General features: G+C 33.8%; 2 protein-coding genes and 1 long non-coding RNA gene across 4 annotated transcripts; 2 read left to right on the top strand and 1 right to left on the bottom strand.

Moving 5' to 3' along the window:
* The first annotated feature begins 84,542 nt into the window (after positions 1-84,542).
* Positions 84,543-92,251, top strand: CRD1 (dicarboxylate diiron protein, putative (Crd1)). Its single transcript, XM_089803983.1, has 5 exons — positions 84,543-85,093; positions 90,580-90,644; positions 90,943-91,270; positions 91,395-91,493; positions 91,616-92,251. Exons 1-5 carry the CDS (start codon positions 84,578-84,580, stop codon positions 91,877-91,879), a joined length of 1,272 nt encoding a protein of 423 aa, XP_089660109.1. The 5' UTR covers positions 84,543-84,577; the 3' UTR covers positions 91,880-92,251.
* LOC149536227 (uncharacterized) lies at positions 85,100-86,270 on the top strand. Its single transcript, XR_016356856.1, has 2 exons — positions 85,100-85,771; positions 85,884-86,270. It is a non-coding gene; the product is annotated as an uncharacterized LOC149536227 (long non-coding RNA).
* A 9,283-nt stretch (positions 92,252-101,534) lies between the features above and the next one.
* LOC149536225 (cullin-3A-like) lies at positions 101,535-127,156 on the bottom strand. Of its 2 annotated transcripts, none has more exons than XM_089804121.1 (3): positions 126,889-127,156; positions 126,427-126,633; positions 101,535-103,779 (listed from the first exon to the last, which is right to left on the bottom strand). In XM_089804121.1, the coding sequence occupies exons 2-3, from the start codon at positions 126,585-126,587 to the stop codon at positions 101,733-101,735; spliced, it is 2,208 nt and encodes a 735-aa protein (XP_089660247.1). In that variant the 5' UTR covers positions 126,588-126,633; positions 126,889-127,156; the 3' UTR covers positions 101,535-101,732. The 2 variants fall into 2 exon arrangements, with proteins under 2 accessions (XP_089660247.1, XP_089660248.1); XM_089804122.1 differs by lacking the exon at positions 126,889-127,156 and adding an exon at positions 108,466-108,555 and having other exon boundaries at positions 126,427-126,562.
* Positions 127,157-144,179: the final 17,023 nt, after the last annotated feature.

Below are 144,179 nucleotides of genomic sequence, written 5' to 3'. Positions count from 1 at the left end.
CTCGGTTATTTATCATTTCCAGTCATCACGACTACATACAATCAATTGTTTGTCAATTAATTTGTCTCAATTGGGCTCCTCTTTGGTGCTCAACCACTAGGTCATGCTGGAAGGGAGTTCGAATATAGGTTTACTTGGCGAGTCTTCTATTAATTTCCCTAGGAGAGCGAGGACATTGATACAGTAATAACATTTATCTAGACCCTTGAGCTTTCCAATCTTCCCCCCTCTTCTTTGAATGTGATCCCCAGATAGGTAGACTTACCCAGTGTTGATAGCTAAGCCATTATAACTGATAAAATTGTTGAGAAAGAACAATTTCGAAAGTAGACATTAATATTGATGTTTACATAGAGTTCAAAAGTCTCAATATTATTGGTCCTCTCTCGCCACATATCGATGATCTTCCATACTTTAGAAAATATGTAAGGTTATTGTCATACACAATTTATTTAGGTATGAATATATTGTAATTTTAAGGTAAACCATTATGTTGATCAATGCAAATCAAATCTGATTATCCAATATAATCACATTACTAATATCAAATCTTCAGAGGTATTATTTTCAATAGATATGCTACTTAATACTAATATCAAATCTGCATTAAAGAATAGCATTGAACATGATTTTTTCGTCTCCCATAAAATGTTACTATGTGATTCTTTCGTAGATTTTTCTATTGACATTACCAATCAAATTAGGATTTTCAAGATCATACTTTCAATCAAACTGTATGATTTGATTTTTTATTAGTCCCTGTCTTTAAGACATGAGACTAAAGTTTTAGAGCATTAACTTTCATTTCTTGAAAATTGTGCATTCCCAATAATCCCATGTAAAACTAAAGTGTTGGAAGAATTGAAGAATTAGTCTTCTCTATTTTCATAGAAATATTATGAAATTTTTTACAACATTTCATATGACATTTTATGAAAAGGTAAGTGGCATATTTTTTCCTCCATTTGTAATTATTATGTTCCTGACAATTATATGGTTCCTAAAAATATTATATAATCTCTTTTGTGATTACTCCTAGCATTTATTATTTTACGCTTTTAATTATATTAGGTCTACATTAGTGTGGTGCTTTGCATGCAATAGGCAGGTCAATTAAGGAAAGATTATGTGGCATCATACATGGCTACTAGGAAAATTGTTACTCATATTTACAATTGATCTTCTTATTTTGTCTTTCAGTGGGAATAAAACAAAGCAATAAACAATAAAAGAACCTACAAAAGGAAAGAAAAATGTGATCTATTGAATTGGTTTTCAAGTAACTCACTCCTCAACATTTGTTTTTACAATCATGAGACTCAACAGATGACAAATCTTTTACATTTTATTCAATTCTGGTGCATATCATCTCGTGAGCTATTGAATTTTTTTAATAGAATTTACTCTTTGTGACTTTTACTGCATTTGTTTTATGATTTGAAAATGAAGTGGTGAAACATTGAGGAGATTTTATTTCATCTATGTGATATTAAATTCCAGTTTCAACAAAATAGGAGATTTCATTTCACATGTATTTCTTTATATTATACTTTTTTTAAAAATGTATTTTTTGAATGATATAGAATGACACTTAATTACCTTATTTTGATTCAATTACAATTCATTGATGCAATTAAATCTTTGAAAACCTTTGTATAATACCAACTTGTGCATAGGGGGTGCTTGGTTTTTTTGTTTTTTTTGGGATGTGTTCGATTTAACTTATTAAGATAATTCTTAGAAATAGTTTAATGGTTTTGTTTTGATAATTATTGTTTGGATAATGGTAATTGAGTTTAAATTAAGATAATTCTTAGAAATATTTTAATGGTTTTGTTTTGATAAAAGAAATTAGATGTAAATTAAGCTTTTGGTTTAATATTCTTTAATAAGGTGTGACTGATTAAGTGATATTGTTAAAATTTGTTTACTACAATAATAACTAAATTTTTTATTAAAATGAAATAAATCATAAAATATAAACAATAAAAATAAAATCAATCTAAAAGTAAAATCAAATTAAATTCTCTTAATCTATTTTTATATTGCTATCAAATTCAACTCAATCTATTTTTATATTGCTATCAAATTCAACTCTCTTATTTTACACTTAAATTCTTATTTTACACTTAAATTCATTGACCTACCTTTTATCTTTAGATGTTTACAGTAACTCCTTCTACATGATCTTTATAATAGAAGAAGGGAAAATGAAGAATCTTATTTTCATAATTTTGAAAGAAAATACATTTTTAAAAGATCATCAAGTCCAATATTACTTGTTCTTACTTTGATCTACTAATGAAACATAGTTTTTATTTTGTTTGAATAAATAGACCTTTTTAAAAGGTCACCAATCCTAATAATGCTTTGCACTCAAATGTAGTTAAAAGAAAATTAAGAAATATAAATGAAACATATTTTGTAGTCTAGCTCATGAATAAATTGCATGTGTTAAGCTTGTTTGATGGACCATATCTTAAAACTACTACAAGTAAAACTTAAATCCCACAAAATTTTGAAATTGATCATAATTTTCATGGACTTATACCCAGTTTAAAACTTTGTCTCATTTCATCGATGTACCAGTTTGGCTATAGATTTCTTGGATTTTATTGAATCTCATCTGTGATTGTTCCAACCCCTTACTATTTGGCTTCAGAAATTAAAAAACTATCTTGTATTGAATAATTATGATACATGAACTTTTACCAAAATCAGAGTTTCTCTTAAAACCAGGGCTCACAAACCATTTTGTTTATCTGACCTTTTATTGTAGGAAAATCATTTTTGACACAAGACTAACAGAATATGAAACATGGAATTTAAACATGGCGAGCCAATTACGAGTGAAAGCAGTAGTTTCTTTGTTTGTTACCACACTTCCACAATAATTGCCTTCTTTCCTTCATGCTTCATATGCTTTTTCTTTGTAATTCTTCACTTTTCCTATTTATTACTAGCTTCATTGTTTGGTGCTCTTTTCTTTCTCTGTTTCTTAATTTTTCATATTTTGGATGGGTAGTGAAGATTCATATATAAATGTTTGTTAATGTTGAGTTTACTATAGAGTTTTGTAATGTGAAAATTAGGGTTATAAGTTTTAAACGGTACAGAAAGTTAATAAAAATAAATGTGTATATAAGGTTTGAACAAGAGAGATTTCTTATTGCACATTAGATGATGTTATGCACAGTTACAGACCTTTGCAATTGTATTCTGTGTGAGAGAAAAATACAGTTTAGTTGGGAGTATTTACTGTTGGGCATGTTTTCACAAAAAAATTATCATATTTAAATGGACGAAATCAATCAAATCAAGGTTAATTAACTAAACTTTGGATAACTTCTTATAACTAGACATTGATGGAGAAAACATGAAAAACTAAATATGTTATTATAGTTTGATCATCTCTTCTAGTTATATTGTATTATAGTTTGATCATCTCTTCTATTTATATTATATTCAGTGTGTAGGAAAAATTGAATGCTTTGTTATGGGGTTGTTTGGTTTGGCATAATATTTAGGTTAATCAAACACACTTCTGTATGTCTAATGGATAAATATTAAATATGAAATTTGAATGAGAATATATATATACAATGATGCAATGTCTGCTAAATGTTTGAGCTTAGCTACAACATTGAAATATGACAGTATGCATTTTCCATGAAATCTAAATTAATTAAATTAGGTATTTATAATATTCAAATTGTTACTGTTACCACTCCAATGACAAGATTTTCTTCGTTGTGTTCATTTTATTAGTTTACATTATTTACAGCTTCTAAATATATCAATAGATTCAATTTAAAGGTGTATAGATTTGAGATCTATCCCTTATTATCTTTCCATACGCTAATTTAACATGCCATGCTTTCTAGGGTCATTGAACAATTTCCACACACCAATTTAACATGCCATGTTTTCTAGGGTCATTGAACAATTTGAGTTGCATCTGGCTCCCTTAAATTAGTTCTCTACTACTCTACATTAAGTACAAATTTATCATCCTATAGGTATTGCTCTCTAGATATTTTCTCTTGAGTTCTTTTATGTAATATTGTTGACTTAGATCTATTAATACTATATAGAAAACTATTTTTATCAATTTTGTTCCTTTAAAAAAATATGTTTATAATTTTCTTTCTATGTTTGCACGAGACAAAGACTCAAGCTCAAGGAAGCCCTTGTTGTATTTGCTTGACTTAGTATCACTATGAATAGTATCGATATGATTGGTGAATTGCCTTTGTACTATATGGTTGATACATATAATAGTCACATATTACAATAATTATAATAATTATAATTGATTTTTGTTAATATAAGCATTCTCCTTGTTTAATGTATTCATGATTATTTGCTACAATATAGTTGGATGGATTTGATATTATGATCTTAGATGACCGCTAGTTCAAATTAATTCGTTCCATACTTTATTAGAGCTGATTATGCTCATTGTATTTGATTAATTGTCTCATAGAATGTGATATTCAATTGTTTTTAATCAGCATTATTATTGTTATTGCATAAGGGTTTTTGGCTTACTTATTATCATTGTTTGTATTACATATTTTGGCTTGCACTATGGTTTATTGTGATTTCTAACTATGTGGTAGTGAATCCCATACGTTAAAGTTGGTCGTACATATCATTGCTGCTCCATTAGTAGATGATTGATTCATGTCAAAATGTTATTTTCTTTGCCAAGGAATATTGATTCTATTTTTGACTTTTATATATCTTGTTTAGTGGTCCTTTGACTTGCTTTCCGTCATGAAGTCATATCCTATGAACTTCATTATTATTTCCAAAGATCGTGACAACAATAGTGATTCATTTGTTGGCCAAATAATGTGTTTTTAGTGGAATTTGCTTGTGTATTATAAGAAGTCTCTATTAAATTTGATGGTTAATTATTCTATTCATTTCATTAAATGATATTATTATTTATTATTTATCTATTTATTTTTCAATTCTACCCATATTATCAAAAATCATTTATGTTGCACGTTAAAAAGGAAGAGTTTCATATGTTTTGGAAAAATTATCAATACTTTAACTTTTTCTATGACATGTATCTCTATTGATGATGATTATTTATAATCATATATTTAACTTAGATCTTATATTATATTACAATATAATTATAATATTTATTTAATTATTATTGTTTTATTTTTTTAACTCCTTTTTATAAAAGGGATATTACAAAACCTCAATCTTTTAATTTTAAATCATTGTTAAATGTTATATTTTGTTTTTTAGAAATTTATAGTAAAATTTCAAAAAAGCTAGATTATGAAAACAAAACAATAAAACACAATTGTAAATGAAACTATGAAATTTCCATTGATATTTCTTAAAAATTACAATGTATAGCTAGATGTATGTACATGAATCGTCATTTGATATAGAAAAATAGAAACCACACAAAAATGTCAAAAGGGGTGATGAGTCGTGGGAAAACTCTAGTGATTTTTCCCTACAAGTGCATATGTGTAGAAATAATTAGACAGAGTTATGTTTGTGAATTCTTAAAGCTATTGATTGCCTTCCACTTCATCCATATAAAACCTATTTTCAAAGAAAATATTTTCCCATTTGTATTGATTTTCCATGGTGCTTCAACTGCCCAACATTAAGGCCAAGTAGAAATGGTTTCCATTATGGCCAGGTTGTAGAAGTTTTTGATGTTCACTTGCATAAGGGATCTCCACCCCTAATTGTGCATAAATAGAAAGCTCAACGTTGTTTCTCAAGTACTCTTCTTTAAAGGTCTTCCTCAACAACACTACAATGTTGATCCTTTTTTCTGAGGTCAAGGAGAGAGGTTAGAAAATGAGACATCATGTCCATGTTGACACAGTACATGTTAACATTTTCTAGAAACTTTGGGTCAAGCCCATTCTTACAATGTTAAAGATGAAAGGCCCAAACTCATTAGAAATTGAGTGGAGGTTTTCATCGGGGATGTCACTTAGAAAGGCCTTTTGCACCTCTTCCAATGTGCATGTGAGATGAATTCAACTTTCTATCTTGATTCCCAATTTTAAAAAATAGGAGAAATTAATTAACTACCAATAAATGAATGAAAATAGACAAATTCATTGTAAATTAAATTATCTACAGAGCAATGAGTACCAAACCAATTAACTAAACGAGACCATAATTTATTAACTGATACCACTAACAGTCTACCAGACTAGTGACTACCAAAGATAAGAAGAGAGATGAAAAATAAAGAATTTTGATTGCTTATAAATAATCTCAGGTTTGTAAAGATTTCTTAACCCTAGTCCCTAACCATCTGTCCCTCCAATTCAATATTTTAAATGACTAAATCTTTGCAAATCTTCCTCATAAACACAGGTTTATACCAAAAAAGATGTTTAATGCGTGTGAGGGAATGTCACTAAGAGTAATAAGACATTTATTTAATATCTTCTACAAGTGGTACAAGGTGGAAGGAGACATGTCACCATTCTAAAGACTTAAACAAGGTTGAGGTTTTGTTCAAGATGTTTGGCCCAAAATAAACCTCAAGCATTTTGATGAAGGGTTTATCTGATACCACTTGATGAAGGTATGCTCTGAAACCACTAATAAAGGACCACACCATGCTTACTAACTAACAACCAAAATACTTCACAACATGGAGACAAAGAGAAGCCAAAATGCTTTACAAATAATCCATGAATACTTGAAATTCATTACAAGTTCTCCAAATGAGAGAACTCCAAATTCTTACAATATAAGAGAGTTTCCACACTAAGAGAAGCTTCTTGCTAGCCTGCACACTAAGTGCTTCCACATAAGAAGAGCTTGCAACCAAAGAGATTATATTTGAAGAACTTCTACCACAAGAGCTTCCCAAATAAGATCTTTCACCTCCAAGTCTTTCTTACAAATGCTCTTACGCCTTTCTTACATAGGCACTTACCACCCTATATATTACAAACACAACCAATGTGGGATAAAAGGTAACTACAACTACCTTACAAAAAATTATTAAATACCCACTAAATGACAACCAAGCACCACCATGTGGTCAAATTAGAAAATTGCATTGCCTTTATGGATCACAACAAATTTTAAAAGCATGATTTAAGGAACTTTCCAAAAAATTCTAAAATGTCACCTACTCATCTTTTTAGCACCCATGTACCTTGTTAAACAAAGTACCTTTTTTTTCTCTTTTTCCCCTTTTTCATTTTTAAAATTATTTTTTTCTCCAATTTTCATCACTTTCCTCCACAATTTCTTAATTTTTTTAGTATGCCATGCCCCCTTTTATTTTTATTTTTGTGATACAAGAGGCTCCTACATCAGACACTTGTGGTAGGAAAAAATTTGTGAATATGGATTCACAAAAAAAGTAGCCACAGTTGACATTTTTTTTCTTCTCTTCCAACACCTAGCTGGAATAGTATTTGTTGCCAATATATTTCGTTCTTTCCTCTTTTCCAACATATAGTTGGAACAAGTATCTGTTGCTGACAATAATCCTCTACAATCAACTTTTCCCAAGTATAAATCTTACCCTCCTCTAATCTTGTAGGATATAATGTACTTATAAAAAACTTTTTAATACAAAACAAGTCTTCTTTTGCATACAATACATCACTAACAAGGTCCTCAATGAAACCATCATCGTCTTTCAAATCCATCTCAAATTCAACATCCCATGATGCGTAGAAATTTACCTTTTCCATATATTCATCTTTGTTTATTTCATCCATGTCATCAACAAGGCATGCAACCACTTCACTTCTTTGACCTCCAACCAAGAAATTCTACTCTTTCTCTACTATTAAAGTCTTTGCATCATCTTCATCTACTTCAAGTTCACAATTCTTGTCATCTTCATGCTCTTTCTTTTCTTTTGTACTGCATGCAACGTGATAATTCATTGTATCTTCTTTTTTATCGCATCCAAATGATTATCAACATCTCTCTTCTAATAAAGTGCACTTCTCTTTCACAATTATACTTCTAACTCATTCATCTTCTTTTGCAAATCCAAAAATATTTCTTCTTGGATTCTCTTTCTAAATTTATCAAGTCTAGGAATCCTCATAATCCATCCAATCAAAAAATTCATCTTCTTCTTTCTCTTCTCCATAATCATGTCTACATAAGAAAAACTTTGTGTAAAGTATGCACCTCATGTAAACTGCCTCATAGTCGAAGATCTGTCTATACATCAAGAACTCCTTAAAAAACTTCACCCAACTCAAGGTCCTAGTGAAAACTTCCTCACATTTGGTGACAATGATCTATCCACATGCTTAGGAACTCCCTCTTTGAGACCATTGATGAAGGGTTTCTCTTATACCACTTGATGAATTTATGCTCTGATACCACTAGCCAAGGACCACACCACCCTTACCAACTAACAACCAAAATACATAACAAAATAGAGACAAAGAGAAGCCAAAATGCTTTACAAAGAATCCATCAATACTTAAAATTCATTATAAGTTCTCCAAATGAGAGATCTCCAAATTATTACAATATAAGAAAGCTTCCACACTAACAGCTTCCTACTAGCTTGCACACAAAGAGATTCTATACAAGAAGAGCTTGCAACCAAAGAGCTTATACTTGAAGAACTTCTACCACAAGAGCTTCCCAAATAAGATCTATCACCTCCAAATCTTTCTTAAAAATTCTCGTATGCCTTTCTTATATAGTTAGTTACCACCCAAGATATTATGATGCAAAAGCATTCTAGGGAAGTCAAAAATCTTGTATGCAAGGGCTCTGTGCTCGAGTTTGTGGATTTATGATTCATGCGGTTGGGGATCTGTTCGAGGCATATTAGGGAACCTTTCCTTAAGTGTGTGTGATTTTTGGAGTCATCATCTTGGAGTTAGAGTCATTTTAGTGGTTGTTAGTAATGTGTTCCTATTTACTAGCAGATCTTTGGAGATTGTATTTGTGAGCTTCGATCCTAGGGACTTGGTGTGTACACTCTTAGATTTGGATAGTTGGTTGGCATGTGGACCTATGCCTAAGTGCACATATTCTTATGTGGTGTTATGAGTTAGTTATGCATTATAAACTTGGGGTCTCTCCTAAGTATTAAATTTATGTTATGTATTTAATGTTTGTAGCCAAGCCAAATTGTGGTTTGAGGGTGTATTTAATATGAGTGTTTATTTAATGTAAAGGTTGTTAGGTCAACTTGTGACTTGGTTTAGTATAAGTAGAGGGCTTGTGGAGTCTAGAGGGATTATCATCATCCAACATGGAGAAGAAGAGTAGTTGTGATAGTGAAGTTTGAACAAGCTAGAAGCTAGGTGTGGCTTTGGAAACAAGACAGTTTCTTGGTGGCTTATGAGCATGAGTTGAGATTATTCTTGGAGTTCTCTACCAAGTTTTGGATCTGGGTTAGATAGTGGTTTTGATCTTTCGAGATCTTACTATACTTTTATTGTAATTATTGATGTATTTTTCTGTAACCTAAAAGGCCTTACAGTCAGGCATGATGGATGAAAATCTTATTATGAGAATTGGCATTGTGTGGATATAAATCTCTATGTTATTATTTATATTCCATTGTGTGGTTATTTGTTGGGGGCTAGGACATCTCCTTTTGCGACTCTCTGACCTTGCACTGTGTTGGGTGGTATTAGAGAGAAGGTTGGATTTGGTTGATTTGTTGCAAAGGGTTTGCAAAGATCTCGAAAGATTTTGTTGGTACAGTTGGACCCTAGGGGCAATTGAAGATCTATTTGATGCTATCGAAGTAAGGATCTCAAAGAAGATTAAAGCATATTTCAAATATGAGATGCGGCTAATGAAAATTGATGTGATCATTTAGATCATAAGTATTATAGGTTGTGTACCTTGCAATATGGGTACCAAAGATGGTTATGAGGAAGTTGTTGAAGACTTTGAGGTTGTTGGATCGAGTGTTGAAGGTAGAACTCATCAATTTGAGAGACCTATGGGAAATAGGATTGGTCAGTTTGATAGATCTGGATCTTAGTTGAAACTGAAGCATAAGATGGAGGTTTCTAATTTTTTAGGTACTTTGAATGCTGAAGACCTGACTGATTGGATTGATGAATTGGAAGACTACTTTGAGTTAAAGGATATTGAAGATCCACTCAAAGTGAGGTTGGAACAAACTAAGTTGAAAGGACATGTTGCTTTATGGTAGAAGGAATTACAGGGAGATAGAGAAGAGGAAGGTGAAATTAAGATCACTAGATAGAGATTAATGGTGACTAAATTGAAGGCTAAGTTCATTCCAGCTAATTATGAGCTTGAGTTTTTTAAGAAGTTGCAGAATTTGAAGCAAAAAGATATGACTATGAAATAATACATAGAGGAGTTTTACAAGTTGACTATTCAGCCTGGATACAGAGAAATATCAAAAGAGAATGTGGCTAGATATATTAATGCTTTGAGATTCAATATTCAGGATGAGTTTGGTATGTTGAATATCACTTCCGTTGAGGATGCTTATCAATATGCTTTGAGAGAAGAATAGAAGTTGAAGAGGGGACATCAAGGTAATCCTTGAGGGAAGGTTCACAAATAAATTGTTGAAGATGAACCAAAACCTGTTGAAGAGAGGAAGAGGATGGACAAAGGTGAACTTAAGAGTACTTGCTATATATGTGGTGAATAAGGACATAGATATTTTGAATGTCCTGAGGTTGGTGATAGAAGAATTATTGTGGTACAAGAGGCTGAAGACTTAGAAAATGAACCTAAAATTAATGGAGATAGTTTGTTCATTCATACAGTATTGCTTGGTAAGATGGTGCTAGAATCATACCAAAAGAGAAAATTTTTCAAGACTCACTATAGATCTGGAAGTAAAATCTGTAATGTGATTGTGGATAGTGGTAGTACTAATAACCTAATTGTTGAGGAGATGGTTTAGAAACTTGGTTTGAAGAGGGTAAGACATCCTTGTCCTTATAGGATTGGCTAGTTACAAGATGAACATGCTTTGGAAATGAGGGAACAATGTCTTATTGATTTCCAGATTGGGTAGTATAAGGATCAAGTGTTGTATGATATTGTGGACATGAGTAGTTGTCACATATAACTTGGTAGACCTTGGCAATATGATTGTAGGATTGTGCATGATTGTTTCAAGAATGTGATTACTATTTAGAAAGGTGGAAGGAAGAATTCCCCAATTCCTTTGCAGAATGAAGAACTTGGTAGAAGGAACTTGAGTATTGGTAGCCAAGTTGAGTTGAAAGATTTTGAGAGGGTTAGAGATCAGCATCGAAAGAAAACCTATTGTACACTGAAGACATATGTGAAGATGGGACTTGCGAAAAAGAAGTTGCTTAAGAAGAACAAAGGTAAGAGTGTACAAGTTGATGTGGTAGAGGACATGTATGTGAAAAACCAATTCGAGGTTTATGTGTTGAATCCTAAAAGATGTTCATCCAACTATTAAGAACATCTTTTCTTCTTACTTGGGGTATCTGATGTAGGAGCATCCTAGGGAAGTCATCAATCCTTTATGTAGGGGCTTCGTGCTCGAGTTTGTGGAGTTATGATTCATGCAGTTGGGGATTTTTTGAGGCATTTCGGGGAACCTTTCCTTAAGTGTGCATGATGTTTGTAGTCATTGTCTTGGAATGAGATTCATTTTACTAGTTTGTTGTAATGTGTTCCTATTTACTAACAGAGCTTTAGATATTATATTTGTGAGCTTCGATCCCATGGAGTTGGTGTGTGCGCTCTTGGATTTGGATAGTTAGTTGGTACATGGACCTATAAGGAAACTTGCAATAAGGAATATAACCATTTCACATAACCCATAATAGATCTTAAATAAATACATAATTAAAATCCACATGCAAGAGAATAGAAAACATACCCACAAAAATGTAACACAAGATATACCCTAGGAAACCCTCATTGAGGGAAAAATCCAGCCTCCAAAAGTATCCATTACCATGTATTATTTAGCAAAAACACCATTGTAATACAACTCTGGAAGCTTTCAAAGCCATAGCCACCACCAAGAAATCCATGTGAACAAGCATGAATCCACACATCCCATGCCATGCTTCCAACCTTCACAAATGCTCCCTTGGCTAACCTATCAAGCCTTGTCTCGCTCGACTCTTGCCTTTCTCACATTCTACAACAACTACCATTGTGGCTGCTTATATAGTAGATAATCCCACAAAACCACCAAGTGGTATTACATTAACCATGTGCTAAAACCATGTGCCACCTAACCCACTAACCCCACATTCAGTATTGGGCATTTAATTCTTTTCCCCAATATTAAATAATTGTACATAAAATATTATCACAATGTTACAATATAACTCATCAAGAATATTCCATAGGAATCTTTACATGTTGTACGCCCATCTAGTTACAACATTACATAATAAAGTAAAATAATAAAATATAAAAATATTATGCAATGTGTGCAACACCCATTATCTCAACAATCTCTCACTTGTTGTATACATTGCATAGGGTCAATCTGTAGCCACATAAATGAACAAGGGAATAATCCCTCCCAACACATCCACCATCATGGATCAAAGTACACCATGTGCTCCATCCTGGTACCTGCAACAAAATCAAACTATCCAGCATCTCAAACATGAATGATCTCACCTCCTATTGTGTCGTGTTATAGAACATTCATAGAATTCATTCAAAGAGAAAGCTACCCAACCTGTCACATTAGAAGATCATAAAATCTTGTACCAATTGAAATTCCAAGCATAAAAACCTGATCCAAAGGTAATCACATGTATCTATAGTTATCAAAATATCCATAGCTGAAATAGCACCAACAGCAAGTGCCAAACCCATCCAACTATCCATATCTCCAAAGTTATACCAAGTGAATCTCACAATATTGACATATCTAATATATAACCTACAATCACAAGCCTCAAGAGTAATACTTGCCACATATATATACCAAGAAGCTCCCCTTGCAAAAGATAATGTCAAATCTATAACCAATCCACTCACAACATCTCAAAGAAATGAATCCATGTAGTATCAAGGACATCCACAATATGTAAACCAACAATCTGCAATAACAACTCTCATAACAAGTCTACAACACTCTCTCAAGCTCTCCACAACCAACAAAGGAAAGAGATAAAGGAATAACCATGTCATCTCTCTCATGACATACATGAGCACAAACCAATGATCACAATCTCTTACCAATCTCAAATCCACTGTAAGTGAAGCTGAACATCTAGGAAGATAACCAAGACTAGAGAGAAACCATGCAAATCATAACCTGTATCATGTCCTTCTACACACACCTCTAGATGTAAACTGTGCAAGTATGATATCCTCCATAAAACCCCAACAAGAAGCCTCAATAACACCTGAACCATACCATATAACTAATCATGGATGTAAGCCTCTCACAAAAAGATCAAACTCATAAATCATTCCTAATCCAAGGAATATGCCCAATATTAAACCATCTCCCAAACTCAATAAACATAAAAAAATATGCACATGGAGATAACCAATTCTAAACAATCTCTCAAATGAACCCTCAAGAACTAACTCATGTACCATAGCTCAAGATCCATATCCATGAAAGACAAGCATAAATATAGTGCAATTGAGAGAAACAATGGGCTATACCTCTCAAGTAGCAAACCGCCAAGTAGACTAAGAGTGGGGAATGAGAATGCTCATCAAGATACCCAAATCTCCAACCAAGACGCATCTAAGAACAATCTCCTCTCAATTCCATATCAGGTGAATGCCCCTCAGACTTCCTACTCAAACCAAACAATTGTCCCAACAAACAATTCTCTAATCCAAGAGAAATTAGCATCAACACTGTCTCTAAGTATCCATGAACACCTGTAACCAATAAATTCATGCCAACTCCAAATGCAACATAGAAATATCATGAAGTATACAGCTTATGATCAATGTACTCAATACAAAGAAACTAAACTAAGATCAATGTCAAAGTTCCAACCATGGCCTCAAGAACATAAACATGACAACATGATCTAAACCATCTCAGCCAAAGAGAGAACATGCTCTATATGGACACATTATAACATTTCAAAACTCTAAATGTGTATCAAGAGTATACCATGACATAAAAATGAAATCATCCTAACACTAAGGATAACATGCCAAATGAAAGCATAAACCACACCTTTACCAAGAACCCCATAAGTCCTCAAGATGCAACCATCTCCACACATCATGAAGAAAACCATCATGAAGAACCATCTTCACACACCATGAAGATAACCAACAACCTCATGAGTCCTCAAGATCTAACCATCTTCACATACCATGAAGATAACCAAGTGCACCATGCAAATGTTAAAGATGCTTCTATAGCAATAGGATCTAAGACAAATCTACAACATTTGCAAACATTCAATAAGTACATCAATGCCAACAACTCCCACTCAATCGTGGTACCAAGTTTCCCATGGCATCATAAAGTCCATCTCCTACATGAAGATCCAAACCAAACTAGGAACTAATCCTGCACTATCACCTCATCACTGTCACAAGCTCCCACTAAACCGTGTATCCAAGCTATCCATGATATCATGATGAAAAACTATCCTCTAACCATGAGAGTCAACCAAGGCATCAAACCATCAAAGAACTCAAAGTGCACATCATGAGCTCCTCAAAAGAAACCAAATAACAATGATCCTCAACCAAGAAGATATACGACCATAAAAAATCAAAAATCTAAACTAAAAAACATCAAAGATGTACCTGTATACCCAATCATGTCATGCCAAAAATCCATGGCACCATGATCACATCCATGAATCAAGCATCTGACTCTTAATGTGTCAAACCAATCAGCATAAAAAATTCAACCACAATCCTCCACCATGATTGTACCTAGTAACAACATCTCATCCCTTCTACATGAAGAAAAAATTAGAAAATCATGTGACTTAGGGCATAGACAACCAAAATTCAAGACACCAATCTGAATATGCATTAATAATGAAAGATTAATGGGCAAAGACAACCTATAACCAAGCCATAAATGCAACCTATAAGTATAGACCGCTTATAACACTGTACAACTTGTAGACTCAACAAGTCATCATACATATCCAAACCAAATATTGATAACCATATCATTATGAGACAAATTTGAAATATGAACTGAGTATACAATGACATCAAATCTCCAAACATACAATGTCATTAACTCACAATGCTACCATAGTCAATATATACCACAAATTGTTCAGATCAATATATTACCAAATAAATGATGCCAAACCTACACCAAATCTGAACCAATGTGTAGAGCTTTCCAAGAGCTTTTCAATATATTACCAAATAAATCATGCCAAACCTACACCAAATCTGAACCAATGTGTAGAGCTTTCCAAAAGCTTTCTAAGAGCTTTTTGTTGACTGCTTGAAGTCCAAAATTCAACTCTGTATGCCCAAGTTATGCCCTAATCTATGCTCAAAATAAACAACATCTGACTTTTAAACTCTTAAAACCTAACAAAACATCAAAACCATAATACCAAACCTATGCTAAATTGTATTGCTCTGAATTATCTTTCCAACGCCTACAAGAAATCTAAAATATAATATCCTAAGAGAAAGTTATGGTCATTTTACTAAGACAATCTTTTTACCAGTTTCACCATGATTTTATTTTTTTGTGACAAAAATTTTGACAGGAATAAATTTGACAGCCATCACAAGCTGAAACTAAAAAACTCTTTCATTTCCTCTACTCATGGCCAAACTAGGGCAAATTATATATCAAAATTTATGGAAACATTGACCCAAATCCAATGGTGAGGTCTATTTTTGCCCAAGAGATCATTTTTGCAAGCTCCCCCCTAAAACCCTCATTTAAATGAAACATTCAAAAAATCATTTTCTCCAAAAATTTCACATGCCCAAAATCTACCAACATCCCATCATAATAGCAAACCCAAAACCCTAAGATCTACAATAAACAATTCATATATCTTGCCCTTTATTTTATCCTCTCATGCATTCCCCTGGATTCAATCTAAGGTTAAAATAATAAAACCATAGCTCTGATACCACTTGTAAGGAAACTTGCAATAAAAAATATAATTGTTTCCACATAACCCATAATAGATATGAAATAAATACGAAATTAAAATCCCACATAAGAGAATGGACAACATACCCACAAAAATTGTAACACAAGATATACCCTGGGAAACCCTCATTGAGGGAAAAACCCAACTTCCAAAAGTATCCATCACCATGTATTATTTAGCAAAAACACCATTGCAATACAACCATGGAAGCCTTCAAAGCCATAGCCACCACTAAGCAATCCATGTGAACAAGCATGAATCCACACATCCCATGCCATGCTTCCAACATTCACAAATGCTCCCTTGGCTAACCTGTCAAGCTTTGTTCCGCTCGACTCTTGCCTTTCTCACACTCTACAACAACTACCCTTATGGTTGCTTATATAGTAGCAAATCCCACAAAACCACCAAGTGGTATTACATAAACCGTGTGCTAAAACCATGTGCCACCTAACCCACTGACCCCACATTTAATATTGGGAATTTAATTCTTTTCCCCAATATTAAATAATTGCATAAAATATTATCACAATGTTACAATACAACTCATCAAGAATATTTCGTGGGAATCTTTACATGTTGCACATCCATCTAGGTACAACATTACATAATAAAATAAAATAACACAATATAAAAATATTATGTAATGTGTGCAACACCCATTATCTCAACAGGACCTATTTCTAAGTGTATGTATTCTTATGTAGTCTTATGAGTTAGTTATGCATTCTAAACTTGGGGCCTATCTTAAGTATTTAATTTATGTTACATATTTAATATTTGTTTTCAAGTCGAATCGTGGCTTGAGGGTGTATTTGATATGAGTGTTTATTTAATGTAAGGGTTGATAGGCCAACTTGGGGCTTGGTTTAATATTATTGATATAAGATTGTGTTGAAGAGAAGAACCTATAATGGAACAATCATTATTTTTTCAATGATGTCAAACCTGCTACCAACTAGTAAGACAATTGTTTTTTTTTGGTTTGAAAGCTATCATTTAGTTGATTGATGAAGATGATTTGAAAAGAGAAGACAACAATAGCACTTAGAGAAAGGTTGAGTTATTTGGTATGTAAAAGAAGCACTAAGACCAAGCAAGACATTGATGCTATAGTGTATTGCTTATCTACTTAAAATATGAAATGAAAGATTACTCAAGTTAAGACTGGAAGATGATCAAGTAAGAAAAGTGTCTGCCAAGCCTTCTTGAGCAATCAGTATAAGCTAAGTAGAAATCATTGGAAGCTGAATGAAAAATAAGAGGTTGAGAAAAGATAGAAAATAGTGCAAGCTGAGTGATTGTTAATATATGTTGAGTAAAGTTTAGCTGATGTTGAGCATCAGTAAACTTTAGTGTTGGTTGAGTGACAAAACAATAAAGATGTTGAGTGACACCATATTGATGTCAAGTGCCAATAAATGTGTTAAATAGAAGATTTAATGAATTTGAGCTAACTATTTTGTTTTCTTGAATTGTGTGAAACATATTGAAGATAACTATGATGATTTATTGGCATAGAATTCAAGGTAGACCATTTTGAGGCCAATTCAAGGAAGATTGTAGAAGAAGTTTCTTGAGGAACCAAATTGAAAAGTGGGTAGATTTATTGTATCCTACATAATCCTGCCTAACCCAAAAATGGAAGATTGAGGTTAAGCATCAAAAGATCTTAATTCTCAATTTATAGAGATAGCTGGTGCCAAAATTAGGTTTTGTTGTCAAACTTGCCCAATGGTTGCATTTATTTGAATATTCAAATGGCCCAATGTCACAAAAAATACATTTTAGACCTTAGGTTATATTTTATTTCCTTAGTATCCAAGTGAGCATGTTATTAAAGTTCTAGTGGGCCCGCATCCTTTCATCCCTCAGATCTTCCAAGATCTATGGTGGTTGCTTTGTCATTGTCAGTAATTGTATGACCAAAAGTCTTAACGACAAAGTGACAGTGTGTCACATATCTAGGGTGGGTCTTTCTTTCTCTGTTGCTAGTGGAATTGTCAAATGGAATATAGCTAGCAAGGTTTTATTCACACCTCATGAAAATGAGCTAGTTTCTCAGTGTATTTTTGTCCATTGTCAGATCTAGGGTGATCAATAGTTGTTGCTATATCGCTATGGAAAAATGTACATTCATTTTTCTTAGTGAGATAACAATGATGCGATGCATGGACATGTGGGTCCTATTTCCTTTGTGGGCCATAGGCAAGGTGGATAATTTGTCAAATGAGTCGACATAGGGCAATGCTTTCATTGGACAAGGTACTGATAAGGGTTAATTCATCTTTGAGCCAATTGAATTGAATGTAGATCAAGCGTCGTCATTATGTTGTTAGCAAAAGATGCAAGTTCATTATCCATGGTGACATAACAGTGGGTGGACATGTGTCTCAATGGGCCCAGGTGGAGAGTAAGCAATAAATAGTCATGGTTAAGTTCATAGTTTTGCAGGACAAATAACAATAAAGTTTAAAAGGTGGCAAGGTCAAAAGGATAAGGTAGTCAAATTGTGAAGACTTTGCCAGTTGGCGAAAGGAAGTAATATTATTGGTCCGTGTGGCTCATTCTAGTTGCTTGACCTAGTTGACTATTGATTCTTGATGATTTGTCAAGCCAAGGATGGAATAAAGTAGTTTTTCCTACACAGTCTTTAATCTCCATGATCGATCTCAACCACTCTCAACTAAATGCCATGCTAGAAAGATGTAAAAGACATGTTTCTTGCTAACTAGTTGTCCATTTGAAGAGTTTTAGCATTAATGGCATCATTTCATGTTGCCTTTAGGCTCTCTTCTAGTCAAGGTTTGATGATTTTCATGCCTCTGAAGGTGTACCAAATTGAATCTATCATCTAGATTGCATCTAATCACCCTCTGATAGTCTTAAATGCATTGATGAAGTTGTGAAGCAATCTAAAGGTTATGCTTAAACTATAAAGGCACATTTCCAAACCCTTGTCAGGGTCAACTCTACTCTGTTTTCTTTTGCATTGCTTTGGCATGCACATTGTAAACTCCCTTTACCTTTAAACTTCATGGCATTCTGCCTTATCTCTTTCATCAATTGATGTACTGTGTGAGATTCATTTTCCCCTCATCAGTGTATTATGGTTTTCTATCATTTGCATGACTATATCTCTTTTTGGCCTATGAATGATATATAGTGAAACTCTTCTTCCTTGTGTCACTCATTTGGTTATCTAATCTACATGTGATTTTTTGATTAAACAAGTATGAATCTATATATTTTGATGTCATGATAGTCAAGTATGTATGGGCAGATATAGGGTTGGACACTCTATTTTGATGCATCACCCCCTTAATATAGATTAGGTAAGTGTTTCATGCATGATTTCTTCCGTTTTTCTCTCTAGGTGTAGTTTAGGTGCACCCTGATAAGAAAGGAAGTTAGCCTTCTCTGGAGACTCAACCTCATTGTTTAAGTCCCACAACTTGGAGGTTGTTTCCTCATTTCACAAGGTTTCCTTTAGGTAAAAACTTTAGGCAAGGGTGTAAACTTTTGTGACAATAGTTGTCATGTGCAAGAACCTAAGGAAGAAAATGAGTCTATGGTATTGCTTCATTTAATGGCTAAACAAAGGTGACTATAGTTAGCATATAAAGTACGAAGGCTTAAGAGTATGAATGCTTGAAGGGTGAACATGCTATCAAAGTTGAAGTGTGTGAATGCCAAACAAAATAGAGGACTGAAATAGAGATCTATAATCTGCAAGTGAGTTATAATTTGTTATTAGATCAAGCCTTATTATTACTCTCTAATAATTGTATCAGTCTAGGGTAAATCCTTGGATTAAAGTTGACCTAATAGTCATTTGTAAATCCTTTAACCAAGTGACATTCTAATGGATCGTCTAAAGTTCTCTAACAAGACTCACTCCCAACAAGGTGATTGAAATAATTTAACTAGGTCACATTTAATAGGGTTGGCCTTTCACAGGGCATAACTTCAAAAGAGTGAGAATTAGTAGCATGTTACTAGTGGTTTTTCCCAACTTGGGTTTCCACATAAAATCCTTGTGTCAAAATTGTGTGAATGTTCTTATGTTGCTTCATGTTTACATTTTTGCAAAGTTGTTTTGACTTAGGACAATAACCTACAAAATTTAAGTATTGTATTATCTAATGGATGCATGCATGATAAGGTTTTATGGATACAAGTCTACTAGGCATTAAAAAGTTTCATTTGTACATTTGGACCTTGGATAACTGATTCAACGCCCCCCCCCCCCCCTCATAGTTATTCTAAAAAATTCCAACAAGTATTAGTATATGGTCTTGTGGAGTCTAGAGGGATTATCATCATCCAACATGGAGAAGAAGAATAGTCAAGATAGAGAAGTTTGAGAAAAGTTAGAAGCTAAGTGTGGCTTGAGAAACAAGAAGGCTTCTTTGTGGCTTGCAAGTGCGAGATGAGATTCATCTTGGAGTTCTCTACCCGATTGTGGATCTAGGCTAGCTAGTCATTTGGATCTTTGAAGATCTCGTTGAACTTTTATTGTAATTGTTGATGTATTTGGCCGTAACCTAGAAGGCCTTATAGTTGTGCATGTTGGATGAAAATCTTGTTATGAGAATTAGCATTGTGTGGATCTAAATCTCTATGTTATTATTTATATTCTTTTGTGTGGTTGTTTGTTGAGTGCTAGAACATCTCCTTTGGGGACTCTCTTGCCTTGTGTTGTGTCATATTACAACCACAACCAATGTGCGATAAAAGGTAAATGCAACTACCTTAAAAAATATTATTAAATAGACACTCCATGACAACCAAGCACCACCATGTGGTCCAATTAGAAAACTACATTTCCTTTGTGGATCACAATGAATATTAAATGCATGATTTAAGGAACTTTCCACAAACTTCTAAAATGTCACCTACACACCTTGATAAATGAAATGACAACTTTTTTTCTTATTTTGCTTTTTATGCTACCCATGCACCTTGATAAACTAAATACCTTTTTTACCGTTTTTCTTTTTTTTTTTTTTTTCTTCCAATTTTTGTCACTTTCTCTCCCCTCCACATTTTTTTAAAAAACTAAATTTTATTTTATTTTTTATTTTTTCGTCATGCCCCCTTATATTTTTGTGATGCAAGATACTCCTGCATCACATTGATAAATAATCATGGAATGGTAGTTAGATGTTATGTGCATGTTAGAGATATGACACATAATACACATTAAAAAGTCTTAGACTTAATACTGATACCAATAAATTTGAAACATTTTTCGAAAAGTCATCACTTCAAACATGTAATTCAAGCTTGTGTGAGTACTATGTACCCTAACTTTTAATGATTATAAAATACTTACTAACTAGAAAACTCAATTAGGATTCACACAACTACAATTTTGAAAAGTAATAATCAAATACATCATTTGATAACTATAAAAGAACTAGAGCTGAAAGGAAAACACCATGCTACTGAAATATCAAAAAGGAGTTTTCTTTTCACTATATTCTCTATATCTACTTTGCATTTCATCTTCATATGTATATATATTATACCAAAAATGGTTGTGGTTTTCCTAAAAAGGGAAGCAAAAAACTTCAAACCAATAAATTTTATAAAATAAACCCTAAATTGACCATTCTTTGCATAATGCTTCTTTTATTCTTCAAAAAAATCCAAAAGTGTTCAAGTTCTCGATTTTTTATTCCACCATATTTTAAATTTTTTCTTCAAAATTAGCATGGTTTAAATCCATTTCAATGAACATTACTTGAAGGTCTTCCTTTCTGTTAAAATTTTAGTCAATTCAGATGCCTTTCTCCTTTGTATATGTAGGTTCATCATATATTATATGTAAAATTATTATTATTTGAGAATATATATATATGAATAAATTAATATTAAGTATTTGATTATCATGTCTTAAGCTCAATATAAATGTGAGAGGCAGTTGCATGAGAAAAACACATACCAAAATATAATGGTAGTATTAATACATTTGCATTAGATCCTTGAGAAATTCAAGATGGTATTAAAACAGATTTGAACCACTCAGAATAGCAGTTAAAATTTTCATGAATCTTATATCATACAAATTTTTATCATGGAAGGGTCTATTCATGTACGTCGTCGAAGCTTGAGGCCTATCAGATCATGGAAGGGTCCCTTCATTGGTGGTTTAATGGTCATAGTTGACACTGATTACAGTCAATTAAGTGCGGGTTGCATCTCCCCATGGAAACTTGCGTCACAGCTCATGATGAAGCTTTTGTGCACCCAGAGAGTTGGGCCTGATTTTGTTTAGTATAAGGAGGGATGACATTTAAGTGTAGACATGAATCGTGTAATTTGATTATGGTTCTTCTTATAGATATTTGCATTCTCGTTAAAAATAGAATATTGAAGTGTAGTGAATAACTGGTTTATATCATGGAATAGAAAATACACATATTAACATTTTAAAGATGTTGGGTGACTGGTTTATAATCATTATAGCTACTACTTTTGAAGAATCACAATGAGGAAAACCCTCCAGTCTAAAATATATAACTCACTCTAGAGTAAAAGATGATAATTACACAGTACTCGTGATTATCCATGCCAGTATGATCAGGGAAAGAGTATTCGTTGATGCTCAGCGAGTAGAAGTCAGCACGAGGAAGTTTACAAATTCAGTCAGAAGCGTTTGATTTCGTACAAAAAAATAACATTAGACATTCTATTATGTAGTTAGTGATTGGAAACAATGACTCAGCAAGGAATAGTCAAATCATCATAATAATGTATGACTCAGCAACATATATACAAATTGGTAGCATACTCACGACAAGGGAAGAAAGAGGACAGATATAGCAATGCCTTTAGCATCAAATGAAGAGCACAGGGAGTCAAGAGAAGTTTGAAGATTCTATGTGATAACGCTTTTAATTATACATATGACATATTCAAGGGGACAGGCTAATTTTCATTCAAAATGTACTGAAGACAAAACAAAGTCAAACTATTTTTTCTTAGATTCACGAGAACATAGTGATTTTTTTCCAAATTTTTTGTTGTTTTCGACTACAAACTATGTGAAGATCAAACACTAAAATTTTCAGAAAAATCTATGATGTTTTTTATTTTTTGAAAATTGGTCAACTATACAATTTGGATGGAGGATAGCCACATCCTATACAAAGATCATAGAATGAAGACAATTGATTTCACGTGACATTAAGAATGAATGTGAAGATCATGTTCCTTGTAAGAAATTGCATTCAAAGGAAAATAGCATAGATCTTTAAATATATAAATTGCCCATTGAGGAAAAGAATAGTCTATAGATTGATGATGGAAATCATCGCCATTATACATGATAATATCAATACGTGGTATTTGAACTCTTTCAAGGATGAAGTAATCATTATATTATTATTCCTAAGAGGAGGGATTACAATTTGAAGAGAGGTATTTAAATAAGATAATCATATAAGAAGGAAGGAGCTATAGGATATGATGAGGCTGAGTGACATATTCATGTTTATAATACCTTCAAATGAGTTCATAGCACAAGAGTAGCTCTACAAACCTGATATGGGAGCGAATAGAAAAAGTAGCGACATAGGATAGTCAAAGTCTAGTAGCGATGGGAAAGGTTAGGAGTAGACACTACAAAAGAAATTATGGAAAGATATTTAAATGAGGATGGTCATTTATTTGGTTGATCCAATTATAATAGAGAAGTTATTTATTGAGTTTGGGAAAGGATTTTTAGAAAAAATCTACTTTCCTTACTTTTAGTCATTCACTGATTCCACTGAACTTGGAGTAGAATATTAATCAAAGTGGCTTGCTTCAATTGGAGTATTGAGGCCTTAGAAGACCGATCCCCACAAATTAATTCAAGAACAAATTGAGGTACAAATGACTATCCACTATGAAGGAATATGTGAACATTTATTTCTGAAGAGCTTATAAGGTATGGAACATATGTTTTTAAATATGATTTTATATATTTACCAATGAATATAGATGTTTTAAATTGATAAATTATTATATATGAGAACTAATGTAGGTGTTCCTCATTGATAATTTAATGCTTAACTTGATAACTCTCATGTATAAATATATGAGATTTATAAAGAATAATAAATATTAGTGATTTATATTCTTTAGGAGAATATATCTTTAAATTAGATATTTATCTATTTTATATTGGATTGATAAAAAATTATTAGTCTTGAGTATTATAGTAGTTTCTCTTTTTTTTTTTTTACAATGAAAGCTATGTGCCTTGATCTTTTCCTCTGAGAATGTTATTATAGGAAGAGGGAGATTGAGATAAAGAGGGAGTCTACTATTTCAAGCAACCTTGAAAAGGAGGAAGCAAATAGAGGATATGATTCAACCTTCGATGATCCAAAGGGAAAAAATCATGTTGAGATGGATTCTCCAACGATCATACAGTTGTACCAATCAAGAGGACTGTGATTCTTGAATATACCTTGTGACTATGCGATTTTAATGGGCCTACCCCCTGTGTACATCATGAGGAGGTGATGACTTTGAAATGATGTCACTTGTATTTGCTGAAGTTATTGTAAGGTGACGATCTTACAGTAGCTTCTATCATGAGATTAAACAAAGTGAGTATATGGTGAATGTCGTGTATCTCTAAGGCCATTACTCAAAGAGTATTTGAAGAATATCATCGATATTCTAGGAGGCCAATACTCTTGATATCATATGTGATATCAAAACTTTTGAAGTAGTTGGTGGATATCAAATGCCAATATTTTGGGAGACCAAGACTTGCAATATCAAACCTTATTTTGCATTGAGGTGATATATTTCTTTTGTTTATCCTCCCTAGCTAAGAGGGAGTGTTGATGTGTGGCATCTTTAGTTGGATAAACTCCATGTTATACATTTTGAGTAAGTTTTGTACTAAAATCATGAGAATATGCATCTTGTGAGACTTACAACTGAGTGCTTAGATGTCATTAAATTGACTGTCTTTGAGTTGTTCAAGTATAGGTGCATATTGGATATGAGGTAAGTATGCATTTTGTGAGTCTAACAACTAAGAGCTTGGATATCATCATTTGGATTATCTTTGGGTTGTTTGTATAAATGCATACTAGGTATTTTTAATAACTAAGAGCTTAGATGTTACCTTATTGATCATCTTTGGGTTATTCAAAATATGGATCATCCTTTACCTTTGATTATCAAAATGTATTTATCCTTCTTGACTAAGAGGGAGTGTTAAAGTTTTAGTCAATTCAAATGTCTTTATCCTTTATATATATGTGTGTGTGTTCATCATATATTATATATAAATTATATGTGTAAGTTTATGTGTAAGTATATTATTGTTTATTATTATTGTAAGTTTATATATGTATGCATATATATATATATATATATATATATATATATATATATATATATATATATATATATATATATATATATATATATATATATATATATATATATATGCATACATATATAAATGAATAAATTAATATTAAGTAGTTGATCATCAAATAGACATGTACCTTGAAGGGACATGTCTATTCATGTCCAATGCTCAATATAATTGTGAGAGGAAGTTGCATGTGAAAAACGCATACCAAAATATAATGGCAGTGTTAACGCATTTGTAGCAGATTCTCAAAAAATTGAAAACTTGTACTCCTTTTCCAACTCTTTTATGGCATCCACGAGATTGGCAGAGAGAACCTATAAAGCTTCTATAAGCCCAGCAATAATATCACTTTGCTTCTTATCCTCATCTAGAGTCAAATCTGGGTTAACAATAGGGATTCATTCGACAATTCCTATACCATTGGTGGTCCCATTACTAGCAATCAATTACATTTATGATAATGGCAAGTAGGATGTATGCATTTTAAAGAATGTTTTTATGTCTAGTTTCCATTATGCCATAAATGCAATAGGACATTCCACATATGCATCATCCTTTTGGTACCTTACTTTCTGATCAATCAGTGATTTTATACTAATCACAATCTTTCAGTAGTCTCACAACCAATTTGATAACCATACAAATAATTTATAGTCATTAATTCATTTAGTAATCACATCATTTACAAATTAAATGACCTTATTTGTTGTCTCAAAGTGCACATTTGTGAACTCTTTATATTATTTTTTCATTACAAGGGAAAATTTGCCTAATACAATATGATTTTTTTCATTAAATAGAAAAAATCACATAATATAATATATATGTTTCCCATTAAACAAGAAAAATTGCCTCATACAATGTATATTTTTCTATTACAAGGGAGAAAATTTCCTCTAGGATTATATTTTTTCTCTATTAATAGGGATAAAATCATCTCAATTTTATGAAATTTTACTATTGTCAAAGAAAAATTAGCCCTAAGATTAAAAATTTCCCACCCTTGAAAAAAATTTGTTGGTAGAAATTTAAATGTTTTTTCCCAAAACTATTGTTGGATTCGCCATGAATTTATAAATTTTTAGGGAGGGGATTTGTTAAAGTCATCCCTATCTTATAGCTCTTTTCGATGTTCTAAAAATTTCATACGTGATCAAAAAATATTTACAAAGGATTGACTTGATAAAAAAGAGATAATTTTGCGTGAATATGTTGCTTAAAGGGCCTTCATTTGAAAGGATTAATTTAGTTGCATTCTCACTTAGTGTTTAAGTGAGAATATATCATTTTCATAAAAATAGGAAGTGATTCACCCAATATGATTACTTCCCATTTCTTCGTGTACATTTTTAGATAACCCATCTCTCCTTATAGACTTATAATTTTGCTAGCTAGATCATCTTTTCATAACTAATTATACTTTCTATAATTAACATTAAATATTTACATTTGACGGTTAGATATAATTTTCATAAAAAATAAAATTATTATTTTTCTTAATTTGAATTGTATATCTCTTTCAAATCTTAAATTTTAATTAGATTTATATCCCTTTAGTTTTATTGTGCATCAATATTATTAGCTTGAATACTACACATAATACTTTGGTTAGGAAAATTTATAGACTTATGAACTCCTTTGGTTTTGATCCTTCTGTTTTTCTAATAATCTTGATGAGACAAACATGCATACTTGTGACGTTAATTCAATTATACACTCTTTCTACTCTTCTCATGATGAAGATGAGGCCTTAAGAGATATTTAGAGTTTTTAATAATTTTATATATTACAAACATGTTACAATTATAATGGGAGTGACTTATGTCACATAATATTACATATAAATAGTGCTCTCTCTTTTTTGTCAAAAGAAATTTCCATGCTTGTTTTTACTACTTGAGTATAAGGAATATTACATTCCAATGGTGTCCTTTTTTGATGTGAGGGAAATTGCATGCATCTTTTTAACTAGATCTAGAGATTTTATCAAGGATTTGGAATGCTTCTATTATGTTCTTAAGAAATTATATACGAGAATGACTTAAAAAGAAGAGATAATATTATTATGTACTAGCAATTGTGCTCTTGTGGGTGTGTAATAAATAGTCAATGAGTTTTATATATTTAAGGGGATGACATGATAAAGGGAAACATAAATAAAGTTATTGGAGATGTGTAACTTGGGTGCCTTAGGAATTATAATGCAAGGGAATTGTGAGCATGTTAGAATGAACATGGCTTGGAAAGTGGGAAAAACATTTAGGGTTGTAACATTTTAGTGAATAACAATAGACATTGACAAGTGATCATTCAATCACACAATTTAGAAAATTATCAAGTAAACAATAGTTGCATGACCTACTATCATACAAAATTTATTGAACTTATAAGTGTGGTAATTGGCCGACATGTTGACATAAAGGGTAATGAGGACAAAGCAATGCATTGCATGAAAAACAGAAAAAAGTATACACTTCTAATTAAAGTGCTAGTTTGTAGAGAAATGCTTTTGTGGTTATTTTACAACTATTTATAGCCTCTTAATGAACTTGTCCAATATCAAGTGAAGTTTAGAAATGTGATGGGGTCTAGCTCTTTTGGATGCTTCTAAAAATTTCTTATGTAGACATCCAAATAGAAAATGAACTTTAGATTTTTTTTTAACTTCTACTTTTGGATGAATATTTTCATTAAAATGGTTATAAATTTGAAGTTGAAATAAATTAGACTTTTAAATTTATTTTTTTTAGTTTCTAAATATATTTTTGAATTTATTTTATTCAATTATTTTTTCTCCCATGAAAAAATTTGTATGTTGCTAAAACTCTAATTTTAAAGAGTGTCACTATTTGTAAAATGCATTATTTTTTTCTTTAAAATAGATATCAATGTTATTCTTTTGAATTTATATTTTAACATCCATATTTAGATCATGAAATTGGTTTCATGTCTTTATTCTTAGTATTTCATATTTAAATAACCTTAGAAGTTGACTTGACTTTAATTTAGAAATGCATTCTATTTTACATATATAACTTGTGTATTTATCTCATTTTAGAATTTCTTCTTTTGATAGAAAGTAGACTCCAATACATAGTTTTTGGTTAATTTTCAAAATTTATACTATCTTGTTTTCTATTTTTCCATGAATGTATAATCCAAAGGTTTATTTTGGGTAGTAAATCTACATGTGATTCATGCAAAAAAATCATAATGAACTTAAAATTTATCAAATCTATAATTATTAGAAATTGTATTTTGAGTATTTGTGTATTCAGATGGGATTGTTTTTGTTTTCCCATTTGAGCCCTCTAATTGAGTGCACCAGCCATGATTTCTTTAGAAATTTGTTGTCCTTGTTAAACTAGGCCTAATCAGGGGTTTCCACAGAAAGTAATTCTTTCTATCAAAATTGATTTGTATTGAAAGTATTCTGTACATTTTATGTGATAAAAAAAAGTTTTTTCAAGTGAAAGTACCTAAAAAGGGTACTCTAAATCAAAAGTGAATGACTCTCTATTGAAAGTCTACCTCTATTCCGATTATGTCCACTAGTTATGCTCCACCCATCATACTAACTTCCATTCAAAATCTCAATCCCACACATGTTACTATTCTTAGTCCTATTGTTTCCACTATTCCTTCAAGTCTCCTATGTGTTTCTTTACCTTTATCAATTCCCACTTACAATAGTATATTTTTTCCATATTCTACCATTTCTTGCATTTCTCATAATGCTCCAATCATTTCATACTTATATCCTACCACTCTTTTTAGTATGAGAAATGCAAGAATCTGCCACTTATATCCATATATTAATATAATAGATTAATATAATAGAGAAATGCATCTTACCTCAAATTGTCTTCCTAGTAATAAAAAAACACTACAATGACCTAATTCAAATATAACATTATTACTTGTGACATTTCTAGTCCTTCATCCTTTGATATTATACCTATTATTCTATAATATTAATATTTAATTTGTGTTTTGAAATTTTTAAATATATTAGTTATATTTATATATTAATTTCATATAGTAATTTATTTTAAAGTTTTTTAAATGTTAATTTTATATTTGCAAATTCAAATATTTTAAATTTTAACATTTCATATATTAATCTTAATCTGCCACATATTATGCGTGCTCTTGAAGTCATGTTTTAAAAACTATTTTGTTATTTCTGTTAGTGCAATCATTTCTCAATGAAAGTTAACTTTGATTCCAGTCTGAAAGATGGGAGGGGGGCTAAGGAAGTAGAACCTTCAAGCTACATGCATTGGAATTAGAATGCCCCTATTTTGAAGTTGCTTAAAAAAGGTAAGGTCACTAGTTATCTTGAGAAGCTACATGGTTTTAAGTCGTACATAATAGAGTAATTTTTAAAAAATTGGTCTATGGAGAAAGTGACAACGTATGGGATCTCTGTGTCAATTATGGAGGATTTTCTTGTTGAGATAACTCAGCTTCCCAACACGGGTATAAAATTCAAAAAGGAAACAAAAATCTCCAATGCAATACTAAAAAAACTTCCTAATGCCCCTGAGGAGGAGAAGAAATTGATGAAGTTTGGGGAGTTTTTGGATTTAGATCAAATATAGGAAATTTGGTAGGATGTCCTATCTTATGTTAGAAAGTATTTCATCCTAGATGGTCAGTCTAAAAGGGTTCACAATTACCATTTTTTTCCAGCCATTTTAGGTACGAAGATAGGATCTTGTTTCATTTTTATTTGAAATACTCATTGTTTCAAGGGCTTAGGGCTCATCGTAAAAAGGAGAGAAAACCCACCTTCCATGAGGTCTTATTTATTTGTATTGAAGAATTTGCAAGGATAAGGCCACATGAGTGTCTTTATCCTCGGCCAAGAAAAAAAATAAATTAATTAACGGTTCCTTGGACAAGGTTGATTTAAAGAAAGGGAAGTTGGGTCATGATGAGAATAAGACTATGGAGGCTTGGTGTGTGGAGAAGTAGGAGAGGAGGCAATGAATTGAGAGAGAAAGAGGAAGAAGGTTTATGTGACGAGAAAGAAAATGACTAAGAAGATGAATTCAAAAGATACTGAGGCTGAGAAGGAGGAAACAAAATAAATTGTATGTGATTGTAAAGATGAGGTTGAGACTGACAATGAAGGATGTAGCTCTAATAATAAAGGCTACTCTAGTAACCAGGGAAGACTTCAGTGAAAACTATGAGAAGGGGGAATGATTTGAAGAGGGTTTCTAAAAACAAGGGTAATGTCATTGAAACCCCAAAATTAGAGAAGAAGGTGGGGACTGAGGTTCAAGATTTTACTCCTCCAGAGACTTTAGAGACTCCTATGAAGGATAAATTTTCTAGACATGAGACTAGGGAGGAAAAAGAGCAACCTGAGGAAAGGAAGGATGGGTTGACACAAGCTCCAGATAGTCAATTGTGAAATCCTATGTAGAATGAGCTTACGAACTAGAATGTGGATGACCCAGGTGAGAAAAAAGTCATGAATGAGAAGATCCTACTAGAAGAAATGGTTGATGCTATACTTGAAGATTTTAATAGTGGTCAACATTTTCCTAAGGGTAAATTGGCTATTAGGGAACCTAGTGCAATGGACAGGGAGGACTATAGTGATAGCCTAGAATTCCTTCATAAGGATAAGTTGAAGGCTGACATCTACCTTGTGGTAAACACTTGAATATATAATGAGATAAAATCTTTGAAGAAGATGGTGGGGGATTTGCAAACTATCCTAGAAGCTAGAAAAAATAAAAGGATTGAGCTGGATTTGAAGGTTGGAATATCCCTGGTAAGTTGTTTGACTGTGAGGTTAAGATGTGCCAACTGGTCAAGGATAGTGGGAAACATATGGATATGGTCACTTCTAGATTATGTGTTGTTGCCACTAGCTTAGGAAGGAGAAGCAAAGAGGAGATAGTTTCCCATATGGATGCTTCACTGAGTGGGGGTCTGAGTGAGTGTACAAAGTTGAGTATGAAGAAGGCCACTGAAGTGGCTCCAGGTTTTACTACAAAATATTCAATTGGAGAAGTTGTTATTGGGAAGAATCTAGCTAGAGTTGTTGAGGAATTGGTTTAGTGGGTTACTTTATTTTTTTTCTTTTTTGGTTGGACTTCGAGGTTTGTGTTCCTAGTCTTTAGTTCTAGTTTTTGGTCCTAGGATTGTGTGCTATTAATTGGTTTCTTTTCCCTTTAGGGATTTTGATTTGTTTGTAATTGTATCTATTCTCAAGTTTCAAGTCCCTATAAAACCTAGTTGTTATGTTGGTACTATGAACACATGTTTTATGATTTCTTAATTTGTATGGGATTTTGAGTCCCCTCAAAACTTGTTTTTACTTTAATCCAAAAAAATATTTAGTATATTAAATTGTTGAAAAAATTGAAACATCTAAATCATGATTTATAACTTATTTTATAAACTATATAAATAATACAATGAAAATTAAGGGCAATTTGAATGGTTACTAATTGATTTCTATCTTGATAAGGAGTCTAAAGCTACATACTTAGTTTGCTATGAGAAAAGACCACTCATGGTAAATACAAAGTTTGTTACATATGGAGAAATAATAATTTGATTCTGTCAATGTTACAATACACAAATGTAATCTATTTCTAGACATTAGTTTTTTAGTATAAAAATCCACTTCAATAAAAAAACATAATTCATCCTCATTAGTGATGGAAAAAATTTATACCACATAGTACTACATATAAATGATGTTCTATTTTTTTCCTTAAAATAAATTGTCTTGCTTGTTTTTACCACTTAAGAAAAATGAATATTACATTTCAATGGTGCTTGTTTTCTATTTGAGAGAATTATCATTCATCTTTTTAATTAGATCAAGAGATTTGATCAACGGTTTGTGTCAAGATTTAAAGATATAGAAATAACTATTACATGCAAATATAACCAATATCATAAAAATAATAAAGCACATAGAAGAGAACACAAGACACAAAGATTTAATGTGGTTCACCCAATCCATGGGATACATCCACCATATAACGAGTCCAATATTATTATAATCCAATGATTACAATAAATAATCCCTTACAACTCAATACTACCACAAGAAGCTACTATCACATCACACACCATAAAATCCCTAACCCTAATCTATTTTATATAGTCTTTTTTCGACTCACAAAAATTAGGATTAGATAATTTTTACAAGTTAACCTAAAAAAATCCTTGACTATGCAACCAGAAAAGGTGTACAACACTTCCCTGATTAGTCATCACATATCAACAATCTTGCACTTCAAGATTGAATAGGCTCCACATTAAACCACCTCTCATTTGGAGACTAACCTTGTAGCAATATTGCTACCACATGAGTCTCCAATTGGTTCAAACCACCCTAGACTCATTTGTTTCTTTATTCTGCTTAGTCTAGAAGACCAACTAAAGCTGAACAGGAGTTCCAATTCTCCCTATTAGGATTAACAATGAATAGAAATAACAATTGCATGGAAATATAAATAATATTAGAAAATAATAAATCGCATAAAGGAGAACACAAGACACGAAGATTTAACATGGTTCACCCAATCCTTGGGTTACGTCCACCAAACAACGAGTCCACTATTATTATGTTCCAGTGATTACAACTTGATTACAATTTGTAATCCCTTACAGCTCAGTACAACCATAAGAAGCAATTTTGACATCACACCTTATGAAAAACCCTAACCCTAAGCCCATTTTATACAGGTATTTTTGTCACTTTAGAGTTAAAATTAGTTACAACATGTTGGCCCAAAATTGCCAATAAATAACCCCGCTAAGGAATAATGAAGTATGTACAATACTTTCTTGATCAGTCACCACAAACTAACAATCTCCCTCTTAGGGACTGATCAGGCTCCACTCTAGGCAACAATATCCCACTTGGAGACTAGGTCTATAGCAATATCATTACTCCATGAGGCTCCCACTAGAACATCAAACCACCCTAAACTGAGTTGTTTTATTAATTTATTTAGTCAAGAAGACCAACTGAAGCTAAAGAGGAGTTCAACTTCTCCCTTGTCGCTACCTTTGCAAACATATCTACTAGATTTTCATATATATCTATCTTGTCCAACTTTAACTATCCATCATCCAAAATAGACCTAATGAAATAGTACTTCAACTATATGTATTTTCTTTGAATGCAGTAGAATTCTTCATAACATGAATGACACTCTAACTATCTATAATAAAATAATTATCCCTTTAAGGGTTTCCCAATTCTTCTAGGAAGAACTAAATCCATATCATCTCCTTGGCTGCCCATGTAACAACAACATACCATGCCTTTGTAGTGGATAAAGCATTAGCCTTCTATAATTGAGAAACCTGACTCATTGTTGCCTCACTAATAGTAAATACATAACCTGTAGTACTCCACTCGGTATCAATATCCCCTCCAAATCTGAGTCAACATATTCTTGTAATTTAGTATTAGACTAGATTAACTTCTATCAAATATCTAAGAATCCATTTGACTACATTCCAATGCTCAATTCCTAGATGACTCATATACCTGCTAATGACTCCCAATGTATATGCAATATCTAGCCTTGTATATACCATAGCATACATCAACCTTCCTATAGCTAAAGCATAAGGTACCTTGGACATCTTATCATCCTCTTCTTGTGTCTTTGGACACATCTCCTTAGTCAACTTCAAATGACTAGGTAAAGGTGTGCTAACAACTTTAGCATTCTCCATAGAGAAATGTTACAACACCTTCTTAATATAATCAGCCTAAGATAATGTCAATTTCTTATTCTTCTTATCACTACAAATTTTCATAGCAAGGATTTTTTTTCTACCCCCAAATTCGTCATAGCAAATGAATCTACTAAATTTTATTTTAAACCCTTAATGTTATCCATGTTAGACCTAGCTATAAGCATGTCATCAACATATAAACATAAAATAATGTAGCTGTCATTATCCAACCTCTTAAAATAAACACAATGATTTAAATGACACCTACTATATCCATGCTCATGCATAAAACAGTCAAAATTCAGATACCATTGCCGAGGTGCTTGCTTCAAGCCATATAAACTTTTCTACAATCTGCACACTAAGTTCTCCTTACCTTTGACCTCAAATCCCTATGGTTGTGCCATCCATATATATATATATATATATCACCATCAAAAAAGGTTGTTTTGACATCTAGCAACCCAAATGCAAATCCTTAGTAGCCACAATACTTAAAATAGTGTGAATTGAAGTCATTTTTACTTGCCTGAGCCATCCTCTTCTTTCAACCTGTAAACCCATTTATTCTGTAAAGCCCTTTTATTACAGGTAACTTTCAAAAATCTCAAGTCTTGTTGTCATGTTCATGTGTTCAATCACTCTATTTTCATGTGGAGTCCTTGGAATAGTTTTTAATCTACAAATACCATCAGTGGATCAATAATCTTCAAATTCATGACTGTAATACTCACCACCATTATTAGATCTGAGACATTTTAGCTTTTTACAAGTCTCATTTTCAACCAAGCATTTTTATTTCTTAAAAGTTTGAAATACAACAGATTTCTATCTAAGTAAACCCATACTTTTCTAGTTACATCATCAATAAATGTAACATAATAATGAAAGCCACCAGCGGGAGGTACTTGAGCTAGTCCCCATACATCTATATGCGTAAGCTATAATTTCTCTCTCTTTTTTCCTTCACAAAACTCACTCTCTTTTATTTTCTATACACACAACTTTCACAAAAATCCATATTGACACATTTGAAAACTGGTAAAGCTTTCTTTGAATAAAGTAATTTTATAGCTTTCTCACTCATGTGCCCAAGTCTGTAGTGCCACAATGTTGTATCAGAATCTACAATAGTTATTTGTTCTTCTTGCTCAATTGCAACAATTGTCCCTGAACATTCATTTTTCTCTAAAATAATTAAAGTAGAAGGAATAGTATGTCTTGTACAAAGATATAAGATGTCTACTTTCAAAAACTTTTCTACTACAAGGGAACTTTTGAAATCTTTCAATTTTTATCATTAAAAGTAACTATGCAACCCTCATCACTGAGTTTCCCTACCAACATTAAATTCCTACTCACCTTTGGAACATGTCTTACCTAATGCAGTAGCCAATGATTCTCATTTTGCAACTTAATCTTAACTTTTCCCTTTCCAAAAATCTAATAGGATTCATTATCCACCAAATAACAAGCCCAAAATCCCCTTGGACATAATCAATAAAATAACCTTTATGGGGTGTAGCATGAAATGAAACCCCAAAATCTAAAACCCAAGAATCATCAACACTTTCTAATTTAAGAAGTAAGCATCCTCTTCGGATTTATTACTTAACACATTTGACTCCTTGTTCCCTTCTAGTTTATCTCCTTCATTGTTCTTTTGAGTCCATCAATCTTTCTTTTTATGCCCTAGTTTCCCACAATACCAGCAATCTCTTGGTCCTCTGGATCGAGACCTCTTCCTCTTTGACTTTCCTCTTAATTTCCCACAATTTCCAAAATTGTTTCCTCTCTCAGTCATTCTGCTTTTGCTTTCTCTGTTTAAAGCACTTCTTGATGTAGATCCACTTGAGCTTTTTCTACGAGTTTCTTCACTCAAAATAACATCAATCACATCATCATATTTTAGGGTATTGATCTAGAAATAGAATTACTCATAGTCATTACCAAGCCATTCCAACTTTCATGCAAAGAACACAAAATCAAGAAAGCCATAATTTCTTCATCAAAATTGACATGCACAGAAGATAACTAACTAGTAATAGTATTAAACATGTTTAAGTGATCTGCAACAAATCCACCTTATTTCATCTTCATACTAAATAAATGCTTCAAGAGAAATACCTTATTTGAAGTGGAGGGCTTTTCATACAATTTTGTTAGGGTTTCCATCATCACTTTTTTTGTCTTTTCTTTTGTAATGTTAAATGTCATCGATGGTGCTCGGCATAATCGAATGCTTCCAAGGGCCTTTCTATCTAAAATTTTCTAGTCCTCATTTTTCATAATTCTTTGTTTCTTGGCTTTTCCTTCCAATGGCTTCCACAAATCCTTATAATAAAGATGGTCTTCCATTTGCATTTTCCATAACTAAAAGTTCTGCCCATTAAACTTCTCAACCTTCAACTTACCCTCGTTTTTCATTGCTCTCACTCAACTATGAGACTCCCACTCAACCATGGGACTTTCATGTAGAGAATAGCCAACAAAAAAGAAAGACAACCTTGCTCTGATACCAGTTGTTAGGATTAACCACGAACAGAAAGAACAATTACTTGCAAATATAAACAATATCAAAAAATAATAAATCGCACAAAAGAGTACACAAAGAACCAAGATTTAACATGGTTCACCCAATCCTTGGGCTACATCCACCAAACAAATATTCCAAGATTATTAAAATATAAAGATTATTACAATCCAATGATTACAACCTGATTACAATTTGTAATCCCATACAGCTCGATACCATTGCAAGAAGCAATTTTTGCATCACACCCTATAAAAATACCTAACCCTAAGCCCTTTTTATATAAGTATTTTTTCCATTTTAGGGTTAAAATTAGTTACAACATGTTGGCCCAAAAATGTCAATAAAATATCCCAAAAAAATTATCGGAGACAGTCGCCCCCAAACCCCCTCTTGAGGCCCAACTTGGCCCCAAACCCTACCAATGAATTATGGAGTATGTATAGTACTTCCCTGATCAATCACCACAAACTAACACTCTCTTATCACTAATGTTGTAAGTATATATACTAGATTATAATATGAATGTATCTTGTCTAGCTTAAATTGTCCATCATCTAAAATAGATGAAATGAAATGTTACCAAAACCATATGTATTTTTTCTTTGAATGAAGAGAAAAAATATTGGTAATATGAATAACATTCTCACTATTTATAGACAAATAATTATCCCTCTATGGATGTCTCAATTCTTCCATGAAGAATTGAAGCAATATTATCTCTTTGGCTGCCTCTATAGATGCAACATGCTCTATCTCTATAGTGGATAAAGAATTCACCTTTTGTAACTAAGAAACCTAGCTCATTATTGTCCCACCAATAGTAAATACATAACCTATAGTGTTTCACCTAGTATCAAGATCCCCTACCAAATCTTATTCAGCATAGTCTTCTAAATAAGTAGTAGATCCCCCAAAATGTGAACACTTACTAGGTGTTCCTTTCAAATATTTGAGAATCTATTTAGCTACATTCTAGTTCTCAATGATAGGGAGACTCATATAACTCCTAATAAATTCCACTGCATGTGTAATATCTAGTCTATTTCATACTATAACATACATCAAACTTCATATAGTGAAAGCATAAGGTACCTTGGACATTGTGTCCTCCTCTTCTTGTGTCTTTGGAAACATATCCTTAGTCAATTTCAACTGACTAGGTAAAAATGTATTGACATCTTTGTCATTCTCGATAGAGAAATGTTGCAACACCTTATCATTATAATTAGCCTGAGATAGAGACAATTTCCTTTTTTATATCTCTACAAATTTTCATACCAAGGATTTGGTTTTCTTCCCCTCAATCCTTCATAGCAGATGGATGTGCTAATTGTTATTTCAATCTCTTAATGTGGTCCATGTTAGATCTTTCTACAAGCATATCGACAACATATATAATATAATGTAGTTGTCATCATCCAACCTTTTAAAATAAACACAATGGTTAAAATAAAACTATCAAATTTAAGATACCATTATTGAGGTGCTTGCTTCAATCCATATAGACTTTTCTCAATTTGTGCACTAAGTTCTCGTTACCTTTGACCTCAAATCCATATGGTTGTTAGATATATATGAATTTATTCATCTAAATTAAAATGAAGAAGAGTTTTTTTAACATTAAGCCATTATAAATGCAAATCTTTAATAGCCACAATACTCAAAATAGTACAAATAGAAGTCACTTCAACAAGTGGAGAAAATATCTGATCAAAATTAATTCCTTTTTTCTATGCAAATCCTTTTAAATATGGCCTAGCTTTAGATTTTTTCTTACCTCCATCCTCTTCTTTCAACCTATAAACCCATTTATTTTGTAAATTCCTTTTACCTACAGACAACTTACATAAATCCCAAGTCCAATTTTTCATCAAAGAGTCCATTTCATTTGTAATTGCATGCTCCCACTAAATCTTTGTATACACTTACAAAAGTTCATCATAAATTCAAGTTCACCAACATCTGTTAATAAAATAGAATACAAAGAAGGAGAAAATCTTTCTGGAGATCTACTTAGCCTTTTTTACCATCTAAGATTCACTATGGTTTGCAGTATATGTTTTTAATAGCATAAATGTTGAAGATATTCTAATGGGGGAGTATCCTAGCATAGTCAGAGGACTTCAAAGATTGTTGTAGTTGTTACATGTTGCATTCATGGTAATGTTTCTCATTGATGTCAACATAGTGTTAATACTATGAAGATTGGCAAAATAAAAGATAGAGACTACGTTAGCGCAAATAGAAGATCAAAGACATGTTCTACAAAGTTTCTCGATTCTATGGTTAAGTGTGCATGCATAAAGTCAAAGAGTGGTGACATTTATTTGAGATTTATAGATTATAGTTTACAAAAAAAGTTCCTAAGAAGTAGTTTTTTGGTAATTGGGTTATATCTCCTAACAAGGATAGAATCTAGTTGAGTATAGTTAGATAAAGATAGAAGACATCCTGATGATGATGATAATGAGTGCGCAAAGTTTGAGGTTATACGCATGAAGAGTTTTAAAGACTATGAGCTAAAAATGTTATGTATTAATAGAAAGATGTAATGTAATCTGTATTGTTTTATCCTAATGAGGTCTTATTGTAATTGTAGATTGGGAAAGCCTCAAGGTTGACTCAATAAATTATCTTGAGAAATTGGTATAAAGGAAAGTCATTTTCCTTGTGATTCATGATGAGATGAGATAAGGTGAAGTGAAGTGAATGTTGAATGTGAAGTATAATCTAAGTAAGAAATTTAAGGGATTATTGTGATGCAAGCTTTTGGATCTAGTATTGATTGACATCTAAGAAGTATTTGGTGTAGAAGAGGTATAGTAAGAGGACTGAGAAAGAGTATGAGTTGCTAAGATCAATTGTATTTGGTATTATTCTGCAAGGGATAATCCAAAGGCTAGTTGGACAATGAGTTTGGTGGTCTGACCCTAAAGCTATTTGGATAGTGGGTCATTATGCATTCTACAACTCTTGACAAGGTTGGCACAATTCCTAATAGGGTTGGAATCTCCTCACTGGAATTCAAAGTCTCCTAATAGGATTTGATATACATTGAATTTATTTCATTGGCTCCTATAAGATTACATTCTCTTTTAAGGAACCTATATATCACCAGGCTTTTCCCTCTAATGTATGGTTTTTGTAGTTAATATATCATGTGTTATTGTGTATAGTTATATTCTTATGGTTGTTGTTTATGTTGATCACATGTTTGAGAATTAATAAGGTTTTGAGAAAGAATAAATCACCTTCTTACCTATCCATGCTTCCTTTGGAACACCATAACCCAAAGGAGTAGAGGGACCTTTATTGATCAAATACACACTAATATTGACAACCTCTACCCATATGTTCAAGGGAAGTCCAACATGCAACATTGTTTTCCTTGCACACTCCATTGTTATCATGTTCATGCATTTAGGCATTCCATTTTCTTGTGGAGTGTTTAGATCAATTTTATGTATATGAATACCATTACTAGAACTATAAAATTAATATATTTTCTACAATACTCACCACCATTATCATATCTGAGACAATTTAGCTTTTTACCAGTCTCATTCTCCAAGCATTTAAATTTTTTAAGAAATTGAAATGCATCAGATTTATGTCTAAGAAAATAAACTCATACTTTTATACTTGCATCATCAACGAAATGAGATCCACCAAGGGAAGATACCTAATTTAGTCCCTATACATCTGTATGCACAAGCTCTAATTTTTCATTTTTATTGTCCTTCCCACTCTTCACAAAGCTCACTCACTTTTGTTTTCCATAAATACAACTTTCATAGAAATCCATATTGCCACATTTCAAACCTAGTAAAACTTTTGTTGAATAAAATAATTTTATACCTTTCTCACTCGTGTGCCCTAGTTATTTTTTCCATTGTGATATTTTAGAATCCACAAAAACTATTTTTTCTCCCTTCTAAACTGTAATTTTTTTCCTAATTATTCATTTTTCTCTAAAACTATTGAAGTAAAAGGAAGAATATGACATGTACAAAGATATAAGGGTCCTACTTTCACACCTTTTCTACTACTAAGGTGTTAGAATTCAATATTTATGACATTCCTTTGGGGAAGTATTCTAGCATTGCTAGAGCATTAGAAAAATTGACAACATGAATGTTTGTTGTATTTATGACTATGTTTGTCATTGATGTCAATATACTAAGAAGATTGGCAAAATAGTAGATAGAGAATGAGGTCATATGGATAGAGTATTGAAGATGAGGTCAAGCATAGTTAGAGACATATTCTACATTGTGCCTATTGTTGTAGTTAAGTGTGAGTACATAAAGTCATACATTGGTGAGAGTTATTTGTGATTTATAAAAGAAAGTTTGTAGATAGTGTTTCTAAGAAGCAGTTTCTTATAATTGTATTATATCTCCTAACAGAGATAGAATCTAGATAAGCGTGGTTAGACATAGACAATAGATAGTCTAATGACGATATTATAAAAATACAAAGTCTAAGGTCACATGTGTGAAAAGTTGCACAAATTGTGAGGTGATAGTGTATTGTAATTATGAAAAGATGTAATGTATTATCTTATCTTATTGACGTCCTATTATAATTGTAATTGGAAAAGCATCAAGGATGACTCAATGAATTATTTTGAGTATATGGTATAAAGGAAATTTATTTTCCTTGTAATGAAGTATGCATGGATAGAAGAAGATTGTATTAGATTTGTGAAGATTGGTAAATGTGAGTATGCAATCAAAGAGATCATTGTGATGCAAAGTTGGAGATCTAGTATTGAGATCTGAGAAGTTTTTTGGTGTGGTAGTGACACGGTAAGAAGATAGAGAAAGAATCTGAGCTGATGAGATTAGTTACATTTCTATTGTTCTGAAATGAATAATACAGAGGCCAGTTGCACAATGAATTCAATGATCTTTCCCTTGAAATTTTTTGGAAAATGGGTCCATCTTCCTTCTACAACTCTTAACAAGGTTGGAATCTCCTAATAGGGATTCAAAGTCTCCTAACAGAGATTAATATATATTAAATGTATTTTGTTGGATCCTAATAAACTCTATCCTCTTACAAGGAACTTATATATTAGTACATCATTTTGTGGGTACCATCCCCACTAGAGTTTATCCTTCAATCAAGGGTTTCCCTAGTTAAAGTATCTAGTGTTATTGTGTATGAGTATCTTCTTATGGATGCTATTAATATTCTTCACATGTTTAAGATTTAATAAGGTTGATAATAGTTGTATTGATCTAATAACTGAGCCCCCCCCCCTCTTAGTTATCTTGATGGACTTCACTTTCTAACAATTAGTATCAGAACATTAGGTCCTTGAAGGAAAAGTTGAACAACTTAAAGAGATCAATGATGAGTCATTTGAGAAATGAAAGTCGTAAGTTTGATGAAGTTAACTATGACACCTCGAAAGAGAAGATGAAGATATGCCTATTATGCCTAGGTCCAAGATATTGGCTAATTACAAAGAATGGGAAGACCATTATCGAAGAAAGAAAACTTGAAGAATATACATAAGCTAAAAGAGATTTGTTCATGTGTAACATGCTTGCCAGAGAAGCAATTTTGTTAGCTCTTCCTAAAAATGAGTATAAATAGTTAAAAACTTTGGTAACATCTCATGAAATTTGGAAAGCTTTGGAATCTACTTTTGAAGATTATAAGCCTACTAAGAGAATCATATTGCAAAATTGGGTATGTCTATCTCAAGTGGCTAAAATGATGGAAGATGAATCTGTAAGAAGTTATATTGGCAAAATATCAAAAATTATTATAGGAATCAAGTCTTATAATAGAACTAAAGATGAGGATGAAATCATATGGAAGATCTTGAAGGCTTTGACACCACCATTCAAGAAGACAACACAGATGATTGAGCAAGTGATACCTTGTACTGAGAAATTTTCTAGAGAGACTCTTCTTGGAAGATTGGAAGCAATAGAAGTAAGTTTGAAAGAGTCTAGAGATTTTCCTAGAGTGAATACCACCTTTAGTGCATTAAGTGTTTGCCCTTCCTTATCAAGAAGTGTAGGCACCACTAGAGATTATGCTAACATTAGTAGATCAAGATCTAAAGAAGATAGAAATATTGAAGAGGGGATTTCCTCGCTTGTGAAAAGAGAACTAGATGGTAAGAAAATATTTAAATGTTGGGCTTGTAATAAGTTTGGCCATTATGCTTCTAAATGCCCTATAATAGTAAAGAAGTAAAAAAATAATTTCAAGTCTAGAAGGCCTAGAGAATGTTTGTATGCAAAAAATGATGATGAATCTAAGGATAAGAGTGAGAGTGATGATGAATTAGGATTTATTGATATAAAAATAAGGAAATCTTGAAAAAGAAGTTAGAGAAAAGAAAGCCCTAGTGCCACAGGTTGAGAAGAAAGTTGGTCAAATCATAGATAGTTGTTCACATCATATGATTGGTGATATGAATAAATTTTTTGAGTTCAATAGTTGTGATGGACGAATTTTTAGAGTTGGTAACAATGCAACTTGTCACATTAAGGGGATAATATCTATTTTCCTTGATGCTAAAACTAATAGTGATGATGTTTACTCAGTTGATGGATTGAAACATAACCTTTTAAGTGTTGGACAGTTAGTTGATAAGGGATATTAGTTGTAGTTTATAGAGAAGACATGCATTATCAAGGATAAGAATAGTGAGATGATTGGTACTGGAATGATCTAGAGGTAATGTCTTTCAATTGAACCTTACAAAGATGACATGTTTGGTTTCTAAGGTTGACGATAAATGGTTGTGGCATAAAAGGTTTTGTCATATTAACTTTGATCATTTCTGAAAGAAAGTAGCCTACTTGTTGTGAGATATTTCTCTAAAATTGTAAAGCCTATGAGTATTGTTTGCAAGGATGTGTTATGGCTAAGAAGAAGAAAATTTCCTTCCCTAACAAGAATTTCACTACAAAAATGAGATTGGAGATCGTTCACACTGATTTAAGTGGTCCTACAAAGACAAGAGGATTCAATGGACAAAGGGAGCTTATGATTCTTGTTAATGACTTTGCTAGGATGATGTGACTATATTTTCTTAGAGAAAAATATGAAGCATTTGAAAAGTTTAAAGTATTCAATAATAGAGTTGAGAACAAGTCTAGATTGAAGATTAAATGTTTTTTTTATGATAGTGGTGGAGAATTTACTTCAAATGAGTTTAACACCTTTTGTGAAGTGAATGAGATTAAAAGATAACTGTCATCCCCTAAAACACCTAAGAAGAATGGTATGGCTGAGAGAAAAAATGGGTCTATAAGAAAATAAACAAGAGCTATGATGTTTGAGAATGATGTATTAAAGACATTTTGGAGAGAAGTAATTAATATAACAATTTATAATATGAATAGAGCACAAATCAAAAAATGTATGAACAAGACTCATTATGAATTATGGTTCGGACATGCACCATCAGTAAAGTATTTCTAAATTTTTGGAAGTAAATTGTTAATCTCATATTGGTTTTGACAAGTGAGTGTCTATACACTTAAGTCATTTACTGAGTTCATGTCAAACAAGTAACTTATGTCGAGCATAACATATAAATTAGAGCATGTTAAGTAAACAGTGAGTGCCAAGTAACTCATATTTCAAGTCACTCAAGTGTCAAGCAGACAGTATGTGTTGAGTGATACAAGAGTCGAGAAAGCAGTGCATGTCAAGTCATTCAGATGTCGAGTGACAGTATTGAATTCATAGTTAGTGTCAAGCACCAGCAACTTCAAATGGCCAGTAACATAGTTTTTGTCATAGTTATTTGTATTGGCACAAACTACTATGTAAACCATTTTTGGGCTGACTTAAGGATTGAATTACGATATTTTGTTGATAAGAAAAAATCTTAAGTGGGAATCCCTATGTATTACATGCATCCAATTAAGTAAAGGGAATGTTTAAGCAGCAATATGGATGAATCACAACCGTTGATTCATACCTAACCCTAAGTCACCTAGGTCTTCTTAAGGAGGACAAACCCTAAACTTTTATGAAGAGGGAATAAATGATCAAGGAGAGTTTTGCATGTGTAAAAAGGGCATTCATGGTGACCAAGGAATTATGATTTGAATTGCATTGCAGAATTAGTTAAAGGAGAATAAATGAATGAAATAGTGAACAATGGAGAGACATCTGATCAAGAAGGATCAAGTACATATCAATATAAAGGTGATCTAACATCAAGCAATAGATTGCTAATCATAAGATCATTGTTGAGACATTCTAACAAGTGAATCAATTAAATCTCTTAACAAAGTAGTCCTAATAAGTTGTATTGAAATCCTCTAACAAGGTGCTTACTTAATTGTGAGTTGAAGTCCTTTAACCATGCACACTTCTAACAGGGTGTTGAAATCCTTTAATAGGGTAAGACCTAACAATCTTTGTAAGCCTTTAACAAGGTAGATCATGTTTCATGATCAACCATTGTAACCTTCATTGGATACATTTTATTACTATAGTAGTGAAGATTTGTGGGTGTCATTTCCACCCTAGTTTTACCTTCTCATTGGAGGGTTTCTAGATAATCATATCTTGTGTCATATATGGGTGAACACTTACTTGTTTATATACTTTAGATGTATATTCTTTACATGGTATTTCAGTTTACTTATTGAATATGTGAGATGGATGTGTGGTGAATATTTTATGGGTTAAAGTTTAAAGCAATGATTCACCCCCTCCCCCAGAGTTTACCTTTCCTATTGTAATTCCAACATAAATGTTATATCAAGAGAGATGATGATATTTGTAAGTTTTATGAAAGAAGTAATGAATGGATATTGCTTGGTTATTCATTCAAAAGAAAATCTTATAGATATTTTAATCAGATGACTAAAACTATTGTTGAGAGCACAAATGTGAAAGTGGATGAGCAGTTTGGAATTCAACAAAGGATACTTGATTATAATTCTAATGAAGAAGATAATCCTAAGTCTAACCATGAGAATATTTATTTGTTCTATGAGACTAACAATGATTTTTAGAATGATATTCAAGTTGTGGAACAGAAAGAGGAACCAAGATCTAAACCTAGACCAAAAGTAAGAGTTGAGATAGTAACACCAACAACAAATAAGAATTTGACAAAGAATCACCCTACGAATCAAATTATTGGAAGAAAATACATATGAGTTATGAAAAAGAAATAGATTACATGAAGATTTATGTTTGATTTCTCAAGTTGAACCAAAAATTGCAAAAGGAGCATGTAGGGATGATCATTAGATTCAAGAAATGAAGGAAGAACTAGATCAGATTGTAAAGAATCACATGGTAATTGGTCCCTAGACCTAAGGATAATAATATGATAGGAACTAAGTGAGTTTTTAGAAATAAGATGAATGAACAAGGTGAGATTGTGATTCACAGCAAGAAGGTGTAGACTATGAAGAGACATTTGCACCTATTGTCAGAATTGAAGCGGTGAAAATGTTATTGGCTTATGCAATAAATAAGAAGTTTCAAGTGTATTAGATGGATGTGAAGTCAATGTTTCTAAATGGAACTCCAAAGATATCTCCTTTGATAAATCCACACACTACATTTTGAGGAACATTAGATATTTGTTCAATAACCTCTAGGTCAAGGCTAATGATGACCTTTCCATCTACATATTTGATTGTTTTGGTCTTTGGACTACAATTTTGTGCACATCCTAAGACGAATTCTAGTTCCAAGTAAGCCATAGGGAAAGTAGACACCAAATGAATATTACTCTTCTTGATGCATCTCATTTCATAACTTGAAGGAGCTTCGATCATTTGTATGAAATCAGCCATGTCAAGATGTTTGATCTCTATGTCAAAAACATTATCTAGAGGTGATGAAACCTAAGATGCAATCATATGAGCTAACTCTTTGTGATATTGATACTTCATCTTTATTTTGGATTTTGTGGATGAGGACATTACTTGTGCTAAAACATGAAAATTCCAAAATGTGAACACATCATTAGACAATACCGATTCCATAAAGACGTTGATTCTTGATTGGTAACAATGGATCTATGAAGGATAAAGTGTTCAGAGTATGGATTTAAAAGTTCTTATGCAATGGCTTTAAATGAAAATGGTAAGCATATGCAAAGGGCTGAAATGAGATTCAGAAAGATGGAATTGATGTGAGTAAAGGATTAGCCCTTATGTAAATACCTTGAGGAATGAAGGCTAGGCACATGAGAATTTCATCTTTTTAAATAGTGACCTTTAGTCAAAATCGGGTTCTCTAGATGTAATTACATGTAAAGTGATTTACATGTAGTCATTATTTTTATGCAAACGCGCAATTAGGTTCAAAGGATGGAAATGCATCTACATGAGAATGAAGAAGGAAATTGCATTTAAATGTGAATGAGGGATGAGATCACATGCAAACACATGTGGAGAATGAGATACAGTGTGCATGGAAAGGTGAAAAGTGGAATTAAGTGAAATGATCTTATATTCTTGGGAAAGAACTTGCAACTTCTTTGAAAACAAATCAGCAAGGAAACAACCAATAAACTAAACACAAAATGAAAGCATACCTTTGGTCTTTGACTTAAACATGACAAGAACAAAATTTCTCTCTTATGAAAATTCAAATTTAGAACATGGAGAAATTCTAAAAACTCAAAAATGGGAGTTCTCCTCTTATTTGAAGAAAATTTGCACTTTTCAAGACACATCTCGGGACTAATATACAAGGATGAATGGAAAGATGCAATAAAATAGAAATATAAATTTGAATTGACAAGAAAAATTGAAAATGTCTACTTACTTAGAGATCAAAGAGCCAAAAGTGGAAGATTAATAGATTTAAAGAATGAGTCTCCTCCAAATTCAAATCTTCAACCAACTATTTTGACTTCCTCTACACTTGTAAATAATAAAGATTAATGAGCAATCAATAAGGCATTTTTGGATATGGATGCCAAAAACGTGCTTCTTAATCATCAATATTCAAGATGCTTTTAACAAATACCATGCTCTTGGATTTTTTTGCAAAAAATGTGATCTCAATATGCAATAACATGAGTCAATTTTTCCATTAAAAGGCAAAAATATGTTAACCAACAGCAATGGCATGGATTTAAATGCCAAAATTGAGCAAAAATATGAGCATTTTTTAAAAAAATGTGGTCTCGAAACATTATGATAAGAAACATTTTTTGTATGAGATTCAACGTCTAGGGCATAAGAATGCACGAAGATGCAAAAATGACCTTGATCTCATAGATTTCTAGCCATATCATGGGTGGATCTATATTTTCTTAGCAAAAACGTGATCTTGGGATTCAAGACAGTGAAGATTTTTGTCCTCTTTACAAATCATGGTCTCTAGATGCATTAGCATGTATTTCAAAGGCAAATCACACTCTATAAGGAATATTGCATATTTTAAATGACATGAAACTTACTTACTTATGTAAATTGCACTCTTGGAGTGAATTTTCATGTTTTAAATTACATGCAACTTGGTTTTTTATGCAAAACACACTCTTGGAGTACATTTTCACATTTTAGAAAGACATGCATTTGATGTCTAGATGCAAATCATATTCTAGGGAGAGCATTACATGTTTTAAACTTGTCTAAACCAAGCATAGAGTGCAAAATCGCACTCTTGGAGGGTCATTGCACATTTAAAGAGTCCTTTACATGCAAGACACATTCTAGGAAACCCATTGCATATTTTAAAATACATGCATTTACATGTTTTAAATAATTCAAAATGCCTTTCTAATGCAAAAACGTGATCTCTAGTGGCATTTGCATGTAAACATATAAATAGGTTGAAAAATATGTATATGCACAACTTAAATGATTAATTAAGCACATGTCTAATTAATTTTTGAGGAAATGTCACTTAATTGAATCAAAAAATAATTTTTACACTATATGGATAAAAGCACAAACCTGTGTCACCCTGTTGTAAAGGAAAAGGCTAACAAAAGTATAATTGTTCACCTTCAATGTTATAAAACTAGTATTATTATTTAGAATTTGAACATGAAGTAAACTAATCAAATGTGTAGAAATTTATCAAGTTTAGGATTATAAATTTTAACAATTATTTGAAATAAGAATTGATATATTTTCATAATTTTTATAGATCACTTTCTAGTTGCTAAAAAATGCTAAAAATTAAAGGTCTAGTTCCCACCACAAAAATATATGAAAATAAGCTTATCTCCCTTTGATCCAAGACTATGTTATAGCTAACATATATATCTAGAACATTCAAAAGTAATAATTGGCTTTAGACCTATATTTTTTCTTTTATAATGATTCAAATTTCAACTCACCTAAACTTGATAGTTTTCATTTCCCAGCACAATTTTCAAAACTAATCTATTCTAACCAGAGTAAAAATTATACATTATAGAAGAGGACTCTCTCCTCTAGAATGTCATATAATTTTTAAATTTTATTGAAATGATTTTTTTACTTTCTCAAAAATGACATCTTTTCGAGTGTTAAAATATGTGCTTATAGAATTTTATAATTACAATATACTATATCTAATTAAAACAATATAAACTCTACATGAGGATATTCTTGACTTTGAGCTTTGTAAAATGGTGTTTATAAGTTATTAAACAAATATCATAAAAAATAGTAAGAGTTATTGAAATGTAAGTTTTTTGAAATAATTATATTTCTTTGGTAATTGTTTACAAACTAGTATAAAACATGCATTTAATGGGCATTACCAATTGGAAAAGTATGAGACCATATATAACTTAGCTAGAATGAATTTGTTTAGATCATATATTTGAATAAAATTGATTTTTAGATTGAAATAATTAAATTTTGTCGTTCTAATAAGTCAGCCTAAAAGGTGACACAAGTTTGTACTTTTACCCATATAGTTTATATAGTTTAATCAATAAAAAGATTCATTATATCAATTGTGGTCAATTGGTTGATCAATGTTGACCAATTAAATAATGAATCAACTCAAAGAAAAATAAAACTAAGTTGAAAAAGTTTTGTACTATTAACTATATTTTTTGGTGGCAAAATGTAGGACAACACTCTGTAGCTGCAAGTTGTTAACCAGCTCCTCACATGCAAAATTATTAGAACTTCCACTATCAATGATTACCTTGTAACATTTCCAAAAATCGCACACCTACTTTTGAAAAAAACTTATTTTCAAAATAGGTTCTTTATCAACTTATTTATTCCACAAGAGCCTTCTTAACATCAATTTCTCACCCTTTTTAGGTTCATTAGGTGTTTCAGCAACTTCTTATCAAGTCAAAGTGCTTCTGATATTACCTCCAATCTTATTTTTGGAGACATTCATAAGTTATATGTCCACCACATTTATAACAAGTACCCTTAAACCAATATCTTTCTTCTCTTTTTCCACCATTATTATTCCTAGAGTAACCAATATAGCTACCTTTAGTATAACTACCTCTTTTTCTAGCAGGTTCTTCCTTCCATTCTGACTTTCCTTCATCTTGCATTGTGTTGTTAGATCTACTACTTTCTCCATATAGAGGTTTTGCCTCAACTTCTTTGAAATATGTCACCTCTTCTTCTCTATATTTGGTCATATCTCTTTGCCAATATTTATTCTACCTTTAAAGCATAATGAAATGCTTCATCTACACTATCCATTTTAATATAGTTAATATCATCTTTAATTGATGTCCTTAAACCATTTAAGTATCTACCCACTTTCTCAACTTTGTCATCCATGTGTGCAAATTTGATATGCAACTTGTAGAATTCCTTAGTATATTCTTTCATACTCGTGTCTTTTTGCCTCAAATTTTGCATTTTCCTCAAAAAATTTACTTGGTAATCCACAAGGAGAAACTTCTTCTTCATTTTTCCAATCATCTTCACCCATGTCTTGATCTTTTCTTTTTCCCTCTTCTATCTCTTAGTTTGCAAATGATCCCACCAAAGTGAAGCACGACCTTTCAACTTTGTGAATTCTATCTTAACCTTCTTGTTATCAGAAGCACCTTCATACTCTAAATATTTATCCATCTCAGTAATCCAATCTAATACTGCATTAGTCTCAAGTCTTCCATCATAGCAAGAAGCTTCTACACCAGGTCTACCATTTTCCCTAGATAAAACTTTCAAAAGCATTTCCTCATCTTGTTTAACCTCATGTTCAAGATTAGGATTTGATGTTTCTTCTTCATCATCACTAACATCCTCAAGATGCACACCTCTTCTCTACATTGTTTTAACAACTTCAATTCTCACTACAATCTACCTCAAAATGTCCATAACAGCATTTTGTCATTTTCTCTGCCTCGTACCATTTTGACAATAGTTCCTTCAAGATTGTAACTTTTGCAAGTTATAGGTTAGATTTCAAACCTACCATCCTACAACCCATTCAACAAGGTTCTCCATAGTCCAAGCCACAAGAAATAACTATGCTATGATACCACCTAATTGCAAGGAGGAGATAAACAGGTAGAAATAAGGTGGAATCAACTCAACTTAAACCTACCAATATCCCCCTGCTCAAAGTTTCACACTGAAGCTTAGACATAAAAACAAATGAATAATAGAGAACACGTAGCCAGATGCAACATATTCATAGGTGTAATTATTTAACTTTGCATATATAATAGAAACATGCTCAGCTATGATGCCTCTAGGTTGTGACCTTAAACAAAATTAAGAATAATAATTCAAAGTCCAAGCTTGCATATTCTATATTCTATTCCTCTAAGAATGCCCCTTTCCTACTTCTAAAACTAGGCTTCTTATTTAGTTAGCTAAGCCACAAGTTGGCTAGTCAAGCATTTAATTACAATATAGGCCCAATCTAGGAAGAGTAAACCAAAATCCAAGTAAAGGACAACATTAAGTAACATGCACTTAAAGATAGGTTCATATGTGTGTTAGGATTTGGCCCTTGACTACACAAGTTTCCATGTAAGAATAGGAAACCATGCTAATCAAAACAACGTGCCTCGCTGGATAAAACAATAAAAAAATAGGGATCATAAATAACAACACAGAACTCGAAGAAGATGAAACATTAGAACTTGTGTGCTTAGGAAAAAGATCTAGAATAGGTCCTTGACATAATATCAACTTCACACAACAAGAAGCCAAAAGTAGCAATGGCTACTTTATGAACAACAGACTGGTATAGACCATAAGAAACATTTTTTTTTTAATGCAAGATTGCTCAAAGACCCAAGATGCTCCTAAATCACTTTATCTATGGCATTTGTATTGCTCATATGTTATTTTATGTAATTCTATGATAATACATATCTCCTTTGTCAACATTATCATGTTATTATATAAAATAATATATTACCATTTATCTCTACACAATTATATTATAATTTAATAATTGTTGATTGGTAATTTTATAAATTAGTTAATACTTATTGAAATATTTCAAAGGAGAAAGTAGGTAATGATATTAATTGCAGAAAATAAGATGCATTCATGACCTATATGACTTCTTCTCAAGAAGTTGAATTAGTTTACCGACAAGAGGAGAGAATATAGAAATGTTGGAATAGATTTAGGGGTTAGATTTGACATCTTAGATATTGGTAAGGAGCATTTATGATCATTTGGAGCACTTTTAAGAGTGATTTTGATGAGTTATAAGGTTGTTAATGACTTGGAGAGGCTCTCATGCATATGACTTTATTTTTAGAGAGTGTAGGGGCCTACTTTTGGGGGATATTTTTGTGCATTCGACCCCAGTTGGTTGAAGAAATGTATTTAGTGATTTTTTCACTCATTTTGTAAGGACTTTGTATTTTTGGCAAAGAAGATAGTGATTTTTGTTCAATCCTAGATCTTCATTGTTTTGAGTATTGTAGATCACTTGTTGCAGATGTAATTTTATATATTGGAAGCCATTTTTTTGCATTCTAGACCTTCTCATACATTGCAAGGATAGTTTATTTAGCACATGATTGATAGAAATTATTAGTGAAAGATTATATTTCCTTTCATTTTTGTCTCATAGAAGTACCTTATTTGCAGTCTTTCAATGTGTTGTTACAAGTTACAGATAGTGTCAGAAGAATTTATTTTAATTTGTTTTAGTGAAGAGTTGATTTCTTCCTCTCTCTTTTCATGAATTTTTTAGGCCTTTTTGTGAAATATATATGCATAGACTTGGAATTGTGGTTAGTGTCTTTTGTAAATGCATGTGAGTGACATCCAAGTAATTACTAATTTTTGCAATTTTAAGTTATGATTTATCGCCTCTTGTAGCAATAGGTTGTAGTTCAAATTTAATTCTTAACCTTTTTCTTCATAAAATTTTAGTTTTAGGTGATACTTAAGGAAGTTGGCCTTTTCTGAAGGTTCATTTCAGCTACATGTCACCCACAACCTTGAAATAATCTCATGTTTATCTAGATTATGTCTAGTTTTATGAAGATTGGCATAGGGTGCAAAATTTGAGAGATAAAAAGTACTTCTTTAATTCTTGGAGATGATGTCAAACTATCCAAACTAGGATAGGCTCCATAAGAATCCTCCCAAAAAAGTGTTGATTCTTTAGATCATATATCCTAGGTAAGTTTTTCTTTAATAATCTCCCTACATTATAGAGTAATTTTTTTGGCTCTAGATCCTCTTGGTGGATTACTACTTTTAAAGATGTTATTAGGACCATTACCTGAATATATTTATTCATAAGTATTTTAACCCATTTCTTGTTAGGTTCTCAATAGCTTTTTCCACACGAGTTTGGTCTCTAGAGCCAAAATTTGTCATTTTATGTTTTTAGTAACTATTCCTCCAACTATGGGAGGTCTTCATATCTTCTCCCATGTGGTTAGAGTCATCTTCTTGTTATTTAACAACCCTTGCCAAAAAATATCTTAGTTTCTTTCCAATTTGTCTTTTGCACCTTCTGTGAGGGATGATTATGACATCTGGTAAGTGGGAATTATTGATAACACAAACCTAAGAATAATTCTCTTACACACATTAGATTGTCACTTCCCTTTCCAATTTTTCATTTTTTGGTCTATTATTTTAGATAAAGGGTCCCATAATTTGTCAAATCTATTACATTTATCAAGGGACATTCCCAAGTATCTACAAGGGGACTCTCCTTTCTTGAAAACCTAAAATTTGACATATCTCATTCTCAAACATAACATTAGTATATAGGAAGAATACCTTACTCTTTTTGGCATTAATCCTCTATATTGAGGCTTTCATGTTCAATTTTAATATTTCCTTATAGTTCCTAGCTTCAAATATTTCACCCATTCTTGTAATAAAGTATCGTTGGTGAATTGTGATATAAGGTATCCCTCATGTAACTTTGATACCTAAGATTAAACCTTGTTGATTTTACTTCAAGACTTCCCTGCCAAATTCTTCTTCCATAATAATAAAGAGGAAATAGGGTATGGGATCACCTTGTCCCAATCCCCTAGATATATCAAAAAAACCTTCAGGTGTACCATCGAGTAGTAGAAAAATATTGGGGGTAGAAATACAACAAAAAATTAGGGTAATCTATTATTTTGAAAAACCAAATGATTCAAGGCATTTACACGAGAATCTCCAATCAACATTTTCATAAGCAATCTAAATGTCTAATTTAATTAGCATGCTAAGTTCCTTGTTTTGTTGCACTGAATGTACAATTTCTTGCACTATAATAATACCATCAAAGATGGATCTACTAGCAATGACAAGAATTTTTCCTTATGATACAACGTGAGACAATAATTTTTTAAATCTATTAGCAAGGGCTTTAGTTAGGTTCTTAAAAATTGTATTATATAGAGAAATAGGTCTAACATCACCTAGCTCCTTAGTGATTTCTTTTTTAGGTATGAGAGTAAGGAAAGTGTTAATAACCTCCCTAAGAAGTTTACCTAATTTTCTAGTGTTTTGAGTTTCTTGGACCATAATTATTTCCCTAAAAAAGGTAATTTTTGAAAGAGTCATTCCTTAAATCCATCTAGCCCTAGTGATCTATTAGGGTGTAATGAAAAAGTGCATATTTAATTTCCTCCATGAAAAATTCACTTTTTAGGACTCTATCCTCTTCTAAAATTAGTTTAAGCATATTATTTATCATCTATTGTTGTGCACCCAAATCAAGAAACCCCTAATTATTTACTATATTTTGATAAAATTTAACAAATTATTTTGCTATGTCTTTGAGGTTTTTTATTATTTTTATTTTATCATTTTGTATTTTCAAGGTCCTTTTAACACTTTTTTTATATTTCATACCATTGTAGAAAAACTTTGAATTTATGTCACCTTCATAAAGCCAAGTTTTTCTTGATTTTTGTTCCTCTTTGGACAAAAGCTCCTCATGTTTTTGGAGCAACTATTTTTCCTTAACATAGCTAGCTCTATACATACCTACTCTTATGACTTCTTCATTTGATTCCTTAATATTCTTCTCCACCTCAATTTTTTCCATAAAAATATTTTGAGTGTACTTTATTCCAATTCTTAAAAAATACTTTTAGAGATTTCAAAATTGACTTAAAAGAAAACAGTTTTTACCCTTCAAAACTTTCTTCCTTCCACCATTGTTCTACTAAACCTTAAAAATCCTTATCTAGCACATGTTTACAAATTTAAAAGGGTTCTTAGTGGGTTTAATTTCTTCAATAACTTATAATCTAATATGAAAATGGTCTAATCTAGATATGGAAAGCATAGATGTTGATAGTGTGTTATTTAAGGTGACAAGATCCCTTAGAAACATAAGCCTATTTAATTTTTCTACTGTATTACTAAATGTGTCTCTCCTATTTTTCCAAGTAAATGAACCATTATCCATTTTAATATCTAGAATTTTGTTATGAGTTATCCAATCTCTAAAATCTTTTAGCAATTGTGACTCACATTGGATGCCACCACTTTTATCACTTACATCCAAATTAACATTGAAGTCATCCCAAAAAATATAATTTTGGTCCCTATGAAGGTTATAGTAGTTTTCAATTTCCTTCCATGTTTTCTTTTTGTTGTTGGTGTTGATTGGGCCATATACATCAATTAAGAAAAAACTTCATGAGCTCTTAATACTACAAACCCATCCTCCCATCCAAGTGGATATCTTGATGTGAATTTTATTATTAACTTTCCTAGGATCCCAAAATTTGGGTAAGCTTTTGCATGCTTCATCCACATCTCCACTCTCAATTTTCCATAGTCCAACTTTCCTTCTAAGTTTGTTCATTCCATCTTCATTGAGTTTGGTTTCTTGAATTAATGTATTTTTTTAGTCCCAAATATTTAGATTATGTTTTAATAAGTGTTTTTTTCTAGGGGCATGTAGGCCCCTAACTTTCGACCTAGTGAGTTCCATTTCTCCTTGGGAAGGATCTTCCCTTTTCCTTCATGATACACAATAGCATGTTTAGCTTGCTTTTCAATTGATCTATCCTAATTTCTAGGGAAAGTTGTAGCAATTCCTAATTTATCTTCACTTCTATTGGTCACCTATAAAAAATAATTAATCTAAAGGTACTTCATTTCCCATTTTGACTACTCCTTGTTTGCATGAATTTTGATGGTATTCCTTTGGGGGAGTATCCTAAGTATTGGAGATATTGTTTATGATTGAAATGTTACATTCATGACTATGTTTGTCATTGATGTCAACATATCATTATTTCTATGAAGACTAGCAGAGTAGAAAATATAGAACAAGGTCATACGAATGGAATATTGATGATCAGGTCAAGCACAATTAAGGACATATTCTACACTATATCCTAATGAAGTGGTTAAGCATGCATAAAGGAAGTCAAAGACATGCATAAGATATTCAAGATTTACAAAGGACGGTTTACATAGAGAGTGCCTCAGAAGAAGTTTTTGATGTTTGGATAGTATCTCCTAACATAGATAGAATATTGATATGCAAGGTTAGACAATGATATTAGATAGCCTATTGATGATGTTAGCAAGTGTGCAGGGTTTGAGGTTGCACGTGTGAGAATTTTTAAAGACTATGAGCCAATAGTATTGTGTAAGTATAAAATAATTAATTATTTTAAAGAGGTCCTACTATAATTAATTAGGAAAGCTTCAAGGCCGACTCAAGGATTTTTTTTGAGAACATGGTATAAAGGAAGGATATTTTCCTTGTTTAAAAAGATGTATGAAGTGTGGCCAATTATGCGAGCAAGAGAAAAGTGTTTGGTAAATATGAGTAAGCAATCCAAGGGATTATTGGATGTAAGGTTGGTGATCTGATATTAAGATTAGGATAGAGGATTAGTTCAGTTGATAGGATAGAAAAAGAGGAAGTTCGAGTCTAATTTATTCTATTATTTTGCAAGGAATAATATGGAGATCAGTTGGATAGTGAGTTCAATGATCTTGCCCCTAAAGTTGTTTGGACAATGGGTCCATCTGCCTTCTACAATTCCTAATAGGATTGGCACAACTACTAACAGGGTTGGAATCTCCTAACAGGGACTGATATGTATTGAATGTATTTCATTATTCCTAACAGAGTGCATCCTCTAACAAGGAACTTTTATATTAGTACATCATTTTGTGGGTACCATTGTCACTAGGGTTTTCCCTCTGATCAAGGGTTTCTCTAGTTAACATATCTGGTGTTATTGTGTATGAGTATCTTATTATGGTTGATGATTATATTGCTCACATATTTAAGGGTTAATAAGGTTGATAATTGTTATAATAGTTGGATAATTGATTCCCCAAACCCCCCGCCCTCTCTTAGTTACCTTCATGGACTTTACTTTTTGACAATTGGTATCAAAGCATCAGGTCCTTGAAGAGAAAGCTTAACAACTTTGGGAGATCAATGGTGGGTCACTTTAGGAAAGGACGTCCAAAGTTTGATGAAGTTAATTTTGATATTCAAAAGATGAAGTTCCTTGGTGAGATATCAGATTAATGTATAGAATAGAAGATTGAGTTTCCATATCCAGAGTCTTTTTGTTGCATAAAAAAGAATAGAAGCATAAGTAAAGAAAAATCTAGATCCAAAGAAGACAAGAAGATCAAAGAAGGTATTGATATGCTTATGAAAAGAGAGCCAAATGGTATGAAAATTTTCATTTGTTGGACATGTGAAGAATTTGGTCATTTTCACCCCAGATGTCCTAAGAGAGTAAGAACAAATAGAAAGAATTTCATGTCTAATGATGATGAAGAATTTAAAGAAAATATGAAAAGATTCTTGAATGATAGTAAAGATGATGAGCTTGAATTGATTGAGAAAGAAGAAGTAATGGAAGAAATAGCTTTAGTAATTATTATTGATGATAAAGAAGAAGATAATCCTAAAGTTGTCAAAGAAAATATTATAGTTTTCTTTGAGAATAATAATGATTTGCAAAATTATGTACAAATTATTGAGCAAAGAAAATAACATATATTAGAGCTGAGAGAAAGAGTTGAGGTAACAACTCCTACACCAAATAGGAATTTGGAAAAGAATCGCCTTGTTAAAAAAATTATTGGAAGCAAAAGATAAATGAGTAATGACAAGAAACAAAGTACATGAGGAATTATGTTTGATTTCTCAAGTTGAACCTAAGAGCACAGATGAGGCATGTAAGGATGATCATTGGATTCAAGCAATGAAGGAAAAACTAGATCATATTGTGAAGAATGATACATAGGAATTGGTTCCTAGACCTAAAGATAAGAATGTTATAGGAAAAAAATGGGTATTCAAAAATAAGATGAATGAACAAGGTGAAGTTGTCAGGAATAAAGCTAGACTGGTATGCAAAGGATATTCATAGAAAGAAGGTATGGACTATGAAAAGACATTTGTCCTATTGCCAAAATGGAAGTAGTGAGAATGTTCCTGGCTTATGCAGCAAATAAAAAATTCAAAGTGTATCAGACGGATGTGAAGTCATCATTTCTAAATGGAGAACTTGAAGCAAAAGTCTACATTGAACCTGAAGGTTTTTCATTGACAGATGAAAAAAACATGATATGAAGATTGAAGAAAGCATTGTATCATCTAAATCAAGCTCCTAGAACCTGGTATACAAGATTGGATAAGTATTTGGAAAAACTTGGACTTGCTAAGGTACAATAGATAGTAACTTATATTTAAAAGGAATTGAGAATGGAATATTGATCATTAATCATTGTAGTATTTTTTGATGACATAAGCTTTGGAGGTAATGACGAAGAAACTAATAAATTTTTTGATGAAATGAAGAATGAATTTGAGATGAGTATGATTGGTGAGATGATTTTTTTCTTGAAATTACAAATTATACAAAATAGGGATGGTATTTTCATATCACAAGCTAAGTACTTCAAAGACTTATTGAAAATATTTGGTTTGGAAAGTTGTAACTCTATTGGTACACCTATAATAACTAGTCACAAGTTATCCAACAAGGATGAGACACCTACAATTGAGAAGAAGAAGTATAGACCTATGATTGTAGGTTTGCAATATCTAACTCACACCAAACCAGATATAGAAAATGTAGTTGGGATAGTCGCAAAAGTTCAAGTTGATCCTAAGGAATCACATTATACAGCAGTAAAGAGGATATTTAGATATCTAAATGGTACACCTAATTGTGGATTATTGTATGATATATCAAGTGATTGTACTTTGTGTGCTTACACTAATGTGGATTGGGCAAGTAGTGTGGATGATAGGAAGAGCGCTAGTGGTGGAGCATTTTTTCTTGGAGGAAGATTAGTTCCTTCACCAAGAAAGAAACATGATTGTATTTCAAAGAGTATAGCTAAAGTAGAGTATGTAGCAACATCAAACAATTGTAATCAGATCATGTGGATGGAGCAAATGTTAAAAGATAGTAGAATAAAGTTTTCAAAACATGTTATCATACATTGTGATAACACAACTATAGTAAGTATGTCTAAGAATCCTGAGTTGCATTCTAAGACTAAGCATATAACCATTAAAAATCATGTTTTGAGAAAGAAATCAGATTGGAATATGTAAGTACAAGAGATCATATTGCAAATATCTTTATGAAGCTTTTTTCTAAAGATACATTTGAGTATTTGTATGGTATGCTTGGGGTTATGCCCCTACCTACTTCTAAGTAGACGATGTAGAAAGTGCATCCGTCTAGTGGTTCAGAGCACTATTGTTTGACTAAATTGAATGATGATGCTTCCTATATAGGGGAGTATCTAAGATGAGCAGAGTCATCAAGGATTCTTGATAGATGGTTTCAAACAGTTTCTTTGGACACTTGAGATGATTGAAGACTTGGAGCAGATGATTGACATAATGAATCCTTTGTCATTGATGTCAATGGGGGAGAAGTATGCATGAAAAACATATCCTATGTTTTGGAGAGAGAAGTACCATAAAAGGGGGAGAAGATTCTCTAATGGGGGAGAGAGTATGTACATGAAAAGCATCTCTTATGGGGGAGAAGTATTGTTGATGTCAATGGGGAGAAACATGAATGGGGGAAAAGTTGAGAGTTGTTCTTGAGAGTCAAAGTGTGAACAAATGATGGTGTCGATTCTAAAGAAGAGATGTGGATAGAGAAGTATTCTTGTGAGTTTCAGATTTGATTGATGAAGAGGATTTGAAAACAAGAGAACAACAACAACAACAAATTTTGTTTTGGTATTCTTGGAAATTAGATATTTTTCATCTATGTTGTCATCAATGCCAAAGGGGGAGATTGTTAGCATGAATGTTGATGGTATTCATTTGGGGGAGTATCCTAAGCATTGGAGAGATTGTTTATCTTTGACATGTTTCATTCATGTATGTGTTTGTCATTGATTGAAACATAACAGTGTTTCCATGAAGACTAACAGAGTACAAGATAGAGAATGAGGTCATACAGATGGAGTATCGATGATCAAGTCAAGCGCAGTTAAGGACGTATTCTACATTGTGTCCTAATGAAGTGGTTAAGTGTGTATAAAGGAAGTCAAAGACATGAAGAAGATATTCAAGATTTATAGATGACAGTTTATAGAAAGAGTGGCTAAGAAGCAGTTTCTGATATTTGGATTGTATCTCCTAATAGAAATAGAATCTTGATATGCGAGGTTAGACAGAAATAGTAAAGAGCTTGCTGATGGATTCAGCAAGTGTGCAAGGTCTAAGGTTGCAAATATGAGAAATTGTGAAGACTATAAGCCGACAATGTTGTATAATTGTAAGACAATTAATTATCTTAAATAGGTCCTATCATAATTAATTGGGAAATCCTCAAGGCCAACTCAAGGAATTGTTTTGAGGACATGGTATAAAGGAAGGATATATGCATGAACTGTGGATTGTGTGAACAAGAGAAGAGTATTTGGTAAATGCAAGTAAGCAATTGTTGGTTAATAGTTTGTCTTCCTTCTTTTGGTTTATACCCTACCTCTCAATGTGCCCAATGTGGTGAAAGAAAAATCTATTAGCAATAGAATGGGTCAATGTAGGTGTTCTATCAAAGACCTCTAAATTGAAAGGTACAACTCCCTTGTGTGCAAAGATTTAAAATGAATATTATTTTTAGTAAGTTAGCAAGATTTAGGGTATGCTCTTAACCAAAAAGCAGAAGAGGTATGACCAAATTTCCTAATAATTTAAATAATCTAGGCAGGTGTTAGATGATGACTCACAAATTCCATAGTTATGAATGCATATGAGTCACTTTTAAGCTCTTCCAACACCTAAATGTGGTCTATTTAATCTACCGAATGCAAGATTATTTATTGATGCACACTACATAAGAAGAGAGAAAGTGATTAACTAAAAAATACCTAGATTGCCCAAGTTATTGTGATTTCGCAACAACCAATTGCTACTTACTCAGTACTTTACATTAACCAAACCTTAAGCCGCTCACACAAAAATGAAAATACGTATGAAACTCTCTTGGATAAAACAAAGGAAATGAGAAAATACTATAAATGATGGTAATATGTCATATAACCACTAAATGAAGGCAAAATATCCCATTTTATTTTCAATCCCATAGCTTTCATTAATAGCCCATTTCATTTCAAAAATCATGCAAGATAAGATAAGATAAGATAAATCTTAATTCCAATAGGAGACCAAGATGGTCTAAGGGACTGGAAACAGTACTAAGGGAAATCTCCAGTAGGGGGAAGCACCAAATGGTGTCCACAAAAAGAATGTGAAAGAAAAACAACAAAAGTACCAAGAAAAGTAATAAAAATAGTGAAGAACTCCTCACAAGAAGAAGTACTCTAGAATGGAAAGGTGGACATTAGAGCAATCAGGTACTCTGGAAGGTTGCCTCTGAAGTCTACTAGAGGGACATTGTCGAGTGCGGTCTCTTCGGGGTCTCACAAATCTAATGTGAATTGAGATAGTGCAGAGAGGCCACTTCAATCCTCAAGCAGGAACTGTAGGCTAAAGAAAGACATGATGAGTTGCCTAAGGGTCGATGTCAAGCAAAGATGGAGTTGTATAGTGTGCTTGCAAAGCTACATGGTCTTTCCAAGGTAGAGTGCAAGATAATGCTAGTCAATATATCCAAAAAATGAGGGAAGAGACCGACACTCTTTAAACAAATAATAGAATCTCTCTTAGATCTCATAGTAAATGGGACAAAGAAAAATAAAGTGAGACTCAGTCTCAACCTCCCTGAGGTGACAAAGCTAATAGATCATGTCCTTCTTGCCGATTTGGAGATCAATCTGAATAGTAGCTGGTGAGATCCCACTCTAAAAGATCCCAAGGAGATGCGAAGAGCATGATTCCAATGACAAGTGAGGTACCAGGGGCATAAGATGATCCTATCCTAGATATCAAGGAAGTGCTCAGCATAGAAGGCCATAGGCAAGTGGAGTCCACCTGGGGGATTCTTCTAGGTCATGATAACATGCTATCTATAGATGTCAAGTCTAACATGCTTATTCAACTCCAACTGAGGTGGAAGAAGATGGGTTGGAGTGTCTAGAGAAAACTAAAAGGGAGGAAGATGATCCAAACTAATACCAATCAAGCCCAAGAGGGCAAAGACATAGGTGTACCAACAACAACACCTATGACTAGAGTCTGAACCCACAACCTCCATAGAGGAACAATAAGCCAAGTAGGAATATCTATGATGACCATTGGAGGAATCAGAAAAGCTCCAGAGCCAATGAAGAAGCCAAACAAAATCAAAGATGGTCCCCAATCTAAAAGGGTGAGCACCAAACTCTACCAAAATGATCTTGTGCAGTGTGGACTGATGACATCTAATAATGCACCAAAGGAAAAGAGTTTGGACTCTCTCAACAGAGGCCCACTCAAACTCCAAGAGGGAGGGGCCCCAAACAATAGAGCCATAGAGGATAGTAGGCTTGACTAGGGAGTCAAGAAGGGACATCTTAGTCATGGTGTCATAGAAGTGGTGTCGAAAGCACTGTCGCTCAAGAATAGCATGGGAGTCGAGCCCCTTGTTGACTCTAGGTTGCATGGCTGGCCTCAGGCTAAACCAAGGTCTAGAAAACTTAACCCCCAAGTAAGTATATGAAGATGCAATATTGATCTCAGTACCCTAGAAGTAAAAATGGATGTGTGATGTCTTCAAACAATTGAAGAGCATAACCCAAGTCTTGCCCAAATTTACAACTAGCTCACGTGAGTCGCAAAAAGAGGTCAAGACATCAAGGAGCCACTGAAGACCATCGGGGGAAGATGTTAGCAGAATCATATCATCAGCAAATAGGAGAATAGAGATCAACACCTCATGTAAATAACAACCATCACTAGGGAGTGAGCAATCACAGAGAAATGCCTCAAGCTCGTCAATGAAGATGCCAAAGAGAGTGGGGGGAGAGAAGGCAACGTTGTTTCACCATGATAGTGCTTTGGATAGGGTCAGAGAAGCCTTGTGGAGTCTTGAATCTGTCCACAATGCACTTGTATAACCTTATAATAGATGTAAGGAGAATCTTTAAGATCCCGATGCCCCTAAGATGCTAAAAGAGAGCCTTTAGAGGAATAGATTCGAAGGCTTTGCGAAACTGAACAAAACAACAGTAAACTTTTATCGAACGGTGGCAAGCCTCCTCAATAATGGCCTGTAAGGTCAAAATGTGATCAGTGGTTTGAAAATCTGTACGAAACCCAACCTGACCTCTAGCCTAGCAATGTTGTTGATCGAGATAGGATATCGTTTAGCATAGTTGCATAGAGTTTGGTTAAGGTAATGCCCAACCATGATGGTCCTATAGTTCCCAGGGTTGGAAGTTGGCCCAAATTTATGGATCAAATAGATAATATGTCATAGCCAAGAGTTGGGAAAGTTGACACATACCAATAGATTAAAGAGAATTGTAAGAAAGGGACCAAGGATAGAGATACCTAACTTGAAGAGTTCTACTTGGAATCCTTCCTCATCTGGTGTTTTGCTATTATTCATAACTCTAACTAACTCACTAATGTGGGAAAAGGAGAAGAAGTGACAATAGGTGAGTTGGAGGATGAGATGGAGAGGGGGTTGGGCAGGAATATCATAGAGGGTGGAGGTGTGGGAGGTAAGGGAGTGAAGGTCCAGAGAGGAGGGAGGAGGGTGGCGAGGAAACATGGTGCACCAAAAGAGATTTGGAGACTGGAAGAATGTGGCACAAAGAGATCTATACTATAGCAAAGTGAACTTCCATTTCTTATGGTGAAGAAAGCAGTAGTAGTTGAGCCTCAACTGAGACGAAGAGGAGGAAGAAGTGGGTGGAGTAGGGTGAAGCATGCAATGAAAGGATTTGCAGTCCTCATTGAACCACTGGCTCATGAGGCAAGATCTACAAGTGGGGCGAGGGGTGAACGAGAAGGTGCAGTGAGAAATGGAGAAAGGAAGACTCCCACAAGGCAGACACAAGTGAGCAGAACATGGAGGTGGCATCCCCAAAATCAAAGAAGGGATCCTGCAGGAGAAGTCATCTAAGGTGATGGATGAAGAGCTTCATGTCACCATCAATGAAGTGAAAAGAAGTGTGAGCATGGGAGGGGAAAGGGGGGAGGTCACTAGAAGATGAGGGAAACAAGAAGTGGATAAGGAAGGGATAGGAGGTGTTAGGGCTCCTTGAAGGGTGATGCTAAGGAGGGCATGGTCAGCTAGACGAAGGTGAGAGATGGTAAAGCAAAAAATGAGAGGGATGAAGGAGGCAGTAAGGAGAACATAGTCCACAACACTAGCACCACCACCATGTGGCCAACAAGTGAAGAGTTTGGATCCAGGAAAGCAAGAGAGCCCATTCAAGATCACTAAGTCTGATGATTCACAAAGCTGTAACAAATTTCAACCCTACCTAGTGAAGGGCCCTTGACAATCCTCAGAGAGCTGATGCAGATCCATAGAACCAGCATCAAAAGCAATCATACACATGGGATCAGACCTACAATCATGGAGGGGAGGTTGTAGGTCTCTGGTCTATGCATTAAAGTCTCCCAAAATGATGATGTCCCCACGGAAAAGAATTTGGTAATGTGCTCAAGAAGGTCCTCATAGGGGTCCCCACCCTTAGTGTTATGAACTGCATAGTACAAAGATGCTAGCAGGAAGTAACAAATATCGACATACGTATCTCTATAGAGCGAGGTCCCTTGATCAATGTGAATCTACATGAACCTAGCATAGTTTTCAGAGTGAACCAAGGCAATAGTACTGAAAAGGTGGTCCTGAATAAGACAAGTGACCCCACTAAAACCTCTAACCCCACCAAAGCACCTGACCTAGTCTCTAAAAGAGGAGAGCCACTGATAACCAAAAATATTGAGAAGAGGATGCATGGGGCTCTCATGTGTCTTTGTAATAAAAAGAAGGTCGGTAGAGCCAATAGTGTCATTAAGTAAGCCAGGCATAGACTAGAGGATACCATTGTCGTTCTAGTAGTTAAGGCACAAAGAGCCCATGCTCAACTACTACTGAACACATCATTTGGCCTTAAAGGCCACCCTCAAAACCCAACCTATAGGAAAGGTGTCATGGATTACTACTTTAGATTTCTAATGACTGCATATTTACCCTCTTATCTGGCTGCCACAACAAGAGCACAAGCTTGCTTGAGTTCTACCACCTGTGATTGGGTGAGGTCCTCATCTAGGTAGATCTTAGGGGAATGAAAGAATAACTTTCTCTTTTCCCTAAGAGCCAACAACTTGTTAGAGAGGGAGAGGAACCCAATAAAGAGAGTGTCATCTAGGCCTAACCAACACGTGTCAAGAGTGATGTCTAAAATGTCTAGTTGATCCTTGAGCAAGGAGTATCCAGTAGTCGAGGGATCATCAATGGAGGAGAGACCACAGACTTGTAGGTTTAGGTCATGAGTCTGCCTAACCCACTCATCGTTCATCTTCCCTTGTACTAACTTCGCAATGCTTGAAAGAGGAGCCTAAGCCACAAAGTTGCATAAATAAGCCCAAGACTTCACCTTCAATTCAATCTTCTTTAATAGTGAAGAATGTCTATCCATGATCTCTGATTATTTCTCTTTAATAGTATCTAACTCCCTGAGTTGCATGGTAGCAGAGTCCAAATTAGCCTTAAGGCCCGTCGTCTCAGCGACTAGAGATTGCACAGTATCTCATAGTGTGTGGTTCTCAGATTCCAACAAAGTCAACTATTCTATGAGTTTAATATAGAGTGAAGTTAACTAAAAAACAACACTTTGCAAGACAACATTAGCAGACTCCACTATAGTCAAGTGATCAGCAAGTTACTAGAGTGTAATTGGCTTAGATAAGGGTGTCATGGCTCACAAAGAAGGAAGGTATGCCCACAAAAAGAAGATACCCTTGGAAACTCATAGCATTACCATAGACCAAGCATTCTATCAAATAGTTTATAGATAGCTAACTGTTCCAAAAGTTTAGTGTGTCATGTGTCATGATTTCATAATAGATGTGTTGAATTCCACCAAATACCTCCACACAATAGTGAGGTCAAGTCAAGGGAATGGTAGCAAGCAAAGAATCTGAAACCAAATGTGATGCACAATTCGTCGAATAGTTGGTACCCAATAACCTATTTGAAGACATTGGCACCAAACTAGAAGTTGGCAATTTTCCTATGGTAGAGTCCCTTTATAGAAGACATGGAAGGAGTGAGGAGTGGTGCAGAGCAACAGTGATAGCTCCCGAGTAGATCATGGCTAGGGCAAGCAAAGCACAACAGACAATAGCAATTCTTGAGATAGAAGTCTCATCAACAAAAGTTGCAGTGGCAAAAGATAGTGACAACAAAGGGCAATGACCCATAAGCAGGTGGCTCACAAGTGGCGACAAGAGGCCGCAATGGCAGAATGTAGTGATGATAGAGGGCAGCGGCTCGACTCATAGGCTTCCAAGCTAGATCGCTAGATCTGATGCTAAAATGAAAAACATGTGGAGCACGCAAATAATTCCCCTTTTCTGAAACCATTCTTCTCTGAAATTGCTCCTCCAAAACCCAGTTTTAGCTAAGCAAAAGCTAAAATTAAAATAACATGAATGTAGACTCTCACATAGTAGTCCCAGCTATAGGGGTTTTCCCACATCAAAATTTTGGTGATCTTATTCACTTATCAAAAAGTTACATTTATAGGCCCTTTAGAACTGGCTAATTACATTTCATGATTACTACACAAAGCATCTTTGAAGTCTAGTGATTTGACATTGCTTCTCTCAATCTATCTATGTCTAGTAATAGATTTCCAAGGTTCTTAATGAGAGGGGGACCTTGGATCTTCAATTCATCAATCCAAGCACAACTAACTTGTCCAAATTGCCTCTCTTCTTAATGCTTGAGAAATAAATTTGTGTTCTCCTCTTGATGTAGGAGCATCCTGGGTTGCACTACTATCCTACATGTTTTTAGTTTTTATGTTGTTGTTGTTGAAATTGGGTTTTGTTGAAACTCTATTTTTTGGTTTCAGGGTGCCTATTGCAAACCATGTAACCAATTTTCCATAATGAATGAAATGTTGTGCACTTCAAATATTGAAGAGGGCCTAGAGTACTATCGATGATCCAAGGTGCAAGTTCTGATTCCTTATAGGTTGGGAGTTATGGAAATTCTCCCGAAACATCAATTTCTGGCAGTTCTGCATGACAGTTTGAAGTTGTAGAGGACCTAGATATCTACACACAATTTGAAGTGTGAGTTCTAACTTAATCAGAACTAGGAGATATCATGATCTTGCTCAAACATCAGTTTCAGGATAGTTAATTGTAGATGCAAGCTGACTTGTGTATTTAATGTTAGGTTTATTTTCATTTAATATTTTATAAGAGCCAACTTGTGGCTTCTCTATGTTCTAGAATGATCTATAAGCCATTTTGGATAGTATAAATAGAGTGTTTGGGCTTAGAGTTAGGACAATTTTAGGGCAATTTGAAGAGAGGATTTGAGAGAAAAACTAGAAACTGCTAATTTATTGTTGATCTTTGTGTATATATGTATTTTGTATCTAGACATAACCTAGAAGGCATTACAGCTAGGCATGTATGTTGAATATTTGATGAATCAATGAAAGTATTTTTCTCTTCTTCCTCCTTTGGTTATTGTTCTTTGTGTTTTCTTTTTTTGTGTTAACTCTTGCAAGGTGGTTCAGAGAGTTGGGTGTGCCTTTGACCCTATTTTTCACTATCCTTCCTTGTGTCAGGTGGTATCAAAGCTTGAGGTTCATCCTTGTGGAGATTGGATCATGTAGAACCCTGATTTGAATTTGGTTGTAGGGTTACTATTCTGCAGATTTGACCTATAACTTGCAGAGGGTTACAATCTTGTAGGAACCCAATTTGTAAAGATGGTTCGTGGTAGAGGAAATGTTGATAATACTATATTGGATCAATTGAGACAAATTGTAGCCATATTAGATGTTGTGGAGACAACCCAAATGAGAGGAGCACATCTTGATGATGTAAGTGATGATGAAGCAACCGCACCAAACCATAATCTAGAACTTGAAGAAGATCATGATGAAGAAAGATTATTAAGAGTATTATCAAGGGAAAATTCAAAGCCTATTGTAGAAGTTGTTTCTTATGATGGAAAATTGGATACCAATGTTGTGTTGGATTGGATATCAGATATGGAGAATTTATTTGAGTATGAAAACACTACTGATAATAGAAAGGTGAAGATTATAGTTACTAGATTGAAAGGTCATGCTTCACTATGGTGGGAGCATCTACAAACTGATAGACAAAGGAGAGGAAAGGAGAAGATTAGAACATGACAAAAGATGGTAAACAAGGTAAAGAACAAATTACTTCTTGCTGATTACCAAGCTAGCTTGTTGAGAAAGATGCAAAATTTGAAACAAAAGGATATGACTATGAAAGAGTATACAGAGGAATCTTATAGATTGTACATAAGATCTGGACATGTGGATGATGATGTTGAGAAAATTGCAAGGTACATAAATGGATTGAGATCTGAAATTCAAGATGAAATAAGTTTTGTAAAGTTGAAAAGTGTGGAAGAATGATATCAATATGCCTTGAAAGTTGAGGAGATCTTAACAAAGAAGCATGAATAAAAACAAAAAGGTAGAGGTGGTAGATTCCAGAGAGGTAGAGGTAGATCTTATGGTGAAGGTGGAAGATCTAATAATTTTGTGTAGGATAAAGGAAAATCTAAATGGAAGAATGATGAAAAAGACAAGACCAAGTGGAAAGGTGGCAGTTCTTACCGAGGAAGAGGTAATTCTTATTCTAGAGGTAGTTTTCGTGGTAATTGTTTCAGATGTGGCAAAGAAGGGCATAGATCTTTTGAATGCAAATCTTCTGAAAGTGGGAAAAATAATAGAAATGTTGTGATTCAAGGAGACATTGAGAGTTCACCAAGTGGACTTGAGGCTGGAGAAAATATGATGGTAAGAAGGACCTTATGTAATAAGGGAAGTGAAGAGGAACCTATCCTTAGAAGAAGTCTTTTCAAGACCAGATGTAAGATGGCTGGAAAATGTTGCAGGGTGATCATTAATAGTGGAAGTTCAACAAACTTGGCATCAGAAGAACTAGTTACAAAGTTGCAATTGCAAAGGCTGAAACATCCCAAACCTTATCATGTTTCATGGATCAAAGATGAGCATAAGATATTGGTAAGTGAGCAATGTATTGTGAAGTTCAAAATTGGACATTACTTTGATGAAGTGTTGTGTGATATTATGACCATGGATTGTTGTCATATTTTGTTGGGTAGACCTTGGCAATATGATAGATATGTTGTACATGATGGAAGATTGAATCAATATACTCTTTGGGTAAATGGGAAGAAAAAATATTGTTGCCTTTAATTGAAAGTCTAGAAGAGGTCAGTTGTACTACAATAAAAGTTTGTATGGCTAATGGAAAGCAATTTGAAAAGAAAGTAAAGAAGAATCAAGGTTTTTTTGCTATAGTTCCTAGAGGACCGAGTGTTGGTAGTAATGACCAAGTAGCAGAAGTTGGTGATGACAGAGTGATAGAAAAAATTGCAAAACTATTGAATGAATATAAAGATATCATTGCTAATGATATTCCTGATGGTTTACCTCCAGTTAGAAGTATAAGTCATTGTATGGATTTGATTCCTAGAGCTAGTTTGCCAAATAGATTGACACCTACAGAGAATGAAGAACTTAACAAACAAGTGCATGAGTTGTTGCAGAAAGGTTTGATTAGAGAAAGTTTGAGTCCATGTGTTGTACCTATTGTATTAACACCTAAAAAGAATGGAGAATGGAGAATGTGTACTGATTCAGGAGCTGTTAACAAGATCATCATGAAATATAGGTTTCCTATGTCGAGGATGGATGACATAATGGATTGTTTGAGTGGAGAAATTTATTTTACCAAGATTGATTTGAAGAGTGGCTATCATCAAATTAGAATCAGGGAAGGTGATGAATGGAAAAATGCTTTCAAGACAAAAGATAGTTTGTCTGAATGGTTGGTTATGCCTTTTGGTTTGACCAATGCACCTAGTACTTTCATGTGGTTAATGAATGAGGTTCTGAAAAGATTCTTCGGTAAGTTTGTGATTGTTTATTTGGATGACATTATGATATTTAGTAAAACTAAGGAAGAACATATTGAGCATATTAGACAAGTATTGCAAAGGTTGAAAGAGGAAAAGTTGTTGATTAATCTAAAAAAGTGTTCTTTATGCAAAAGGAGATTGTGTGTTTGGGATTTGTGGTTTTAGTTGATGGATTGAAGATGGATCTTGAGAAGGTTAAAGCAATTTGAGAGTGGCTTACACCTGAGAATGTGGGTGAGGTAAGATCATTTCATGGTTTGGCTAGTTTTTATAGAAAGTTTATAAAGAATTTCATTTCTGTTTGTAATGTTATGAGTAAGAAAATGAGAGGAGATAAAAAGGAATTCAAGTGGACACATGGAGCTGATAAGAGTTTTGAGACTTTGAAACACAAGGTTGTTGAATTACCTATATTGGCTTTACTTGATTTCAATAAAGTATGTCAACTTGAATGTGATGCAAGTGGTCATACAATAGGAGCTATAATAAGTCAAGAAGGTAAACCTGTTGCTTTCTTTAGTAAGAAGTTGAATGATGCTATAAGGAAGTATTATGTGTATGATCAAGAATTTTATGCTATTGTTCAAGCCTTGAAGAAGTGGAGACATTATTTGATTCCTAAGGAGTTTGTGTTGTATACTGACCATAAAGCTTTACAATACTTGGGAAGTCAAAAAAAATTGAATCAGAGACATATGAAGTGGGTTAAGTACTTGCAGAATTTTACATTTTTCATTCAGCACAAGAGTGGAGTTACTAATAGAGTTGTTGATGCATTGAGTAGAAAACGTTCTTTGTTGACTGAAATGAAGGTTGAAGCTCTTGGTTTTGATGAAATGAAAGAGTTGTGTGAAGTTGATCATGATTTTTCTGAGGCATGGAGAGACTGCAGAGCACCAAATCTGACAAATCATGTAAGTATGATGAATATTTCATTCAAGAAGGTATGTTGTTTAAAGGTATTCAGTTATGTATTCCTAGAAGTTCTATGAGGTTGAATATGATTAAAGAAAAGCATAGTGATGGATTGGCTGGACATTTTGGAATTGATAAAACATTGAGTTTGCTAAAAAAGAAGTATTATTGGCCATAAATGAATAAGGATGTTCAGACATTTGTAAAGAGTTGTGGGGTTTTTCAAGTTGCAAAAGGAGTGAGTCAAAATATTGGTTTGTATACACCTATTACTGTTCCTGAGAAACCATGGAGTGACATTTGTATGGATTTGTTCTTGGATTACCTAAGACAATGAAAGGGTATGATTGTATATTTGTTTTAGTGGACAGATTTTCTAAGATGGCTCATTTCATACCATGTAAGAAGACATCAATTACTGAGCATGTTGCTAAACTTTTCTTTAAAGAGATTGTGAGATTGCATGGATTACCAAGAAGTATTATTTTTGACAGAGACAGTAAGCTTTTTGGTTATTTTTAGAAGACTTTGTGGAAGAAGATGAGTACTGAGTTGAAGTTCAGTTCTACATTCCATCCATAGATAGATGGAAATATAGAGGTTGTGAATAGAAGCTTGGGCAATTTGTTGAGATGTTTAGTTGGGAATAATCCAAGTAATCAAGAGATGGTATTGGCACAAGCTGAATTTGCATATAATAATTTCGTGAATAGAAGTACAGGAAAGACACCTTTTGAGATTGTTACTGGAATGAAGCCTAGAGGAGTATCAGATTTGAGAGATGTTACTGGTGAAGAAAAGAGAAGTGGTGCAGGAGAAGAATTTGCTAATTATATGAAATCTTTGCATAAGGAAGTGAAGTTGAGGATAGAACAAATTAATCAAAATTATAAGGAGAATGTTGATTAGTCTAGAAGAAATCATGATTTTCAAGTTGGTGATGAGGTGATGGTTCATCTAAAGAAAGGAAGATTTCCTATTGGAACATATAGTAAGTTGAAGATGAAAAAGTTTGGACCTTGTAAGATCTTGATGAAGTTTGATAATGGAAACACCTATGAAACTGAGTTTCCTGACAGCATGGATATATCTCTTATATTCAATGTTGTTGATCTATATAAGTATCATGAGTTAGATGATGAAGTTACTATACCTAATGATTATCCTAAGAAGCAGATTGAAGAAGTTGAACAAATATTGGATCAGAGAATTGGTAAGAGCACAAGAGGAAAAGATTACTATGAATATCTAGTGAAGTGGAAGAACAAACCTATGGAATATGCTTCATGGATTTCTCAATTTGAGTTGGATTCATCTTAGGTTGTGACAACTCAATGGTTCAGGAGAATCATTTCTTCTAGCCCTATTTTTTTGATGCAGGAGCATCCTGAGTTGCACTACTATCTTATATATCTCTTATATTCAATGTTGCTGATCTATATAAGTATCATGAGTTAGATGATGAAGTTACTATACCTAATGATTATCCTAAGAAGCAGATTGAAGAAGTTGAACAAATATTGGATCAGAGAATTGGTAAGAGCACAAGAGGAAAAGATTACTATGAATATCTAGTGAAGTGGAAGAACAAACCTATGGAATATGCTTCATGGATTTCTCAATTTGAGTTGGATTCATCTTAGGTTGTGACAACTCAATGGTTCAGGAGAATCATTTCTTCTAGCCCTATTTTTTTGATGCAGGAGCATCCTGAGTTGCACTACTATCTTGCATGTTTTCAATTTTTATCTTGCTACTAAAACTGGGCTTTGCTAAAACTATTTTTTCTAATTTTTTGGTTCCTGTTGCAGACCATGTAACTAATTTTTCATAATGAATGAAAGGTTGTACACTTTAGGGATTGAAGAGGGCCTAGATTACTATCTATGGTCCAAGGTGCAAGTTCTAACTCCTTATAGGTTGGCAGTTATGGCTATTCCCCGGGAACATCAATTTCTGGTAGTTCTGTGCAACAGTTTTCTATGCTCAACTTTCGGAATGGATGCACACTTTTCCTTGATGAATCAAACTTTGCACACTTCAAGGGTTGTAGAGCACCTAGATATCGACCCACAGCTTAAAGCCTGAGTTCTAACTCAATCAAAACTAGGAGATATCGCAATCTTGCTCAAACATCAGTTTTAGGACAGTTAATTGTGATTGTAGGTTGACTTGTGTATTTAATGTTAGGTTTATTTTCATTTAATATTTGGTAAGAGCTAGCTTGTGGCTTCTCCATGTTCTAGAATAATCTGTAAGCCATTTTGGCTAGTATAAATAGAGTGTTTAGGCTTAGAGCTAGGATAGTTTTAAGGCTCTTTGAAGAAAGGATTTGAGAGCAAAACTGGAAAGTGCAAATTTGTTGTTGATCTTTATGTATGAATGTATTTTGTATCTGGCCATAACCTAGAAGGCATTATAGCTAGTCATGTATGTTGAATATTTGAAGAATCAATGAAGTATTTTACTCTTATTCCTCCTTTGGTTGTTGTTCTTTGTGTTTTCTTCCGTTGTGTTAACTCTTGCAGGGTGGTTCGGAGAGTTGGGTGTGCATTTGGCCCTAGTTTTCCCTATCCTTCTTTGCATCAGGTGGTATCAGAGCTTAAGGTTCATCCTTATGGAGATTGGATCATGTAGAACCCTTATTTGGATTTGGTTGCAGGGGTTGCAAATTTGTAGATTTGACCTATAACTTGTAGAGGGTTACGATCTTGCAGGTTCCTGGAGCTAGTTTTCCAAATAGATTGACACCTACAGAGAATGAAGAACTTAACAGACAAGTAAATGAGTTGTTGCAGAAAGGTTTGATCAGAGAAAGTTTGAGTCCATGTATTGTACATGTTGTATTAGCACCTAAAAAGAATGGAGAATGGAGAATGTGTATTGATTCCAGAGCTATTAACAAGATCACAGTGAAATATAGGTTTCCTATACTAAGGATGGATGACATAATGGATTGTTTGAGTGGAGCAAAGTATTTTACCACGATTGATTTGAAGAGTGGCTATCATCTTATCAGAATCAAGGAAGGTGATGAATGGAAGACTTCTTTCAAGATAAAAGATGGTTTGTATGAATGGTTGGTTATGCCTTTTGGTTTGAACAATGTACCTAGTACTTTCATGCAGTTGATGAATGAGGTTCTGAAAAGATTCTTGGGTAAGTTTGTGATTGTTTATTTGGATGACATTAAGATATTCAGTAAGACTGAGGAAGAACATCTTGAGCATATTAGACAAATATTACAGAGGTTGAAAGAGGAAAAGTTGTTGATTAATCTGAAAAAGTGTTCTTTTATGCAAAAAGAGATTATGTATTTGGGATTTGTGGTTTCAGCTGATGGATTGAAGATGGATCCTGAGAAGGTTAAAGCAATCTTGGAGTGGCCTACACCTGATAATGTGGGTGAGGTAAGATCATTTCATGGTTTTGCTAGTTTTTATAGAAAGTTTATAAAGAATTTCAGTTTTCTTTGTAATGTTATGACTAAGACAATGAGAGGAGATAGAAAGGAACTCAAGTGGACACATGGAGCTGATAAGAGTTTTGAGACTTTGAAACAAAAGGTTGTTGAATTACCTATATTGGCTTTACCTGATTTCAATTAAGTATTTCAAGTTGAATGTGATGCAAGTGGTAATGCAATAGGAGCTATATTAAGTCAAGAAGGTAAACTTGTTGCTTTCTTTAGTGAGAAGTTGAATGATGCTAAAAGGAAGTATTCTATGTCTGATCAAGAGTTTTATGTTATTGTTCAAGCCTTGAAGAAGTGGAGACATTATTTGATTCCTAAGGATTTTGTGTTGTATATTGATCATAAAGCTTTACAATACTTGGGAAGTCAACATAAATTGAATCAGAGACATATGATGTGGGTTGAATACTTGTAGAATTTTATATTTGTCATTAAGCACAAGAGTGGAGTTACTAATAGAGTTGCTAATGCATTGAGTAGAAGATGTTCTTTGTTGACTAAAATGAAGGTTCAAGTTCTTGGTTTTGATGAAACGAAAAAGTTGTATGATGTTGATCCTGATTTTTCTGAGGCATGGAGAGAGTGCAAAGCATTAAATCTGACAAATCATGTAAGTATGATGAGTATTTCATCCAGGAAGGTATGTTGTTTAAAGGTATTCTTTTGTGTATTCCTAGAACTTCTATGAGGTTGAATCTAATTAAGGAAAAGCATAGTGGTGGATTGGCTGGACATTTTTGAATTGATAAGACATTGAGTTTGCTAAAAGAGAAGTATTAGTGGCCATAAATGAATAAGGATATTTAGAAATTTGTAAAGAGTTGTGGAGTTTTTTTCAAGTTAGAAAAGGAGTGAGTTAAAACATTGGTTTGTATAGATCTATTACTGTTCCTGAGAAACCTTGGAGTGACATCAGTATGGATTTTGTTCTTGGTTTACCTAAGACAGTGAAGGGGTATGATTCTATATTTGTTGTAATGGACAGATTTTCTAAGATGGCTCATTCCATGCCATGTAAGAAGAAATCAGATGTTGAGCATGTTGCTGAGCTTTTCTTTAAAGAGATTGTAAGATTGTATGGATTACCAAGAAGTATTATTTCTGACAGAGACAGTAAGTTTGTTGGATATTTTTGGAAGACTTTGTGGAAGAAGATGGGTACTGAGTTGAAGCTTAGTTCTACATTCCATCCACATATAGATGAATAGACAGAGGTTGTGAATAGAAGCTTGGGTAATTTGCTGAGATATTTAGTTGGGAATAAGCCAAGTAATTAGGAGATGGTATTGGCACAAGCTAAATTTGCATATAATAATTTTGTTAATAGAAGTATAGGAAAGAAACCTTTTGAGATTGTTACTGGAATGAAGCCTAGAGGAGTATTAGATTTGAGAGATGTTGTTGGTGAAGAAAAGAGAAGTGTTGCACGAGAAGAATTTGTTGATTATATGAAATCTTTCCTTAAGGAAGTGAAGTTGAGGATAGAACAAAGTAATCAAAATTATAAGGAGAATGTTCATTGGTCTAGAAGAAATCATGATTTTCAAGTTGGTGACGAGGTGATGATTCATCTAAAGAAAGGAAGATTTCCTATTGGAACATACAGTAAGTTGAAGATGAAAAAGTTTGGACCTTGTAAGATCTTGATGAAGTTTGACAATGGAAATGCCTATGAAATTGAGTTGCCTGATGAAATGGATATATCTCCTATATTCAATGTTGTTGATCTATATATATATCATGAGTCAAATGATGAAGTTACTATACCTGATAATTATCCTAAGAAACAGATTGAAGAAGTTGAACAGATATTGGATCAAAGAATTGGTAAGAGCACAAGAGGAAAAGATTACTATGAATATCTAATGAAGTGGAAGAACAGACCTATCGAAGATGCTTCATGGATTTCTCAATCTAAGTTGGATTCATCTTAGGTTGTGAAAACTCAATGATTTAGGAGAATCATTTCTTCTAGCCCTGGTTGACTAATGCAAGAGCATCCTGGGTTGCACTACTATCCTGCATGTTTTCAATTTTCATCTTGCTATTGAAACTAGGTTTTGTTGAAACTACATTTTTTGGTTTCTAGGTTTCTCTTGCAGACCATGTATTTAATTTTCCATAATGAGTGAAAGGTTGCGCACTTCAAGGATTGAAGAGGGCCTAGATTACTATGGTCCAAGGTGCAAGTTCTAACTCCTTATAGGTTGGGAGTTATGGTAATTCTCCCAAAATATCAATTTTTGGCAGTTCTACATGACAATTTTTTGTGCTCAACTTTTGGAATGGATGCGCACTTTTCCTTGATAAATTAGACTTTGCGCACTTAAGGGGTTGTAGAGGACCTAGATATCTACCCACAATTTGAAGTGCAAGGTCTAACTTAATCGAAACTAGGAGATATCGTGATCTTTCTCCAACATCAATTTTAGGACAATTAATTGCAGATGCAAGCCGACTTGTGTATTTAATGTTAGGTTTATTTTCATTTAATATTTGTTGAGAGCCAACTTGTGGCTTCTCCATGTTCTAGAATGATCTGTAAGCCATTTTGGCTAGTATAAATAGAGTGTTTAGGCTTAGAGCTAGGACAGTTTTAGGGTAGTTTGAAGAAAGGATTTGAGAGAAAAACTAGAAAGTGTGAATTTGTTGTTGATCTTTGTGTATAAATGTATTTTGTATCTAGCCATAACCGAGAATGCCTTACAGCTGGGCATGAATGTTGAATATTTGAAGAATCGATGAAATTGTTTTACTCTTCTTCCTCCTTCGGTTGTTGTTCTTTGTGTTTGCTTCTATTGTGTTAACACTTGCAGGGTAGTTTGGAGAGCTGGGTGTGCCTTTGGCCCTAGTTTTCCCTATCCTTCCTTGCATCACCTCTACACTTGGGTCAAATGTACTTGTAGATGTGCTTCCAAATGCAACTCTGATGAAATCCATTAATTCTTTATTTGAGGCTTTTATTACCTCTTTCTCTGACCTTAACTCCTCTAATCTATCTTCAATCTTTATATTTGTTGACTTTTAGATGTTGACCATAGAATCATGCACTGGAATGCCTATGTCAACCATTCTAATATGAAAATCATTAGGAGTTAACTCATGAAATTTTCCCTAATTTTGAGGTTCTGCAATCCCCACTAGGATGTGACTAGTAGAAGAATCTATTGCCAATGTTGCTAGAGTCTTCTAATTTTTCACCTTCTTTAGCACTAGATGAGATTTAGTTTCATGTACAATGAGGTCTTTTGATGGAGCACCTTCCTCACATATCCTCTTCTTTCTATCTATGGTCTCTTCTAACCAAGATTGAGTTGAAAGGACATTGAGTGTTGATTGCAGGGTTGTTGATCCAATGACCTTGAACCAATTACCATAAATAGAAGCATAGGCAAAAGTCGGCCTTGCAACTGGGGGTGTCGAATTGCTTTGGCTAGAAAATGGAAAGGCAATTGCCTTAGTAACATAGAGGTCTAGAGTGTCACCTTGTTGAGATGCTTCCTGCTCTTGACCATCCAATGGGTTATTATCCCCATCAAGGTTGATAACTGGCACAAGGGAGGAGTCCTTGGCTACTGATTTCTCCTTCTCCTTTTCTTTAACTTTCTCTATCCCTTTATCTCCAAATTTTACAGTATCTTATAGAGATCCTCCTCCACAGGTTGGAGGGACTTATACATTATCCTTGGGAGGTTGGTCTTCCCCTCCACCAACAGATTATGTTGGTCCAACGGATGTTGATGTAGCAGCAGTAGTGGAAGTAGTAGTAGTTGAGTTGTTCTAGAAGATACTCCACTAACAGAACTTGTGGCTCTAGTTCTTTTTCTTCTTGCTCTAGTCCATTCTACCCATTTATCTATCCTTTTGATGATACCACTCATGAGGACATCCATTGTATCAATAACAGGACTTTCAAGCAGAATTGACACTATATGAGTGTCCTTGATTTTCTCATAGGTTGAGGGTCACATATAAGAGTCATCATCTACAAGATCACTAACATCAACAATGTCATTATACAACTTAATCTCATCAAGTGTCAACCTAGACTAGTACCTTTCTCTAGTTTGGTACTCATTATAACATTCGGCCCAATAATCTTCAATATCCAGAACATGCCTAGAAGCATACCCAAGCTTCAAATGATCTTTTACAAAGTTAACAAAATCATACTAAGGTCTTAAAACTTCATAATCAATCAATTTAACTTTGTTCTCAAAGGCTTTAACTAAATTTCGAGCATTAGGACTTGAGGCACAAGAATAAGGTCCTACCACAATTGGAAATGAAATCCCAACTATCTTCTTCACATTAGAACATAAGGTTTTCACTTCTAATATCTGTCTAAATAACTCAACAAGAACTACCTTATCTTTGGGATATTTGGGGAGTCTCTTCAGGAAACCATCAAATGCACCAATCTTCAGGTAGTAGAAATATAGAAATTGGATGAAACAACATCCGAACTGGCTAATTGTTGATATGGCTTCTGGTGAAAAACTCCACTCATGGCACCCTTGCAATTCCCAGCATAGCCTCATTGTAAAGGCATCATTGACCCTTACGTATTCTTCAAACCTCCTTTGCAATTATAGGTGAGGATAGAATTCATGTACCTTGGTGTTCTCATCAAAGTTTTCAATACTAGGTAGGCCAAGTCATAGATGATGTGTGGCTAAGGTGTATATCAAATTATTGGAAATATTCAAGACTGAGCTAAGTCACTAAGAGGGGAGGGGTGAATCAGTAACTTCGAAAACTTCAACAATTTCAACTCTTAATCCAACCATTCAATTAGCATATAATTCATTATGTAAACTCTGATCTAATTGCATGCATAAGAAAGCATTCATAACATTGTGACACAAAGATTTGGTGACCTAGAAACCTTCCAAATAGAAAGTAAAACTGGGGTAGGGATGATACCCACAACTTTAGTACTGTAGTATAAAGATAGCCTGTTAAAGCCTACATTGATCACTTCTAATGATCTGCCCTGTTAGGAGCAATAAGGACTAATAGGTCCACCTTGTGAAATGATTTACAAACATACAATTAAGTATGCACTCGGTAAAGAGATTTACAAAAGACTATTAGGTCTACTTTGTGAAAGGATTTGACTGATCCACCTATTAGGATGAAATAGTAGAAGATCTTTGATCTACAACTTGGTTTTTTGAATGAGATTCCTTTAAGTATTGATCACCTTGTTGTGATAGATATGACTTTGTTGCTCCTTATACTATTGTAGCCTTTGTAATTCACTCCTACTTTTGTCTGATTTTGTTTGCATTTACATCTTCACATTCTTATGCCTATTCATACATACTCTTTGGATATGATATAATGCATTACATATATCAATCCAATTATACAAATTACAAATTACAAAATCGGCCATAATACAAGTTACCACAAATATTACTAAATCGGCCCACATGAAGACATTCAGGTTCTGAAGACTAACTCAGTGAGGTTCTGATACTCGGCATCTACTATCAATGCTCAGCATCATCATGCACTTGGTAGACATAGAAGCTCAGTCCATACTGATCACTTCCAAGTAGTCCTAAACTCGATCTACATTGGTGACTTGGTAGATACTGTGAAACTTTAACATATAAACTGAGTCTCTTGATTTGCATTTTATGACTTGGTAAACACTATCACTTCGAGCTCGGTATAAACTGAGTCTCTTGGTTAATGCTGAGTAGCTCGGTTAACACTAGACTCGCATGACATACATTGCGAACTCAATGAATACTGCACAACTCAGCTTGCACTGGTAAACTCGGCATACACTGAGATGCACAATTTACACTGTCGATCTTCACTATAACTGTGACTGCTCGATAACCACTAAGATTTGTCCAAAGGACTTGGTAGAAATCTAAATAAGTGTGTGTCACTAACAACAAACTTGATTGATATGTCAACACAAATATGATGACATAAAGAACTGTTTGAATGCCTTTGTGGAATTTAACCAAGAGGCAAGCTCTTCGCATATAATTTGAGCCCAATCAATTTGTAATCCTTCAACATAGATGACCTAGACCAAGTAGAAGTGATGCTCAATGAAATCCAAGATCTCCTCCTTTCTCTTTAATCTATGCAACAACACCAAGATATCCACAATTTCCTTCTTCAAATTGGTTTCAAAGAGAGTCCTCAACATTTTTCTCTTTTTCCCTCAAGGAGTTTGAAACCATGTTTTCTACATATCTTCTCTTCTTAGAGTCTTATTCTCATTAAACATTGATGTAGATGATGAAAAATCAATGTCACAATATTCCTCCTTAATTGGAATCCCAAAGGCAGACTACATCAACTCTTTATTCACTAAAAGAAGAATAGATTAGTCAGGCAACAAGATTTGTTTTGTCTTCGGATTGTATCTCTCAATGCATTCCCTTACCAATTATGGTGCTTACACAGACATGGGGAAACCGACAACCTCGACTAATCTGCTTTCCTTTTTGCGTGATTGGATGGATGGGTTGGGTGTTTAGTCTTCTGTGCAAGTCACCTAGGTCGAAAAACTTGAAAGAAGTATCAGAAAATTTCTTCAACTCACTCTCTAATCCAATCATACGATCATACCTAGCAGCCTTGATTGCCATTAGCTTGTAATTTCACATAGAGAAAGCAATTATTTGAACAAAATAGCCATTACAAAATAAGGAACTTCGTTTTGCAGAAACCTGGTCATATAGACTCAAAATTTTGAACGTTGGTGCCACACAAATGAAATAACTCACAACTAGTGGTCGTAATGATTGGATTTGCAATCAATTAGGTAGATTAACAACTCTTTAAATCGCTTTACTTCTACCCATATGATAGCTGAAAAATCTGATTAACATAAGATTTACTTAAATCTCTTGTAGTAGCGAGATCATTGACTTACTAAATCCTTTAGTTTAAGCGTATTGGAAGCTATCATTTTAACTTTGGAATTTGGCACAAGGGCCTGCACTACAATTCTTTAAGTGTGGAGGAGGCATTAACTTGCTTTTTCGTAAGCTTGCCTTATCTCTTGATTTCCTTTGATTTAGGAGTGCATCGTGAGGACTACTCCTTTGGTGCCTTGAATACCTTATTGCTTTCTTTTCCACACAAGGCTTTTCTTTGTTATTTATCACTTAATTTGGAGAAGCCACGATATGAACTTTTTGCCTCAAGCACTTGGATAATGATTTCCTTTGATCTGAGATCACACTTAACAAATTACTCCAATAGAAATATCTTATGGCATCTTCAAAGAATGTCTTCACATCCAACTTTGACATTTATTTATCTTTTATATCTTCTAGGATGAAAGCTCCATGTTTTCATTTTAAACAAAAAGGCACCATTGAGACATCGTTCTTCTGGAGAAATAAACAACTAGAAATATCTCTCACTGATTTGGTTGCTTTTACTTATCACTTCTTAGCTTGGTTTTAGAAATTAACTTGAAGATGTTCACTTCCAAAGGGGAAGTAACCATATAGATGGAAATTTTTTTCTCTACACAAAATTGAATTTTGACTTCGGATTTTTACTCTGAGATTCCATAGCTTTAGATCTTTGTTCTTCTGACCTTCTCATCATGAATCAGTCTTCAAATACGCCTGGAGATGTCATCATTGTTTTACTCTTTAGAATCTTCCCCGATGAAGTGTGCCAACAACGGAAAAATACATTGCTAAATATAGAAACACATTGTAGAACCAAGATAGACTCTCTTCTCATCAGGAAGGCACTCGGACAACAACCTACCCACAACTAGATCACCTAAGACCTTGATGCTAAGAAAAAGTGAGAATCTCGTATAGAGGTGTAGGGGAAGCAAAACAAGAAAAACCTAGAAAGAACACATAAGAGAAGCCTTAAGGATGTTTGATGAGAAGAGAGCCACCTAGGGGCTATCTAGACAAGGACTTAAACATCTAATTCACTAAAAACTCACCAAGCTAGAAGCTTAAAAAGGATGGACTGAAAGTCTAGCAACAACAATCCAAAGAATTATGGGATGTGAAGTTGGTGATCTGGTATTAGGATCAGGATAGAGGATTGGTCTGGTTGACAGGATAGAGAAAGAGCAAGTTCAAGTATGGTTTATTCTATTATTTTGCAAGGAAAAATACGAAGATCACTTGGGCAGTGAGTTCAATTATCTTTCCCCTAAAGTTGTTTGGATTGTGGGTTCGTCTGTCTTCTACAATTCCTAATAGGGTTGGCACAACTCTTAACATGGTTGGAATCTCCTAACAGGGATTCAAAGTGTCCAAACAAGGACTGATATATAATGAATGTATTTCATTGTCTCCTAATAGAGTCCATCCTCTAACAAGGAACTTTTATATTAGTACATCATTTTGTGGGTACCATTCCCACTGGAGTTTTCCCTCTGATCAAGGGTTTCCCTAGTTAACATATTTAGTGTTATTGTGTATGAGTATCTTGTTATGGTTGTTGGCTATATTGCTCATATGTTTAAAGATTAACAAGGTTAATAATTATTATAATAGTTGGATAATTGACTCACCCACCCCCCACCCCTCTCAGTTATCTTGGTGGACTTTACTTTCTAACACTCCTTCCAATTCTCTATTTACTTACTCAATAGGCTTTGATAAACACCCCTTCAATTTGTTTATTTATCTCTCCATTTGCCCCATCTCCTATGAAATCTTCATCCATCTCTTGATCTATTCTCGTAATGTCATAAATAGATTATGATTCACAAGGGATCTAATTTGTGTCATTTGAGGTCTTAAGTGAGCATAAAGTAAGATTATTCTCGAAAGATGTTGAATCCTAATGATTTGCAATTTCAGTTCTATGCTCAATAGATTTATTAACATTATCATTAGTAACATCGGTAGAGGAATTAGTATATTATTTTGTTCCTTCAACATATATTAGCAAGCTAACTCCTCTCTAACCTCCTCACAAACAAATTATTAATATATTTTAATTAACATATTAATGTTACAATAATGTATATAAAAATCAAAACACAAGTTACACATAATCCAAAACATAATTACAAATGAACCTAGCTCTTTTAGCCAATCAAATAAAAATTTAAAAATAATAATGATTATAAAAATCCTAACCTATGGAGAAACAAAAACAAATGTAAGAAATGCGTTACACATAATCCAAAACATAATTACAAATGAACCTAGTTCTTTTAGCCAATCAAATAAAAAAAAATTTAAAATAATAATGATTATAAAAATCCTAACCAATGGAGAAACAAAAACAAATGTAAGAAATGCGTTAATAATAATAATAATAATATAACCAGATATTTCTATCCATTATGGGGATTCTATACCAGCACAATCATCGGCTATAGCATGTCTTGATCTAATGGAATCCGTGAAACCAATAGAATTAAGTTTTCTTATCTCTTACCGGTGATGTTGAAATCCTACGTGTCCACACGAACACCACCTATAAGGCCCTCAAAGTTTTATAATACAATCCTCCTGGGGTGTCATTGTGTGAGAAGAGTAGCTCGATGGCAGCCATTGCAGCACATTCATTCACAGGCCTGGCTCAGGCTAAGCCTTTTTCGTCACATGAATCATCCTATTTATCGTCTCACAGGAGCTTAAATCATCACTCGTTTATGGTAAATAAGGAAAGAATTTCGTCTGCTTCTTTTTCTCCTCGTCGTGGTGTGCGAGTGATGGCTGCAGAGGTTGTTAAGGACGCACCAAGGAAGGGAGCCAAGGAACCCATGAAGGAATCCTTGCTTTCTCCTCGATTTTACACCACAGATTTTGATGAGATGGAGAGACTTTTCAACACTGAAATCAATAAAAATCTTGATCAGTCTGAGTTCAAGGCATTGCTGGCTGAGTTTAAGACGGATTATAACCAGACCCATTTTGTCAGGAATGCTGAATTCAAAGCTGCTGCTGATAAAATGCAAGGTCCACTAAGGCAGATTTTTGTTGAGTTCCTTGAGAGGTCTTGTACTGCTGAATTCTCTGGATTTCTACTCTATAAGGAGCTTGGAAGAAGACTGAAGGTCTGTAATTCCTGTTTTTTTACTCTATTTTTTCCTGTTTAATTTGATTTTATCATTCCCGCATAATTATTCTTATACTATTGAGGTGTATCAGAACATCTTTAAGCTTGTTTTATAGACAACTTAGTTTTATTCTCTTTGTTTCATAGCACAACTTTTAGGTGCTTATGTACCAGATGTTAATTTCCGTAGACTATCTAGGGCTCACACCTAGAATGTACCGTTAAATATGTTTTGGCTGCTGTTGGGGCTCTCCACCGTTGAGCTATTGGCCCTTCTACAGTTGGGAGATGGATTGTTCTTAAATGCTAAACCTGAAGAGTGAGCCAATTCTCTCGGGATGTGAGCAGATTGGCATGGGCTTCTTAGTAGAGCTTTCTTACAAATCCCTAACACCTCAAGAATGCTTGAATTTGAAATAATAGATGTAGGTTAAAGAGAAAAACCTCATTCCACAAGGGAGGTCTCATTCCAAATTGGAGTGCTGGATAGGCCATGAACTGAAAACCAATGTTTACATTAATCAGTTATTTGCTAAGGATTTGCATCTGTCCTCATGGTTTCTAATAGCTCTCTCTCTTGTATTCAAATGCAAATCATCTGTGGGAGAACTCAGCTTGCAAGGAACCCTAGTGGACGGTGCAAAATCATGCTCTTGTTGATTGCCTAATACCTCTGGTAAGAAAAGCGTGATAAGATTTCATTCACATTCACTGATCTACTAATTTCTAGTAAACTGAATTAGTGCAATTGAAATAAATTCTGATGAATCGGATAAGATATGACATAGTCTACAGAAAGGAAGAATGCTCAGTAAATCGGAGTTGGAGACAATATTGATAGCTTACCATAAACATGGCTTGTAAAAAAAGTGTGAGTACATTATTGAAGCTATAGAATTCAGTGCAAATTAATTTACCTATATACCAGTGCAATATTGCTGGTAAGTATTTTTTAATATTTTATCAGGGGAAGATAGTTTTAGTCGCTGCACTTTATCTTAAAGCAAACAACAGAGCATATCAATTGCTAACATAATTCAGCTTCACTTGCTTATCCTCATTCTTTAGTATTCCTCAAAGATTAGTGTGTCAAGGCATCAGTTTATGTACCAACCTTGTAATACGTCATGAAAATATATCAGCACAAAGTGGTTGACAAGATACAACTCCATATTTATCTTTTGTCATGACTCTTCAATGTCTATTGATGATCACCATTTATTATGTATCTTTCTTCGTATTGTTAAGAAGGTTAGCAATTAATTAATTGAAACATCTGATTTAGTTAGTAATTAATATTCATATATATATATATATATATATATATATATATATATATATATATATATATATATATATATATATATATCAGTGCAAATTAATTTACCTATACACCAGTGCAATATTGCTGGTAAGTATTTTGTAATATTTTATCAGGGGAAGATAGTTTTAGTCGCTGCACTTTATCTTAAAGCACACAACAGAGCATATCAATTGCTAACATAATTCAGCTTCACTTGCTTATCCTCATTCTTTAGTATTCCTCAAAGATTAGTGTGTCAAGGCATCAGTTTATGTACCAACCTTGTAATACGCAATGAAAATATATCAGCACAAAGTGGTTGACAAGATACAACTCCATATTTATCTTTTGTTATGACTCTTCAATGTCTATTGATGATCGCCATTTATTATGTATCTTTCTTCGTATTGTTAAGAAGGTTAGCAATTAATTAATTGAAACATCTGATTTAGTTAGTAATTAATATTCATATATATATATATATATATATATATATATATATATATATATATATATATATATATATATATATATATATATATATATATTGCTGTCTTATATTAGTGCAGTATTTTCTCTATTAAATGCTTAACCTTATACGTTCAAATATGGATTATATCTACTAACGATTCTCTGCAGATAAACTAAGTCTGATTATATCGAGAGGCTATAAACCTGACGATATCGAATTCATTGAGGCTATAAACCTGACTATAATCCTTCACTTCGATTATAGTATCAGGTGATATTCATTGCACTTAGCATTCATAACTATCGGGTCTCACCTTATCGTAGCATATACTAAAGTTGTTATCATTAACTAATTGGTTATGAATCGGTGCCAGTACATGTACATGTTGAGGCATGACCACGTAGGGTCATGCCCCTGTTCGGTCATGTTTCAACATGTATATGTATTAGTTCCAATCTGTGTCTGCAGATCAAATCAATAAAGTGGCATAAAGATCTCAGGCCAGAATTGGATTCTACTACAATATGAACAGATATATAAACAGTAAAGGATTCTAGGATAGATAAGAAAGACACCAGTCTGCCGTATCAAATAAATCAGACTGAAACTGATTAATAAGTCTCCACCAAGATTCTTTAAACTTTACACATATAACTATAAATCATACATATTTTCCAATCTAAGTCCGGGTAAAGTAGTAGGAATATACTCAACTGTAAGAGTGATATCCAACTATCTTGTGATTTTGGTAATTATGAAATGGCAAAGAAGGCTAAATGCACATTGACCCCTGAATGGACATTTTCCCTAGTTGTAGTAAACTCGGAGGCCTTGTGTTAGTAGTAGAAGCTGACTTGGAAAAGTTTGTTTATTGGTTTTTATTTGGAATAAGAATAAGAAATATTGAAATATTCTAAAGAAGCCCACAAGCTTAAAGGTTCAAATTAAACTCCAGAACCACTACACAAAGGCATAGAAACTGCTACTAAGCATGACCATCATATCAGATAACAGTTACCTACCATGAAATAGCATATAACTGTTACAATGTTAGAAATCTCCATTGCCAAAATACAGGGTGAGGATAAATCTGTGCCATCCAATGTTCTCCAGAAAAATTCTGAGAAGGGTGAACAAAAAACACAGGCTATTGTACGCATTAAAGATGTGCACATTGCAGCGTCAAGGCTAAAGAGGCGTATTGGGCTAATGTGTCCTCCATAGCAGGAGCATTTGTATTCTGGTAACAGCGTGAATCCTTTCATGGTGACGCTGTGTGTCATTTACTTGTCCTCAAATCAGTTCCCCTGCAAAGAGAAGATCCAATCTGGTACTACTACACCTTGGAAAAGGTGGCCACCAGGATTGAGTATTTGAGGGTCTGCTGCTGGATGCTTCAAACTGTTTTCCTGCTTGGTGTAAGCCTACAACATATGATCTCCACTGCCAAGCCTAAGAATTAATTCTTACAAGTTTTTCTTTCCAGCGTCTAGTAGATCCAACAATGAATTCAACAATGCTAAATCACTCCTCTTCAAAGTTGTCCTTTCCAATCTTCTTCTTTTGGTTCTCAATGCAGGGTTCGACCATATTTTGGACCCTATCTCTGGGATTTCCCCCAGTAGCAATGTGTTCTCATGAGCAGAAATGTTGAAATTGGCATTTTGTTTTTCTCTGTCTGACCCTCCATAGACTGCCTTTATAAACAATGTAAACTTTCTGTCTTAGATGCCCCTATGTACTTTCTTTCTTCATGATATGCATCAGAGTTGTTAGGAAGGATATAAATGTCTATTATTTGAGCCAATTGGACTTCTCCACAGCCGACTCTCTATGTTGGACGGTTAGATGAAATTGTAGATGGTTGGAACATTTCTGACATCATTGATCATGCATATTGAAGATTCCACTTGGCTGATGGAGGGTGTAGTGCCCCAAATTATGTGTCAAGAGATAGGACCTACCATATGTTGAAGGATATAGGAGGAGCAGAAAAATAAAACAGACTTGAAAATTATATTAATCAAAATGAAACAAGACATCATGAATATGATCTGCAACCCTCCAATAAAACATTGCTACATTCAAACTTAAGACTTGATACAGATTCATACAACTTCATTTTTCAAACCCTTTTTCAGCTCTGGGGAGCTGGACTCTTGCTAAGAGAGTGCTTAAAAAATTACAGATTCAACAATATATAGAAGTATGCATCTACTATGGAGAGAAAAAGTACTATATTTTGAACTGCCCATAAAATGTGAGAATTCTGCAGATGGGACAGTGACAGGTTGGAGAAATCATTGTGAATTCTAATCGAATCCTATTGAGATTTGATATCAATGTGTATCTTTAATGTTTGTTTTAATGCAGCAGATATAATTATCCATATGGAGGAGTGCACAGCAGAGTAGTCAGAATACAATCTGCAACATTTGTGCTACTTAGGAGGTTGAGATTGAAGAACACTTTATTTTTCGGTGCCTCATCTACTATGAGATACCATTGTCTTTTTGAATAGTGGTGGTTCTTTCTCCACCTTCTTTCACTTCTTTAATCACAGGTACTGCACTTTCTTTGAAAGATTATTAATCTTAATCGAGGATCCATTTCAGTGAGTTGTGGATCTGCTAGGATGATTACCTCCTCCTTTCAGCCCAACACTCAAGCATTGGAGGCATCAAGCTGTCTTCGGATCCATGTTACTACTTCTTAGACTGCTCCTAATGTTCATTGAAGCCTGAATGTAAAGTGATGCTATAGTTGGAGTACTCTGTTCAGCAAGGATTTGGCCAACCTAGCCATTCCCATATGAGCATTCTCAGATTTTACTCCAGTTCTTTGATAGCAACAGTTGATGATGTTCATTCTTCTGGTCCAAGATCTTCTTGCATGGTATCCATGATTTTCATAAACTCCATGTTTCTAAGGGTTGTCCTCTTGTAGGATTATTTATACTTATACTAGATATCTTATTGCTCAGATTTTAAACACTTTTAACAGTGAAACTTTATTTGTTCATCTCTTTTTTGTACTTTGTATTAAGCTATTCTTCATAACATTATATATTTTTACCCTAGTATTTAATTATCATATCCTTGGATATTTAACTTAGTTTTTTTAGTTGCTTGTACTTCCTGAGTTCCATTGACCAGCTCTCTCTCTCTCTCTCTCTCTCTCTCTCTCTCTCTCTCTCTCTCGCCACAGCTAAGCATGATTCTCTGGTATGCTAGGTTATGAATCAAATGTACTTTATGTGTTCCTAGGATTGCATTGATGACACATCCATCATTCTATGAATGCAATGCAGTTTTCTTATCATATTTCTCAATAGTGGGAGGTCAGCATTTACCTAGAAGGGCTTGTGTTGAAAGTATGTATTTTTCAATTAAAATATATCTTGATTGGTAAAGCATATCTATTTATCCTTGTTTACAAATTTCTAATAGTTTTACACATATAGCTTATTGATGTTTAAAGTAGATTACAAAAGGATATCAGATATTCGTGTGGGGACTGACTCTCTTATGTAGGCACAGATTGATGTTCTTAATCAATAAAGTTTAGAAGTTTTCGCCTCAATATTAATTTCAATCAGTTATTCAGCAGTAAAATCAATTCATATAACAGTAATGTTTTGACACCCTGATTTTAGTGATTTTAATCAATGGGTATGCGGAGAGGCTAACTGATCATTGGGAACTTGCAGAAAACAAACCCAGTTGTGGCTGAGATTTTCTCCCTCATGTCCAGAGATGAAGCTCGACATGCAGGGTATGTTGCAATCTAATTTATCTTGCCACTAGGATCAGATTTTTTTATATATAGATATATCATATACATACGAAAAGGATAAACTTTCAATGAAAAAGGCTCCTTGATTGCACATCTGACATGACATTTTTATTGTTATGCTTGCTTGCTGGGATAAATATCTGTCAAACTTACAGATTAAACTAGAAAATTCTTTTGTTAACTAGAAAACTAGATAATTGCAGTTCTTGTTTATGCCGTGATATGTCTGTTCAACAGTTCCACTTATAAGACATGATGTGCGATTAATTTTTTACAGGTTTCTCAACAAGGGTTTATCAGATTTCAATCTTGCATTGGATCTTGGCTTCTTGACTAAAGCACGCAAGTATACATTTTTCAAGCCTAAATTCATATTTTATGCTACTTATCTATCAGAGAAGATTGGATACTGGAGGTACATTACCATTTACAGGCATCTTAAAGCTAATCCCGAGCATCAAGTGTATCCTATTTTCAAGTACTTTGAGAATTGGTGCCAGGATGAAAACAGACATGGTGACTTCTTCTCGGCTTTAATGAAGGCGCAGCCACAATTTTTGAATGACTGGAAAGCGAAGTTGTGGTCAAGATTCTTCTGTCTTTCGGTCAGTAGTGTCAAGCTATGATAGCCCATCATTATTTAGGCAAATATTCTTTTTAACTACTTTCATTTGGTATCAGATATTGTTGGGAAATCTCTACTTTGAACACTCAATTTTCCATTTCCAGGTTTATGTTACAATGTACCTAAACGACTGCCAGAGGACAGCATTTTATGAGGGAATTGGACTAAACACAAAAGAGTTTGATATGCATGTGATCATTGAGGTGAGCAAGAAATAATGGATACAGTCTTACTAATTTGAAGAAAATTCTTATAAAATTAGTCAAAGTGAGTTGCAGTATATTTTGTTTAGCTATTATAAGATTTATCTCCTTGATTCATGCAGACAAACCGAACAACAGCTAGGATTTTTCCCGCAGTCTTGGATGTTGAAAATCCAGAGTTCAAGAGAAAACTTGATAGGATGGTAGAGATAAATCAACAGATTATAGCGATTGGAGAAAGCCAAGCTCCTAGCTTCATAAAGAACCTGAAGAGAATTCCTTTAATAGCTGCATTGGTGTCAGAATTAATATCAACCTATATGATGCCACCTGTAGAATCAGGTTCTGTGGACTATGCTGATTTTGAGCCACAGGTTGTGTATTAGAATCATACATTTGAATTCATGTATTGATAAGGGAAACTGCATGAACCTATTTAAAGATCTTTCAAGGTGCAGAATTTGGTTTCTCAATGTCATATCTGCCTTTACAAGCTCTAGCCTTTCAACTACGAGCTGCGCAGAAGTTCCTTTAATAGTGAACATGTGTACAAGCTTGGCTTTAGATAGTTTAGTATATTTAGTGAAAGAAATTCTGTTAATAAACCTGCACTAGTTTTAATCCACAATGTAACATCTCTATACTGTAGCAGGTTTTTTTCACAGGAAGAATTCAAGATCATTGGAAAGTTGTATAGCTGAATAATCAGGAGATCAGCATTTTTGGCAATAGTAAATAGTTTAATTTTGTTGACCTCATTTTTTCCTTGCGATAAAATTCAACATGTAATATTGACCTTGGTTTGTAATGTGCTGCTGACTTTTATGTTATTTATCAGTTCACATCTTTTAATTTGCAAATTATTAACACAATGGTCTGTATCCTCTGTGCATGTTGAAGCTAAAAGAAATCAGAAAGGTATATAATATTTTGAATGAACATGATTTTTCTATCAAGTACAAAGAGCTACAAAGTTTTATCAAGGATTAGGCAGTTTGGTAATGGTTACTTTAGCACAAGCATGATCAAAAGGCAAGAGTTTGAAACCAAAGTTGTCATTCTAGTTCAGATCCTGCTTCAAATTCATAGACTTCATGGATAATGGCAGGAATCAAATTTAGAATACCACATGGCATCATATAATCAACAATACCACCATAAACTCAAATGTCATTCAAAATATAAATGATTGATATTATAAAGTATTTACTTTTCAAACTTAAAAGTTTGATATTTTGATATTAGAATGCTATAATCAATTTTAATTCATGAATTTTCTAAAGCGTCAACATCATCATCATTGATACTAAATGATATAGGAACATTCGATGAGCCACAAGTAGTGCCATTTCCACTCACACTAAAAGTGTGTGCTCCCTTTCACACTCTCAAGTGCAATGTGTTGGGAAGTGGAAGCATCCAAATTAGTATTCTCTGGCTTCACGTCCCACGACTTCACTGGAGTCAAGGGGCAACACATCTTGCTCATGATACAAGGCAAGGGCAAAGGGCAAAGCCGCCACCACCAAAATCAAATGAATACCTTCAAAGCCACATGCACCTTAGTATCTTCATAGTTTCTTGAAAGGAAAAAAATGCATGAATAACTGAAAATAAAGTCTGTTTGGAGTGTTTAATCCTCAATTTTCACATTTGGTAAATGTCAAAGGCTCAGACTTGCCAAGTACCCAGTAAGTTCTTTGTGAAAACCATCAATGAAATCTATAAATCATCCATAGCATCTGAGGATGGCATAGAATGCCCAAAAGGAACCAATATTCAAAATCCACATTTTACAAGTGAAAGCACACATTTAGATCAAGATATAAAATACTTTAGAATGTCCTCTATTTTACTCTATAGAAAAACTTTCTAACACAAAATTTAAGTCAAGCCAATTTGAGGCACACAAAATGAGGTGACACCAAAAACACCCAAAATTCCGACATCTCAGATTTCAATGAAACTGAAAACCCATTTTCAAATCATGCCCAAACTCCCACAACAAGCTTCCTTCATGAATGCATGCTTCCTTTGGTTTCAACTCAGTTTTTTTCATGAGTGTGCATGATTTTCTTATAATGTTGCATTTTTTAAATCCAACTTTTGCATATTGTTTATCATTGTTTCAAGTGAAGTTGGTTGTGCGCACGCACGAGCATGCGTGCATACACCAACAAGCATGCACGCATACCTATGGCAAGATCTTGTGAGATCCAAACTCTTGGATTTAGGTATGCATTGTAGGGTAGTAGGGTGGTGAGCCCTCTTGTGGGTGCCCCAACCCGCAAGTGGTTGACAAGGTAATGTGAGGAGGTTCCAAAAAGTGATAACCAAATTAAAACAAGTGGGATAATAAAACTTAACGTAATATAATAGAACCACCTTATTAGTAGTTGAGGTCAAGGGTGGTGTGTTACTGCGGACACCAAACTCTTGCACGAGCTAGTATAAGGACACGATATGAGGTCTCACGAGAGAGTTGAACTACCATACCCACATACATCTTAGGCTAGTACAAACCAAGCGATTACACTCTACTATTGCATTCATAATCATTATGTTATTGTATCGTGCTTTGTTTGGTGTTTGTGTGTAAGCCTTGCATACTTTTGTTTTATGTGACTGTGGTCGGGTCATTATCTCCATGAGCACAGTCGAGTGTGCCTACGTGGTCCATGTGGTTAGGAGGCGTTGCTACCTATACTTACCGATTGGAGAACGGGAACAACTATCTTCCAGATGTAGGATCTTGGCGACTTATCCCTCCTCTTGTCCTCTTGACTTCACTTTTTTACTTGCACTTTTAGTGCGGATTATTCTTGTATTCGGTTATTTGTGTATCTTGTTTGTTAGATGTTTTGGATGTTTAATTGTTGTATTGGTATTTGAGGTTCGTTCGAGTGCTTATCTCCTTGATTCGTGTATATCCAATACACCCCAGTGTGGAGGTTGCTTTCCTTCTTTTGTGTTTGTACTCTTTTCTATAGCCAGCAAATTCTTGTATCATACGCTGAAATATTTTATTGATCAATATTGGTGTTTCATCATACTGCTTACTAGTGAAGTATCTCACCAGTTTTATGCATTTTATTGTACGATAATGCATTTCATCATACTCATGAAGGAGTTTTATTGTACGATATTGGTTGTGTTTCATCGTACTTTGGGCAATGAGCACTTGTGGACTTTTTTGGAGTTTGCAATTTGGTGTTTTGGAATGTGCATTTGGGAGTTGTACCTTCCCTATCTGGAATAGATCAACTATCGACCACTTTTGGGATAGAATAGTTTTCTCACTTTAGTTGCTTTTTAAACCTGAAAATTAACTTGTATGACTAACCATCTAGGAACTTGTACTTGAGCATTAAAATGAACATCATATCGAATGCAAATATAGTAATTGGAATGAATCTTATATGCTAATCACCTGGGTGAATAATGGATACTTTTGAGAGTAATGGTAGACTTGGGAATCTTTGGTTCGTTGGTTAAGTCTTTTGCTTGCAATTATTATGTATGATGTGTGTGTAGTTATAAGTTTTATTTAAACATAAGAAAATATGTTAGTGTATGTATAATATCCTTGTTTCCAAGAATTCTTGGGCAGGGCATTACAAGAAGCTCGTCCAAGTCTAGTAACATGCACTAGATGTGATTTTGCCTCCTCACTCGGTATCTCTGATAATGTGTGTAGCTCATCCTCCATCTGGGATGTAGCTCCTCCTAGCAATGGCATTGACTCCTCATCTAACTCATCCTCCTCATCTAGTGTGAAACCCAATGCATCCCCCTCCTCCATAGCATGTCTCTCCAAATCAATGATGTCCTCCACTGTAAACAATGGAAGTTGCTCTTGCATTGTCCAATCACCATAAGGATCTATATCATCTATGTCAAGTGGACCAGCTAATCGAATCTGCTTCTAATCAATTGCAATAACCTAGTAAGGGCTTGGAAGACTCCTTTCTTCCCTCACTGCCAAACCAATGTGCTGCAAACAAAAACATTGTGATTTTTTTCTTCAAACTTGCCCTGCTCAAAAACTGAGTAAAAAATCACCACTCTGCAATTAGTCGGTAATTTTTCCATGTATGCCTCAGATATTGTTGTTAGACATGGATCCTCTATGCTCAGCTGTAATGCTTCCTTGTTACTATTAATAAAATGTTTAGGCCTAACAGCCTTATCTTTTAAGAAAAAACACAAGTTGTAGGCCATCTGCTAGAAATAAAAGACATCTATGTGCTGCCTTTAATTTAAGCCACACTTCTCATGCTTAGACACTGGCAAATATAGTTCTGAACGAAATAATTTGTTTTCAAATACAGTGAAAGCATGGTAATAGAATCATAATTTTAGCCAGAAGGCTTTAATAGTTAATATAACCCTTACATAATGATCTTTTTGCAGCTTGATGGAGACATTAGTAACACATAATAAATCATTTTGATAATTTGAGAAGCCAAGATTCAAAATCTCTGTAGGTGAGTGTGTATTCTCAGTATGATGGAGCAGCCACTTCAAGATGTCAATTAGATTTGTCCCACAATGTGTTTTTGAGGTTATGTTCAGTGTCAAGAGTACCTTTTATTTCTCTATCGGTAAAGTTGTTTCTATTTCTCATTTGTGTTTCTATTTTTCATTTAAGTTTCAATTTTGTTAATTGTGTTTGTCAGAAGGAAAGATATATATATTATTGTGGAATTCAAATGTCTATGGCCATGCCCTGCCAGAATCCACCAGGAAGTCAAAGCATATGAGGGATCCACTTCAAACATACCCCGGTCTAGTATACCACCAGGTGATCCAGTAAACGTAGTATGAATCTGTACAACACATCAAAAATGCAAAAATATTCCCTTATGGGCTTCTTCAATTGAAATTACCCTCATACATCAAATTGCTGTCTTGCTTGGGGTAACCTACCTATTTGACTGCACGAGCTCAGAGCCCCATTGATCAAACTCTCTTTATGTCTACTAAAAATGATGATGTTCCATGATGTATATGACTAGTCAAGTAGGCAATTATAATTTGTATATAAAACAAACTAATTCAAATAGTTTGGTTTTCTCATTGAACATTTTATAATAAGACAACATAAGCTCCATATTTCACGAGTCATACATAGCTCTCCAGCAAAAAGAAATGCATAAATTTGAAACCAATAAGAAACCCACGCAAGTGACAGACACTGAATTTACATACAACATAGTAGAAACAAACTAGTAAAAGAATTTTAAAGCAATCTTGAAATAACACAAGTTGTAAGCCTTCCTCTAGAAACAAGAGGCTTTTAATTGCTGCTTTTGGTTTACATGAAACTAACCTGGCCACCTTTCTCATGTTTAGATGCTTGCACATACGGTTTTTAAAATACGTGGAATGTGTATTAATTGAATCACAATGGAAACATGAGTTTATTGAAACATTAGAAAAAGAGTGACCATTAGAAAAAGATGGAAGAGAGTAAATAAAGACTATCTAATATTGTAATAATGTAAGGATAAAATGCTAACCATATGTACTGTTCATTGACAAGGTCACTGGCTTAAACATGACAAAAGTTCAACTGTTCATGCAATTATTATCACTATTTACCTATGGAACTCATTTGTATGAGTTGCTCTATTATGAATGCTATTTAAGAAATAAACACACTACTAACAAAATTAAATTTCTAAAATGAAAAATAAAAAAAACTTTACTAATAGAGAAATAAAAGATATCTTTGACATTGGATGTGCTCAAAAACACATTGACACAGACAAACTCTTTGATATCTTTAAGTGGTTGCTCTATATTGTCCTCAAAATATCAATAACGATTTATTGTGTTTCCGATGTCACCATCAAGGGGCTATATGAACTATAGAAGCCTATTGGCTAATATTGTGATTCAATTAATATGTCAACTACAAACATTTCAATTACCATTTTTCTGGTCCAAAATTTCTTCAGTCAAACGTCTTCCACATAACAAAATTTCTTCAGTCAAACATCTTCCACATATCAAAATTTCTCTCACCAGTCTTATGCTGGAAGGCAGTCAATGATTCAACGAAAAGAGATACAACACGTGGAAGCAGAGAATAATGACGATCTTCAAGTATCGTCACCTTAGGGCACTTGTTATGGGTACCAAGACTCGTCCTACCGCAATCGATGTTACTCAAGAAAAGTTTGATAAGCATAATCGCGTCGTGATTATGCTTATTAAGCTCTCAATTACTGATGATCAACTACCCCAAGTGTCGTCTGGCAAGACAGCTGCAAAGATCTGGAAAATATTGAAATCAGATAAAAGCAAAGCCTTCTTTCTAAAGAATCGGTTATTCTCTATAATCATGGATGAGCATACGTCCTTACAAAACCATCTTCTAAGGATTAAGGACATCAAGGATCAGTTTGAGGCCATTGGCCGTAAAATGCAAGAAGGGGATATGGTGATCATTACTCTAAAAAGTATGTCATTATTGAGACACTCAACATTGCTGCAGCTGATGTTGACCTAAAATTCTCAAATCTGTGCTCCAAACTTCTGCAGCAAGATCATTGGAAACAACAATTTGGCAGCATTGTTGCATTCTCCTCTGAACAAGCATTTTCAGCTCAATCCTTTAACAACGATAAAGGCTCATCTCAGTCATCAACTCAATATCAGAATAGCTCCAAGAAGTAAATTTGGTGCAGCTATTGCCACAAATTTGGTCATGTGATCCAAGAATGCGGAACTCACATTGCTTCTGATCAGTGGAAGCAGAGTGGATCCCAACCACAGGCCAACATTGCAGAACATGCAGACCTCTCTAATCAACCCGATGTTTCTTTTTACGTGTTTTGAGGACATAAAAATTGTTGTTTTTTGAAGATAGATTGACCATAAGAGGGGTATTACAATATTAGATAGTTTCTATTTACTCTCTCCTCCATCTTTTTCTAATGGTCACCCTTTTTGTAATGTTCCCATAAATTTCTTATTTTGATTATGGAAACTTTATTTTTCATTCTTCTTCACTCTACAAGAATGTTTACATTTCCTTTCTTGTTCGTTATAGAAACATTCTCTTGTATCTTTTATATATAGACCATTCATGATCTCTGTTTAATTACACGTTCATTATTTTACCATAATATACATAATGTAAAATCAGAAATTTGGATATGTGGAAGATGTTTGACTGAAGAAATTTTGGACCAGAAAAATGGTAATTGAAATGTTTGTAGTTGACATATTCTCCATACTTGAAATTAAAACATTGAGGAACAATTCTGATACTCTCATCCTGCAATGTGAAAGTGTTGTGACACTGAATGAAACAGATGTATGTGACTTCCCTTGGGAATGTTGGGATTAAGGTGTCTCAACCTCAGTATTTCCTAGAATTGATTTATCTATTTAACGTGTTTTTCATGTCTATATTGTAATTTCTTGCACATTGGATTTTGTCATCTTGTGTAACATGACATGGTGATCTGTCATCATTTTGGGAGGGTGAAAGGATGTTTTTGTTCTCATATGAGGAGCTAGGCATCCCACTTTGTGGAACACTTATTTTGACATGTATCGGCACCTTAGGTAATCTCGAAGAAGCTATAATGACTTATGACAAGTTTTGACATGAAAGAACCCAAATTTATGACAAAATGGCAAAGTGGGAGTGCAAATTGGGTTAAGACAGGTCGTAAAAACCAGCTATTAATTGTCAGTAATGGCAATCTATCTTAGAGCCATAAGTGCTGTCACTTTTCACAGCTATTATGTATGTCAAAACACTATACATACTTTAAAATAATAAATTTTGGGTGCCCAAGTTTGAAGGCCTGGGTAAGGGGATAGAAAATGATGTATAAGTGTCGTATGCATGCTTACAAGTGATTGGGAAATGTACCAATTGATTTCAGACAAGCTATCATTTTTTACTAGCCTACTTCCTTGATTTCTCTATAAATTGGAGGTATTTAAGAGCTTAGTGTATTTCCTGTCAGAGGGTAGGATTGATTGTAATATACTCATGTTTAAGAAGCTTAGTGTGGTCATTGTGTTGTAAATTGTAATTGCTTTGTTTACAGATAATACAAAGTGTTGTGCTTTTGGAATGTGGGGGTTTTCTCTGGAAAGATTTTTCACCATGTATATCATGTGTTCATTCTGGTAAACTTTATGCAGATTTATTCTCTCTGTGTAGGTATTTCTTTTACTGTAGCAGTTAAGATCTGTCAGAAAGGTCAGTGTTTGGAATATTATCTATTACTCTTGCATGAAACCAAGGGGTATTTTTTATTTTGATCATTTGTGTCAAGACTATTATTGATCTACACAAAAATTGTACTAGGGGCTAATATAACCTGCTGCTTGCATGAAAATGTAAATTCTAGTGGAAGATAACATCATAATATTTTATCTGGATTTATTTCAGTGCTTATTGGGGTTCATGAATTTGCAGATGGAATTAAGAATTATAGAACAAATCCTGAACTATGTGTATTGCATTACATGATAACTAGAAAGGCCCTTGAAGCATGAATCCGGAAGTACTTGCCTCATCAAACCAGGAAGGAGACTGCTAACAAATCATATTAGACATTTTAACCACAAAGCTGTGTGAATTTCTCCGTATAGTCGCATATTGAGTTGACAGCTTTTGCTAGAAATAATGCCTTACAATCCACCTCTTAATTTGTCATAATGCCAACACCCAAACGATCGCATGTAGTGTGAAAATGTAATGAAATCCTCTACTGGTGAGCTTTGGTGTGATACTGTAGTGATATCCTCTACCATGTTCTTATTGAATTTATACCCACTCACACTATGTCAAGATGATATCAACAATAGTCACGTGCCTTACCCAAATTTTAAGTCTCAACAGTACAGTATATTTTCATAAATACGTATAAAAATCATTTTGCATAGCCTTAATATAGGTAAGTCATTCCAGTTCTCTTTGTAGTCAACAGTAATTAGCATATTAATATTGTACTAGAAGATGAATTAAAATTTGGTGTCCAACAGCAAGAGCAAGAATGTTGTAAAATAGCCCACGTAGAACAATGTCTATTGACCAAAGGATAACGTAAAAAGTTACAGAAGCTTAGCTTGTGGGCATTAACTTCTAAATTCAAATTTAAACATTAATAGAAAAAGTTTGGACAAAGATTTATTCCGTAAGCCTACAATTCACTTACAAATCTTTTAAGTAATGTCGATATTTAATTCCATCTCTAATTAATCAAAAACTTCAAATGTACAACAGTCTGCAATAAAAAATGCAGATATTGACATGTTTTGATGGTTTAGTAGTAATTTTGTTGTTCTTGTCATCAAGGTTTGAACCCTGCTGGGGGATGCTATTGTTAAATGCTTAAGTGGGTATGAGGTCCCCCGTTTGTGGCCTTACTGATTCATAGCTCCGGATCAAAAGCATTCACCCCTGATTCCAAAAATGAAGAGACTGCAATAAAATGATTGACATTACCTTGCCCATGCAAGTATAAGGAACAAGAACACTTCCATCATAAGCCATTTCAAGTAACACCAAACTGTGGCACAAGTATTCCAGAGCCAGGTCTGTGAGGATGTGCTTCAAATCACTTAATAATCCTCAGATAATAGAAGATAGCAGAAAAGGAAATGCTAATCAATGAGTGAATCTCATTTCTTTTTTAAAATACCATTTCCATATGAGTGGAATGTCCAGTTACATCACATTGCTATGTTCTAAAGCAATTCAACTAATTACTCATGCATATCATAATTGCAATTCAAGCTTTAGAACAAGTAAAAATTAAATTTGTCTATAACCCATAACAGTTATAATATTTTATGCAATCAAATTTGAGCACGTGCATGACTGTATCTACTATATGTCAGACAAATAACCAATGAAAATGTTGAGTGAGTTGAGAAACATAACTAGATCTTTTATTTGAAGCTCAATTGGGTATCAGATTAAAAGGATAGAAATCGAATGTAAGACTGAGCACAAGTAGATACAAGTGGAGATAGCTTATATCAAGCAAATTATCTTTAAAACAGTTCACAAAAAGAATATGACAATTTGTCATATCCTTGCTCTGCAAATCATATTTGAATGTCCAAAGATGAAGAAATTACATCATTCAGAGCAACCTTGCAGGTGACAACAATATGCTAATCATAATGTTAAAAACCTTGCTGCTCTGTTAATCAGATATACAATTCAAACAATTTAAGAGTGAAAAAAAAATTGAACCCTCAGGCAAGATACTTGTACATTTTTCGATCGGTCTTATCCCTTTCCAAGAACTCCCTTTCTATAAGTGACTCAATCCGTCTCTTTATCACGGAAGGGTTTGGCAAAAAACGTGCCTGTAACTGTGTAGTTACCTCAGCAACAATATTGTTATGGTCTAAAATACGCCTTGCTTTCATAATCCTAACAATGGCAGCTTCAATTTGGGGCTTCCTATCTTCCTCCACCTTCTGACGGGTCTCCTGTTTTTCTAGCTCACTCTCTTTTTGCGCAGCAACCATGCCAATTTTTACCTTGTAAAATTTACAACTAAAGTTCTCATTGAAGTAGAAATTATCTTCTTCATCAATGTCCCTTCCCATAGGTTCCTTAACAAGCACATTTCTTCCCCTTACACATGCAAGAGACTGCAGGCATCTTTTAAGGTCCGAAGCAGGTATGTCCGTTGCTTGTGCAATTTCATTATAACTCAAGTGCTGTGCAGAATTAAAAAGCATAAGGATACACATCTGATAGGTTGAGACATTAAGTTCATGCTTCTGACCTTTTGCAAAGACTGCCTTTAAATCTGCTGTGCCCATGTTTGTCTGCCATGTCAGCCTACGGCCAGTGTGAGTACTTAAATAGTATGCCTTGAACTTGTCACACACTACCAAAATCTCTTTTGGCAAGTTGCACCTTGCACCAGCTTGTGTTGGCCACGAACCTGTAGTGAGAACCTGGACAGCCAAAGTAGGACCTTCATTGGCATCACCAGATGCTCTCAACATCGAATTGAAACCTTGCAAAGTGTCCCGAGAAGTTTTCATGTCTGTAAACATGCCTTCCAACTTTGAAGTGAACTGATAACCACACTCTGTTTTTAATCTCACTATAAGGCTTCTCTCTGAATCATCTGAAGCAGTCTTTCCTGATAAAAGTCTCTTTGCTAAGTGTTGCTTGTAATATTTTTCAAAGACATCCTTCTCTTGAAGATATCGAAACAATGCCATCACTTTCTCCAAAACTGCCTCCACATCATCTTCATTGACTACTTTAAGGCCTTTCCGAAGCTTGTCATCGACAAACAGAGAAATAAACTCAGGTGACCTTGGATTTAAATTGATGAAGTACTCAAAAGCTGAATTCAAGGCATTTAGGAAGGTCTTGTCATTGTTGAATGATGTGCTTATAATATTAGTATACTTATCCTTCACATCAACAAGATGTTGCACAAAGTCCACTGGATCTTTCAGTCTCTCTGGATCAGTTACCAACTGTTTCCCTATCTCATGCAAATGAGATGTCATTACATCTTGGATAGTGGCCAGTCCTGTGGGAACTCGGTGAAACAAGTTGTACATTCGATGTAAATCATCAAACTTGTCATCCACAAGCATGCTTATTAGCCCTGAATTTTCCATATGAACCAATCTCTGCATATGATTTTCTATCATTTCTTTCTCTACAACATTTGTAATCTTAGCCTCACTCTTTGCATCTAGATAGTGTGAAACCCTCTCTGTCTCTTCATTCAACCTTCTCTCAGCTTTCTTGAGATAGTCCCCACAATCAGTGCATTCAATGAATTGTTGAGATTCAATCGAATAAAAATTTGAAGCCTCTTCCAGAAAAGGTTTCTCAAAATCATCTTGGTAAACAGAAGAACCTAGCTCTGTAAACATCTTGATAATATTGCGCATTAAACCTCGATTGATAACCTCACCTGTTCGTTCACAACGTACAAGCTCAAGAAGAGTACCCTGCAGCCTGTCCTTTATTTTTTTACCATGGATGATATAATCCATCCACAACTTTAGACCTAGGTCATAGACTGGTGGTTGGTTAGCATTGGCTACATATGTTCTGTCCATGTACATAAAAATATCTCGAATCATCTGCAATGCTTTATTATGGTCCACCCATTTTCTGTTTAACTCTTCCAAAAACAAACTCCCTTGTGCTCCATCAACTGCTTTGGCTATATCCTTTAGATGAATTGTTATCGCAGTCACAAGGCCAGAATACAGCTTATCTCCATATTTATGAAGCACCATATTGTAAGCACTCCTGTATGTAAAAATACACTAATAAAATTGACAGAAATTGACAGTTTTTCCAAGCACTTCCACATATCAAAATACATAGAAGCCACTGGTAATACTGAACAAATGCATAAACAGATACAGTAGAGCAAATGAATTAAGGAAATATATTAATCCAAATATTGTAACAAGGTTGTTATGTCATGCTTGAGTTTGTTATTCCGAATTTGATCAATAAATCAGCCTGAAACCCCTTTAAATTGGCCATCACATATGAAATAAGTACCTGCAGAGATGAACAGAGGAGATAGACAGATGCAAACAATCACGCTAAATCGATGGATGAACCAATCAAATGGAAAGAACAGGTTGAGAGCAACTCTAAACAAGGAAAAAAGAAAATTAAAGATAATTGAAATGAAAATACGCTAGTACTAGATGTGAGAAAATGTCACTACCAACAAAATATACATAACTCCTTGTAAACAATTCCAAGTAACAGACCAAGCTATTGCAGCAATAAAAACAATTTTAATCAACACAAACTATCAAGAAAGATAATTTGGATACTGTCAAGAAAAAATTCATTACAAGAACTCCTTGCCAGTAATTCAAATTAAGGGGGACAGACATGGTTGCAGAAACTAGGTCCAGTAACCACAAACTATCTGAGAGGTACATTCAGGACAATGTAAACAACAAGTTTCATGAAGAGTTATTGGGCTTTTGAGTGGGAAACAAACCTAGTTGAAAGAAATATAAAGCTGAAATCTTTCCTCCAAAAAGCATCATATACTTTTATTTCTTACTCAATGAAAATAAGTTTAACCATTAGGGTATCAACCTGTTCTCTTATTCACAATCATAATAAACGTTGGATGTAGGTACAACAACGGGGCATTATATGGAAATTAGATACATGAGGTATACGAATAAGGGTACATCCATCTATATTACATTGAGAAGGTCTACGAAGAAGGATGCATCTATTGTATATAAACTAAAAAGAAATACTTACTAGGATATAAAGGTTTAGTGTTGAGACAAGGTACTCATCCCTGTTCAAGTTTTCCTGTGTCTATGTTCAAAATTAAAGAGGAGAGAGACAAGGAAAAAAAGAAAATTCAATCCAGGAGATTGAATTTCCATATAACTGTATGAAGAATGATAACATTGGTTGGATAAGAAACTTAAGGCCAGATGAAAGTTCAAGCTGAAGCATTTACTTGAAAAGAAAAGCTATCATTCCGTGGAAAAAAACATTATGGCATCAAACTGTCCACTACCCATTCACAGTCAGATATACCAAGATATGTGAGACACATGTACAGAAACATAATGTTTTTTATAATGGGGACAGAAGCCTATGAATAGATATGTCTAAACAATATATATTTTAGTCAACTAGAGATGCAGGTACACAGGCAGTCCCATCTAACACAAGTTTCATGCAGTAGCTGTGTTGATGACAATGAGGAGCACTAAAGTAGCCTCAATGTATTTAAGGGAAAGAAAAACAAAGAAAGACATTTCTGTTGGAAATGATTGAAAAGATCATGAGGAAAGTTGTTGGAATGATATATGGAAATGGTAAAGAATGTTCTCAATCATTGTTTTGTCATTGATGTCAAACTTGCTATTTGCAGGAATGACAATTGCTTTAGTGATCCAAATACTATCAGTTAATTGATTGACAAGGAGGAGGCAATCAATAAGATGTAACTAGTACACCAAGAGAAAGGTTGAAGTTATGATGTTGTAACGAAGTACAAGGATCAGCTAAGCCATTGATGAAAAAGTGTGTTGATGACATACTATAAGACACAGAGAATGGGCACATTGAAACATATCAAAGATGTAAGGTTTTTAGCTAAGACATCTGTAAAGCCTAACTAAAGTTCATTAGAGAGAGGGAGCCGAGCAAGCTAGTAGGTGTCGAGTAGATTCCTAGTTGAAGCCGAGCAAGATCAATATCAAGTGCCGAGTAAATTTCAGATGCCGAGTGATATCAAGTGCCGAGTGATATCAAGTACCAAGTAAACTTCAAGTGCCGAGTAAACTTCAGATGTCGAGTGATATCAAGTATCGAGTAAACTTCAAGTGCTGAGTGATACAAGTGCCGAGCAGATATAGGTGCCGAGTAACACAGAGATGCCGAGCATCAGTAAAACCAATAGTGCCAAGTAACACAGAGATGCCGCGCACCAGTAAAAACAATAATGCCGAGTTGCTGCATTATTTTGAAAATCGAAGATTCGCCAAATCCAAGCCGACAAGGTTGTTATCTAGAAGTTTGCCAATTAAATGGAAGATAAGAATTATGAACTGGTGGCACAGAACACCATGTAAAATGTTTTTAAGGATACAACTGACGAAGTTTCTAGATGAGAACAAGATATAAGGTAGATACATTGTATCCTACCAAATCCATTTTGAAACCCTAAAATTGGAGGAGAATTGAGCGGCAAAGGCAAAATCAGATTTCTACTTAAGAAGTCATAAGTTCATGAAGAAAAGAGAGAGAGAGGCGGTCAAGCATGAAAGCATAAAATGCTGAAGGAGGTGCTAAGGAGGAAAGAGAGCATAGTTACTCTGTTTCAATAAGAAGACCCCAGATATGGATGCATTGGTATGATGAGTAAGAAGAGTCAAGGAGACGAAGCTTGATAAGAAAACAAGCAACCAGAGCTGAAGTGATTGAAGCCAAGCATAAGGATTGAACTGAAAGTGTGATCTGAAATCTGCAAAGTATGTTGTAAGTTATATCAAATCAAAAGGCCATTATCGTTACTTTCTAGCAATTGTAACAGTTAATTTAAATCCTATGGACTTAGGTTGGTTTGATAGCCATGAGATAAATCCTTTAACAGGGTGACATTCCAAGTGAATATTCTAAAGTCCTTTAACCAGGCCCATTCCTAACAGTTTGGTGAAATCCTCTAACAAGGTCACATTTAACAATGTGTTGTAAGCCTTTAACAGGGCAGGCTTTTAACAGGGCATCACTTTAAAAGAGTGAGAATCAAATAGCATGTTACTGGTGGTTTTTCCCAAATTGGGTTCCACGTAAATCATTGTGTCATGTGTTGATCTTCCATGTTTTATCTTTCCATGTTGATTTACTGTAACTTACTAATATGGTTGATTTAAGTTTGGATGGATGAAAAGTGTATGGATTTATTAAAAGTGTAGAAAAAGTATTATTAGGGCATTTGGACCTTGAATAACTGATTCACCCCCCCCCCCTCTCAGTTATTCTAAAGAATTTTAACAATTGGTATCATAGATGAACTGCTGATTCAGTTTAAAAGAACTATAAGCAGAAAAGATCAAAATGCCTGAGAGAGAAGTTCTCAAGCTCAACAAAGACAACTTTGTTGCATGGCAAAGTTTGATGAAGCTACATCTTGGATCCATAGGAGATTATGCCCAAAATTCAATTGTCATTGAACATGTAGATCCAACTGGTACTCTTACTGCAAAAGACATGAAAAACAAGCAGGAACACAATCAGACAATGTTGGAGATTGCCTCTGCACTCAACTATGCTGAATTTGATGATATCAAAGGATGTGACACTGCATTCAAAATGTGGAAAGCCCTATCAGACATCTATGGAGGAGATCAGAATGTACAAAGAGCAAAAAGAGAAAGTCTCAGAGGAAAGTTTGATGATATGAAAATGGAGGAAAATGAGAATGCTGCTCAGTACAGCGCAAGAATAAAAGAAGTGGTAAATGCAATAAGATGCTTAAGTGGTCAACTGGATGAAGATACTGTTAATAGTAAGTTCTTAAGAACCTTGCTCCCTATCTATGCTATTAGAGTATCAGCAATACAAGAACTAAGATGTATATCAGGAAACAATCTGAGTTTTGAAGGTATAATAGGTAGACTCACTGCATTTGAGTTATCTAATTTCGACAACTACAGACCAAAGAATGCTGAATCTGCCTTTAAGGCCAAGTTATCACTAAAAGATGCTGAACAGGGGAAATCAAAGAAAGGAAGAAAAATGAAGTATGTATCCAGTGACAGTAGCACTGATGAGGAAGATGTGGAACAATTGGAAGCATTGCTTGCTAGAAGATTTCACAGAGGTAAAGGAAAATTCAAAGTTAAGATGTTTATCATTTGTTTCAATTGCAATGAAGTAGGTCATATTGCTGCCAGGTGTACACAGAAAAAGGATTACAAGGAAGGCAACAAAAACAAATTCAGAAGAGATGATGACAAGAGAGATTACAAAGAAAAAGGTAAGAAGTGTTATATTGTTGAAAAAAATTCTGATGACAATGATGATGAAGTTGTTTATGTAGCCATGAAGGATCAATCTGATGAAGAAGAGCCCACAGCACTAGTAACATGTATGAACAAGAATGACGGGTGGATCATAGACAGTGGATGCTCACATCACATGACAGGAGACAAAAGTAAGTTTGTTAACTTTACTCAGTATGATGGAAATAGTGTTAGATTTGGTAATGATGCTCCATGTCAAATCAAAGGAAAAGGTTCCATTAAGCTCACAGAACAAATTTCATGTGATAATGCATACTATGTTGAAGGATTAAACTACAATTTGCTGAGTGTCTCACAGTTAGGCAATATAGGATGCAAAGTAGAATTTGGAAACAAAACTGCAAAAATCTATGATACTGATGGTAAACTGATAAGAAAAGGAGATCAAACAAGGAGTAATCTGTTTTACCTTGATATGGATGATGTTTCTTGTTTTATTGCAAAATTTGATGATGAATGGTTTTGGCATAGAAGATTATGTCATGTCAACTTTGACAACCTGGTCAAGATCAGTAAAATGAAAGAAGTCAGAGGTTTACCAAAATTGAAGAAGCCTAATAATATCATGTGCAAACAATGTCAGGTAGGAAAGATGATAAAGTCAAATTTCAAAAGCAAAAACTATACATCCAAAGAAGTACTTGAACTAGTTCATACTAACTTATGTGGTCCAATGGAAGTACAAAGCTATAGAGGAAATAAATACATAATGTTGTTTGTTGATGACTAGTCCAGGATGATGACTGTTATGTTCTTAAAACAAAAATCTGATGCTTTTCAAATGTTTAAGTGGTATGTGGCTAGAGTTGAAAAGGAAACAAGAAAAAGCTTGAAATGCCTAAGATCAGACAGAGGTGGTGAATTCACATCAAATGAATTCGAGATATTTTGTAATGATAAAGGAATCAAAAGACAAATGTCAGCTCCTAGAACTCCCCCACAGAATGGAATTGCTGAAAGAAGAAATAGATCTGTGATTGACTGTGTCAGAACATTAATGATGGAAAAGACTGTTGCTCTAAAATACTGGAGAAAAGCTGTAAGTGTAGCTATTCATACACTGAACCGAGTACAAGTCAAGAAAGGTACAAATACAACACCTTTTGAATTATGGTATGGTCACTCACCCAATGGAAAACATTTCGAAGTATTTGGTTGCAAATGTTTTATCTTTAAAGATGCTAGAAATGGAAAATTTGATGCATAAAGCGATGAAGGCATATTCCTTGGTTATTCCACTAGAAATAAGGCATACAAGTGTTTGAATACTAACACTAATAAAATTGTGGAAAGTGCAAATGTAAACTTTGATGAACATACAGAAGTCCAAGTTAAAGAACCAAACAGAATGGATGAATACAGAACCTTTGTGTATTTTTATGAAGTAATGACTGATGAGGATGATGTCAATCAAATTGAAACTCAACAACAAGTTTCAGTTTCAGCCGACTCACAACCAGTGAATGCCGAGCTGCATTCAGAAGTCGAGTTGCAAAATGAAGAAAATGCACAATCTGATTCTGAAGTCAGTACATATGAAAGAGATGTAGAACAACCTAAAAACTCAGTACATAGTGACCCTGAATCAGAAATATCAAACATGGAAATAAGAACAGAACCAAGATTATCAAAATATGTAAAAAGACATCACCCTGCTGAACAGATAATTGGTGACAAAGATGCAAGACCAATGACAAAGAACAGACTAAGACATGAATCATGTCTAATCAGCAAATTTGAACCTAAGACAGTATATGGTGCATTACAAGATGATGACTAGTACAAAGCTATGGAAGAAGAGATTGATCAAATAAAGAAGAACAAAACCTGGAGTTTGGTTCCCAGACCAGTTGACAAGAATGTGATTGGCACCAAGTGGGTATTCGGAAACAAGCTAGATGAGAATGGTGAGATTACCAGAAACAAAGCTAGACTAGTATGCAAGGGTTATGCTCAAGAAGAAGGAATAGACTATGGGAAAACATTTGCCCCTGTTGCTAGAATGGAAGGAGTAAGAACTTTACTTGCATATGCTGCATATAAAGATTTGAAAGTCTATCAGATGGATGTAAAATCTGCTTTTTTAAATGGCATACTAGAAGAAGAAGTCTACATTGAACAACCAGAAGGATTTGTTGACAAAAACAACAGGAATATGGTTTGTAAGCTACATAAAGCACTCTATGGTTTGAAACAAAGCACCTAGAGCATGGTATGAGAGACTTCACAAGTATCTAATACAAATAGGGTTTGAAAGAACTGATGATAACAGCAACATGTACATCAAAGCAGAAGAAGGTAAAGACATGATTGTATCTGAAATCTTTGTGGATGACATAGTGTTTGGTGGAAAGGAAGTGCTTTGCAAAGGCTTTGCTAACAAAATGAAACATGAATTTGAGATGTCTATGTTTGGGGAAATAAAATTCTTTGTTGGATTGCAAGTACATCAACTCAAACATGGTATATTTGTGACACAATCAAAGTACATCAAATAGATTCTCAAAACATTTGGATTAGAGGAGTCCAAACCGGTCAGCACACCAATGGCAACAGGAAATAAGCTGTCCAAAAATGATGAATCAGTTGAAGTCAATCAAACAATATACAGATCCATGATTGAAAAACTACAATATGTTGTACATAGTAGACCAGACATAGCATTAGCAGTTGGAATAGTGGCTAGATTCTCTGCTAATCCTAAAGAAAATCATCTCATAGCAGTAAAAAGAATAATGAGATATCTTAAAGGAACTGATAACTTTGGTCTATACTACAAAAAGAATGGAAAATTTGAGCTCAATGCATATACAGATGCAGATTGGGGAGGCAACATTGATGATAGAAAAAGCACAAGTGGAGGTGCACTATTTCTAGGCAAAAGGTTAGTTACCTAGACTAGCTAGAAACAAACATGCACATCTCAATCCACTGCAGAGTCAGAATATGTGGCAGCAGCAGTCAATTGCACAAACATTGTGTGGCTCACACATCTATTGGAAGGAATGAAAGAAGAGGTAACAAAACCTGTGATATTGTATTGTGATAACACAAGTGCTATAAACATACCCAAAAATCCAGTAATGCATGCAAAAACCAAGCACATCGCGATCAAGTATCACTATGTTAGAGAACTAGTAGAAGACAAACAAGTGAAATTGGAATACATTCACACAAAGGAACAAACTGCAGATATCTTCACCAAACCATTGCCAAAGGATGCTTATGAATATCTTAGAGGCAAGTTGGGGGTAATACCCCTAACTCAAGCAGTTTAAAGCAACAAGGAAACTGCCCTACATCACCAGCAATGAATCATTGAAATATCAGAAGAATGATGCAGATGATAACAGCAGGAGCAGAAACTCCAAATCAATCACAAGCATGGTGACAGAGGGAGAAAACAACAAGAAGCCAAAGCTCATATTTTGCATAATAAAGATGCTACATCTTTGGCATTTATGTCAAAGAGGGAGAAATGTGAAACCTGATCAATACAAAGCAAGAGGGAAATATATATGAAAGAGGGAGATATATGAGATCAGCTAGTAAAGATGAAGCCAGCAAAGAAAAGTAGCAGATAACGTATACAATCTTGGTGGTAACTAAGTTGATCAATTGATCAGTTTGGTTTGCCATCAATACCAAAGAGGGAGATTGTTGGAAATGATTGAAAAGATCATGAGGAAAGTTGTTGGAATGATATATGAAAATGGTAAAGAATGTTCTCAATCATTGTTTTGTCATTGATGTCAAACTTGCTATTTGCAGGAATGACAATTGCTTTAGTGATCCAAATACTATCAGTTAATTAATTGACAAGGAGGAGGCAATCAATAAGATGTAACTACTACACCAAGAGAAAGGTTGAAATTATGATGTTGTAATGAAGTACAAGGATCAGCTAAGCCATTGATGAAAAACTGTGTTGATGACATACTATAAGACACAGAGAATGGGCACACTGAAACATATCAAAGATGTAAGGTTTTTAGCTAAGACATTTGTAAAGCCTAACTAAAGTTCATTAGAGAGAGGGAGCTGAGCAAGCTAGTAGGTGCCGAGCAGATTCCTAGTTGAAGCCGAGCAAGATCAATATCAAGTGCCGAGTAAACTTCAAATGCCGAGTGATATCAAGTGCCGAGTGATATCAAGTACCGAGTAAACTTCAAGTGCCGAGTAAACTTCAGATGCCGAGTGATATCAAGTGCCAAATGATATCAAGTACCGAGTAAACTTCAAGTGTCGAGTGATACAAGTGTCGAGCAGATATAGGTCCCGAGTAACACAGAGATGCCGAGCACCAGTAAAACCAATAGTGCCAAGTAACACAGAGATGTCGTGCACCAGTAAAAACAATAATGTCGAGTTGTTGCATTATTTTGAAAATCGAAGATTCGCCAAATCCAAGCCGACAAGGTTGTTATCTAGAAGTTTGCCAATTAAATGGAAGATAAGAATGAAGCTGGTGGCACAGAACACCATGTAAAACGTTTTTAAGGATACAACTAACGAAGTTTCTAGATGAGAACAAGATATGAGGTAGATACATTGTATCCTACCAAATCCATTTTGAAACCCTAAAATTGGAGAAGGAGAATTGAGCGGCACAGGCAAAATCAGATTTCTACTTAACGAGTCATAAGTTCATGAAGAAAAGAGAGAGAGAGGCGGTCAAGCATGAAAGCATAAAATGCTGAAGGAGGTGCTAAGGAGGAAAGAGAGCATAGTGACTCTATTTCAATAATAAGACCCCAAATATGGATGCATTGGCATGATGAGTAAGAAGACTCAAGGAGACGAAGCTTGATAAGAAGACAAGCAATCAGAGCTGAAGTGATTGAAGCCAAGCATAAGGATTCAACTGAAAGTGTGATCTGAAATCTGCAAAGTATGTTGTAAGTTATATCAGATCAAAAGGCCACTATCGTTACTTTCTAGCAATTGTAACAGTTAGTTTAAATCCTATGGACTTAGGTTGGTTTGATAGCCATGAGATAAATCCTTTAACAGGGTGACATTCCAAGTGAATGTTCTAAAGTCCTTTAACCAAGCCCATTCCTAACAGTTTGGTGAAATCCTCTAACAAGGTCACATTTAATAGTGTGTTGTAAGCCTTTAACAGGGCAGGCTTTTAACAGGGCATCACTTTAGAAGAGTGAGAATCAAGTAGCATGTTACTGGTGGTTTTTCCCAAATTGGGTTTCCACGTAAATCATTGTGTCATGTGTTGATCTTGCATGTTTTATCTCTGCATGTTGATTTACTGTAACTTACTAATATGGTTGATTTAAGTTTGGATGGATGAAAAGTGTAGAAAAAGTATTATTAGGGCATTTGGACCTTGAATAACTGATTCACCCCCCCCCCCCCCCCTCTCAGTTATTCTAAAGAATTCTAACAATTTCAAATGGGGATGTACAACAAACAAACAATGAAAGGTCTCATACAATTTGGCCATCTCTCCAATCTCCGAAGTCCAAAATTTAAAGTGGCTAAGTCCTTTATCAATCAAACCATCAGAGTTTCACTTCCACTCATGTCATTCTGTCTCTGTCCAAAACTTAATTTTTCGCAAGTGTCAAGTTTATCAGCCTTTCAGACTATCAGCGTTCCTCTTATCCTCATATCATACTTTGTCATCCAAAAGCCTGAAAGTCTTCAAAAGCCTAAGTCCATTATCTATCGGACTTTTGCAATTCTTCATCCAATCCATCCTTTGGTACACAACCCCTGAATTCCTCGACTCCCTAACACTCCCATCTTCAGCTTTTCATTTCAGTCATGCTTTCCCTGAAAGTCCAACATCTCAACATTTCCCTTAGCCCTCTACAAATTTGTCCAAGACTTTTTGCCCTCCCCTTCCCAGCATCCCTTTGGATTCATACCCAAAAATCTGAAGCTCCAATTTACTAATTTCGTTCCCCTTTGATGATGTCATGTTGACATCATCAATTCAAAACAATCCTTCCTAGGTAACTCATGTTCCAACTTGCCACCAAGTCAATGCAAGATCTGCATGCCAACTCATAGTAGGTACTTACCAAATTGGCCCGTTAGGCTCCATCATGCTGCATAGATTCATTTGTATACCAAAGGCAACTCAAACAAGGGATTTTTTTAACTCTAAAACCCTAATTCAAGTTCTTTTTCTCCCTCACAAGATTGAATTTTTCTTGGAACAATTTAAGGCCATTTAGGGTCATTGAGGATGCAATTTATAAGTTTTGAAGTTCTAAAGAAATCATATATTTTTGCAAGCCTTTTTAGAAGTTTTTTATATATCATTATTCTTCATTTACAAGTTTATTCATGCTCTAAAATCATTTAATTTAGTATCTTGTATTGAAATTATTGATTTCTTAATTTGTGTAGAGTTTATGTAATAAAAAGGCTTTTAATAAGAAAGATAATTACACTATTTCTTCATGTTTGGCATGCACTGATTTACTATAAGGTTTGTGTATTTAATAAAATTGTACTTGAAATGCTGTGATTGCATATATTTTCCTTCTTTCTTTATGTAGCAGGGCTTTGACATCCAATGGCATCAAGAACTTGAAGCCAAGGAATTTGCACAAAAAGGGCCTCTTGGAAGCATAGTGCATCGAGACCAACTATGAGTACCATCATTTGCAAGTAGAATGCTTTGAAGGTGAGCATCAGTGACCAATTGTCAACCATCACAACCATTTTACCCAAACTGTTGGCCACAACATGAAATTATGTTTGAACATTGAGCAAAAGGTTAAACGGGAGACAATTAAAACCAGACATTTAGCAATGATGAATCCTAAAATAGCTTAGGAAACAAAGTAGCCATGATAGACATTGTGGGCTTTAGTCAAGATCCACAGACTTGCAAGACCTTGCAAACACATCCACAACATCAAGATATAGTAGAGTCCAATCAAAAGAAGTTTTTCTCCACAAAACAAGCCAAGAACATAACCTTTGCAACTTGGAACAAATACAAGCATGAGGAAAAAGTATGACATGCCCAATTTTTTGGCTCTAAAAACAAACCTTTCCTTAATAGAACAAAAAGCCCATATTGGGAGCTCTTGAATCATGTCATTGATAGTTATAGGAAAAGGGCAATGAGTGCCTATTCCACATGACAAAGTTTACCATTGCCATAGAAACCAAAGGCAAATGCAAATACAGTTGAAGAGCAAAAGAGGCAACAACACAAGCATGTGTATACCATAGTATTAGATGGCTGGATAGATATATCATATAAGGTATTGCATACTTACCAACTTTTTGGCAGTTTCAAAGGATATGATAGTGTTCCTAGGCAAATACGCCTCAAACAAAACAAAAATGATGATAATTTGGGACTACCAATTAAGGAGATTGGGCAACAGCAAGACTACTCGAGGAAAGGAATCCAGCATTTTGATGACCTTTTTTGCTACACATTGCCTTTGTGAAGATGACTACTGAGATAATCAGTGTAAATTCAAACTTCTTTGTTAACTCTTCGATTCAAAAAAAAAGAAAATAAGAGGTTCGCAAAGACCAATTTTGATGATGTCATGTGCAAAGCTCCAATAAAATCATCAATATCGCTTCAGACTTCTATTTAAATTTTAAATAGTATCATTTAGCTTGCTTTTTTCTAAATTCTAATTAAAAGACTGTTCATTTTAAGTTCAAAAAATGCATGGGTGTTTAAGGTAGCTCTTTGCTTCACCGCGATCTACCTAAGATGAACAACTCTAGTAAATGTGATTAAAAAGCTCAATTTTTGCTTCACTTGAAATTTTATAATCTTTGATGTGTACATTTTAATTGTTTACTTACAAAGTTGTGTCTTCTTTGTGGCTTCTCGGTAAGAAAATTGGGTCAAAAACACCATATCTTGAAAATGTAGCTCGTTAAGTTTTGTTCCAGCTTTGTTTGTAGTGCTTTCAGGTGCAAGTGAACTAATTCAAACAAAAACACCCCAGTGACCTCATCTGGTGCAATAGAACCTTTGCCTTTGCTCAAAGAGGTTAGATATGATGAGTCGTAAGTTATTTAACTTTGCTTGCATTAATTTATATAGTGGGTAGAATACATTGGATGAGGATCCCATGTTGACAAAAAAAAATATTCTTGATTTTTGAGATGCATAAAATTTGGGTGTACCAAAAGTGAGAGCCATGAGATTGGATGATATGATGACTCGTGATGACATTGGTAGGAGTCTTTACCTTCTAGTTCAAGGGGGTGATGATGTTGGTCAAAGGAGTCATTACCTTCTAGTTCAAGAGTGAAGCCGCAAGAAATTTATGGTGAAGATACATTTGTAACTTGCATGGAATTGTAATTTTTTTTAAATGATAATTTTCAATCATCATAATACATGCCATATCTATTGCTGCTATTGCGCTTGCAAGTTGATGCAATATTGTACTCTTTTTTAAATGAATCAAATTAAAAACATTTTATACAATGTTCTATGAACTCATTCAATACATTATGTATCTACATTTCATATTCAATTCGTAATTTTAAGGAATTTAATTTTTTCTTAATTTATCAAATTTTTATCAACAAATCCAAGCCAACATTGTGTCTAAAGTTAATGTCCCCTCCTTCTCAGTAAGTTCATGAGGGGCTCGGTTAGCCTATTTTCTCATCCTAGTAGGCTAATGGTATATTAATAAGGGATTCATTTTCAGTCACCACTTAATCTATGGAGAGATGGCAAAAATAAAATATTATATTACAGGCTTATTAATATTACTAAAGTTACTTCATGTTATAAAGTAACATTATAGAAGTAAGTTGATTTATAAAACGCAAATGAGTTTTATACCGCATTACTTAGTGGAGGTGTATCAGCCACTAAAAGGGGCTTTATAAATGGATCTTTTACTCTCATTTGTTATGTTATGGGATTTATCAAATTTATCATTTATCCATTGTTGCTGGTAACAATGATTAGTTGGTATAAGGACGAAATCCCCTAGAACTCCAAGGATTGGGCAGAAACCCATTTACTTCTATGAGAGGTGGATATATATCTAAGTTCACCATTGCATTTAACCATGGAATTTGTCATGTCCACTATCTGAAATGAGAAATTAATAATAAAAAATTAAATATAAATTATTAATACAATCAAAAATAAAATAACTAATTTTAATGAAAGGTCAAAAGATATGTAATGAAGAGTTGCAACTCCCTCAAAATAAGATATTAGAGGGAGGAGAGTTCATTTGAAAGGAAATATAGAGGGAAAAAGGGGAGAGAAAGGATTTAAAGAAGGATTAATGGAAAAAGAAAGGAATCTAAAGGAAATAAGGAAGTTACTCTTTCAAAAGACAGAAATGATGAAGGGTTGTTACTCTTCCAAAGGGTTGTGAACTTTCAAAAAGGTTGTAAGTATGAAGGGTTGAGAATCTTGCCAAAATGTAGACATGATGAAGAGGTGTTAACTCTCTCTCACATGGGAAGATATAAAGGGGAAGAAGGATCAAATAGGAAGGAGGTAAATGTATGAATGTTTGTCTATAATCACTACATGTAATCCATTATTTCAGTCCAAGAAGGAATTTATCAGACCTGCGTAAACCAAATACACATACACTTTGTTCCATTTGGGATGATGATTGAGTTGCATGGACTATTCCAACTAACCATGAAACCAAAGTGGAAATCTAAGACAAAGGAGGGGTTGAGAGTGAACATTTCTTGGTTGGATACCGAAGACACTCTATCATGGCCCCTAATATTTACATTGGTTAGATGGGGAGGCCAACAATCCTCTACAAATCCTAGAATTGGGAAGGCACATGAATGCATCAATAGTATGCAAAGTCAAATAAAGTTCGTTGTTTTATAGAGAAACTCATCTTACAATTCTACAATGAACCATTTGACCTGTCATGCAATAGAGGTAGGCAGATGTTGAACACTTCTTTGCATGCGGCTACCTACATGTTAAACCCAAATTGGTGTCATTGCAATGGCTTCAATAACATGTAGGTCAAGAGCACTCCATGTGTAAATGAAATGCATCAAGCTCTAGAGCTACATGAATTTTATGAAGATAGATATAGAAACTTTGGTAGAAGGAAACCCATTGAGTTGGTAATAGGGCCTCAATTATTGATACAAGCAATGGCCATGCAACTCTTACCACAAGTCAACATACACTTCCATTCACTCTATCAAGTGGTAAATGATTGCCTCTAAGAAAACAAACGAGCCGGTGTTAGTACAATTATCTTATGTCTCGTTGAGAACAAGAAAATTAAGTTCAAGAATCCAACAGTACAATTGATAATATAAAAATTATCACAAAGATGCTTATCATCAATCACTAGATCAATTGATTGTCAAATTGTTAAGCTTTATACAAACTTCAACTTCTCCTACTCATTGTTTTCATAGATGATAAAATGCAGCTTCTTTTAATTATTATAATACATTTTTTAACAATTATTATACATTTTTTAACAAGCAATCCACACACTACCCCAAAATTCAGGATAATTGCCATTCCTAAACCTCAAAGAAACACTGCAAAATAAGATTAAGACATGAGTTCTTTATAAAGGCCAAGAAATGGGATGTAGTTCCAAGACAGATGAGAAACTTGTTTGCATCTCACTCCACAAAAAGGTTAGATTGGGCAGCAATGAAGGGCAAGGAAAAGATGACAATCATCAACATTTTCATATTAAATTTCAAATTAACAAAGCAAAAGTAGGTCCTTTATTTATTTATTGATGTCAAGACACTTAAAAAGGAGACATAAATTCAATTGAGGAAAACCAGATTGACTTAGAAAACTACAAGTATAAATGGAATTCAATCATTCAAGATTTTATTGGGATACTAAAACAACTAAAAACCCAACAAATGGGCACAATAATATATTTGTTATGTCAAGCCAAATGGAAATAAAATTGGTTTCCATCCAATTCAAACCAAAAAAAAATCAAGCCTTTGAAGCAATGTAGATAAAACCCATATTTTTCTCAAAAGATGAATAAGTTTATTCTTCTAATAGGGAAAAATGAAGCTATTGCAAGAAAAGAATGCAAACTCTTCAATCATTTACAAAATATCCTAACACAAACCTTAAAATTATGTGCAGCATATTGTGACAAATAGAAGCATGTGCAGTTTATAGAGTGAACATCTCATAGGAACACGAATAAGCACTAGGGCCAGGGGAAATGTAAGAGTAGAGAAGAAGATACCAAGAATGGGAACAAAGATTTCGACAATGGTGGTAGTATGCACAACACGTAGAAAGCTATAGCAAACATCTAACCTTGGCTTAAGCTTTGAAGGAAGTTGAAGATCCTCTAGATTGACAATATAGTTTAGAAAAAGTGAATATATGCAGTGTCCCTAAAATGGGGTGTACATAAGTTTGCCCAAAGGTAACAATTCCACAAAAAGTTTGTTTACAAACAGTTTTCTATAAAATGTATGATATCTATTAAATCCTTAAAGCAAATAAGATATTCAATTTGATAACATCTCATGTGAAACTTGCAGTTCTATTTATAAATATCAACCATAGTAGGGGTTGAAGAGGAAAGCACAATAGGATGCCCTAGAACATTAGCCTCAACTAAACTCAAAAGCGAGATACTACCCCCTTGGCCCACAAATAGTAGGAACCTTGTACATCCAACATGGTGTGGCCTACTTAGAAGGGGAACCTATCTCTACCCCCTACTTGTGCCTACCACTTCATGTATAACTTCTTTCATTCTTTAGTTCACTCCTAACAACTAACCGTCCTAGCGATTGGAGAGGAAAGCATGGGTACCTTGGAACACTCGACTCAACTAAGCCGAAGGGTATGATACAACAACCCTTTGCCGACAAGTGATAATGATCTTATCGATCCAAGATGGGGTGGTCTAAATAAAAGAGCAACCCATCTCTACCCTAACCTTCTACATGTATCTAGATTGATTTGCATTTCACATTAATAAAAATTAAAAAACACATGAATTAAGTGTTAAACAATTTGCACAAGTGTAATATTGTTGACAAGAAGTCTCACACTACAGTTACACTTAGTCTTGGGGACCATGGTCTTCATAGACCTCATTGATACAAGGGATTCTTAGGAGTAAGCCATGGCAACCAGAAGTAATTCCATTAGCAATTTCTGACATCAGTGGTATGGGCATTTGAATATCCATTATCTCTTAGTTGGCTCGAGATAGTCTAGTTGTTCTATTACCTGAGAATCAAACACAAAATCATGGAATTTGCAAAACATGTCAGTTAGGAAACAGCATCAGACTCCATTTTCAGATGGTGATGCTTAGATATTTGTGGACCCATGTACACTCCATCAGTCATTGGTTGCAAGTATTTTCTCTTGTTTGTTGATGATTTCAGCAAGAAAATATGGGTGTATTTCCTTTAAGATGTGGTGTTTGATGATGAATAAAGTTTGTGTCAGCCTTCTCCAGATTTGACCTTGAAGATCAGCCTCCATAGGCTGCAAATTTGGATGTTCGTCTTCCATTCGGTTCACTAGATGGATAGGATTCGTACGTACACATGTCACCCGCCCCTACTCAAGAAATTCAGGCTCCACATTCACAGATTCCAAGTTATGTACCTCCTGCAATAGATGTTGGTTCTTCTACTCTCCAGCCTAAGTATTGGGCCAAAACCATTAGTGATCTTCATGCTGGTGAACTTTTTGAAAGTAGATCTGGTCGGACATATTCAGAGGCCAAAGGTATACTAGAGTGGGAACAAGTTATGATCGATGAACATCGGAGTCTCATGAAAAACAACACTAAAGTGTTGTCAAATATTCCACCAAGGAAGAAGCCAACTGGCTGCAAGTGGGCGTATAAGGTTGATGGTGCACTTGACAAGTAGAAGACACCGTTAGTAGCTAAAGGGTTTCACAGAAAGAGAACATTGACTATAAGGAAACATTCGCTCCCAACCAAAATGAGTATGATTCAGATTATCCTCACTCTTTCAGCTTAGTTTGTATGGAGAGTTTAGCAAATGGATGTCAAGAGTGCCTTCCACCATGGTGATTTGCAGGAAGAGGTCTACATGACACAACATCCAAGATTCCAAGTACAAGTAAAGAACACCAGGTTTGCAAATTGGTAGCAGCTCTTTATGGCCTTAAGCAAGCTCCACGTGCATGGTACATAAAGATTAATAAGTATTTGATTGATCAAAAGTTTCAGTAGAGTCCTTTTGTTTCAAATCTATATGTCAAGCATGCTGGTGGTGAGATTCTTATTCGCAACATCTATATTGATAGAGTGATCATTATTGGTAGTGTGGCACATTTGGTCAAGCAGGTTGCACAAAATTTGTGCCAAACTTTCGACATTACTGTTTTGGGACTTCTCCATTATTGCTTTCGTATAGAGGTTTGGCAGACATATACCTCCATCTTCATTCCTCAGTCAAAGTATGTCAAAGTTTGTTAGATAAGTTTTTGATGCATGACTGCAAACCAACATCTACACCTCTGGAGAAAGGGCTGAAACTTTCAGCCAAATGCAATTCATTGGTGCTGGATGAATCAATGTTAATGAAAATGGTGGGCAGTCTCATCTATCTCACTGCCACTAGACCTGACATCAGCTATGTTGTAAGCTACATTTCTCACTTCATAACAGCCTTAAAAGCTAAACATTAGCCTGCAAAAAAGTGTGTGCTGAGATATGTGAAGGCCATTCCTAATTTTTGCATTCTCTATGGCAGAACACAGGTCGATGGCTCATTGACTCTACATACTCGGATTGGGCAGGTTCTATTGACAACAGAAAGTCTACTTTTGGGTATGTTTTCAGTTTGTGCATAGGTGCAATCACATGGACCGGTAAAAAGCAACAAGCAGTAGCTCTCTCCTCCACCAAAGTTGAATATTGAGGTATTCTTGAGGCAACTTGTGAGGCAATTTGGCTTTGACAAATGATTGTAGATATGTCCATGCCTCAAGCAGACCCTGCACCCCTGTCAAGTGATAATTAGGTAGTTCTGAAGATAGCCAAAAATCCAGTCTTCCATGAGTGGACAAAGCATGTTAAACTTCATTGTCATTATATTCACCAGCTCGTTGAAGATGGATCAATGATGTTGGACTATGTCCCCATTGAGGACCAGACTGCAGGCAAACTCACCAAGTCTTGTAGTTCGGAAACATTTGTTAAATTTAGGGGGCAACTTGGTGTAGTTGATAGAATGATCATTTAAGGGAGGGTATTAGACTATTTTTAGTATCCTTGATTTTTGTTAATTATAGCTTGGTATTGTAGAATCTTAGTCAATAGTCATTATTTTTGAATTGTCTTAAACAATTCTATTTTTAGTTGTCATCTTTATTTAGACGACTATGTTTTATTGTTAATGCTTTTTATAGCATTTGTAAACTCTATTTATCTGTGAAATTTGGTTAATACAATTATCCACTATTTTAGGGTTTCACACATTACAATCCTCCTTTCCTGAGACTTTGCCCACAAACAACTGCAAAGATGGATGTTTTACTATCATCTCTCCTTCTCATGTGGCATCCTTAAAAGGCAAGTCTCTCTATTGCACCAAATACACTCTAATCACTCTGCTCCACAACCTCATGTCCCTCAAATCTAGAATCTCTACACATATCAAAACCAATTGACCCTCATCCAATGGAGGCAAATTGGGTGAAGAAGAAACATATTGTCCCAAAGTCTTCAAGCAAGTCTTCAAGCAAGACACACGAAAGCCATATGCATCTTACTCTGGGAAGGTAACTCAAGCTTATAAGCTACCTCTCCAATCCTCCTCAATACTATGTATGGACCATTAAACTAAATCTTGACTTTCTCTGCCCCACTCATCTTAAGTGTACCCTATTTGTAAGGTTGTAGGCACCAAAAAAAAATGTTTCAAACCTCAAATTTTCTTTCAACCTGATGCTGGTCTACACATCTTTTGTTGACTCTATGCATGTTGAATATTATCCTTAAGTGCCTTAAGGATATCCTAATTGTCTTGTAGCCAATCCCAAGCTCCCAATGCTCTACTATCACCCAATGCCAAATCCACACTTTGATAAAGCATCATATCCATACAATGCTCAAAAGGGAGTCATACCAATAAACATCTAGTACATAGTATACTTGCCCACATGCAATGATTGCACTCATACCCCTCAACCAAAAAATAGTTGAGAAAATAACCCTCAACCCACTTATTGACTATCATTATCTATCCATTCCTCTAAGGGTGGTAATTGCCACCAAGAGTCAACTTCATACTTGCTAATCGCAATAGCTCCAAACAAATGATGCTCATGAACTTGTTACCACAATCACTAATAATGGTCCTAGGGGATTCCAAAGTTGAATTCCAAACACTTTCTAAAAATAATAGCTCTGCCACCTGAGATGTTGTAAAGTCAACTGCAATAGAGAAGTGTGCAAACTTCATCAATCTATCCACAACCACATAGATACAATCCTTTTGCTGAACTTTCAAAAGACCCAGTAATGAAGTCAATCAGATATACTCTCCACTTCTGCTGAGGAATAGACCTGTTAGAAAAGTATGATCTCACTGATTCTACCAACAAATTACACATGTACATGGCACAAAACATCATCCTTGAGAGCCTACCATGAGAATCTCTCTCTCTCACTTGTATGTCTTCAAATACCCCAATTGTCCTGCAAATGGTGTGTCATGGATGGGGCACAAGATCTTCTCCAAATCAATTAATTCATCATGTTAAATCAGTTCACTCATCAATAGACATAGCTAACTCATTAATCAAAATAATTTAATAATTTAATTATATTAGATAACTAGATATTTACCTCCATAAAAAGGGAAATGTCAACTTTACGCATCCATTCCACCATTAATGTGGGTAAACTCATAACCCAAGATCAAATCCTAACGACTCATCCATCTCATCAAAAATCTAGAAATTAAGATTAAGTCCATCATTTCTTCATTCCAATTTGGCACAAGTAGATGTTCTCAAGATGAGAACCAAACAATCTATCATTTATAGCATGTGCATTTGTTGGCAATAAGTGTTGCATTTTGGCTTGAGTTGTTAATGTTTTGGTAGTTGCAAGGGATATCATTCTTACCTGTGTTGATGTTCTTTACATTTCCGATACCTCTGTTGTATTGGATTCTGCTTAAGATTCTACAGATTGTATAATATGTTGCTGTTTGTTTCAGAAGAGCTAGATCAACTGTAACATCACTAGTATTAAGAACAGTTCAACATTTGCATTCCTTTTCTTGGTGTAGCACCATGCTCCTTGCATCTTGTTTTTTAAACGCTAAAGATGATGAAGAGTTTTTCAAAGCAAGTTACACACTTTGTACCTGCTGTCTATCTTCAACTGTCTTCCTCTTATCCTTATCGACAATCTGGATTGACAAAATTTTATTATTTTACAGCCATTGGAATTCAGAGTCATGTTTTGAGTATCTATCGATCGTTGTGTGTGGTGTGGCACATGTATTTGCGGTTGTTGTTGAGTCACAGTATCTTTATTAAGTGTCACCATCTCTTCGGAGCTGAAAAGTCTCTTCTTAGCGTCTGTCTTTTGACTTTCCATGATATGTTTTTTGGTTGATAACAAAAAGACAAAGTTCGTTGCAGCAATTCTTCTGGATGAGGACGTATTATTGTAACAGCTGCCTTACGTGCCATAATGTTTGCTTATGCCCCGATAATTAATAGTATGTGTAGCTGTCACCAGCCACCGAGAGTCGTCCAGCTGTATACTCTAAGTCTCTAACATTGTCAAGTAGCTCAGGTGAGTTGGAATCGTTGTTGGATCCTTTCTGTTGAACGTTCGTTATTGAGTAGCGGTTGTATCCCTGAGGTCTTCCCTGCTTAGACTGTTTGAATGGGGTTGAGCATCATTGGTATTCACCATGTGTACAGTCAGGGTATTGTATTTTATTTTGCTTCAGGCAAAATGAATGAAGTGGGTGGATATGTTAAGTTTAATTGACTGTAGATAGTGATAATTTACTACTACAGTGAGCACTGGAGATGACTGAAATTATGAATGATCAGTGTATGATCATCTTATTAGTGTAAAGTGTAAACTCTTATCTTAGTTAAAAGTGTCTGTGGGATACTTGCAGCACTGAATGTTCTCTGTATGCATAGCAAAATGATCGAACTGCAAATAAGGCTTATCGATTGACTGTTAAGAGTTAACAATCATAAGCTTGAGGTCATTGCATTTGTTTTTGAGCATTCAGTAAAGGATCTATATTTTGTGGTGCTGGGTTTTTCACCCTCAACTGGAGGGTTTTTCACACTCAATTTTGTGTATGATGTCTTGTGTAATCTTCTATCTGTTATTGAATAAATTATAATCTTCTGGTTCAATATTAAACAAGTTACGTCTTCAATTCATTATGTTTATGCACACCAAATTTCTGTTCTATCCATGGTGATTATGTGATTGAATTTGAAGTTCACAATTCATTTTCTGAAATCTCATCTTCTTTGTTTGAGTTTTACTTTGACACAAAGGAACAATAGGTGTATCTGCAAAAGAAAGGTGCTAATCTCGACTTATTATTGGATGTTGGGGATTTATTTCCGATAGTGAGAGTTTGTTGCTTCACAACTCACCTCCTCATTTGGAAGAGTTGAATGGTTTGTGAGGAAGGGCAAAAAGGAAATATCACAGATGAAAGCTGTGGAGGCAATTAACAAAGGCTCCTAGTGGACCATGGAGCTCTCTTTTTTAAGGATAGGAGATCAAACACATTTGTTTGTATCTGCTAGGCTCTAGCGTTTGCTCCTACCTGAAGTTCTTTGTTATGCAGAATGTACAATGTTACATTATTTTGCCCAGTGTAATAGCCTATTAGCATTTTAAGCTCTGTTAGCATGTTAGCGGTGGTATATCTTTCTAAGAGTACTGTAATGCCCAATAGTTATGTGTATGTTCCAAGTTCTTTTGGATTTAGATTCTCATTCTTTGGTTTTTATGGGCAAGGACCCCTAATTGGTCCCTCAATTACCGATCAAAAAATAAATCAGCTTGAATTCCAAACCAACATGGGCAAAAGACACCCCAGCAAATCTATTGTTAAATAGAAGAGCAAATCAGCAAGCACTATGTTAAAATGGCCAAATTGACAAAAATTATACTTAAAGTGGAATGGACTTTAAGTTTGATGTTGAATTCCACTAAAATTACAAATGAAAAAAGACTAGTAATTTTAAAATTAGGCACCTTAGACTAAGGGTTTTCAATATTCTCTCACCATAAGACAAGTGACCAAGTTTATCTGAAGCAAATGGATAATTCTTACATTCTGATAGCTAAATAATAACTTCAGAGAGAGAGAGAGAGAGAGCAATTGAATTTGAATTGGGCACCTGTAAAGTTCTTCAAAACTCAAGCCGCTGGCATTCTGATTATAGATCTCGTGAATCGCGTCAGCCAGAATCTTCAACGTCTTGTCGGCATGCTTGGGATCCATGTTCATCCTATGCCTGAAAGGCTCGATCTTGATATTCTTTTTTTTTATGCCGTTCATCCTTGCCTCCCTCCCTCCTCCAAATTAATCAATAAGCCTATCCTTTCTGCCATTGGAAAAAAAATCCAACCAAAACCACTTATATGTGCAAATCATTATTATTTGTTCCCACCGTCCACAGAAGAAGGAAACCCATCCCCTACAGATACATAAAAAATTATACCAATTCCCACACACATATTTTTTGAAAAAAGAAGATTATCAAGAACAAATCTCGTCACAATTGAGAAAACCGACGAATTTTTTCGACGCTGAATACCCTAACCAGAAATCTTTTTTGAAGGGTTTGGAATGAACTTACCGATGATACTGCGATAATTGAAAGTAGTTTGAGCGCAAATTTTGAATGAAGACCTTGATCAACGCGCGAATTGTTTTTGTCTGCTTACTTCCTTGTTCGATTCGTCTTGTTTTATTCTTATTTTATGATTTCTCTGATCGAGGAGTAGAGAAAAGAAATTAGATCCAAACGATTATTCGCTCCTTCCTTTAAAGAGCACTTGTAACACTCCAGTAATCTCTTGCTGCTTTTTTTCACGAAATCTTAGATTTTGTTATAATTTTCCGTTTTGGTCCATTTGTCCCGTTCTGATTTTCTCTAAGTAAAAATATGGCTTCCTAAATTGTTGGGGAGATTTTTATTTTTTTAACATGAACTAAATATGTAATATATTTAAGTTCTAATTCTTTAGAAAACTGACCATTCTAGTAAATGGTAATGTAAATAGTCATTTTAATCAATGAATCTTTATTTCAAATATCATAGATTCTAATAAAAATAATATATTGTAGAATTATTTTCTAATTTTTTGTTCTATGTGTCAAAAATAACTAAAGTGATCAAACTTTATATTCTTTAATTCTAAACAAGTTTAGTTATTCTATAATTTTCCATTCTATGTCTTATTACAAACATATTTTTATTTTAATAATTTCTTTCATATCTAGATCTATTGCAAAGATTATACTTGCCTTAATTAATTATAACTAGCACTTGCACCCCAAGGAGCAAGGGGTATGTTGATAGTGACAAAAGGTGAAAATCTATATAAAATGATTCTCCACATATATTTCTTTTTCAAATACTTACTATAATTTGGAAGGAAACCTAAAATAGGAAAACAATATAAACATAGTTAAATTGAAATAGGTTAATAATAAATGGTTGGGCCACATACATAGTTTTTTCCTAAATTCATATAGATTTGTAGAAAACAAAAATAAATGTAGAAGAGGAAAGCAAAAAACAAATATAGTTAGATTGTTATGTGTTTTCCCACAAAGTAAATTATTTTTGAAGCAAAATAGCATTATCCTTTACACACAATTTTGTTTGTAAGTTAAATATAATGTATGCATTACAAGATGATGAGCAGTTTGTTTTTGGAACAAGAAGAAATGAATCTTGGTAGCATGTAGCTACAAAAAAGGGTGTGATATTTTTTGGCAAAATCACCAAATCAAATAGTAGCCAGTGACCGATTTCAAGTAATTTGATGGGATTAAACTCCTAAACAACACAAAATATAAGTTTCCCTCCTAAAACCAATCGTTACATTTTCAATTTCCAAATTTAGAACCTTGACAAAATGGATACAGATGGACTAAAAATTATTACGAAAGTCCACAAATTGATTAAATTGCATTATTTATTTATTCATAAAAACTTACTAACCCCTTGTTACCTATAGACCCATTACATCTCATATATTGGTCCTATGGCTCCTTCAAGACCATAAGGATATGTTGACCTTATATTTGTTTTATTACAATCAAATGCCATAATAGGATTTAAGAAATCATAGTTGACCTTTATTGATTTACCAAATCTATTCATAGCCCTTGTTGTCTTCATGTCTTTAATAGCTCTTCTAGGTGCTCTTGCACCAAGGTTTCTTTTGTTGTTGGTACTTATTCCATTTATGGAGTTCCTTCTTTTTCTTGTGCATTCTCTTTCTCAGTACTTTATGCCTTCTCCTATGTAACCTCTCTGACTAGAGTGTCTTCTTTTACATATGTGTCTTCTAGCTCAGAGACTTTTATTTCTTCTTTGTGGCTTAGCCCACTAGTGTGTGCACCTTCTTTAGATTGTCGTCTATGGAAGGTGTGGAAAACTTATTGGTATATCTTCTTCCTTTTGTTCTTTAGGTACCTTTTCTTGTTCAGTCTTCTTGGGGAACCTATGCCTCGTTTGTCCTTTCTGATCATTTCTCCATTCCAGTCTTTTTTGGTGATTTCTGCTTAACTAGTGTGGCATTTTTTTTGGTGATCTTTACTTGGGCTCTTCGTCAAGTTTCTCCTTTTCTATTTTCTCTAGTTATTTGGCATTCATTGGTGAATCCTCTTTCTGAGGAGTTTGCTCCTTTATATGACTTGGTCAAGCTTTAGTCCTTGGTGATGTAAGTTGATTAAAGTTCACTGCTATGTTAGGTAGATCTTCTACGTATTCTTCTTCATTGCATCTTTTCTTAGTCCTAATCCTTCTTTCTGTTTCTTCTTTTTCTTCTCTTCTAGCATGATACCTTTTCCTTTTACATCTTAAGGAATATAGTATACAATAGATCAATGGTACAAAAGTGCACCAAATAAGTGAAAAAAAATTATCTATACTAGCTAAAAAGAATAAAATGTGGTTTATGAGAAGTATGAGAATTTGTATCTTTCTACACTATTGTGAGAGTTGTGGCAATTGTATTTGAATCATTCTCATTCTTAAATTTTGATCAAAGGAGAATGGTGGTTCTATGTGAAGGTTGTTTAGTGATGTAACTCTTGACATAGTTGTAAAAGGAAAACCTTATTGTTATGTTTTACCAATATCAATTTTTTTTTTGAAGTATCAATTTTTAGGATTTATGTATGGTGAGTGTTCATGGCATGGATAGTGGTATTTACATATGCTTACACGAGGATATAGGCATTCTAGGTAGACTTTTCTTGATCATCTTGGTTACAAGGTGGTCTATTGTAATTATCAAATCAGATAACCACATTTAGAGGTAGTATTGGGGGTTTACAACCAGGTGTATAAAAAAAATTACAACCTCCCTGAGAGATCCATTTACATGACCCATTTGAATCTATAGGTTTATTGTCAAGATTGTTCATTGGCCTCTATATAGAAAGAGTTCTTTTAGAAATCAATCAACATCATGATTACTATGTGGTTGTATGTGTGTATTTACAACAATACTAAGTGTAGTGTGAATATTGAGTGATTTAAGCATTTTTCTATTGTGTTTGTAGAGTAAAGGTGCATTGACTAGTCAAATGCATTTTTTCATAAATACATAGTTTTTTGTTTGTGCAATGCATTAGTAATTCCCAATCTTGTTCTGATAATTCTGCATTACGCATATTTGGCAACATTCAATGAAAGTAAATTTGACTTTGAGTGTCACCTTGTTGGTGAATTATGGTTGTGTTAGATGTATTAGAATAACTGAGAGGGGGGCAAGGGGTGAATCAGTTATCCTTAGGTCTAGATGCACCAATTCAACATTCAAAAACTTCAAACAACTTATTCAAACTCATAGAACCACTTGGTCCATATAGCAACTCATTAGTAATCCAACTTATTCATTCGTCACTTAGCTCTCTATTTAGCATATGTCTAATAATAGAAAAATATATAACATTCAATAGCATGAAACATGAAAACAACATTCACACAAGTATGACACCAAGATTTAACATGGAAACCCAATTTGGGAAAAGCCACCCCGTAACATGCTACCAATTTTTCATTCTTCTAAAGTGAGATTGGTTAAGATCCAACCCGGTTAAAGGTTACAAAACACACTGTTAGGTTTGATCCTATTAAAGGATTTAATCACCTTGTTAGGAGTTGCCTTGTTAGAGATCTTTAGAATATTTCATTAGAAGGTCACCTTGATTAAAGGATTTACAATGATTGTTAGGTCAACCTTGATTAAATAATTTTACTGCTACAATGGTTAGAAAGTAATAGCTAGGCTGATCTAATAAAATAAAACTCACTTTGCATGCCTAGAACTTCATTCATCTCATTCTTGGTTCATTGATTAGACTTCATCACATTCTCCATCTCTAATCTTCTTGGTAACTCTTCAAGCAATCACGTTCACCAATCTTCTCCTTTTTCCTCTACAACTCTATTCTTCACTTGTCCTTCATAGTTTTTCCAATCAACAATGAACCAACTTGTAAATCATCTCATATGCCTCCTTAAATAGGTAGCTTTGATCTTTTCCGCTTATACATAACCGTAGATCTTAGGGTTTGATTAGATTCATTGAATTTGTCCATTGTTTGGTCCTTCTATTTCTTTTGTGAAACTTATCATTAAATCTTCACCTTAGATCACTTAACAAACTCAATTCATGCATTAAATATGCCAGCTCATCAATCCTTATCTTTCATGCATTTTGACTCTCCCAAAAATCCAACTATGTCGGCCTCAAAGCTTGATTCTTTCACAAACTATTATTTTTTTGACACTCAGTCATCACTATGTTCTTCAGCTTGATTGTCAATGAGTAACTCAATCTCTCATGTTCTTGTCTCACTTGGCTTACATTGGCTTACTTGGTCTTCACTAAGCTTGGTCATAACTTCAATTTCCCTTCTATTTCACTCGGTTGGTACTATCACTCGGCTGATTTATTTTTTTTAGCTTCAATCATTTTGTCCACACTTTATACAATGATCAAACCACACATTATCTTGTAAAATACTAACTGATCAAGTGTCCATTGTAATTTCATCATACTTACTCCTTTTTACTCAAACACTTCACTAGTTCATCTACTTTGCTCTCTTTTCAAATCCTCTTCATCAATCATAAGATATGGCACTCTACATTGTTAGTAAATGTCTTACCAGCAAGATTTGACATCAATGACAACATAAAAATTGTTCCAATTGTAGTTTCCAATAGGTCTTCAATGTGATAACTTTTGTATGGCTATGTTTAGAGAATACCATTGTCAAACTCCATCTGCACAACAAGTACATTTCTTTGTTTAAGACATATTAATGAAATCAAAACAACAATAGGATCATCTAAACTCCCAAGCCTTAATAGACAATACCATTGTCGCAAGCCACCTTGTCAAAACTATCAGATTGGATCTATTTAAAGAATATTATTCCCTATTTCTCCTATTTTCATATCAATTCCTAGATTCCCTTATCAATATAGTCAGTTGCTTATAGTTAAAGGATATGAAGATATATTGTAATAATATTAAAAGAACATATTAGTTCTTCATGATTCACATCTTTGTAATATTACCTTTGCATACTACAAACATGTTGCATCATATACATTGCACACAATACCTTTAGGGCATTGTTCATGCAACTACAAGAAGTTTGGGTAAAATTAAAGTTGGAATTGGGTTTCAACACAGGTATATTCAGTGCAATCCTATTAATCTTGTAAAAATAGAACCAAAAAAAATGTAAAACATCGAGCAAGCAAAATAAAATGGTAAAATGTGAAACCAAAACCAAAATTGATGGATCTTATGTGATTAATAGACCAATCATTCTGGGTAGTTGGGTCTCATTGTAGAGCTCCAAAAATACCCTTCTCATAGTTTTTTGTAGAGGAAATTCCCTATCCTACTTAGAATAGGACTGATGGTGCAACTACATATAGTAGTTTTGAGGTGATTGATTAGTAGTAATAAGAATAATGTAACTCTCACCATTAAAGAAAATGCCAAATAAGAAAGTGGGAGAAATACTAGCATGTTAAAAGTAGTTTCGCAAACATTTGTGGTGGAGTTTCATGGGAATTGTCTACTGTGGTGTTCCATCCATAGTGGCAAGATTTGTGCAAAATAATTGAAGACAATTGAGACCATCCCAAGTCCCTCGCCTCATTTTTTTGAACAAATTTTGTCTTGTTATGATAAATTTTAATTAATGAAATGGGTAAACTATGTAAGAGATACAAAATTACAATGATAATTATTTTATATAGGACAAACTAATAAAAAATCTTGAGAGTTGATGATTCAATCCTATTAGTGTAAATAATTAATTATAATCACACTTTACTTAAGTTTACTTAGGTTAATGCATTATTTTATTATTTATTAGATTAGACACTTAGGAGTATGCATACTCATATGAGTTGTCTTGTTGACAACACAGGAGTTAGCATCTCATTTTAGCACATGGTGTCTACAACACAAGAGTTTGCATAATCAACTAAGTTGTCATGTAGAAAACATAGTTGTTCACACTCTAATTTAGCACATGGTGTCTACAACATCTTTTTATGTGACACACCTATGTAAGCTTATCCTCTCATTATCGCACTAACTTATGTGCTCAATGGAGGATATCCACTCTTAGTGTGCATGTACTTAGTTGTGAGACTCATCACTGTACTGACTCCTAGTCATTCTAAAGGCCTTTATATTTAGGCACTCCTAGTGTGTATGTACATAAATTCAATTTCATATTATTATTCTAATCATACTTTATTGGTCCATATTGTGCTAGTGCTTGAGCTTCTTGATCTTGGGTGATTTTTCCCTAAGGCAAATTCTTACGTGGTATCAGAGCTAAGGGAGCTTCTCTTCACATAGCCATTTGAGACCACTTTTGCTTCACCTCTCAGAGGACCTCAATTCGAATCTGGAGTATCACAGTCATTGGGAGCATCTAGAGCCAAAATGGATCTCACCATTGCATCTGGAGCGTCGAATCAGTGAATTTTGACAATAAATTTGCTTACCCTATGCCATAGTTAAATCTGAGGCAAAAAAAATTTGCAAACCAGAACCTAAAGGCCCAATTTGCTAAATTGGTATGATCTCTTTAGATCTGTGCAATTAATTTTTTAGATCTGAATATTTTTGCGTCTCTACATTTTTGCTTTTCAAATTTGCATTTTATTTCTGAAATTCTGCGAAAAAATTGGCCTTTTAGGCCAGTAGGAGAGATTTTTTGCAGGACAAGATTGGAGCTTGTTGGTGCAAATCAAATATTGGCATCATATTCAAAAGGTCAAAAAACCTCCAAATTGACTCTTGTTTCGTCAAAATTAGACATCTGAGGTGAAATCTAAAGTCAATTGATTTTTGGAGGTGCAACGACAACAATTCAAGAAAAAAAATTATAGAGGTGATTTTCAAACAGCGATATCTCCCTCATATGGACTCCTTTTTCTGACAATTTTTTATATTTTGGGGTAGAATTTCATGATCTACACATTGGTACATGATGTTTGAGATCTCTATTCTTGAATTTTCCACAAATCACAAATCCCAATTTTTGCAACTTCAAAGGCTTAGTTCGGGCTCATTTGAACACATATTCAAGTTCCATTTTTTTTGAAAGTGTATAATTTTTCGTCTACTTTCTAGATCTTCAATCAGGTTATAGGCTTGTGTGTATAGAAATTCCACTTTCATAAATAGGTTTTTTTTTGCATTGTATTGCTTTGATTAAACTTCAAATTTGTTGTATACCTAAGCTACATTGCTAAGTACCAGATTTGAACTCCAAGAGGAGGTTGTAAACATCAAAATTAGAAGCTCACTTTTGTCCATTTTGACAAGTGGCCTATTGTAAATGCACTACATATAAAGTGCCAAAAGCATCATTTTTGGGGGGGGTTCTTTGATTGAGTGAATAGGGGGGTGTCTCTTGTGTTCTTGTGTCTCTCTTGTGCTCTTTAGGGGACTACCTTGTCTCCTTTCTTCTTCTTTTTCTTTTCTCTTATGGGGGTGTTGGGCAGGGGAGGGGGACTTTTTCCTCTTATGGGGTCTTGTCCTTCTCATACTTTTCTATTGTATATACATGATGTATAGTTTAATGGGGGTGTCTTAATTACTCCATCCATCCATGCATCTTATTTTTTCATCTCTCTTTTTGGGGGAGGGTTTTTCCCATGAGGTTTTCCCTCTTTCTCTATTTTTAGAGAGATTTCATTGCATTTGTACATGGCTACCTAACATGGCCTAGTAGCCAGGACCCATCATGCATTTTCATTATAGCTTTTGTGAGCTTAAATGCATTCCCCTAAGTTGCACTTAAGGGGGGGTGTTAGTGTAAATAATTAATTATTATTACACTTTACTTAAGTTTACTTACGTTAATGCGTTATTTTAATATTTATTAGATTAGACACCTAGTAGTATGCATACTCATATGAGTTATCTTGTTCAAAACATAGGAGATAGTATCTCATTATAGCACATGGTGTCTACAACATAGTAGTTTGCATAATCAACTGAGTTGTCATGTACACAACACAGTTGTTTGCACTCTAATTTAGTACATGTTGTCTACAACATCATTTTATGTGACACACCTATGTAAGCTTATCCTCTCATTATGGCACTAACTTCTGTGCTCAATGGAGAATAATCCACTCTTAGTGGACATGTGCTTAGCTGTGAGACTGATCACTGTGCTCACTCCTAGTCATTCTAGAGGCTTTTATATTCAGATAGTCCTAGTGTGTATGTACATAAATCCAATTTCATATTGTTATTCTAATAATACTTTATTGGTCTATATTGTGCTAGTGCTTGAGCTTCTTGATCTTGGATGATTTTTCCCGACAAATTCTTACAAATCCATTTTAAACAAAAAGGAGATCTAAAAAAATGGGACATTAGAGATAACAAAATGTTATACATGCATGTAACCAAAATCTAAAAATAATAATAATAAATTTGGTAATGTTAGGCATGGTATAATATGTGCCACAAATTGAATTGATAACATTTTGCAGAAATGAGAGTGGACACATCTACCTAGTAACATTAGTTGGGGGATCTTCTCTCAATTCCTCAGTAATTGAACGAAAAACTCAAGTTCCTCTTGGATTTCCTTTCTGATCAATGACAACTATTGCATTATCATTAGATCATATTATCATTCCATAACTATATTTAATTTCTTCTCCTGAAAGGAAGATATACAATTATAAGGGCCCTAAAATTCTATGGCTAGGTTGGCAAGAAGGAATGCTAATAGAGTGCATTAATACCGTAGGTATTAATACCTATGGATACTATTGAAAACTATTTCAATATATCTACGGATAGAGATAGGGCACCCTGCATCTACTCGACTTCTTTCTTTCTTGTCCCCTACCTGCTATGACCTTTCTCAATTCCCTTAATAAACCATCTCTCCATTGATCTTCTGATAGCAGTGGTTTAAACCGTTGATCTTTTCAACTACCTTTCAACAGACCCCTTAGCCAATAAAGTTCCCAACTAATGCCACTTCTAGACCTCACCACCACACTAACAACAAAAGGTTTCACAATATCCCTAGCCCTCTCTTCTCACCAAGCCCCCATTGCTCAAAATAGATTAATATCATCCAACTTTGAAATTTGAATCCTCAAAATTGACATCAAATTTTAGCTCATCCCCAGCAAAAACAACAATCCAAATGCCCTAACCCCTTTCATTGAACAGGGGCAAAATCTTTTGTGAACCCTTTTTGAGAATCTCCTCCAAAAAATGTTCAATAATGATAGTCTGGATGAATTATATGAAACTTTTTTAGTCAAATCAGATAAAACTAATTATAGATATATTTATATATACTATGTATATGTATATGTATATATTTAAATATTATCATTATGCAATTATCATTACATGTTCATTTATTCAAATAATAAATGATTTTGAATTGTAATTTTTATAATTGACCATTTACAATGACTAGTTGAAATAATGTGTGACTATTTAATTAAAGGAACCCCGATCATGTTAATGAGATTGAGTGGGACATGATAGTCACGAACCCAATGGCGGTGAATCCATGTAGGAGTTGCTTCCATTGGGAACGTGACTCCTAGTCACAATATATATAATAGGTGATTCCTATGCATTCAAATAATGATGAAGTCATATAACTAGAACACTTTCAAAGTACTTTTGTTTTTAATCAATGCATCCAATAGATTATAGTAAAATATACATAACTAGCAATCTCATCTTGGTGTGCAATGGGTATGCCAAAAATTGTTGAAGATCAATTAAGAAAAAAGTGGTGTATTAGTTACATAGTTTTGTTTAGTAAATGAGGTCAGTAAGCAAGTTATATGACAATAAACTTAATTGAGAAGTGATGTCATCATTTGAACTATGCTTCTAGTTATGAAGGTCCAACCAAAATTAAAATAAATTTGTTTCTTCAAGAAGATAATTAGGATACATTACCAATAAGTACATATTGTGCTTGTAAAAGGAAGATAGAGGATATAAAGACAATTTCCCTATTCCCCTCTATAAAACACTATATCCAAATCTATAAAAAATGAATTAACATTTAGAAAATAAATTAATTTTAGATTGCCCAAGTTTACATATCAAGCTCAAGTACACTCGAACCCAAGACCTCCTAAATGAGAGGCTCACAAGTTATTATTGTGTTATAGGCTCTTGCCTTAATCCAACAACCAAAGATATTTTAAGTAGGGTTTTCAATACCCATAGTATTCTTATTTATAGTTTATTTAGTTCAAAGCATACACATATCGAGTTTATTTAGGCTAAGGAATATTTGAGCTTTAAGGATTTAAAATAGATTGATGGAACAAAATAACATTGACATTGAAAAAAAGCTTTTCCCTCTTTGATAGTATCCATCATAAACCTCTAATGGTCCATTGCAATGTTTGATGGGCTCAAGTTACTTAAAACCCAAGAAAATTTCTGATTGTTATATACATTTCAATCCCCTTGAGGAATAATTTCTTTTCAAACATTGATTCAATTTTCATGGATTTCTATCATTTAATAGGTGGAAAGAGTGGTCATGGTAAATTACCCTGATCCTATGAATTTGGAGAGAGCTAAGAAGCTGGTAAAGGCAAGTCAGATGACTTTGCATTCTATGTTATTATTTACTAGCTTTAATCTAGGTTATAGTTATATTGGGTTGCTTATAAAGTTGGACTTTGCCTCATGTATTTTCAATAGTCTAAATTTTAAAGTAGTTTTTGGTTATTATTTATTAATAAACTCCATAATTTTTAATAGGAGCATGAATTGGCCTCTTGGAAGCAATTGAAAGGCTTTCTGAAGTGTGTAGGATTTTAAGCAACGAGCTCTACTATTCTGTGTCATTTTTACATTCATCACTTCTAGTTCTAGAACCAACATTAACAGATTTCTTATTTTGGCAGAGGATGGGTGGAATCCTCCATCACCACATACACACTCTATTGATCATGTAAGGATACAAAGTAGGCAAAACAAAAGAAACAAAAATATCTCTGGAGATGAATATGATATTGTTGATAATATTTACAATGGTATTTGGATTATATTAAATTTAGTTTGCAGTTGAATATAAACACTATATTCAATATTCTTAAAGGAATATCAACATCATACATACAAACATTGTATTCAATATTTGTATCCATGAAAGATTTGACCATATTCATATATTTATGAAAGATATGATTTGATTGCATTTGATATAAAAATATGATACCAAGATAAGGCATGGTTTGATTAGATCAATGATTTTCCTCACATTTGAAAACATTTGGCGGGCACTTAAAAACTACTAACCAACTTACCAACAATATTTTCTAGTGTTGGACAGGTTTTTAGTGAAACTCCCACTATAATAGCCTATTGGCTAATTATAATTTTATATGTAAATTTAATTATAATTTAATTATATATTTAACATAAGCATTAAATACATTATTTTATAATTGTTACAATATTTTATAATAGAATTTAAAAAATTATATTGGTATAATTAATTATATTAAAAATAATATTTATGATCATTTAATAAAATTTTATAAATAATCTTAGTTTATTTTTAATGTGTAAAGTTATATATATAAATTTTTTAAATTAAAAATTAAGCTATAACTTGATAGATCAAAATTTGAATGTAAACTAGCATCACAAGCTTTTGTGTTGAGCTTATAGGTGCTTACGTTAAGCAAAACAAAATAAAATTTTGTAATAAATCAAATAAATATTATTTATTTATTTAATTTATTATATACTAATAAATTATCATCTAAGAAATATCCCCATAAAAATCTATTATGAAAAACTAATAAGAACATAATATGAAAAAAAATAACACGTAAAAGTGGAGCAAAAAATATAAACTAAAATAATTATAAAAACTAAAAACTAAACTAAGGGAAGTCTCAATGCTTCACCTCTATGAGCATCACCTAGATCCAATGGTGCTAAGTGTTCTATTTATTATGATGGGTTTTTGTAAATCACTACTCATTAAACACAAGTCAATGAGTTTGACTCAAAAACTACATAGTTAAACCCTGATAACAATATCACAATTTAACTTGTTGTGGAAAAATATCTCATACTTATTAATTTAAAGTCTATTAGCTTAAATATATGAAAGATATCATTTAAAATTTAAAAAACTAAACTAATTTAAAATCTACCAACTTAAATATATGAAAAAAAAAAATCATTTAAACAATCTCCTTAAAAAAACTATTATGAAAAATTAATATGAGAAATATAAAAATAATATATTAAAAAATAACAACTCCACAAATATCATATTAGCTAAACTAAAAATCAATATTTAAATGAAAAACCACACTAATTTAAAAAATAAATTAAAACAATTTAAAAATAAAAATTCAATCTTACAAATATCATAATCACTAATCCTATTCGCTAAACTCAAAATCAATATTTAAAGTGAAAAACTAAACTAATTTAAAAAATAATAATTATAAACTAAAAATTTTAAATTTTTAAAAAAAAAATTAAAAACTTAACTAATTTAAAGTCTATTGGCTTAAATGTATGAATAAAATAGCAAATTAACAATATGTAAATTTACCCTCTTAATATATGTGAATGTTTCTACTTCATTTGTGTGCTTTGTATAAATTGATTATTTGTTCCTTTTGAACATTGATGCTTGTGAGGTTTTTAAATTTCCCTTTTTTTTGTTTACTTTTAGCAGTTACAGAGGTAATGATCTTAGTTTTTTAATAACTGAAAATAAAAGCAAATGAAGCAAATGTGTAGTTCCTATCTCTCTGTGGTTAATGTTTTTTTGAACTTTCTGCATAATAGATTGCAGAGAAATCTTGAATAAGAACTAAAGTAGAAACATACATTTTAAGAAGATTTGCTTTTCTAAATGGTGTAGTTTTGCTAGACTAATCACACTTGGGAAGTTCCTCACTTGTGTCTAAAATCAGGACTACAATTACGACAGTGATAGAAGATATTTTAGATTAGGATCATACTATTGAAGATAATAAAATTACATAGTTTCAAATGGGTAATTAAGTTACTCTATAATATAACCCAAAAACAAATCAAGAAAAAATAGTTTATTAATATGACATTATTTAATGGCATTGTTGGTAAGACTGAATCCCCCCTTCGTATATGTTAGAATTATTGCCTAATAACTCTGTGGAATTTAGAGTGTTATATTAAAACCTAGTTTTTAGTAGGATCCTAATTTATTATGATGGTATCCGAATTTATTAAAGAATGTTAGGACTAAGAGAATTTTTCAATCAAATTCAGAAATTATCAACATTTTTTAGACTATTCTTGGTTAGCAAAGCATGTTAACATCTAATCAGGAAAGCAATTTTCAATTACTCTTAACTAATAATACTAATGATTTCTTCTTAGTAGTCTACTATTCAGCAGAATAGTAAGGCATGTGAATTTTAGATCAAACAACAAAGAAGGAATGCCCACTAAGAGTCTAAAACTTGGGTTAAAGTGATTCTCTTGGAACTGGATTATATTTGGTTGGTCTAGGTTCCATCAGAACAGTCAAAATGTAGATTAGGACTCTTGTCCGCTCCTTTGTAATAAAAATTAATTTTGAAACTGGGGTATGCCCCTTTCATAATGTAATAATAAAGGACTACAGTCTTGGGCGAGACTAGAGTTTTTCTTCTCTGTTCTTTCCTAACAGTGCCCGTTTGAATGAAGATACTTATGATGTATCTTTATTTGTTTAAAAATATAATCAAAGGCTTCAGTCATTTACCAAATATATATATATATATATATATATATATATACATATATATATATATATATATATTTTAAAAAATCTCCAAAAATTAATATGAGAAATATAAAAATGTATAGTAAAGAAATAGGAACTCCCACAAATATTCTATTGGCTAAACTAAAAATTAATATTTAAAGTTAAAAAACTACACTAATTCATATAATTTAAAAACTAAAACTTCAATCAATTTTTAAAATCAAAATTAAATAAAAAGAAAGAAAAACATGAGTTAAAAGTGGAGATAACAACTAATTAATTTTCTAAATAAATAGAAATAAAATAAGAGTTGAAGTATAGATAAATAAATTTATAAATTAAATACAAGAGTTAAAAATGGAGATAAATAAATAAATAAGAAAAAAAACAAGAGTTAATAGTGTAGATAATAGCTAATTAAATTAAATAAATAGGGAAAAATAAGAGTTAAAGTTGGAGTGAGATAAAACTGCTCGCAAAATAATTAATGGCAAGGGTTGACAGTTTTCAGTCAAAGGCTGACAATTTTCTAGCCAAAAAAGTAATTTTATGAGAACAAAGTTCCCACATATAGCCCATTGGCTAAATAACCATAAACATTGAAAATGAAAAAATTGTACAAAATTAATTATTTTATCCTATTGATATTTTAACATATAATTGTATATCTATATACTTAATATTCTTAATTATCATTGATTTTGTTCTATCCATAAAATTTGGCTAAAATTTTGGGGAAAAATAATGTTTATGAAAATACGTTATAAGACCCAATTTGTTTAGTCAATAAAATCAAAGTAAAATTGTTTTTAAAATTTATAAATTTAAGAAATATGCATCTATATAAGTATTGATTGTATTATGAAATTAAAAAAAAAATTTATTTCATTGGTAGAAATGAGTATTATTAATCACTAGTTATGAAATAGTGATTACATATGTCTACAACAAGTACTAATAAATGAACATTTAAATTTTGAAGAAGGATTAGAAAAAACTCTTTAAAATTGTGAAATAAAAAATAGAAGTTATATAAATTGTATCTATGTGAATAGCTCTACTCTGCGCATATGACAAACTTTTCAAAGAACCTGAAAAAAGCAGGAAATATGGCTGCCCCAATATGTAGGCCTCCCGTGAAATGTATAGGACATCCTCTACAGACAACCCGAAACCCTAGCAAAATACGAGATAAAGTGGATTCAATCTTCGCCCATCCCACAAAAAGGCTTCTACAAATTTTAACTACATTGTTAATATATCAAATGCGTTCTCCATTTTAAAGGGGACACAGGATCTGGAACCCCAATTTAAACAACAAAAATCTCTCAAGCTTGGGTACATTGCAGTATCAAATCAAGTGGATAGAGTGGAAAAGACAAGATTACAAATACTATCATCGATAAAGAATAATTTCAGCAATCGAACCGACCAAGATGCAAACCAGGTTTTTTCACAATTTTACCTTGAATTCAAATTCAAAATGGTAATTTTTTGTTTAAATCTCATACTGCGGAAGGTGAATACCCCAACCCTCAAGATCTTTATACAACTAACCTATAATCCTTTCCACTTTAAGCTCGGACAAACAAATTCACTTCTTCAACTTCACCAAATATGCAAACCCTAACAATCAATCCTTATATGCCCAGAAGATAGGTTTCCTTGCGGATCTCTCTATGGATCTAGTACCTGGAAATTCAAATCTCTTTGCTTCTCCCATCACCCCCAATATTTACATTCCCCCACACCGAAGAACACCGATCTCCAACTTCCATCCTCTTCTTGACTCATACCCTCTCTTGCCTCTCAACCCTAATCCAATCAAACTAGATGAAAATGTCCTGATTATAAGCAATCAGGACAGTGAAAATAAATGCAGGAATGCCTAAAAGTTGGCATTTTTGCATTTTGGAATGGGCCAATATTAGAAATGCATTGTAACGCCTCGCTCGGGAACCCAAGAGAAATAAACCTAACATGTTACAATGTTTACTGAACTATTTTTTTTTTGAAGTTTAAACAACATCAATATAACATTAATGCGGAAGCAATATGAACATACACATCAAATACACATATGCAAATATAGATACAATTTCAATTCCTCAATAGTTCCTTTACGTTGAGTCACATTTAATAATTTTTAAATTAATTAGTTTAAGTTCCAAGTACAATGTCTCATGATCATAAAGAAATACCAGATACATAATCGCATAAGCAATTGCATAAGTATAAACAATACAATGAAAGTATATCCAAATAATAACATCCGCTACACATGTCGCAGGGTATGTGAGAAAAGATACAATACATCAGAATACATGATAACATATATACATCATCTGAAAAGAAGTCTCTGAGATAAGAAATAAGAATGATAAAGGTACATCTTCTGCAATGAACATCCAACAGCTAGCAATGTAAAGGGGGACCCAAATGGTAAGAAGACACTACCTCCCTACCGCGTGGTTACCTAGTCAGGCTTCCACTCCCACCGTGCAGGGAAGATAATGAACAATCCACATACGGCTATCAAACATAAAACATTCTTAGGCAAGGTACCCCTAATAGCCAAAACTACCTCAAAGGTAACACATACTACTCAAGAAGATAAAATAATCCAAACGTAAGAACACTCAATCCAATACCGACACCACATAACCAAACATCATACACAAACCAAGTATAAACCAAATACCAAGATCATAAGATAAAGTCAACAAAAGACAATCACCTCAAGTCAAAAGCCACATGTCAAAAGTACATCATCCATGAATCACCAATCATCATCAATGAAAGTAAATAGCCATAATAAACACATTCGACAATAGATACACCACATCCAACAATAAGTACACCACCGGAGATACACAAATCTACAGAGGAGACTCAAACTACATACTAGGGAGTGTCATCACATGGCTGCTTGAGTTACCTTGGACTGATCTCTTAATAGACCCCGGATCCTCAAGCGTTGAGTTACCTAGGACTAGTTACTCTGAACCCCGGACCCTCAACATCACACATATGGAAAACTAGAAAGTCCTCTCAAGAAGACAAGGCACTCATCTCATTCCCATCCTTAGTCTATACAAGCACTAAAGGCATGGGTAGATCAAAAATCTCTAACTTATCTTTTTAGTGTGTTTCCCCCCCATAAATTTTAATTACTAGATTATCACTTATTACATAACTTGCATTAGGTTACCCTGGCACTGACCACTTTGGGTCCCGAACCCCTATGCAAGCCACTCCCAAGTCACGTACCTAGACAACCTCTCCTAAGCACATAAAAACACAGTTGTGTCCCATACCACAACACCCATAAAGATCAAACTCGGTTCCTTAACAGGCAACCTAATAACAAGATGGTTCTTCCACCCAAGTACACATAATTTCTCCACAAGATAAACCTCATAGATATAATCTCCAATATGAATCACAAAACACATCACAACATCTAGTCCCATAAATAGCATCCAAGAAATCTCACAAAACCTCTGGTGTTCATACTAGACTGGTCAACACCTAATTGACTCCAAAATCCAAAGGCATAAACATCACATAGAAAAC

The sequence above is a fragment of the Cupressus sempervirens genome, chromosome 10 (assembly GCF_028749045.1).
Source record: "Cupressus sempervirens isolate cs-2001-9-10 chromosome 10, ASM2874904v1, whole genome shotgun sequence".
In the NCBI taxonomy this organism is placed as follows: domain Eukaryota; kingdom Viridiplantae; phylum Streptophyta; class Pinopsida; order Cupressales; family Cupressaceae; genus Cupressus; species Cupressus sempervirens.
This window is presented reverse-complemented; position numbering and strand designations above follow the sequence as displayed.

Bases quoted from the DNA above. Each gene is read 5' to 3' on its own strand.
- CRD1 (XM_089803983.1), top strand. From the start codon at position 84,578: ATGGCAGCCATTGCAGCACATTCATTCACAGGCCTGGCTCAGGCTAAG. The intron at 91,271-91,394 runs GTCAGTAGTGTC...TTCCATTTCCAG, and splicing joins CAAGATTCTTCTGTCTTTCG to GTTTATGTTACAATGTACCT. The intron at 91,494-91,615 runs GTGAGCAAGAAA...TGATTCATGCAG, and splicing joins ATATGCATGTGATCATTGAG to ACAAACCGAACAACAGCTAG.
- LOC149536225 (XM_089804121.1), bottom strand. From the start codon at position 126,587: ATGAACGGCATAAAAAAAAAGAATATCAAGATCGAGCCTTTCAGGCAT. The intron at 103,780-126,426 runs GTGCCCAATTCA...TTTTACATACAG, and splicing joins AGTTTTGAAGAACTTTACAG to GAGTGCTTACAATATGGTGC.